Source organism: Dermacentor silvarum, chromosome 3 (assembly GCF_013339745.2).
Source record: "Dermacentor silvarum isolate Dsil-2018 chromosome 3, BIME_Dsil_1.4, whole genome shotgun sequence".
In the NCBI taxonomy this organism is placed as follows: Eukaryota; Metazoa; Arthropoda; class Arachnida; order Ixodida; family Ixodidae; genus Dermacentor; species Dermacentor silvarum.
The window spans coordinates 158,120,664-158,256,911 of NC_051156.1; the positions used below are offsets into that span (position 1 = coordinate 158,120,664).

The 136,248-nt window shown below is 47.1% G+C and overlaps 4 protein-coding genes, 2 long non-coding RNA genes and 1 pseudogene across 8 annotated transcripts; 3 read left to right on the forward strand and 4 right to left on the reverse strand.

Moving 5' to 3' along the window:
• Nucleotides 1–30,025: 30,025 nt before the first annotated feature.
• LOC125944035 (uncharacterized) lies at nt 30,026–31,605 on the reverse strand. The gene is made up of 2 exons (XM_049663763.1): nt 31,346–31,605; nt 30,026–31,194 (listed from the first exon to the last, which is right to left on the reverse strand). The coding sequence occupies exon 2, from the start codon at nt 31,172–31,174 to the stop codon at nt 30,566–30,568; it is 609 nt and encodes a 202-aa protein (XP_049519720.1). The 5' UTR covers nt 31,175–31,194; nt 31,346–31,605; the 3' UTR covers nt 30,026–30,565.
• A 26,767-nt stretch (nt 31,606–58,372) lies between these two features.
• Nucleotides 58,373–72,507, forward strand: LOC119444934 (E3 ubiquitin-protein ligase MARCHF3). The gene is made up of 4 exons (XM_049665052.1): nt 58,373–58,859; nt 63,447–63,556; nt 69,623–69,846; nt 72,334–72,507. The coding sequence occupies exons 1-4, from the start codon at nt 58,439–58,441 to the stop codon at nt 72,494–72,496; spliced, it is 918 nt and encodes a 305-aa protein (XP_049521009.1). The 5' UTR covers nt 58,373–58,438; the 3' UTR covers nt 72,497–72,507.
• Nucleotides 72,508–75,189: 2,682 nt separating this feature from the next.
• Nucleotides 75,190–95,632, forward strand: LOC125944555 (uncharacterized). The gene is made up of 5 exons (XM_049665054.1): nt 75,190–75,417; nt 78,741–78,851; nt 83,960–84,174; nt 89,409–89,496; nt 95,464–95,632. Exons 2-5 carry the CDS (start codon nt 78,759–78,761, stop codon nt 95,473–95,475), a joined length of 408 nt encoding a protein of 135 aa, XP_049521011.1. The 5' UTR covers nt 75,190–75,417; nt 78,741–78,758; the 3' UTR covers nt 95,476–95,632.
• Nucleotides 90,707–91,752, forward strand: LOC125944556 (uncharacterized). The gene is made up of 2 exons (XR_007466271.1): nt 90,707–90,770; nt 90,840–91,752. It is a non-coding gene; the product is annotated as an uncharacterized LOC125944556 (long non-coding RNA).
• Nucleotides 95,633–100,412: 4,780 nt separating the features above from the next.
• Nucleotides 100,413–106,771, reverse strand: LOC125944385 (uncharacterized). Its single transcript, XM_049664806.1, has 2 exons — nt 106,495–106,771; nt 100,413–101,198 (listed from the first exon to the last, which is right to left on the reverse strand). Exons 1-2 carry the CDS (start codon nt 106,769–106,771, stop codon nt 100,996–100,998), a joined length of 480 nt encoding a protein of 159 aa, XP_049520763.1. The 3' UTR covers nt 100,413–100,995.
• Nucleotides 106,772–116,285: 9,514 nt separating this feature from the next.
• LOC119444077 (uncharacterized) lies at nt 116,286–120,806 on the reverse strand. 3 transcript variants are annotated; one of them, XR_005190444.2, is made up of 5 exons: nt 119,997–120,806; nt 118,740–118,943; nt 118,197–118,357; nt 117,729–117,862; nt 116,889–116,940 (listed from the first exon to the last, which is right to left on the reverse strand). It is a non-coding gene; the product is annotated as an uncharacterized LOC119444077 (long non-coding RNA). The 3 variants fall into 3 exon arrangements; XR_005190443.2 differs by lacking the exon at nt 117,729–117,862 and having other exon boundaries at nt 116,286–116,940; XR_007466073.1 differs by lacking the exon at nt 116,889–116,940 and having other exon boundaries at nt 117,458–117,862.
• Nucleotides 120,807–134,992: 14,186 nt separating this feature from the next.
• LOC119446908 (U2 spliceosomal RNA) lies at nt 134,993–135,172 on the reverse strand (annotated as a pseudogene).
• Nucleotides 135,173–136,248: the final 1,076 nt, after the last annotated feature.

Here is a 136,248-nt window from a genome sequence, read left to right on the forward strand (position 1 = left end):
GCTAATCGTTTGTGTATTTTATCGTTACTGTGTGCAGTTGAAGCCTGTGCACCTTCATTGAAAAGGAGGAATACTCAAGACTTTCTGCTGCGCGAAATTGTCCACTACGGAAAAGAGACATTCGACCGGAGGATGCCGTCTATTCTAACATGCAGCGATGGCTCCCCAGCTAGAAAGCGTCGAACAACTGGTGGCCGCCTACCCCGTGAACATTATGCGTGATTGGCCGCCGGGCGTGAAGAGAGGGCTGTGTACGATCTCGGCTTGAGCCCTGCAGAGTACCCGCAAACATCCGTGTGGGGTTTAAGCGCCCATCTTCCGAGACTTTCTACGTACGGCGTGTTCACCTACGACGTGCGCCTTGAGTGAGAGTTGGAAAGCCTTGCACGAAGCACGACCAGCTGATCTATAGTGATCGAGGACAGAGCAACGCTTGGGTGCAGAGACTGTTTGGGGTTGCCATTTCGCTTAGTGGATTCCACGTCTGTTTGTTACAACTGAATTTATGACTCGTTCTATCTATTGCGCCTAGCAAGAAACAATGAGAAAAAGAGAAATAATAGGTCTTCATGTATAGAAATTGTTATCGGAGTATGTGACCAGTGAAAATAAAGAAATATTTTACTTACTTTGTTACTTCTTGTTGACCTTGACAAAGCCGGTTTAGTTTGTCGGTGGACGATTTAGGTGGCTGTGTCGGCAGAATATTCTTGTGCAGTGAAATTGCTTTGTCCAGAGAGAGAGAAAGAAAGCAAGAGAAGGCCGAGAGGTTAACCAGATGGATATTGGTTAACCTGGATATTGGATGTTGGTCCAGTTGGTTATTGTGCACAGAGAAGCGGTTAAGGGGAGAAAAGACAAGCATATAAGTAGAAAAAAAAACATCACACGTTGTGATGATCTCGAAACCTGGCAAGAAAACTCCAAACATAAAATATCCGGCGAATTTCTTTAACATCGCGTGTCGGGAAGCTGATGGAGCACGTAATTCTTACGCGTCTCCAAAATTACTTGGAGGCCCGCGGGCTGTATCGAGTCTCTATGATTGGGTTCATACCGCGTCTCTCAACGCAGAACCTCCTGCTCCAAATTAAGCATCATATCCTCCACGGTAGGGGCCGGGGTACATGACTTAAAGCCATCTTGGGCTTGGACCTCACGAAAGCCTTTCACAACATAAAACACAGTGCGGTTCTGGAGAATCTCCGGGATTTAGGATGGGCGATATTGAATATTTCCCTTTCTGCGAAGAGCTAGAGAAATTATCAGAAACTCACCGTTTGCGAGTCAGTGATGACTATTTCGTCCTCCGTGAGGGCCACCGCGAGGACGATGGCTTCCTCCTCGGCTGTCTCGGCGTGTGGGATTTGCACCGTAACCCTCGTTTTGCATTTGCCTTTGCGGTCAACCGCCGCGGCAACGTAGCCACGCCTGCGCGCATATAGGACCGCGTCCACGAATACCGCTTCTTTGAAGTTTCCTTCTGTGCAGGTCGACGAAGACCGCTTCTCTGCAGGCCCTGCGCCCTCTTTATTCTTGTACCGGCGTGATGTTCCGGTGCATGTTTTATTGCGATAGCAATTATATGGACACTACAAGCGCATTCCTGCCGTTGTCGTCGCCTTGAGGTTCCGTGTAAAGTCCAACGGCGATAAACTTGTCGCCGCGCGCCGTATGCTGCATGTGCGAGTGAAAGCGTGCGAGGGACGCGCGCTTTCACGCAGAGCGAACCTACTGCGGTGAGCAAACACGACGTCTGCGGTCGTGAGAAAGGCCGTGGGGAGATAGAAGAGAGGGAGGGAGGGGAGGCGACGTTTAGCTGCGGCACTAAATGCGTATCTTGCGACCGGGCGCAAGGGGAACTGGCGACTCAATCTCCCACGCCAAAGAAGGTAGATAGAAGCAAAGAATTAGTTTTGGCCAATATTTCAATTTACGAATTGGAGTGGTTGAGTTCGCAAGGCGTATCGAGCTGGAATTAATTCATAAGGTTGCACGAATTTCCACATGTCCAAGTCAAGCTCACGGTATGAATGCACTGGCACTGGCTTAGTGGCTGTACCATTGTGTTGCTAAGCACGAGGTCGCGGGCTCGATTCCCGGCCGCATTTTCATGAGGGTGAGATGCAAAAACGGTCGTGTGTTGGGTGCGGGTTCAAGAACCTCAGGTGGCAGAGGCCCGTCACAACACTCGGAACTCTCGTGCGCTTGCTACGTACGACCTCAGAGCTTGCTAAGGCTGTCAGTAGGACAGAATCTCGAAAGTCTCACGCGACGTCTGTCATGGTTTGGGCTGTGGTAACCATCGCTAGCCGCATTCATTTTATGTTCTGTGACAAAACGCGCAAATATGGGCACTCGTACATACCCGAAATATATTGCAGAACCTCATTCGCAACCTTCGTCCGAGTGCTACTTAATCGAGTAGTCTTGGACTTCACAGCAGGACGGCATGCCATGCAGCGCAACAATCGAATAGCACATCCACACCACAGCAGTGGCATCGCGCTCTTACCCCGTATGTCATTCCATCTGCAATGGGGCCGGTGGACTACAGTTACCCAAACCCGCTGGACTTCTATGTGTTGACTCCAAAATGAAATCGCACACTATACGAAAAAAAAAAAAAATCGCAGAACCCATGTCACGACGAATGTCCACGTAATTGCGATTCGCATTGAAGCAATGTAGCGACCCATCGTATTCCAGCCATCGAAAGCGTCATCTACGAGGCGTGCGTATGCCGCTGGGCTGCTTTGTCGCGCATACCTCTGGACACACTACTCCATCTAGCAGCGCTGCCTGGAAGTTAGTGCATGTGTGAATGTATATAAGAGAAGAGTGTCTGAATATATATGTGGCGGGTTCAAAGCCACCCAACTCCGGTAAAATTATCAAGGATTTTTTTGGTGATTGAAGAGTGGCACATAACCCGTCACCAAGTTGATGTCAAAGAAGTTCATTGAAAGGCGGCACATACCTTTGAGAGCACTGCGAACCATCTCTCGCGTGCTTGCCCATCAGATTCAGTGTCCTCCCTGTTTAGTTATTTTACCGACTATTTCGTGTTGTGAATGTAAATGTCCCACAGACATATGTGACAACACAGCCGCATGCAAATTCCTTGACAATTAGGTACCGGTTATGTCATCATCACCATCAACGTATTTTAATGTGCACAACAGGACGAAGGCTTCTCCCAATGATTTGAAATTAGCCTTGTCTTGCGAGAGCTAATGCCTACTTGCGCCTGAAAATTTCTTAATTTCATCACTCCACCTAATTTTCTGCAGTCTTCAACTGCGCTTTCTTAATTTGCATCAATTCTGTAGCTCTAACAGCGCTCTGGTTACGTAACAGGAATATAAAAAGATAACGTATAAACAAAAGCACAGTCATAATGGTGAGTCTCGCAAACATTTTGCGCATAGCGAAGAACCCAAGGGCTCGTTAGGTTTTGCTGGCAGCCAAGCGGTCTCCGTATATAAAAATCCCTATAGTGCATGCGGCGATCGTTGTTTTGTTTATCTTGTCCTTCGTCACTCACTGTTTGGTTCTGTCTCGTACTGATCGCTTTCACACCTGTAGAAAAAGTCTAAAGAAGGAAAACTTATTCTGATGAAAACTCATTTATTTTGTATGAATGACAATAAATGTAAGTAAAAATCATTTATGCTTGCACATGTCGCAATAACATAGGGAGAGCCTCGTCTCTCTTTCATCCATGTGGTGTGTCCAAAGTTTACGTTGTGTTTGCACACAATCTGCGTCCCTAATTGTCTATGATGAGTAGATGATCTTAGGTGAGCGCTTCTTCGTCGGGGCTTTCCTGCCCGTGTGGCCATGAGGGCAACGGAGTGCCTTCGACTGTATACTCAACGAGGTCATGGTCTCCTGATGACTCGTCGTTGTTCACGTCACTGCAGGCGTCGGTTCTTCCTCCTGGATCACGTATGATAATGTCTTTGTTGAAGGCGTGAAGTTCTCCAACAGCGCGTCGGTTTCAGAAAGCATCAAGAGTTCGGCTCACGTCCCAACCACGGTAGTATCTGGAGAACAGGCGAAAATAAGAAGAATAAATGAAATCGCAAGGAATTAGTTATTGCTAAATTTATTTTACAGCATTGCTGGTGACAATGACAGTGCTAATGGTACATCTGATGTGCGGTAAGGGTACTGAAGTCTATGCTCTGACGAAATCTCGTCTGGTCGGGAAGACTTGTGGCGAGAACAGGAAACAGACGCCGAGCAAGGTGAGATTTGGATCGTGAAGAAGGCTCCCGTGTGGGTGCCGAGATGTAAGAAAAAAAAAAGTTCCTCTTGGCCGGCGTCTGTTTCGTGTTCTCAGTGGTAAATGAACCATGCAACACATGTACTTTGCATTTCTTCTTTCAGAAAGTACGAGGCAGGCGTTCCAGAAATATGTGAAACTTACATGAGTTAATTTCTGAGATTATTCCGGTTAGTTTTAGCCTCGTTGGGTGCAGTTCTGCGGTTTATTTGACTTGCATCTCTCTCCTATCATAAGATCACTCGGGCGTTTGGATCGGTAGTGTGAACAGAAAAGTTTTTAACCTTATAGCATAGAGAAAGGAATTCAACAATAGCGGAAACTCCCATAGAGCCCAGCGGCCGAATTTACTGCAGCGCGCCAAGCGGTCGGCATCAATCACTTCCGTTTTCGGTTTTGGGTGCGCGCAATTTGAACGCTAGCTAGGACACCGGCTGCGCCCCCCCCCCCTTTTTTTTCTATTCTCTGCTCGACCGCCCACGGTCTTCATGCGGAATCAGTTTATTATTTGGTAAAAATGATTGCGAACGATGTGTCACGTCCCATCGAATCTGTGCCACGTGCAATTTCACAAAGTAGACGCAAGACCCCTTGTGAAATAAGGAAACATTTATTTTGCTGTATATAAAAGCTCGTTCCGCGCTTTTTGTGCGTTCATCCAACGTTGCGACCCCAGGTAAGCAGTAGTTCCCTTAAGAAGCTCCACCGGACGGCATCAGCTGAAAAAAAGTAAATTACAAGCATCTTACAGTTACAAGCGTGTAGCAGCACTTTACAAGCATGTGTCATTGTGGTATTTAGATATAGGAATACTGCGTGTAGATGCGAGACGTGCGAAAGCGATGTATGGGCGGCATTACAAACAAAAGCAATTCGCTTTTACATACATGGCGTAGAAAATACCCGACTCATCCCAAACAATACCATAAGATATGAAAACATCTGATTTCCAAGCATTCGCCCATTTACGGGCATCATGTCCTGCCCTTTAGCAGCACAAATACACGGGCGACTTCGCGTTTCCAAAACTTGGCCTCGGGCGACGGGACGGTACGCTACATACACAGAGACGGAAGCAACAGAGGCTCCCAGCCTGACCACGCTAGACGTTCGCAGAATGCCTTCTACTCGCACTCAAGACAAATGCGTGGTTGCAAAGCCTGTTTTCAGTCCTTTAGATTACGTAATTTTCGAATTACAAGTTTCTGGTATGTTCCTCGGCGTTATCTTTCGCGTGTTCTGCCGGCGCCAGCAACTCCCACGTTATCACTCTTGGCAATCGCCCATCGCGTTTTCGACAGGCGTGAGTACCGAAAGAAAGTATATCTTGCTGCGGGGCCAGAAAAAACGTCACATACTTGGCCGTCTAAGATTGATTACACGCCAAACTAACTTTGTCACCACGGCCGAGCTGCTTATCGCTAACTGCATCACAGCGCGCGGTGCGGCCAGCGTGCATGAAAACTACCCGAAAAAGTAAGGAAATTACTTTTCAGTAATGTCTGGCCTCAGAGAAAGTGACACAAACTTCTCCTAGTAAGATGCGCTACACTACGCACCACAGCCGAGTCGGTTCTGGGTAACTGCGTCACAGCGCCCTGTGCGGGTGTGCCTCAACAGAACTGAAATAAGTTACAATAACCCCCAGGAAGCGTCGGAAACATGTCCCAGCACGATTATTTAACTCATATTAACTGCGCCAGGATGGCCGAGCTGTTCTTCGCTAACTGCGTCTTAAGTCTCGGTCCCGTGCCGTAAGCCTAATTGCTTCGTAGACTGTGAAACAAAATTTCTCACCTAGGCGTAGTCCAACAGTGCAGTGGTGTCTTGTCCCAGTGCAGAAGGAACTCAAGAATACGCCGGGAGCCAAAGAAACCAGGCCACATTAAAAAAAAACGCATATCCACGAAGTGAATGATGATGAGTGGGCGAAGCACCGGGGATCATTCGGGCAAAACGCCGGAAGCGTTCTCCGGAAGCCGGCTTGGCGTACATATACTGTATACCTACATATACATATATATATGTATATATAGCCTTATACATATATACACTGTGCATGTGTGCAGTACACATACACAGTACACAGTATATACGCAATATACATGCAAACCAGAGTTACTGACAACGGACAACTACGAGGGACAAGGCTCGGCCCTAAGGTGCTTCGCCCCTAAATGGAGACAGACGGGTCGCCGCGGGCGAGTGCTCCAACGCGCGCGCAGACGTCCTCGCTTGCTTCGGTGGACTGTCTGGCGGATGACGCATGCATCAGGCGCGTCATTGGACTGTCGCTAGGTAAGGCAAGAAAAAAGAAGTCGCCAAATTTAAGTTCATTTATATGCAAAACGTTTTTAGTTTTCGGGGCAAAGAATTAAAAAAATAAAACCATGTCTGATAACTTAATCTAGCTTTTTTTTTTCGATGCTCGCGGCAGCTAACTTTCGGCATCAATATTATAGCGTGACGTGTTTCCTGTTGCCAGTTTTTGCCGAGTGTCCCCTCTTGTTGAATTTCTTTCTCTATGCTTATAGAATGTGCTGCGGGAGACCGAAGGGCTATTTGCATGCGCCGATGCATACCGTAATGATTTGTTTTTCCTATTCTAACGTAGAACGTAAGAACCACGTCCAATAGAAATGTCGGCGAGGGTTATTATGTGTAGGGTTAAGCAAAACAAATTTTCAGGAATCCGCATTTTTTAAATTCATTTTAAGTTGAGCAACCACATGGCAGTGCGCAGTGGAAGTATTCCTGGCCTTGTGGACGGTCTGTTAAACAATAGCATTGTCAAAGCAGATTTGGCCAGAGGCAGTGACACATAGCTCAATTAACACATCTGACAACACAGCCCAACACTCGAAAACACCTGTGCGATGCTCGGCGTCGGCTTTTCTCCCACAGCCATGCTCCGCTACAGCCGGCCGATATTACAGCATGGCGGTAGAGCCCGGTTAGGTGGGGCCACTTGTACAGCTGTTTAACCCCCAAGGTAAATAAAAATATGGGGTTATACGTGCCAAAACTACCATCTGATTATGAGACAGGTGGTAGGGGGAGGGGGACTCTGGAATAATATGGACCACCTGGGATTCTTTAACGTGCACCTTAATCTAAGTACACGGCTGTTTTCTGCATTTCTCCCCCCTCTAAATGCGGCCGCCATGGCCAGGATTTGACCCTGTGACCTCGTGGTCATCCGCCCAGCACCATAAGCACTGAGAAACCACAGCGGGTTAGAAAAGTGTATGCACAAGTTTGAAAAGTGTATGCAGCTTAAAGGTGTACTAGTAAAATGTGCTGCAACTCAACAACATTGTTTGCATGAAAGTTCGAAAGTGTGCCTTTCGGAGTACTCATTTATCGCAGCATTGAAATGTTCCAAAAATATGAAGGAATAGGGCGACGGAGATGCTGCAAGTTCTTTCAAGAAATTCAGCTGAAATAATCAGAACAGGGTTTGGCACGTAAACTCCACAAAGAAGAATAATGAAATAAACGGAAACGAATCTTCTGGTGTAGGCTGGAATTGTGATTCAGGCGAGGTGAGTTTTTAACGAACACATTAACTGAAATGAGATAGTTCAGAAGTGAGCAAAAGACTCAATCACAAGCAAGCAAAAAAAGAAGCAAAAAAAAAAAAACAACCAGGAGGGAAAAAAGTGGCGAGGTCAAAGGTATGAGAGTTGTATGAACATACCATCGTGAATTCTCGTAAAGTGTTTATACAAACTTTATCCTATTATTCGATAATCCCGCATGCCCGCAATGACCTCGACATGCGTTATTGTTTCAGAGCTCGTACGTCCTCTTTCAATTTAGCAAGCAACAGCAAAATTTACAGTAGTCATGTTGCTGAAATAAACTGGTAGACCTTTTTCGTGCAGAAGTTGTAGGGTGTGCTGATGAACACTATAAATTTGCCGCAGTTTACCCGAAAGGTGAAGGACCAATTGCGATAGCAAATTAGTAGAGAGCTATACGGAGTAAGGATAGTAGTTTTATCAGCTGTATAAACTTGGAAATGCAGCAGCACCAGCAACGCGCAGAACTGTTGTCGACGCCGTCGGCGTTTTGCCCGCGTTCGCACCGAACGCGCGCGGCGTTTTTATATAAATACGCATTTAGTGCCGCAGCTAAACGTCGCCTCCCCTCCCTCCCTCCCTCCCTCCCTCCCTCCTGTCCCCCCACATCCTCTCGCGCGACGGAAAAAGTTGCGTTTGCTCTCTATATATGGAAAGGAGGAAACAGACGCTCAATTCTGCAGCCCTTCAGGGAGCACGGCGCAGAACGCGCGTTTGCTCTCCGACGTACGTTCGCTCCCCGTGAAAGCGCGCGTCCCTCGCGCCCTTTCACTCACACATACAGCGTACGGAGCGCGGCGACGATTTCATCGCCGTTTACTTCATACGAAACCTCACGGCGACGGCGACGACGACGCCGACGGCAGAAATCTGCTTTGGCGTGTCCATATAATTGCTATCGCAATAATACACACCGCACCTTCTACACGGAAAAGATATGGCCTTAGTGGATAATCCACCTTCTTCTATATGGTACGTCCTTAGTAGGGTCATCGACAAGAAAAGAGTGTTATTGCGTGGGCATTTATGCAAAAATCACAAAATCTTTTCCGTTCGTTTTGGATTCGGCCCGAAAGGCATAATTCGCACACCTTTAATAAAAAAGTTGTCGCAGTTTCACCTGAAAGGCGAAGCATCAATTGCGATAACAAATTTGTAGAGAGCTATACGGAGTAATGATATTAGCTTTATAAGCTGTATAAACTTGGACATGCAGCAGCACCAGCAACACGCAGAACTGTTGTCGACGCCGTCGGCGTTTTGCCCGCATTCGCTCAAAATGCGTGCGGCGTTGGTGACTGTTGCCGGAGCCTCTGATATAAATAGGATGATAAGTGGTTCTTGAGGGAAAGGGAAAGGTTGGCGCTATCTTCTGCAGCCCTTGAGGGAGCACGGCTCAGCGCCAAAAATAAATAGGCACTTGGTGCCGCAGCTAAACGTCACCTCCCTTCCCTCTCCCACGGCCTCTCGCGCGTCGGAAGAAGGCGCGTTTGCTCTACATATATGGTGATTGTAAAGGAGGAAAGGGACGCCTACTTCTGCAGCCCTTAAGGGAGCACGGCGCAGAACGCGCGTTTGTTCTCCGCCGTGCGTTCACTCCCCGTGAAAGCGCGCGCCCCTCGCGCCCTTTCACACGCGCATACAGCGTTCGGCGCGCGGCGACGATTTCATCTCCATTGACGTCATACGGAACCTCACGGCGACGGCGACGCCGACGGCAGAAATCTGCTTTTGAGTGTCCATATAATTGCTATCGCAATAATAACGAAAACTGCCAAGGAGCCCTTGCCGCGTCGTAATCTAAAGGACTGTCTGTTCCGTTTAAACCTTAAACTGCATTTTTGTAAACCTGTTCATGTGCTCAACCGCGAGCGTGATTTCAGGTGCTCACTTTTACTATATCGCTTTTTGTGCTGACTATTTTATTACTTAATCATGTGGACACGCTGTGCAACACAGGTCGTGTAGTCGCTCACAATATGAAAAAAATAGTATTCAGCAATTTCATGCTAAAACGCATGTTTAGCCACGACAGCCTCTTGAATAACATTCCGGTGTTTCTGTTGAGTGTATGCAAAGCACATATTGAAAACAGAATGAAGCATAGGTACATATTCCGAAAGTTATCGTCGACAAAAGAACTGGGAGATTAATGTTCTGCAATATCGCGCTGAACACGAGCGTTCCAGAATTTCAACTAAGGAGGTTAAATATCGTGTGTTTCACAAGAAAACCGCACTTTTTGAAAGAAAAGCAACAAAAAGTTGTCGCAGTTTCACCTGAAAGGCGAAGCATCAATTGCGATAGCAAACTTGTAGAGAGCTGTACGGAGTAATGATATTAGCTTTATCAGCTGTATAAACTTGGACATGCAGCAGCATCGGCAACACGCAGAACTGTTGTCGACGCCATCGGCGTTTTGCCCGCGTTCGCTCAAAATGCGTGCGGCGTTGGTGATTGTTGCCGGAGCCTCTGATATAAAAAAGTTGTCGCAGTTTCACCTGAAAGGCGAAGCATCAATTGCGATTACAAATTTGTAGAGAGCTAAACGGAGTAATGATAGTAGCTTTATCAGCTGTATAAACTTGGACATGCAGCAGCACCAGCAACACGCAGAACTGCTGTCGACGCCGTCGGCGTTTTGCCCGCGTTCGCACAAAATGCGTGCGGCGTTGGTGACTGTTGCCGGAGCCTCTGATATAAATAGGCACTTGGTGCCGCAGCTAAACGTCGCCTCCCTTCCCTCCCCCTCCCCCACGGCCTCTCGCGCGTCGGAAGAAGGCGCGTTTGCTCTACATATATGGTGATTGTAAAGGAGAAAAGAGACGCCTACTTCTGCAGCCCTTAAGCGAGCACGGCGCAGAACGCGCGTTTGTTCTCCGCCGTGCGTTCACTCCCCGTGAAAGACGCGCCCCTCGCGCCCTTTCACTCGCACATACAGCGTTCGGCGGCGCGCGGCGACGATTTCATCTCCAAATGACGTCATACGGAACCTCACGGCGACGGCGACGGCGACGCCGACGGCAGAAATCTGCTTTTGAGTGTCCATATAAATGCTGTCGCAATAAAATCAGAATATCTACAATTGATGACAACCCTTGAGTTTTGTGGAGCCGCTAGATGCCGGTAAACTTTTATTCTACTGTGAGTTAACCAGCCCAAACTCTGCATGAAACACTACTACATTAGCACCAACAAGAGCGAAATGCATTGGCTAGATACTCAAAAGCCAAACCTCACCTTCATCTGCTTCTGCATCCTTGCGCTTTTCTTCGTCTCCATCCATGCTCGACGCGTTGTCTTCTTTGAAGATTGTGTTGGACTTACCGCCATCGCTTCCGCTTGCTGCATCCGGGTCGGCACATTGTACACGCAGGTAGCCGCCGGTATTAAGGCGCCTGATTAGGAAAAGTGCCCTAAAGGCAACCGATCTTAGTTGCAGACGCCGTAAAATACGTCGTTGTTTGGGACCTTTATAATAGGAGTGCAACTTGCTGGATGATGAATGCAGCAGGTAGGCCGCAAATTCGCTGGGAGTAATCATGTTTGCCATCTTCCACTTCGCAGACGATGAATCCGCTTGTCAATTGTTTTCCGAGATAAGCGTGAACTGCTCGTCTCGGCAGAGCTGGTTTCAAAGAGCTTGTAGCAGTACCGGCAACGCGCAGAACTGTTGTCGACGCCGTCGGCGTTTTGCCCGCGTTTGCACCGAACGCGCGCGGCGTCCGTGACTGTTGCCGGTGCCTCGGGCGGCGGCTCGGAGGTTTTCGACCAGACCAGGGGCGGTATTCTGTAAAGGCGCATTCACACTTGCGACTAGGCGAGGTCGCGCGACCGATTGCGACTGGCGACCAGAAAGCTACTCAAAACGAACGATGTTCACACTTACAAATGCGACCGACGAGTCACTAAACCGAAATGTATCACGATATGCCGTTCACGTCTGCTTGAAATGTCATCGCCGCGTAAAATAAGCGCCTGCGTATACGGACGTCCTGTTCCTTCGCATCTGATTGGTTCAGCTGCTCTGCGACTGCGGTCGCGCGACTGAAAAATCGAGCAGTGAGCGACTGGCCCGAAACGGTCGCATTTCGAGAAAAGCGACCATTTGTGACTACTTGCGACTGGTCGCTTTGCGACCAACTTGGTCGCGCGACCTCGCCTAGTCACAAGTGTGAATGGGCCCTAAGAGTCTACCTAGTGGACTGTTCATTTCGCCATTTCTGCGACCGTTGATTCGCTGCAGCTTGACGTGCAGGAAGGTGCCAGCCAGTCTCCTTCCTGCACGTCAACCTGCAGCGAATCAAGGGTCGCCGAAATGGACAGTCCACTATACTCGCGGATAACTTTCTGTGGCAATCAGTGGCAATGAAGTGAAAGCTACATAGGCAAAGCGCGCACAAGCGAGAGCGCTTCTGAAAAGAGTCCCGCGTTTTAATCCATGTTGGTTTAGGCTGGGCAAGAGAAAACATAAACAGCTTATTAGCAACAGTTAAATAAAACAGAATACACCACTGAGCGTAAAAGTTTACTTTTTTTTGCAGCTTTTCCCTTTCGCGTCTGGACAAACGCGAAACAGTCGCACGTGAAAGCTGCGTCGATTCAGCGTCCGTTCCGAGCAACCAAAAGCACTGTCAAACGCTGCCGGACTACTGGGCGCGGTAACACATGTGCAGCATCCACGCGCCCGTAGCTTTCCCTTCATTGCCACAGAAAGTTGTCCGCGAGCATAGGTAGAGTCTTAAACAGAATACCGCCCCTGAACTGGACACTCGACGAGCGGCGTCGAAGAGAGAATAAACTTTATCAAAACATCGTGATCAGTTGTGCCTCGAAGGTGGAGCCCTTACTCCGGGGCCCCATAGGCAGCAGCCACCGCCTCGGCACGGTCGACCAGCCATTGCTGGCCAGTCGCCGTCGCGTCGATCAGCCGTTCCTCCCAGGAGGTGAGGGTGGGGTTTGGAACGGGAGGGACGTGGGGAATGTCTTGGCAAAGCCAGACCATATGCAGTAGGGTGGGGCGGTCACCGCAGTGCGGGCATTGAGCTGGACCACGGGAGGGGTAGAGGTAGGAATAGAAAAGGGGCGTCGGGAAAGTATTCGTCTGTAGTTGTCGCCAACAGACAGCCTGTCGGCGAGTAAGGGAAGGATGAGGTGGGGGGTAGTGTTGCCGAGTTAGTCGTATCTCAGCAAGTTGGGAAATGTACGAGAAAGGTTGCGGTCGGATGATGGCAGAGCGATCCCCAGCGGCTCGGTGTGAGAGTTCTCGGGCCAGCGCATGAGCGCGCTCATTACCGGGGATCGCTGCGTGCCCAGGCACCCAGACCAACCGAAAAGTATGCGAGGTGGATGATAGGAAGGACTCCAGTATGGACGTTGTAGTAGGATGTAAAGTGTGGAAAAGAAAACGCCGACAAGCTGCCTGGGAGTCTGTGAGAATATGATTTGGGGTAGAAGGAGGGAGAGAAGAGGTGGAAAGTACTGCCCTGGCAATCTATCCCTTCTTTCGCTCCCACTTACCCCTCCCCGTTGGCGCTGAGCCGTGCTCCCTCAAGGGCTGCAGAAGATAGCGCCAACCTTTCCCTTTCCCTCAAGAACCACTTATCATCAATCGCGCGTTCTTCCAGGAGGGAGACGTCGGTTAATGTACGTTCCGAGGCTGCGAATACGGTCATGAGATCAGAGTCCACTACTACCGTGACTCCCCAGCGTTCATCCGCTGGGCTGGCATCAGTGAAGAGCACACGAACAGCACTACAGCCCACGGGATATTTGCGCCGCAAGTAACGCGACCGATGATCGCGGAGGACAGTATGGCGAGTAGGGTGCATATGGCGGGGAATAGGAGACACCGTGAGCTTTCCACGCGCTGCTGGGGAAACGCCCGTCGATGCTAGGACACTAGGGCTGGGTGGGTAACCAAGTGAACTAAGAAGATTCCGTCCCTGAGGTGTAGAATTCAAGCGCGTCAGCTGGGCGGCCTGGTGGGCTTCTATGAGTTCCTCTAAAGTGTTAGTCACCCCAAGTCGCTCCAGGTTAAGGGTATCCGTGTGTATATGAAGGCCAAGTGCAAGTTTCTGCGCTTTCCGTAGTAGGGTAGACATACGTGCGCGTTCAGTGCAAGTTAGGTTGTGATAAGGTAGGTGGTATAGTAGGCGTGAGTGTATCAAAGCCTGTACAAGGTGTAAGGCATCAGCCTCTTTGAAGCCATGTCGGCGGTTAGACACCCGCCGAAGCATATGCATGATTTGGTTACATTGGGTGGTAAGTTGGCGAAGGGTATGTGTTGCTTTGGCGTTGGCTTGTAAAGTGAAACCAAGCACCTTTATGGACGATTTGCGTGGAACATGTTTCGCATCTATTGTGATGTTAAGAGACAAGTCTTTCTGTCCGCGAGCGTGTTTTGTGACAACGAGTAGCTCCGACTTGGCAGGGGAACATGTGAGACCTCCACGCCGGACGTATTGCTCTATGGTGGTAGCTGCTTCCTGCAACTGGGTTTCAATGTATCCGAGGGAGCCTGTCGTAACCCAGACAGTGATGTCGTCTGCGTAAAGAGCATGACGAACATCCAAGATCTGATCGAGGAGGGGAGGGAGACCTCGCATGGCAAGGTTGAATAGGAGCGGTGATAGCACGGAGCCTTGCGGAGTGCCGCGGTTTGAGACAGGTTCAGTAGGGGAGCGGAGATCACCGTTGACAAGGCTGGCAGATCGGTCACGAAGAAAGTTTCGGACATAGTTATACAGCTTCGCGCCGCAGCCAGTAGCTCCTAACTGTTCAAGAATCAAATCGTGGGAGAGGTTATCGAACGCCGCCTTGAGGTCTATGGCTAACACGGCGCGGTATTGTGCAGAACTTGGTAAGTCTATGACATCGTGTTTCAGGCGGAGAATTATGTCCTGTGTTGATATGCCACCACGATAACCATAAAGGGTGTCGGGAAGCGCGCAGTTGTCAGAAAGAAATTTATGCAAGCGGAGCTGCACAATTTTCTCGAGCACTTTGCCAAGGCACGAGGTGAGAGAAATCGGGCGCATGTTCTCTAAGGAGAGGGGTTTTCCTGGCTTGGGGATGAGAACTACTGCGGCCTCTTTCCACTCTTTTGGTAAGGTACCGGATTCCCATACCTCATTCAAGTAAGTCGTAAGTTGATTGGCGTCAGAATCAGAGAGGTTATAAAGTAACGAATACCGGATTCGGTCGGGACCAGGGGATGTGTTTCGGCGAATGTCGGTGAGCACTGCGCGAAGCTCAGTGACAGTTATAGGCGCGTTAAGATAAGCCAGTGTGTTGGGAGGACCCGTGTAGTCCGCATAGCGTGGCGCGTCTGGTGATGGGAGATAACGCCGTCGTAACTGTGCAAGGCATTCGGTGTCTGGAATGTTAGTTGTGTGGAGAAGTTTTCTAATGCTTCTGGATTTCTCTGATTTTGCTTGGCCGGGCTCTATTAGATGGCGTAGCAGAGACCAGGTACGCGCAGTACTGAGATTGCCACTAAGTTTATCACAAAGTGAGTGCCAGTTATGGCTGGTAAGGCTCTCAGCGTAACGAACAGCCTCAGCAGAGAGCTGTGCGATGCGCAGCCTCAGCTTCCTGTTATGACGCTGGCGGCGCCACCGTTTGGTTAAGCTACGGCGCGCGTCCCATAAGTGGACGAGGTGGGCATCTATGTCAGGTGCATCAGGCGTTGTGGTGAGGGTGCGCGTGTGAACATCTAGCCGGGTCTGCAGTGTCTGCGCCCAATCGGTAAGCGTGTCGGTTGCGGACGTGGTGCCAGAGGCTGCGCGAAAGGCAGGCCAGTCTGTTAGTCGGATCTGGCGTGCCTTCCCCACGAAGTCTTTTGTATTAATTCGGGTAGCAATGATTGAGTGGTCACTACCTAAATACTCGTCGAAGTTGTGCCAGGTGCAGAAATGACGACCATGATAAAGGGTAAGATCTGGGCATGTGTCCCGAGAAACGCTTGTGCCAAGACGAGTTGGTACCGATGGGTCAGTAAGTAGCGTGAGGTTGTGCTGCTGGATCAAAGTGTGGAGCTTGCGGCCTTTGGGTGTGTCATGAGGATATCCCCAAATGGTATGAGGGGTGTTGAAATCACCCGCGATAAGTGTAGCTCTACCCTTACACTGCGCTACTTGAAACAATTTGTCGAAACGCGCATGGCGTTCTTTGGGGCGGCTATAGACATTAAGTAGGCGGAGAGGTTGTGTGTTGCGCTAGCAGGTGCTGCTGGGAAGAAGCTCAAGCAGGACATGTGGAATGTCTTGGTTATCCAATGTAAAGTCGACCACCGCATGCACCCGCCTCACTAGCGTGGCCACGAGGGGGTCCCGATTGGGATGTTTATGTGCAGCATATGCTACATATCCAGGTAGACTAGGAAGAGTGCGAGGTTCCTGAAGAAATATGACGTCTGGTGGAGAAATGTGTGTTTGAAGATACTGTATGAGGCTTCCACGCTTCTTTCTGAAGCTACGGCAGTTCCACTGCCACACCGTGAGTTCCGAACAGGCGCTTGGTGTGGCAGGTACTTGCGCGTTACATTTCGCCATCACTGTGACTTGGGCTAACTTGACGGGATGACGTTGAGCTGCATCCCGCTAAAGGAAGGCGGCGCGCCCGTTTCGGTCGGCGTGCTACGAGTTCGGCTACAGTGTCTGTCAATTTGGCAATGGCGATTTCAAGGCGTGTAAGTCGATCCTCCGTAGAGGCCGGATGCACAGTCTGTTCGGGTAATGTGGTGAGAGTGTCAAGGCGCTGCTCAAGCCGGGTGAAGCGAGACGCTAAGCTAGGCATAGGATCAGTGTCAGTAGGCTCTGGTATATCCATGGGGGCTGGCTGTGACGTCGGAGTTGCAGGGGTGGGGTTAGGTGGCTGGGAAGTCGGAGTTACAGGGGTGGGGTTAGGCAAAGATGATGGTGTTGGGGGGTTAGGTGGAGTAGCTAGATGTTGTGAATACGCAGGGGATGAAAGAGGGGTGGTTGAAGCGGCCAACCAACTTACTCGAGGCGGAGGCACTGTGGGAGCCTCGGACCCGCAGTTCTCGGAGGGTTGGCACTGGAAGATGGAGGTCGCGACTTGCTGCGCGACTTGTGGCTTCTCTTAGTTCTGGATTTGGATCGCCGGCGAGATGAGTCAGGTGTCCTGCTTCTAGAGCGGCTGGGCGAACGGCGCTGAGGTGTGTTGGATCTGGAAGCGGCCACGTCTGGTGTAAACTGTGGTGGTGGTGGGCGCGGTGCACGCCGGAGTCGGGTAGCTTGATAAGCAGCTTTGTTTGCTGCCTGTATACTTGGGCAGGCCGGATCTGTAGCAGGGTGAGCGCCGTTGCAGTTGGCGCAGTTCGGGGCACATGGGTGAGGGGCATTGCGCACCGGCATAGCAACAGCGCAGATGGGGCAGCGAAGATGCTGTGGCGTCGGGCAAACGTCAGCCCTGTGGCCGAGTTTAAGGCAGATTGTGCATTGTTGCGCACGGGGATAGTGCGGCTTACACCGGTATATTGCCCTGTAATAGAGCACGGTGTATGGTATTCTAGTGCCATGAAAAGTTATCAGAGCCGTTTCCGTCTTTCCCATCATCCGGGCAGACAATATCGTGAAACCCGGGGCGTCCAGGTTGGCCATTAATTCTGCTGAGGTCGTGTGGGCTTCGATTCCGTGTACAACTCCACGGTAGGAATTGTCTGGGGATGCCAGATAGATGGAGACTTGGTGGGAGGTGCCTTGAATGGTGAGAGTAGTGAGCTGGGCCAGTTTTTCGGCTACAGAGTTCCGCGTGGACACAAAGACAGCCAGGTTCTTGTGTTCCTGTATTTCGACTTGCGTTTCCTTGTATTCGTTGTCGGTGAGGGAAGCAGCAGCACTCACCGCAGACATGAGTTGGGCCGGTCGCAGGGTGGTCAGGACAAAGCCTCCTTGCGGTCGCAAGATGACCTTGTGGCCCTGAAGCCGGGAAGTGAAGCTAGTGGTGGCTGTAGGCTTGTTGAACGGCGTCTTCTTCCGTCGATTCACAAGCGTCCAACCTTCAGAATCAGGCTTAGACGCCATGGAGGCAAGCGTTGAAGAAAGTCACAATGCGTTGAACGTGGGAGTGATGAACGCTGCACAGACGCGGGGCCACCGGGGCTGCAGTGGCCAGGCGTCGGAGACGAACGCGGCCTCCGCCGCCTTGCTACGGCCTTTCGCCTCCAATGCTTCGTCGAGGGACCCAGGAAGGAGAGATGCAAACTTGGCGAAAATGGCCAGGAGTCAGCTCAAGTATTTGACATCCCCGTAGTCCAGGCGATGAGAGCAAGCGACTGGTGGTACTCACATTACAAAGAATGCAGAGGTCACGGTGTTAGGAGTGAAAGCCGGCGGAGCGTGAAGGTGGTGGTAAGTGGTTCTTGAGGGAAAGGGAAAGGTTGGCGCTATCTTCTGCCGTGAAGAAGATGCATGATAAGTGGTTCTTGAGGGAAAGGGAAAGGTTGGCGCTATCTTCTGCAGCCCTTGAGGGAGCACGGCTCAGCGCCAACGGGGAGGGGTAAGTGGGAGCGAAAGAAGGGATAGAGTGGAGTCGCCATGGCTGGGCGAAGCAAAACCGGCAGGCATAGGCGGCACGTATCAGGCCGAGATGGAAGGCCTTGGTGTGCTGCAGAGTCTAAGAAGATGCATCCGGCACTCACGAAGAAGATGCATCCGGCACTCACGAACCCCGGCAGCGTTCTCGAGCGGCGTCGGAAGTCTTTGCCACCTTCTCGCCTCGCAACGTTTCTATATAAATAAGTTTCTGTTTGTAGACATCTGATTACTCGTGCTTAAGGAACTTCTTCACGTGCAACACATGCACGCTACATCTACAAACTGAATGTTGTAGATTGCACACAATGTGCATTTTGCACGAGCAAAATATGGACGCGATTTTTGAAGTTCTCTCAGATGATTGAAATAAAGGCGGTAACAGATTTGTCTGTACAACCAACCGTACTCTACCGCATGAAAGACGAGAGGATTGCGTAGACTGGTTGTTCGTGGGCGCGGAATGACTCGTAGGTTATGAAATCTCGACTGGCTGAGATCCTAGCTGACACGTACATTCGCACACATCGTGGATGTGGGACGACTGGTAGAGTCCAGAGGCAATAATACATGTCTGCAGCTTTCAGAGTGGCATTCCTCAAACTTGCCCTCCCCCTCCCAACATCCTCGAAAATAGAGTTTTAGATTATGGTGCCCAAGCGCGGTCGGAACACAAAGTGCCGGGCCTGCAAAAGAATGCCCAGCGAGCACAAAAGAGCACAAAGGGCCCACAATCGAGTTCGTCACCCCAACCACTTTGGTGTGGCTTGCTTGGGTAACCTATTCTAAAACTATCTATGAACAAACAGTTTAGAGGGTTGTCTTTACTAAGAAATCACCTGGTGTGTCAAGGACGAGCGTTGCACTTTCCCCATTTTCAAACGCGGAGGCATAGCCAAGCATTTCTTTCCCTTGGGCCAGCCCTTGTTTGGGGGAGGTGGTGGAGCATGTGGGTGCTGTTGTAGCCTTGTAGCCGATATTATGCCAGGTAGTCCTGCCAGACAGAAATTCCGGTAGGGGTTAGAGGGGGAGGGCACGTAACCAGGTGTTTCCACCCGTTGACTGCGGTGTTGCTCAAATGTGTATTCCTGCTGTGGAATCCTTCCGTATACTCATCACCCTCCCACTTGTCAAAGGCCAATATACGGAATGGTAGATATTGACACGTATTCATCATAGAGAAAGAAATTCAACAAGAGGGGACACTCGGCAAAAACTGGCAACAGGAAACACGTCACCATACGTCACACTATACTTTTGACGCCGAACGTTAGTTGCCACGAGGATCGAAAAAAAAAAAGTGAAATTAAGCTAACATGCATTGATTTATTTTTTAAATTCTTTGCCGCGAAAGCTAAAACGTTTTCGTATAAATGAACTTAAGCTTTGCGACTTATTTTCCTTGCCTTACCTAGCCACAACCCGCCGTGGTTGCTCAGTGGCTATGGTGATGGGCTGCTGAGCACGAGGTCGCGGGATCGAATCCCGGCCATGGCGGCCGCATTTCGATGGGGGCGAAATGCGAAAACACCCGTGTACTTAGATTTAGGTGCACGTTAAAGAACCCCAGGTGGTCCAAATTTCCGGAGTCCCCCACTACGGCGTGCCTCATAATCAGAGCTGGTTTTGGCACGTAAAACCCCATAATTTTTTTCTTACCTAGCCACAGGTCAATGACGCGCCAGATACATGCGTCATCCGCCAGACACTCCCCCGAAGCCAGCGAGTGCGGCCGCGCGCGCGTTTGAGCGCTCGCCCGCGGCGACGCAAAGTGAGAAATCTTGTTGCACAGTCTACGACGCAATTAGGCTTACGGCACGAGACCGAGACTAAACACGCAGTTAGCGAAAAACAGCTCGGCCGTCCTGGTGCAGTTTAATTTGAGTTAATGAATCGTGCTGGGACATGTTTCCGACGCATCCTAGGGGATTATTGTAACTTATTTTGGGTTTTTGAGGCACACTGGCCGCACAGGGCGCCCTGTCGCAGTTAGCGAGAACTAACTGGGCCATGGTGCGTAGTCTAGTGCATCTTGCTAGAAGAAGTTTGTGCCGCTTTCTCTGACTCCAGACATTACTGAAAGGTAATTTCGTTACTTTCTGGGTATACTGTTGAGGCACGCTGGCCGCACAGCACGCTGTGACGCAGTTAGCGATAAGCACCTCGGCCGTGGTGATAAAGTTAATTTTGCGTGTAATGAATTTATAGAGGGACAAGTTCGTGACGTTTTTTGTGGCCCCGCAACAACATATACCTTCTTTCGGTACTCACGCCTGTTGAAAACGCGATGGGCGATTGTCAAGAGTGATAACATGGGAGTGTGCTGCTGGCGCCGCCAGAACGCGCGAAAGATAACGCCGAGGAACATATCAGAAACTTGTAACGCGAAAATTCCGTCTTCTAAAGGACTGAAAACAGACTTTGCGCCCACGCATTTGTCTTGAGTGCCTGTTACGTCCGTCACTGTGTATGTCGCGCACCGTCGCGTCACCCGAGGCCAAGTTATGGAAACGCGAAGTCGCCCGAGTATTTCTGCTGCCAAAGTGCAGGAAATAATGCCCGGAATTGGGGGAACGCTTGGAAATCAGATGTTTTCATATTTTATGGTATTGTTTGGGATGAGTCGCGTATTTTCTACGCCATGTATGTAACATCGAATTGCTTTTGCTTGTAATGCCGCCCATTCACCGCTTTCGCACGTTTCGCGTCTACACGCAGTATTCCTATGTCTAAATACCAAAATGACACATGCTTGTAACATGCTGTTACGTGCTTGTAAATGTAACATGCTTGTCATTTACTTTTTTTCAGCTGGTGCCGTCCGGTGGAGCTTCATACGGGAACTACTGCTTACCTGGGGTCACAACGTTGGATGAACGCACAAAAAGCGCGGAACGAGCTTTTATAGAGAGCAAAATAAATATTCCCTGATTGCACAGAAGGTCTTGCGTCTACTTTGTGAAATTGCACGTGGCACAGATTCGATGGGACTTTACCAGCCGGCGTGCTAGCTTGCGTTCAAAATGCGCGCGCCCAAAACCGAAACCGGAAGTGATTTATACCGACCGCTTGGCGCGCTGTAGCCAATTCGACCGCTAGGCTCTATGGGAGTGTCCCCTCTTGGTTGAATTCCTTTCTCTATGCATCATGTTTATCTTTCACCGGTGGCCGCTTTCCACCGGCTAACAAATGTTAAACTTTATCGCTCGGCGCAGTACGCGTCTGCATCGGATAAAGTTTGCACGTGACGTCCCGTCCGCCCGCGCCGTTGCGTCCTCGCCATGCCGGAGCACCGCGCGCGCCGCCTTCGTATGTGATCGCGTGCGCCTATGTTGCGGTCTCACTGTTCTTTCTAAGCGTGTTTCACCGCTCCTCGAGAGAAATGCCACCCGTTAGCAGTAGGCCTGCGTTTAACGAGGCATATTACCCAGGACTGATCGGGCCGGCGCGTGCACGATATCAAGAAAAAGTGAAACTGTGCGACGATGTGGACCCGTACACGTTGCGACCGGGTGCGGATACGACGATGGACGTTAGCGCTTTCCCCGAGGTCTCGCACGGAGACATTGTAAACTACCTAGTTTTCTCTTCAAGCTTCGCGACACTGGAGGAAATGAAGGCTTATAAATCGCTTGAATCCCACAACTACTTCACTAGCGGTTGGGTGAAAACATTGTCGGCGAAGCGACTGCAAGGAGAAAAGGTGCTCCTGCTAGGAGATGTAAGCTGCAGCTCCCGTTTTTCATTTTGTTTATAACATTCAGGGGCATTCCCTGGTTAGTCAGTGGTGCGTGCAGGAGACGCGCAAGATTGGAGCTTGGTGCAGAGAAGAAACGAACTGATGATGATGATTGTTGGGGTTTAGTGGCGCATGGGCCAGGTATGGCCAAAGAGTGCCATGACAGTATTAGTTCGCAGTGAAGTGATGAATTGAGAGAAGTAGATGTGACGGGGCTGTAAAGGGGCCTAAAATATTCGCTGTAAAGTGCGTAAAATCTACATGGAATAAGATAATGGCAATGACAAGTGACGTGTACTATGAAGGTAAAAGATGCATTGCTAAAAAATGACATGATATACAAGATATGTCAGATATAAAAATTGTCAAAAAACACTACTGCTTAAACAGAGCCCTTGAAACACAAGGGGCTGGAGGCATGTGCTGATACAAAACTATCACAGCGGCATCCTCTGAGGAGAGGATGCGCTACGAATTTGTTGGGCTTATAACACGCAGGACCACTTCGTTTAAGAAACCGAGGACTGCTGTGGTGCTAAACAGCGGTTCTTCACCAATAAGCATCATAGGATGAAGAGGGATATGATAGCGGTATGCTACAGGGAAATGTTTCCTTCTCTCTACTTCGGCTTCCCGACACTCCAGGAGGACATGGAGGACGGTCAGCCTCTCACCACATCTACCACAGGTTGGTGGTTCATCACCTGTCAACAAAAAACTGTGGGTTCCGTACGTGTGTCCTATTCTCTGCCGACTGAATAGGACGTCAGTTCGCCGTGCTTTCGTTACAGGGGGCCAGAAACCTAACTGTGGTTTAATCAAGTGAAGCTTATTACTTGTTTCAGCATCCCACAAGCGTTGCCAGTGGCTTCGCAGTTTCTTTCACAAGAAAGGTTTCAGATCTGTTACAGGGACAGCAGCTGTAGGGTTAATAGCGTGTGATGTTATTGACGTAGCCATTCGGTCAGCTAGCACATTACCCTCAATGCTTCTATGGCCAGGCACCCATCATATAATAACATGCTGGTTACATAAATACGCTTGACAGAAGACGGAATAGAGCTCAGTAAGCACAAGATTTTTGTGTTTACCGAGTGACATCAATGGTTTTACGACGCTTAGGGAGTCCGTGAATATAATTGCCTTTTGAAGTTTTGATTTCCTTATAAGCTTCACAGCCGACAACAGTGCATGGGCCTCAGCCGTAAAAATATTCGTTTCCGGGTGGAGTACACCGGATTCCGAGAAGGATGGGCCAATGGCTGCATAAGACACCCCGGCATGTGACTTGGAAGCGTCAGTGTAAAGCTCTGTACACGAGTACTTGTATTGAAGCTCTAAGAAATGCATTTTAATGTGTGCCTCTGGCGCGTGTTTAGTGACCTCTACAAACGATGTATCGCAATCTATGAGTTGCCACTGCCACGGCGGTAACAGTTTCACTGGAGTCATAGGACGATGATCAAGCAGCGGAACACCCATTTCCTCACTGAGTTTCCTCACACGCAAGGAGAATGGCTTTCTCGCTGCAGGTCGATTATGGAAGAGTGTGGCAGCGGTAACGTCATTTATGGTTGAATAAGAAGGATGTTCATTGTTTGCTTGTACTTTCAGAAAATATGTGAAACTGCTATATGAACGCTGCAGATGGAGTGACCACTGGTTAGACTCTACATAGAGGCTTTGGATCGGACTTGTTCGGAAAGCACCGGTCGCAAGGCGGATACCCAGATGGTGAACGGGGTCTAGTATTTTTAATGCACTTGGCGTTGCAGAATTATAAATTATAGACCCGTAATTAAGCCGTGAGAGGACAAGACTGTTATACAAGTTAAGCAAACACTTTCGATCACTGCCCCATGTTGTGCGCGACAGAAGTTTTAGAACGTTCATTGTCTTCAGGCATTTTGCCCTCAGATACTTAATATGAGGAATAAATGTAAGCTTGGAATCTAAAATGATTTCTAGAAACTTATGCTCGCTGCTCACAGAGAGCGCATCTCCTTTGATTTGTATACTTGGGACAGGCATTACGCCTCTCTTGTTTGTAAACTCTTGTTTGTAAAGAGCATGCAAGTGCTCTTCTGAGCGTTAACTTTAAAACCATTCTCCTCCGCCCATTTGGACAATCTGTTCATTCCCAGTTGTACCTATCGTTCGCAGATGGAAATATTACATGACTTAAAGGCTATCTGCACATCGTCGACATAAACCGGATAAAACATTGTGCGTGGGATGACGGTACGCAGGGAATTCATTTTTACAATAAATAGTGTGCAGCTAAGCACACCACCCTGCGGCACACCAGTTTCTTGTGTGAATGACCTAGACAAAGCTCTGCCCACCCTTACGCGAAATGTGCGATTAGTGAGGTAACTTTCGATTGTGTTAAGCGTATTGCCACGAACACCAATTGCCGAAAGATCTCGGAGAATTCCGAATCGCCATGTGGTGTCGTAAGCTTTCTCTAGGTCTAGAAATACAGACAGACAGAACTGCTTATGTATGAAAGCATCTCTAATATATGCCTCAATGCGGACAAGGTGGTCTGTTGTAGACATACCTTCTCGGAAACCACACTGGAAGGTGTCCAGAATTTTGTTATTTTCTAGGAAGCATATTAGGCGCCGGTTTATCATTTTTTCATACAGCTTGCACAAGCAGCTTGTTAGAGCTATTGGCCTGTAGCTGCTGGCCAGGGACGGGTCTTTGCCTTGTTTAAGTATAGGGATCACTATGGCTTCTTTCCATGAAGACGGAATACAGCCAGCCGCCCACATGGCATTAAAAAGAGACAAGAGTGTTTTCAGTGTTTCGGGGTGTAAGTACCTAATCATTTCGTACATGACACGATCCCCACCTGGCGCTGAGTTGTTGCAACAAGCGAGAGATGCTTAAGCTCAGCTAAAGTAAATGGGGAATTCTAGGCCTCACTCGATGAGCCTTTGCGATTTCGGGGTCGCCGCTCTTCGTGTTCTTTGATTCTCATGAATGTTTCGGTATAGTGCGATTCACTTGACACATATTCGAAATGTTCGCCTAGACAATGCGCCTGATCTTCCAGGCTATCACCTTGTATACTTACTAAGGGTAGGGGATGCGACTCCCGACCTGTTATTTTTTTTACCCGATTCCAGACTTTTCTTTCATCGGTGTACGAATTTATACTGGTGATGTACCTGTCCCGACTTTCCCTCTTTGCACGTCGACGTGTTCTCCTGCCTTGTGATTTGATCTGTTTGAAATTAATGAGGTTTTCAGCGGTTGGAGAATTGCGAAGCAATCTCCAAGCTTTGTTTTGATTTTTGCGCGCTTTCCGACATTCGTCATTCCACCATGGGATGCGACGCTTATTAGCTAATCCGCTAGTTTGCCTAATACATTTAGCTGCAGCGCTAATAATGAAACCTGTTAGGTATGCAACAGCGTCCTCTACATCAAAAACAGCAAGTTCATCTCCACCTAAATACGTAAGCTCTCGGAACATTTCCCAGTTGGCCGAGTCCATGTTCCATCGAGCAAAATGTGGCAAGCATGTATCTTGTTTTGTTAAGTTTAGCATAACTGGGAAATGGTCGCTCCCAAAGGGGTTCCTGAGAACAGACCATTCCATATACGGAATTAGAGTACTCGATACTATACTTAAATCAATGGCTGAGTATGTGTTATGTGTAATGCTGTAATAAGTTGGCTCTTTCTTGTTAAGTATAGATGCACCTGAAGAAAACAGAAAATTTTCTATAAGGCGTCCTCGCGCATCTAAACGAGAGTCACCCCATAAGGGGCTATGAGCGTTCACATCACCAACAACTATGTATGGCAGAGGAAGTTCATCAATGAAGCTTTGAAACTGTGTCTTGGAAAGTTGATAACAAAGAGGGACGTAAATCGAACCAATTGTGACTAGCTTACCGAACAGTATTGCTCGGACAGCAACTGCCTCAAGGGAAGTTCAGAGGTTTAATTGCCGGCAGGCAACACCTTTATCTACTATTATAGCGACACCGCCCGACGAGGCGGTAGCGTCGTCACGGTCCTTGCGAAAAATGGCATATTGCCTTAAAAAGTTTGTGTTATCTGCTTTGAGATGCGTCTCCTGGACACACAGCACCCTCGGACTATATTTAAGAAGGAGCTCTTTGACATCATCAAGGTTATGAAGGAGACCCCTAACGTTCCATTGTAATATTTGCGTGTTCATATTGAAAAGGAGTTTGTGCTGTGTGTTCAGAAGATGAAGACTAGCTCACGGTGCACTTTCCAGGCGCCGTGACGCGAGGTTTCTCTTTTCTGGAGCGGTCGAGAGATTCCCGCCGCTCCTTAGGCGCTGGCGGCGCCGTCTGGCCGGTTGTTGTGTCCATCGCCTCTTGCGAGGCGCTGGATACGCGCTCTTGCGAGCGGTTGGTGTGTCGTGTTGGCCTCGTCTCGTGGGACGAGACCCTTGAGGCCACCAGCCCGGAGGGCGATGGCCCCTTGTTCTGAGATGGTGGAGCAGCACTAGCTGCAGCCGCCGAGGGGGCGGATGGCGTCACCGCCGGCTCACTGTGTGTGGGCCTGACAGCCGCCGGAGGCCGTTGTGGTGCTGCCCCCTGACGCGCCACTTCGGCAAAGCTATTCTTCGGCAGGTAGGACACCCGCCTTCGCGCATCTCTGAATGATATGTTCTCTTTGACTTTGATCGTTACTATTTCTTCCTCCTTCTTCCAAGATGGACAGGAACGCGAATACGCGGCGTGCTCCCCATCACAATTCACACAGTGTGGCGCGTTCTCACAAGATTCAGATGGATGTTCATCGGCACATTTGGCACAGGCCTCGGCAGTTCTGAGAACCGTGGCCAAACCTCTGGCATATGAAGCAGCGGAGGGGATTCGGGATATAGGGTCTGACTCGGATCTTTACATAGCCTGTCTCGATAATCTCGGGAAGTACACTTGAGCCGAATGTTAGGATTAGATGCTTGGTTTGAATCTCTTTACCATCACGCCTCATCTTAATTCTTTTCACATTGATGACATTCTGGTCACTCCATCCCTCCAAAAGTTCAGTCTCAGTTAGCTCCATTAGATCATCATCGGAAATGACACCACGAATGGTGTTCATAGAACGGTGTGCGGTGACACTCACTGGAATGGCCCCGAAAGACACAAGATTGGGTAGCTTTTCGTATTGCAGTTTATCACGGAGTTCAAGAAGTAGATCACCGCTTGCCAACTTGGAAACTTTGTAGCCTGGGCCAAAAGCCTCCATCAGTGATTTCGCAACCAGAAAAGGTGAGACGATTCTTGCTGACTTTTCTGGTTTCTCAGAATGTATAACATGAAATCTTGGGAAATTATCAACTTGGCGGCCAAAAAACTTGAAAACTTCTTCGGTGCGCTCTCGTTTATGAGGGCGATCAGGGAGTCGGGGGAATGACGAAAAAGCCATAAAGGTAACGATGATTTCGGCAGCTATGCCAGCCGCCCACCACCGAGCCCAATAAGGGGACGCTACGAGACCCGAAGGAGACGCAGACGCCAGCTGTACATAGCCACTATAACCTAATATAATAGACCCAAGGTTGGATTGATTACACTAGGTTAACCCTTGCTGCCTGGAAAATTGGAAGTAAAGCGAAGCGAAGAGAAGACAGGAGAGATGGAAAGTGAGAGAGAAAGACGAAGGTTGGAGGGAGAGAGAGACAGGAAAAGGCAACTACCGATTTCCCCCGGGTGGGTCAGCCCGGGGGTGCCGTCTACGTGAAGCCGAGGCCAAAGGGGTGTGTTGCCTCCGCCGAGGGGCCATACAGGTCCAAGCACTCAGCATTGGCTCAACCCCCAGGATCCCCTTTTCCCCGGACACAGCTAAGCCACGCACATTAAGCGTGGGAGGGTCCGACCCCCATGTGCTCGGGTCCGTGGTGTCGCAACCCACCAAACGCCTGCTTACGCAGGCGCCCCTGCGGGGAGAAACGAACTGATAGTGTCCATTTAACAATCACGCAAAAGCGGAGTTTATGTGCTAGGGTCTGAAAATTTTCAAACAGGATATTTTCAAACAGTTACATTTTTTCTTGATTGGTTTACAGGAAAGAATGCACATGTAGTGTGTGTGCTTGCCATGTGTTTTTTTTAAATCTTTGCATTGTGTACATGATGCATGTTTTGATCTCAACAGTTTAATTTCCCCTTGATTGCCCTTTGCAGGTGAACCACTCACAATGACTGGGTGAACGTCCACTCAAAGTGTGGATTCTTTGGAAGGACAGTGGTACCGTGCTGACTGCACACTGTACCTGCATGGCAGGTGTGGGAGAAGCTTGCTCACACGTCGGTGCCTGTTTGTTTGCTGTTGACACAGGGGTGAGGATGAGGAACTCAGTTAGCTGCACTCAAAAAAAAAACAACATTTGGCTCCCTACCTATGTGGAAAAAGTTCAATTCAAAAGATTGAAAGAGATTGATTTTGCATCTGCCAAAGGAAAAAAACGGCAGCTTGATGATAGGATTGAGAGCACTCCCACAAACAAGAAAGTGATAAAACAGAGATTTCATGTGCCACCAGCCTCACCAGCAGAGATGGAACACCTATGCAGTGTCTTCATGAGAAGTGGTGTTGTTCCTGCAATTTTTCCATGCTGCCTGGCCATTCCACTGCCTTCAAGAAACCAGTGCCCAAACAGCAAGCACACCTACGAAATTTATATACGGATGATGCTTTGGCAGATGGATTCGACACCCTCGTTGACAAGGCCAACCAGTTTTTGAGCACCCTTCATGTCACTGACGAAACAGTGAAGTTGATTGAATGTAAAACAAAAAACCAGAACAATTCACCTGACTGGTACCTTTACCGCGCTGGTAGAGTGACAGCATCTGTACTGAAAAGAGTCTGCCGAACAGCTCTGGATAATCCTAGCCTGTCGTTACTGAAATTGATATGTTACCCAGAAAAATCGCTAAAGACTCCTGCCATTGCATGGGGTTTGGAGCATGAACGGGATGCATTGAAGACCTATGAAGATCATCACAAGCAAAAGCACGATGCTTTCAAGTGTTCCAGGTCTGGTCTTCACCTCAGTGCTTCGTATCCATTTGCTGGAGCGACACCAGATGCACTGATTTCATGCTCATGCTGTGGCAGAGGCGTAGCCGAAGTGAAATGTCCCTATTTGCTGTGCAATGCCACCTCATTTACTGAGGCTAAGTCATGTTTGACAGACATTAATGGAACTCTGCAGCTTCCTAAGCAACACGAGTATTATTACCAATTTCAAGCCCAGATGACTATATGCAAAGTTGACTATTGCGACTTCATTGTCTGGGCTCCAAACCTCTTCCATGTGCAAAGAATTAAAAGAGACGAACATTTCTGCAATCAGATGTTTGCAACTGCAAGGGAATTTTTCGTAAGAGCAATTCTTCCTGAGCTCTTCAAGTTTTCCACACGGCAGCAGAGAACTCCAGAAAAGGCATTGCCACCAACAAACGTTTACTGCTTCTGTCAAGGACCCGAGACGGGGAAGATGATTGCGTGTGACAACCCATCGTGCACATTTAAATGGTTTCATTTTTCATGCGTGGGAATCACACGGGCACCCAAGGCAAAGAAGTGGCATTGTCCACAATGCAAGCAATACAAAGAGAACTAGTTCGCTTGACATTCATGTGTTATTCTGTTGGACTGATCTGTTGAATAATCACCAATCAATTCAATTCGTAAATAAACAAACGTACAAGCTCCAAAACAAGCGTGTTTTATTTACTGAGGCATTCTGCTATCTGTTCGACAAACAGCAAGGCACTTGTGAGATTGTAGCATTACATAATAATGTAGCCACATTTATTTATTCATAACAAATGCTCCACCTCTGGCATACGTGTTGCTAGAAGTGAAATAAAAAAAACTGCATGAAAACAAACGAGAATAGTATTCGATAGTATAATGCGGGCAAAGGCTTGTGAAAGCATTACACACTAATGAAGCTCTGGGGTAGGTGAAGTCACTTCACCATTGGCTTCCCTTAGCTCTGCAACAATTGATGGACACATATTAGATAAAGCACAGCATACAGTGACAATTTTATCCAGTGGCGGCCTATCATCACCTTCTCGGCGGGCAACATACTCAATGGGGAGAGTGCCTTTCAAGATGGTAAACTTATTCCGTATGAGCCCAATCACTCCCTCCACATGAATACGCACGTTAGCAAGTTTTTTGGTGCTCAAGACTTCTTCTGCCGACAGTTGTTTTTTGCCTTTTGTGTACGCTGGAACATGCAAACGCGCGCAATAGAAGCCAACACTCTCAGAGATATTGAAGCCTCTGTCAGCAAGCACAACATCACCAGGACGCAGGTTATCGAGAATGCCACAATGATCTGTGATATGCTTATCACTGCAGCGCCTCCTCAACCTTCTGAGATGAAAGTGACAACACCTTGAGGAGCAATGCCAATGAGAAACTTAGCAGTGTTACTCTGCTTGTATTGCGACCATGTCTCACTTCTTGCCTGATACGATGATGGTCGCTCTATTTTTATTTCAAAACAGTCAATTACTGTGGCCACATTCGCACCAAATGAATCAAAGAAAGCTTGCGGCATGGTCTGCTGCAGTGAGACTCGGTCTGGCCATGAAATGTATGGCTTCAATCGACAATCTGCCACATACAGCCACTTATCAAAAATGTGCGACACTGTAGCCTCTGAAACTCCAAATCTGAAGCCAAGGTCAGTGTTGTGCAAATTCAGCTTCATCTTCATTATAAACAGAATAAACTCTTGAAATTTTGATAGACTGTTGTTCACACCGTGTGGGGCATAGCACTCCACAACTTTAAATATGCCATACAGAATATCAAAGGTTGCCATCCCTGTGTAGTAGACGACCTTGGCTTTACTCTCTCTGAACGCTGCTTGAGTCCACTCCAGTTGATCAATCTGAGCACGCAGGGCATACAGGTTATCATTTAGTGCAGTGCACTGTTGCTCCAATGCTGCAATGTCTGTCATGGTCATCTCTGCCTGTACAGCAGCTCCTGAAATTGACAATGCAAATGTAGGGATCAAAGCAGAGCGGTTCACCAGCATGCAGAAAATTCATAACAGTGATGTAAACAAACCAATAAAAATTCATATGAACGAGATCTACATTTCAGACTTAAACAAAGGAGCAATGAAGATACTGACCTGCTTCATTTTCGGCAGCCTGACCTTCACGTTCGGCTCGCGGCAGTGACGGGCTGTCTGCATATGTGCGGTCGTCGTCACCGCCGTCGTAGCGGTTTTCGGGTGGCGTTGCGCCGACTCCAAAAGCTCTTGCCGGTGCAGCGGTCACCGCGTCGACCTCGGGAGCCGTTCGTTTGAACCGTCGCTTTGCAGCACGCTCGTAGCGCGCAGTGCCTTCATTATTTGCTTTGTAGCCTAGCAAAAGCGTTGGCGCCCAGTCCGGGTTCGTTTCATCACAGAGCTGATGATGATGATGATGATGATGATGATGATGTATGGTGTTTAATGGCGCAAGGGCCAGGTATGGCCAAAGAGCGCCAGGCCAGTGTGTTCATGAGTTGACAATGGAGCAATGAATTGCGAAAGGTAGATGTGTCGTGGCTGTAAAAGGGCCTAAAAACAATCGCTGTAAAATGCGTAAAATATATATGTAATAAAATTATGGCAATGGCTGATGAGGTGCACTATGAACACGAAAGAACAAATTGCAAGATAATGAAGATAAACGAAAATTGATCACTGATAAACTTTTCAAACAGCACTACTGCCTTGACAGACCCTTTGAAACGCAAGGGCCTGGAGGCGCGTGCTATGCAAAACTACTATCGCGGCGACATCCTCTGGAGAGAGGATGCGCTACGAAACTATTGGGCAAATAGCATGCAATACTACATCGCTCAGAAAATCCAGTACAGCTTTAGTGCTAAAGAGAGGTTTGTCGCCCAGAAACATAGCGGGATGGAGTGGAAGAATGTACCGGTACGCTAGGGGAAAGTGCCTTTTTCTCTCTGTTTCGGCTTCCCTGCACTCCACGAGGACGTGGAGCACGGTAAGCCTCTCTCCACATCTACCACAGGTTGGCGGGTCATTTCCAGTTAGGAGGAAATTGTGGGTGCCGTATGTATGTCCTATTCTCAGACGAGAGAATAGGACATTTGTTCTTCGTATTTTCGTAACGGGATGCCAGGGACCTATTTGTGGCTTAACTAAGTGGAGCTTATTGTTCGTTTCGGCATCCCACAAGCGCTGCCAGTGGCTTCGAAGTTTCTTTCTCAAGTAGGGCTTGAGATCGCTGGCAGGGATAGAAGCGGTAGGGTTAAGGGCTCGCGATGTAGTTGATGTGGCCATTTGATCAGCCAGAACATTCCCCTCGATGCCTCTATGGCCAGGCACCCAGCATATAATAATATGCTGGTTAGACATGTATGCCTTGCACAGAGCAGAATACAGTTCAATAAGTACAGGGTTTGTGTGTCTATGTAGAGTCATGATGGCTTTTACGACGCTTAGGGAGTCTGTAAATATTATTGATCTTTTGAGTTTCGATTTGCCTATACTCTTCACAGCCGATAAAAGTGCATAGGCCTCAGCCGTAAAAATTCTTGTTTCCGGGTGCAGTACATCGGACTCGGAGAACGATGGGCCGACTACTGCATAAGATACCCCTGCATGTGACTTGGAAGCGTCGGTGTAAAACTGAGTGCAGGACGAGTACTTGAACTGGATTTCTAGAAAATGCATCCGTATATGTGCCTCTGGATCATCTTTTGTGACCTCTACAAACGAAGTATCACACTCTATGAGTTGCCAATGCCACGGTGGCACTGGCTTTGCTGGGGCCATCAGAGTATTTTCAAGTAGTGGGATGTCCATTTCTTCACTAATTTTTCTTACGCGTAGTGAAAAGGGTTTTCTTGCTGTCGGCCGGTTATTAAAGAGTGCGGAACTGGTCATATCAATTACGGTTGAGAAGGACGGGTGTTCCGAGTTGGAATTTACTTTCAGGAAATAGGTGAGGCTTAAGGATGAACGTTGCATATCAAGCGACCACATGTCCGCCTCTACATACAGGCTTGCCACAGGACTTGTCCTGAAGGCACCAGTGACTAGGCGGATGCCTAGATGGTGTACAGGATCCAGCATCCTTAGGGCGCTTGGCGTAGCGGAATGGTACACTATGGCACCGTAATCTAATCTTGTGAGTATGAGGCTCTTGTACAAATTTAAAGGACACTGCGTGTCACTACCCCAAGCGGTGCGTGACAACACATTTAGAATATTCATTGTTTTCATACACTTGTTTCTTAGATACCGTATGTGTGCCACAAATGTAAGCTTCGTATCTAGAATCATACCTAAAAAATTATGTTCTGTTTTTACGTGCACGCGTTGTCCCTGCAACTCAATGTCAGGATCGGGGTGCAGACCCCTCTTTCTGGTGAACAGGACGCAGGTGGTCTTTTGTGGGTTAAGGCTAAATCCATTCTCGTCTGCCCACTTAGACACCTTGTTCAGACCAAGCTGAATCTGCCGCTCACAGACAGCGAGATTGCACGAGGCGAAACCTATCTGTACATCATCGACGTATGCAGAATAAAACATGTTTCTTGGGATATACAGACGCAAAGAACTCATTTTTACGATAAAGAGAGTGCAACTGAGCACCCCACCCTGTGGCACTCCAGTTTCCTGCACAAAAGGTCTTGATACAGCATTTCCCACACGAACACGGAAAGTGCGATTAGATAAATAACTTTCTATGACATTTAACATGTTACGACGTATACCAACGTGCGAGAGGTCTCTAAGTATTCCAAACCGCCCCGTGGTACCGTAGGCTTTTTCTATATCAAGGAATACAGAGAGAAAGAGCTGTTTATGGATGAAAACTTCACCAATTTGCGTCTCAATACGTATCAAATGGTCGGCGGTGGATCGACCTTCTCGAAACCCGCATTGGTACGGGTAAAGCAATTTGTTTGATTCGAGAAAATGTATTAGTCGGCGGTTAATCATTTTTTCGAACAGTTTGCAGAGGCAGCTTGTTAGTGCTATAGGGCGGTAACTCGAAGCAGACGATGGGTCCTTGCCCTGCTTCAGTATAGGAACGACAATGGCCTCTTTCCAGGCAGAGGGGATCTTGCCGGAGGTCCATATAGCATTGTATAGGGAGAGGAGAGTTTTCTTTGTTTCATGAGGAAGGTGTTTCAGGATTTGATAAGCTATGCGGTCAGAGCCTGGCGCAGACGTATTGCAACAACTAAGTGATGCATACAGCTCAGCAATGCAGAATAGCTGGTTGTATGCCTCGTTTCCCGTACCTTTTCTTTCTAGTTTCTGTTTTTCTATTGTAGCCCTGTGCCTTTTAAATGTTTGGGAATAATGAGATGAGCTGGCCACATGCTCAAAATGTGCTCCCAGGCAGTTAGCTTGGTCTTCCAGACTGTGGCCTTGTGTGTTTACCAACGGGAGTGAATAGGTTTGTAGCCCTTTTATTTTATTAACTTTCTTCCAGACTCTGCCCTCGTCTGTATACGAGTTTATGCCTGATAAAAACTTTTTCCAACTTTCTCTCCTGGCGTGTCGGCGCGTTCTTCTGCCCTCCGATTTAATTTTCTTAAAATTAACAAGATTTTCCGCAGTTGGGGAGTCGCGTAGCAACCCCCACGCTTTGTTCTGTTTCCTACGAGCGTTCCGACATTCCTCGTTCCACCATGGGACACGGCGTTTGCAGGTCGCACCATTCCATTCTGGTATACATTCAGTAGCGGCATTGATTGTGAAAGATGCAAGATACTCAACCGCAGCATCAATTCCCAGCAAAGATATGTCAGGCCACGAGATACCACTTGTAAGACTTTGGAATTTCTCACAATCTGCCGTATCCAACTTCCAGCGGGGTGCCTGTGGTAGAGGTTCGTTTTGTAGTGGTGATCTCAGCAGTATCGGGAAGTGGTCACTCCCGTAAGGATTTTTTATAACTTCCCATTTAAGTTCAGCAAATATAGACGGGGAAGCTACACTGAGATCAATGGAAGAAAAAGTTTTGTTTGCGAGATTGTAGTAGGTGGGTTCCTTCTTATTCAGGAGACACGCACCAGAGGAGAAAAGAAATTGTTCAATTAGGCGTCCTCGCGCATCGATACGTGTGTCGCCCCACAAGCTGCTGTGTGCATTGAAATCGCCAAGAACGAGGTAGGGTTCTGGTAATTCATCTATAAATGACTGAAATTCATGCTTGTGTAAAGAATGGTGTGGGGGTATGTAGAGTGAGCAAATGGTTATGAGCTTACCCAGAAGTACAGCACGAACGGCTACCGCCTCAAGTGCCGTTTTGAGTGGAAGTGGCTGACAGGGTACACTTCTGTCGAGTATGATGGCCACACCACCAGATGATGCGGCAGAATCCTCGCGGTCTCTTCGGAAAACAATATTCTGACGTAGGACGTTGGTTTTTCTGGAGTTTAGGTGTGTTTCTTGAACACACAGCACCTTTGGATTAAATTTATTGATAAGTTCTTGGATGTCGTCTAGGTTGTGGATTAGTCCTCTAACATTCCACTGCATTATTGTGTTCATGTTGGAGGAAAATAAAAGGCGCTGTGTGTCTCAAAAGAGAGGAGAGTGACTTTACTTTACAAGGCCTTTGTCAGGCCCTGTAATTGGTGTTTTGTCTTTTTTGGAGCGGTCGAGAGAACCTCGCCGCTCCTTCGACGCTACCTGCGCCGTTTGGCTTGGACTGGTGTCCATAGCCTCTTGCGAGGCACTGGACACCCGCTCCAGAGAGCGATGTGTGCGTCGCGTAGACTTCATCTCGAGCGACGAAGTCTTTGTCCCCACCGGGCCGGAGGTCAAAAGGACCCCTGTGGCCTCTGCGGTGCCCTGGCTGCTGCCGGAGCTTGTAGAGGCCACTGGTGTGGACATTTTGAGAGATGGCAGGGCAGCGTTGGCTGCTCCCACCTTAGGGGCGGGTGGCGTTAGCCTCGGCACGCTAGGCGTGGTCCGGGCTACCGCCAGAGGCCGTTGTGGTGCCGCCCCCCGTTGCACCACTTCGGCGAAAGATGTTTTAAGCAAGAACAACGAGGAGATACGTTGACGTGCTTCGCGGAATGTGATATTCTCCTTCACTTTTACAGTAATTATTTCTTTTTCTTTCTTCCAGACTGGACAAGCTCTGGAGTATGCCGGGTGACTGCCGTCGCAGTTCGCACAATGTACCTCGTCATTATTGCAATCGTCAGAAGAGTGACCAGTGTGCCGCACTTTGCGCACATAAGCTGCCCTCGGCAGCTTTGGGACGCGTGACCAAATCTTTGGCATTTGAAGCAACGTCGCGGGTTCGGGATATAAGGTCGAACATGAAGTTTTACATAGCCGGTTTCAAGAGTCTCGGGTAATGTGGTTGAACTGAAAGTGAGTATTAAATGCTTTGTTGGCATTTCGTTGTCATTCCTTCTGATTGTGATGCGCTGCACGTGGATTACGCCTTGGTCCTTCCATCCATCCAGGAGTTCTTCATTCAATGTCATTAAGTCTTCATCTGATACTACGCCTTTGACTGTGTTCATAGTTCGATGCGCGCTCACAGAAACAGGGATATTACCAAAGGCTACGAGGTGTGCTAGTCTGTTGTATTGTTCCTTGTCTTTTAGTTCCAGGAGCAAACCTCCACTTGCCATCTTTGTTACCTTATAACCAGTTCCAATGGTCTCTCTTAGGCACTTGGCCACAAGAAATGGTGAAATTGTTCTAGCTTTTGTAGATGATTGTTCGCAGTGGAGGACGTGGAATTTCGGGAAACGTTCGCTGTTTTTGGGCAAGAATAGTGATGTTGCATCGGTGCGTACCCTTTTCGAGGCACGATCGGTTGAGAAAGGGTTCGGGGATCCCATGGAAAGAAACTACATGTTCGGCAACGGCGTCTGCCACCCACCGCGGAGCCCAACAAGGGGACGTGGCAGAACATAAAGTCTGCACAGCGCCAGCAGTATGCCGTTGCTATAACCCAATATGGTATACCCAAGGTAGGACAGCCACACCAGGTTAACCCTTGCCGCCAGGAAAAGTCGAAGTGAATGGAAAAGATGAGAGGACAGGACAGATTAAAAGTGGAAGGGAAAGACGAAGATGATGGTAGAGAGAGATAGGAAAAGACGACTACCGGTTCCCCCCGGGCGGGTCAGTCCGGGGGTGCCGTCTACGTGAAGCAGAGGCCAAAGGGGTGTGTTGCCTCCGCCGAGGGGCGTTAAAGGTCCAAACACCCGACTTCGGCTCAACCCCCAGGATCCCCTTTTCCCCGGACACGGCTAAGCCACGCAAGGTTAAACGTGGGAGGGTCCAACCCCCATGTGCTCGGGTCCGTGGTGTCGCAACACACCAAACGCCTGCTTTCGCAGACGCCCCTGCGGGGTTCATGACAGAGCTTGGACGGTCTCCCTACAAATGCAAACAAATGTGATTCTAGCGCAGCGTTAAGTGCGCTTTATGTAATATTGCGCAGGCTTACCTGTTACGAAGTGGGCGCCGCACACTCGAATGTTTGGGAGATCGCCCTTGAGATCAGCACGGTTGATACGTGCAAGGCACAGGCTGCGCCGCTTCGAGCTAAGTGCTTTCGTTCGTTCGTCTTGCCATTCCACAACCTTCGGAAGCCGAAAAAGGTTCGTGTTTGCCGAGTCCTTCCTCGAGCTGCTTTTACTGCGGTTGCAACACCCAACAACTGCGCAAATAGCCATTGCACAACAGTGCCATTCGCATACGACTAACAGCGTGGTGCCACAGAACACCCGTACAAACTTGTGGAGCCATATGGTGGTGCTCCGAGTGCTCCGATATGGCGGAAACCTAACCCAGCGTTGGCGGAAGTGACGTCAGTGCAAGCCATGTATATAAGAAAAGTACCGCCATCCTTTGATAAACGCCGCTTCTCTCTCTCCTGTATCTCCGATTGGACGATGATAGCGCTCGCTTTTCACTTCTTTATATTTTCTTTTTTTCCGCCTCAGAGCCATGTTGAAAGTCCTCTGCGCAGCCGCAGTCGCCGGCGGAGGCGGCGGCGCGCGCCCGGCCTGAAAGCTTCAACGTGGACTTTCTAGCTGCGCCACCGTCGACTTGGCTTTCGCAAGCAAAAAGTAAAGAAAAAAGCAAGCGTTTTAGGAAAGGAGGCGGCGGAGGAAAGAGTAGATGGCGGTACATTTCTTATATCGGGACTTTAGCATCGGAATCTTCTCAAACGTTATCGATGCTTCTATGATTCATCTGTGGTCACCGACGCTCATGTAATCTGATTGTATGAGCGACGCGAATTGTCTAGAACTTTCCGGAAGACACGCGGGCATCAGGGATTAATCTGGAACCTTCGATAAGTCGTGTATAAAAGCCGACGCGTTTCGCCGCTGATCAGATATAGACGATCGCCGACTGTGTTCGCGGCTATCGTTGTTATTTGAGTGTTGCTTTCTTTTGTGGGCACAGGTTCGCCTAATAAAGAATCAGTTTCGTCATACACAGTTCTACGACTGTTCTCTTCACTGTCACTACTACGTGACAATATGAAGCTACATTTGTTTGAACCGTAGTTGCCCTTCAATTACTATGAGAAATGCTTACAAGGGATTTTCTTTTACTGAATCTTCGGGGCAGTAGTGCTTGTTATTTACACGGCGTATTGAGCCCTCCGAGAGGGGGCCCTCGTTGTGACCAGTTCGATGTTTGGATATCATTGTGTATCTTCGTTTTTGCAACTACAGTAGCTTGCCCGGCAAAAATATAAGCCAAAGCGGCAATATTGAAGAACTTGCAGCGGGATAATTTGGGAGAAGCAGGTTATCGCCATATAGCAATTTTCCAACCCAGGAGATAGGAATACAAAAGAAAAGGCGGTGGAAAGAAACAGTGCGGTCGATAAACGTACGTGACGCCTTTTTCTAACACTGTAAAAACATGTAGTTTCAATAGTCTGCATTTGTAGAACATATTTTGTAGAACATCGTCACGGAACTGCAATCAAGGCTACCTCAATGTGTACAACTACATTTCTAGAAATTCTACAGCGCCTGCAACTACAATCACTACGGAAAGCATTCCTGTTTCAAAAACGGCACCCCACACACCAGGAATATTTCCTGTTGTTATGGCGGTCATAGTTCTCCACACCCCAAACGTGACCATCGATTAGGAATGTATTGTCGTCATTCAAGAAAGAGGTAAGGAGAGAGTAAAGACCCCCGAATAACCGCACGGAGAAGACGCGTCGCAGGCCTCCACGATGGTAAAGGTCAAGTCGTTAATTTGAACAATACTTTGTTCTGGTCAGATAATACCTTTCTCGGCCACGTGGTGGCGTTCTTGAGAATGGGGAATTTCGACACAACTTTAAGCTTTCTCTTTGCTTGGCTTTTCGGTGTTGGTATCCACAAATCCCACCCCTGGCAGTGATCGACAGGCATAGCTTGGTGTTCGCTCGTCGCTGCTTCCCTGCGAAGGGCGGTGTTTCGGTCGCATGCCATAAATATTGTATTTGCCGGCGAAGAAAATCGCATCATGTCAAACGGCGTTGAAAGTTATAGAACCAGCAGAAATGACGCCACAGTACGACGAAAAACGCAGAATACTGGACACCGCAGAAACAGGCGCTTCTGCGTGTGGTCCATCAATTCAAGTCCTTCAGACGCTTGAAGCAGGCGCAAATCGATTTCTTCGTACAAACTGTGCTGCAAGTTTGCAAGCGCCGACGTCTCCGACATCATCATCAAGTACTGTGAGTGAACATCTTACGAAGATGCTCATAGACTCATCGTATCGTCAGTGAGGACACGCGCGGCGACAACTCGCGTGAGTCGTGGACTGCGTGGACCGTATAGAATTAGTTCAGTTGCTCATCGTAAGTGTACTTGTTGCCGTCTGTTGGTGATAAATGTTTGTCCTGCCTATGACTCTGCTTCCTGTATCTGAGTCCCTGGGCCCACGAACCACCACAATAGCCTGTACATGAGTTTGTCTTCTCACATCATGCATCTGGTGATGGCAGCAAGTAGCCCTCCTACAACTGATATATTAATGAATACATCTTTTCAGTTGGTGAGAGCACATTACAATTTTCACGAAGCAGCAATGTAACAAATTTCTTGTGAATTCGGATGTAAAAAACTTCACATTGTAAGGTATGAAAAGATTTATTTTGACTGATAGTCATCTTCAATGTGTTCGCTCTTAAAAAAGCAATACATGTTGCATGCTGCACAATACTCACTGTTGCTATAGCTTGGATCCTGGATGTCTGGTTCCTGAGTGTCTGATCCGACTGCGGCGTGCCTGCGCCACTGACATCTGCACAGTCGGGCTGTTCTTGTGGGACGGCTGGTTCGCTTACATCCCCACAATGCGGCAGCTCCGGAGGATCATCATATATGCCCTCGAATACGTGCTCGGCAGTTTCTGGGGGTGGCTCAACGCTTGCAGGCACCACAAGTGCTGAAGTGAAAAGTTTGCAGGTACATGTGAATGCCAACCATTTTCAAAATGACAGTGTTAAAAAAAGAAAGGTGCTATGCTTGCACGCAATACTTCATACGTGTGCGGGAAAACTGCACACTCGTGTGCATTGCAAGTGTGGAGCATTACAGCTAAACAATTTTTAGTAGGGTAATGTCAGCACAAAACATGCTAGAACACGCAGCATCAGTGTATACAGTTTTTCATCACTTACTGTTTCTGTCCCAATATGAAATTTTGGCGCATCATGACCGTGCGTACTAGTACGAGTGAAGGTGTACCTGAATCGTCGGTGTCCGTTGTGGGAGGTTTAAAATTCGCAGCGGCACTGTCACGAAGGGCTGCAGCGGCTTGCCGCGCTGCTGCTTGCGGCCTCATTTTCATGCCAGACCCATAAATATTAGCCATGTCCCAAATTTCTTGCAGTAACGGTCGGCTCGCGTTATCAACGTTGATATCGTGAGCGGACCGTCGCTCTGACCACTGACAAAGCGCGATAAGCGCGAAAAGGCATTATTACTTTAAAGGCATCGCTACAAAATACCGGCCCAGTGCGGAATTTCGCTATTAAATAAAATAAAGCAAACACAAAGGGCCAGGCTAGATATCACTTGTTTTGAGAAGCTCGACTTGTCGAACACGAAGTTTGGGCATCAAGCCACGGCGGCAGTTATCATTTTCGGAGCTGAAATCACCACAGGGTAAAAGGAGGGCGAGGGGGAAAGCAAGCAAGTGGGGGCGATGCGCACTCAAAGGAACAGCCAGACCCTCCCCTGATAACTCGGAAACATGTCACGATTGGGGCCACTGTATAACCTTATAGCGCGCTTGGCCACGCGCTCACGCGGTAGCTCACACTGAGCGCGTTAGTACATGCATTTCGTAAGGGTTATATAACACATAATATATAGCATGTTTATGAATGATATGCATATTTCCGCAGCATTCATTCGAAATTATCTCGATGTTTATTACTTAATCTTGTCATGGAATCTTTCATTGATATTATATTTTATTTTATTTTTTCACACACTCATACATTTTGTAGAAAAAACGCCTGCCTGCAAACACAAAGAATACCACGTGTGCAAAGTATGTAATGGATCGCAGTTCGTTCAACTCGGAGGTTAGTGGAGGTCACAGTGCAGGAGCCCTACGGCTAGGTGCATGAGGGTGCATTGACCTTCATTGTGGTCAAATACTCTCCTGGCAGCAGCAACCCCTCGCATGCCTTTTGTTAATATGTTTTCCTCATGCCATTGTATGTACGCGCAACTTTGTATCCCTTTATAGCAACACTGTACATGCCCATCGTTTTTGATGACCTTGACATGTGTCATTAGATGTCTTGACATTCGTGACTCCACTAAATCTTTTTAGTGACGACCGCATGCTTTTTGTTAACATGTTTTCAATAATGCCACTTCATGCAGGCGCAACTTTGTACCCCTTTATAGCATCACTGTACATGCCCATCGTTTTTGATGACTTTGACTTGAGTCATTGTACGTGTTGACATTCATGACGACACTAAACCTGTGCGCGCCTGTGGTCATAGTCAACCGATGATTTACGAGCCTTGTTTTCACAGCCTTGTTGTATTCACTTTTTTTCTGTTTCGTATTTTTTCTTTTTTTCTCTCTCTTTTAATATGCCACTCTGTGCGCGCGCAGGTTTCCATTCACGTGTTTGTTGTATTCCTTTTTTTTACTTTGTATATTTTTTTCTTGTCTTTTTGTCACTCTTACGGTAAAAATGTATAAATTGAGCGCTGTGTGCTTGCACTCGCACTCTTGATGAAGGCCGGACTCCGGCCGAAACGTCAGTAAAGTCGCGTTATGTTTTTCCTACGTGCTTCTATTTTTTGAACTACACACACACATATATATATATATATATATATATATATATATATATATATATGTTAAACGTTATCGTGCAGCGCAAGACGCGCCTACATGATTTATAGAACGGTTTGTTTGAGACAGCGGTGCCGGAGAGCGACGGAATGAAGGTAACAAAAAAAGCAAGGCGCGTTAACAACAGTCCCCATTTTTTTTTACCAAGTTCAAAGTCTTACAGTATACCTTTAAGTCAGACACAACCGCATCGACAGCTGGCAGTGAAGCCAATAGGGTAATTAGGAAACATGCCCATCATTTAAATTGAAATGTAGAAATAATGTGGTGACAGAAATAAGAGCCGACGAAAAACTAAGTTGTCGCCGGTGGGAGCCGAACCTAAATCCTCAGCCTTATACGCTTGCTAACAGCTGTTCGCTCGTCCACTTGTATCGGTATATATTATAGGTCGACAAGACATGACACTGCAAATGTTAGCCAGCGACACTCATGAGCATGGCGTCCCTGTGGTTTTTTCTGTGCCAAAAAAGCTCGGTGGGGGGTTGCGGAATAAAGCATGACGGAACTTTCTTGAAATGTGCCACGGGCGGGGTGTATCAAATTCCACTGAAGTGTGGACGAGTATATGTGGGCCAAACATAGTGCTACATGAATGAAAGCGTAGGGGAGCATACGTTGTCAATTCAGAAAACATAAGCGAACTTGCCCACTCATTGCATTACATGCAAATGATGTGGGCCATGTTCAAGAACATTAAGATTCTAGGCAGGAGCAAGAACAAAATAGCTCGTGAGCTTTTAGAAGCTTTTTACATCCAGGAAAAGGGCGATGACTATGTAAGTGACACTTCCTTTACCTTGTATTCTGCGGAAAGCAATTTTCTGCGCAGCTTTGTGCTAAACTTGAGGCAGGCTTGATTTGCCATTCACCCCTCCTCCTTTTCTTTGGCACGTGTGAACACTGCCTATATATGCAACTTCGAAACGAATAAAACCGGTTGATTGTTTGAGCTCTTTCCGACACTTCGTTTTTTTCTCTGTGTTCGTCCTTTGATGCGCAGCTCTTCCTAACATAGTCACTCTTGGGCATGACGGTGTAAGCAGAAAATCCTCTTCAACACAAGCCTTTGTGTCTTCCGAGAATTAAGCCACTCGGTTGCGCGTCTTCTTGTGTCTTGTTTTTTCAAGCTATACTTGATATCATGAGCTCCCCGCAGTCCGTCGAACTAGAATAGAGAACAAACGAGGGAACCCAGCCTTAAGGCGCAAATACCTGGATGGGTTCCATCGTTTCTACAAGTATGTACCAAGAAGCCCAGCAACAGACTCTTCTACAGACAAAAGTTGAAAGACCTCCCCCCGCCCGCACCCCTAATCACCTTCCCCACAGCACGATTGAATTTTCACGAAAAGATTTGTGGCTTACAATCGGTCTTCCTTCACCCTTCTTTTGTGTAGGTGAAGGGGAGAAAACGGAGAAAAAAAAAGCAGATGGTGGATAAGGCGCTATGATGCACTGGAGAATGTACACGTGTTGGGTGCCACGCAAGAGATTTGAGTATCTGCCACTGAGAAAGGAAGGGGGTTGGCGCTATCTTCTGCAGCTCTTGAGGGAGCACGGCTCTGCGCCAACGGGGAGGGGAAAGTGGGAGAAAGGGAGTATATGCCACTGAGTAGAGTCCACTGCCAGCGTCTGCGTACACATCGTGCTCCACCGATCGTGTTCTCAGTCGTGTAATATCTCCGGGGACGACAGACGCAGTGCACCGACGAGTTCATGATCAACGACACTGTCATGATCAACGACACCGTCCAATCCGCTGATGGCCATGCAAATAGCCAGGAGTCTTGCATAGTGTCAATTGCACTCAGCAAAATACCATATCCACCGATGAAAAACGGCTCATGGACGGCACGTGAGCGCGAAAAGCCTTTACCAGAATGTGAGTGCACGATTTCATTATTCAAATTTGCACTGTGAAAAATTTTTTGTACCATGCTATAACGCTGGCATTTGTACATGGGCTCATGAAATACAAAGGAAATTAATAATTTGGGGAGATAGACGCAAAATTATGAAGTTTCTCTCCCGATTATGTGTGTATCAAAATATCGAGTGAGCTTGCCCGGAGTGTTGTCTCGTTGTAACGACTTTTCATTTCGACGCTCTGCAGACGTTATTAAGTATATCGTTGTACTCTATTTTCGTCAAAACTGCAAATCTTCTGTTGACGTTAAAAAGCGAGATCTAGAAAGAAATGTCCACCGATTTCTCTCGTTCTTCATTAATCAGTACCAGTTCTCTGAAATCTGTTCTTACAACACGAAAGTAAAGGATACATTGCAGCAGCACCATGTACCGCTTTATCTGCCGATTCTGCACATTATAGAAGGGGCCATTGATATGTTAATTGCACTAGCGATCTGGTTGGCTTGCCCAAAGTCATCAAAAACAAGTTAAGCATGCCACTATGCTAGGCTTCATTTAATGGTAAGTTTGTGTATTTGTGAATATGAAATGGAAATGCAAGAACTCTAGGCGTTTTTTTTTAATACAAATGGCACATTTTCACTAGCGAACCACCCTTCCAGCTTCGCTATCGGATCCGCTGACAAAATTAAAATAGATTGTGCTGTTCCACGTACCAAACCCACGATGCGATTAATATGCGCGCCGTAGTGGGGCACTCTATATTAATTTTTACAGGGGTGCTTTGACGTGCACCTAAATGTACTTGGTGTTTTATTGTATTTCGCCCTTATCAAAATGCAGCCACTGTGACTACCTCTTACGTTGACGTGAACGACCGAAACTTCGTTGGTCATGTTAAACGGGTCGCATAAAAGGCGCTATTAAGTATTTGTGGCACCCACTAGAAATTCAGGCTTCGTACTGCAATTAGGATGTTGACAGCCACCCAAAAAAGGAATGAGAAGAAACAGCAGGAGATATAATTGTACTGCTGGTGGAACATAGTTTAGATGAAAGACCCAGCGCTGACTATGAATCACTCGTTATAGTACGTCATCTGAAATACAGAAAAATAATCTGGGCAGAAAGCATAAGAACCATTCTTCATCACAGCCAACTGCTGTCGGCATGTTATCAGAAATTCGATTAAACATCATGCTTCACTCCACGGTAGTGATATAGACGCACACTAAGACATGAATCACCGTGCTGGCACACGAGAAAAGCTTCGCTAATCTCTACAGCATGTTGCTCCGTGTGGCTTTCTGATTAAGTTAGGTGTCTATAGATATGGATCGCAACCGTATCTTTTGCAATGTTCCGCCAAATGACCAACAATAGAGCTAAAGAAAAGAACATTTGTGGCTCTTAATATATTTTTTGTCAAAAACAAATATAATATATAGGCTCTTACTAAACGTTTGCGGTTGGTCACAATGTTATATCTTCTTGGACTTGCATGATTTGTATATATTGTATGTGTGCTTGGAAACCCTCACAAATTTTTTGTACACTATCACTTCGTTACTGCGCTGCGTTTTTCTATTATAGTCCTTTGACTTTATTTTGTGGGTAGAACTTTGCAAATATTCGTGCTATTTGACTGTCGCGCGCATACCACTTTTTTTCTGCTTTTAGTATTGCTTACCCTGCAGCAAGCAGTTTACGGTGCTACTAATCGAGCCAACGTCTTCTTTAAGTTCGTATTATTAAAATAGAGTTGCAAGCCATAGCGCCATGTCCATTCATACGAACAAACAGTTTGCATAGCCTGCACTTTCAATCTAGCGAGTGCTGAAGAACAACGAGCCTATGGCCAACTGGCTCGTGCACAAAGTCGAATCAAAGAGTGCGGTTCAACGTTTTTATTGACTGCATTTATTATGTATCGACACGCGCTCATTATTATACATCTACAGTCATACATGGCGTTCGTTGCACCGAATTATACTCGAAGCTTTGTGGACAGTAAAAAAAAAAAACATATCTGTAGGATCAAATAAAATTCACTCTCCGTCTGTTTGTGTCGTAGAGCTCAGTGAAAAGTAATAACTCTGTGTAAGTTTAACAAGTGAAAATAAACAGTTATGTGCACCTACGGTGCATAAAATGCAGAAGAAACGTGAAGAGCGGATGTGGCTAATCGTTTCCGTATTTTATCGTTACTGTGTGCAGTTGATGAAGCCTGTGCACCTTCATTGAAAAGGAGGAATACTCGAGACTTCCTGCTGCCTAAAATTGTCTACTACGGAGAAGAGGCATTCGACCGGAGCATGCCGTCTACTTTAACATGCAGCGATGGCTCCCCGGCTAGAAAGCGTCGAAAGACTGGTAGCCGACTACCCCGTCAACATTCTGCGCGATTGGCCGCTGGGCGTGAAGAGAGGGCTGTGTACGATCTCGGCCTAAACCCTGCAGAGTACTCGCAATCATCCGTGTGGGGTTTGAACACCCATCTTCCAAGACTCTTTACGTACGGTGTGTTCACCTACGACGTGCTCCTTGAGTGAGAGCTCGAAAGGCCTGCGATCGAGGAAAGAGCAATGCTTGGGTGCAAAGCCTGTCCTTGGCTGGGACGTTGCACTTGATGTTCCCAGTGGTTTTCGTTTTTATTTGTAACTGCAGTTTTAACTCGTCCTCTCAGTTTCACATGTTAAGAAGCAGTAAAGATGGAAAGAAATAATCGGTTATCATGTTTAACAAATGTGATAGGAGGATGTAGCCATTGAAAATAAAGAAAATCTTTGATTACTGTGCTATTGTTTGGTGGCTGTTGAGAAAGCCCGTTCACTTTCAGGGTGCGCGATCTCGGTGGCAGTGACGGCTGTATGTTTGCGAGAAATATTTTCGTGCTGTGATATTGTATTGTCCAGAGAGAGAAATAAAACAAAATGTGAAACGCGGAGTGGTTAACCAAATGAATTGTCTGGCTGGTTACTCTGCACAGGGTGATGGGCTAAGCGCAGAAAAGATGAGGAGAGAAGAAGAGAAAAAGAAAAATCTCTCCGCACCAACTATAGCTTTTAAACCAGCCTTGATGTTTTTAAAAAGCAGAGTAACGCTTTGAAAGCAGTATTGTCCAGCGTGGTCAAGTAAAGTGTAACGGTTAACTTGGAATGATCCCCTTAGCTAAACGTGGCTTGCAAGTCTGAACGATGGCTTAATAACTTCTTTTATTTTTTAAGCCCGTGCGTTTTGCAGACAGTAATAAAGATTACGGGTAAGATTTTTCCACGAGTTTTGACATCTCGTTTTCCAACTTCCGATTATTTACAGTGAGCACTCTTACAGTGATAACTGTCATGTGCCCCTAGTCTTATTGATTTCAACTTCTAGCGCGCCGCAGGAATTCGAGAATAGTTTGCGAGAACTTAAAAATAAAGAAATTAAAACCGCAGCGCCCGCAGAGCATTTGAACGTGGGTCCCTGAGCAGATTGTACGTCCTAACAAGTTCGGTAATAATCTCGACCCAACTGAGGTTCTTTAACAGGCACCTGAACCTAAGTACACGGGCGTTTTTGTCTTTCGTGCCCATCGAAATGTGGCCGCCAAAGCGGGCATTGAAGCCACGGCCTTGATTTCGGCGGTGTTGCGCCATAGCTGCTAAGCTACCGTAGTGGGTTAACATGCACATTGCTTCCGCACGTCAGCGAATATTTGGTCCAACTGCAGCAGTGCTCAAGACGAAGTCGTGCACAACTTACTGCAGCTACTACGGCGCAGGCTGGCGCATTACGGCTTTGTGTTATGGGTACGTTGGTATTGTTATTTTATTAATGTTATTAGTTTGCTTATATAGCGGCAGCGCCCTCAGCATTCGTCTTATGAAAGCGTGTGATGGAGCTTACCATCGATTTCTCGAGGTACGGTTGGTGCGTACATGTAGCGAGTAGAGATTGTGCTCAATGCTAATTTATTAGCACCACAGCATGGCCCCATAGGAATGACAAGTGCTACCTGCAAATTTCGCCGTTCTTGAAGATGCAACCACGTGACATCTTGCAGCACTGTTATAATTTGCGTTTAAAGTGGCCTGAACCACCCTTCGGGGGGTGGTTCAAGGCCCGCGGGTAGCATACGCCGCTGTGAACATCTCAGCCAAGTTTTCCTGTCGTATACGTGGTGCGTGGAGTCACCTTTCTCTCAAATGTCCTCGTTTCAATTCGTTTCCGCAGAAGCCATGATTCTCTCTATTTTGTGTGCTTTATTACGTAATAAAGCACATTCCAATACGCGGTTCCTATTGGTCACTGCGGTCGGCTACACCGCGGCCGTCGCGGGGTGCCGCCACGAGTCCACTGGCTAAGCGCACTGCGGCCTGCTGAGGACAACCGCGTTTGGCTTACGTTTAGCGCGTCGTATAGGCACCAAAATGGGAAGTCATGGCGTCTACGTTAACATCCAAAATAAAATTTGAACTGCGCGCCACGATGACATTGCGAAGGCGGAGCGTTGTGGGCCCGCCCTACTCCGCGGTAGCCTTCGCAGTGCAAGGCATTGAGGAAGGAAGAGGAGCACAGCGAAGGCCGCGTTTGATTGCCAACAATTACGCTACTGCTGAATGCATTGAAGTACTTTTTGCGGCAAGGTATTCCTGAAATAGCCTATTTTCACTTCAAATGTTTTTCTTCACTTCTACAAAAACGGTTCATGGCCCCTTTAATGAAGTGCATGAGAAGAAACGCGATTACTATTTTTAAATAGTCTTTTTTAGCTAGTTACCCCCACTTTTAGGGATCGGTTATATGTTTCTAGCCTATTATCGTGGGCCGATTTCGGAGATGGTGCAGCTTAAAAAAAGTGCGCCGATATGTGCCACTCGTCCCCGTGATGTTCCGAATATATTCATATATAATAAATAACATTGTCCATCGGCAGGATTCGAACAGCGGACCCCTATCACAGCAGTGTGCAGCTCTAATTAGACCACGGGTGCATTTTTTCCATCATTACCATATGTAAGAAACATATGTTTACGATTATGACGTGCCATTAAGACGTCATTATACGTCAAAATGTTGGCGTATGAGTCCGAGCAAATCAGTCCGACGCTCCTGCTACTGCCCTCACGCGAGGAGTGACATGTCAAAGTGTGGTGCGCGGCGACTCCACACTCATCTCGTTCAGGAAGACTTTGTCTTTCATCGACTTCAACTGGAGGTTGAATCGTCTTTCAACATTTTTTTAAAGAGAAGCTTATGTTGCGAACCCAACCGGAGTTGCCTGACCGCGTTTAGAAAAAGTTTATTGTCTCAGTGACGGCATCATTCCACCAGGATAATTAATATACAAAGTACGGAACATAGTATTCACTGCATGTTTTAGCTGCTAGGTGGGTAAGTGGGGGCTGTTTCTGTCGTGACAAATAGGCCAAGCGCCGGACAGCACTATACGTCTTTACTACCCTTCTTGATGTGGAGACTGTTTTCCTTGTTTTCTACTAAATTGCTCTGTGACAAAATAATTGATGCCTAAATATTTCCACCAGTTACGACCCCTTTCCTTCTGTCCATTATTACACACGGGGAAAACTCTCCTCACTGCCACTTGTGTCCTAGTACCAGAGCCGACTTTGACCACATATTTTTAAATTGCCAGAAGAAGCCCAAGCCCACGTGGCGAGGGTCAGAACACCAGGAGCGATGGGAGGCTGCTCTGCGTAGCTCGCAACCGGAGTTACAGCTTCGGACAGTGGGCTGGGCCAGAGGAGTCGCCGAAGCACAAATGTGCCCGGCCATCTAGAGCAGCCCGAGGGACCATCGTCGTCCTGCTTCATTTTCTCCCCTCCCCTCACATTATCTCGTCAATCAATAAAGTTTACCCAACCACCCATTGCAACAACTAGCTAAACGTCATCACATGTAACATTTCTTCATTAATCAATACTTCATAATTTTTATATGCCTACTTTTGTTACCAGTAGGCCACAATCACACGTATACTTATATCGTGCCAACGCCAACTATCTTTTTAAGATGATCACTGCGTGTTGATAATGATGATGATTTACATGGTATGGCACGTATCCACAACGGCGGATTGGTAAAGAAACGGACGGCGCATTCAAAATAAATAAGAAGAAACGAAGGCATGCATGGGTCACATTGCGTAACACGGGTGCGGGAGTTCCCATGCACGCGCGTCAGTTTTCTTTCCGCCAGAGACGCGGGAATGAAATAGCCACATTTGTAGCATTTCATTCACTGTTACCCGTAAGGTCAACTTCACATAGATTCCAGAAAGTGGGTTGGATCTGCATAATTTGTTTGTTCGCGTAACTGTAGCAGCCGATTGTCACCAAACATTTACATGTTAGGCTGCGCCGAGGGTCAACGTGTCACCGAAAATTGACGCTACGCAACCTTCAGCACTATAGGTGCCCGGGAGGACAGCGCACATGAAGCGACCCGGTATCTCAGTTCGCCTAAGTTGTGAATCTGTCACAGGTTGCGTCCAAGATGCGACGCGTGGCCCGCGTATGTGCTCAGCCGTATGGACAGCGATGAGCAGCCACGGCCGGGCTCGAGGAGGAGACGCGCGCTCACCCATAGCCGTACGCCTCGTCACATTTTGGCCCGCTGAACGCCACAGCGCCTCCGCTTGCCCCTATTTGATCGCGTGACCTGCAATATTTCCCGCGCCATTTATTTCGGCTCACGATGGCACGCTAAGTGAGATAAGATCGCACTGGGCGCCATGTTATCACACTTGGACTTGTTACGGAACCTGCAGGGCAACGACGACAGCAAGAATTCACCTTGATTGTCCGTATATAATTGTTATCGCAATAAAAAGTACGCTCATTTTCCTTTCTAATGCGGGTTCTGATTGTATGTTATTGCACAAGCATAGTTGGCCTTAATATATAATAGTGGTTTGAGTTTCTCGCTTTGATGGGAAAATGAGATAAACACACGATCAGCTTGCGAAGGAAGCTGTGCATCGCAATGATGCAGGACAAAATAACTTCGCCTAATTTGTTTTCTATATTATGCCGCTTGGTAACGCATTCGGAAGAAAGAAAGGAGGTTCCGATTTCGCATTTTAGCGCTGCGTAAGCTCCTTTGAACGCCATCAGTGCGATTATTATAACAGATTCCCTTTCTGTCTGCACTTCGCTTACAGCTTCATCCAGTTCACCAGCTTCTAAAGGCGTTTCTAACATTAGTTCCTCCACAGTTGAATTTTGTAAAACTATTATAGGTACAAGGTCACTGTGGTTTACATTTCAACTGAAATGGCAGATTCATTAGCACGAGCATACCTGAGTGAATCGATAATATCGGTTCTTCCAGTAGTGGCGCACATACAGCGATTACAAATAGAAAATATTCAATTCGTAGAGATGTCATTGAATCAATAACGACTTGGACAGAATTGCAGCACCTAAATTTTTAGTGTAAAATCCAGCTGGCGTCCATCAAGACAATCGGAAGTAATTATCACCAGGTTACGCTGCCGTATCCCCTCCATTAAACAAATATTTACACAGGGCTTGTCAGACGATATCACCCCTCTGTCAATACTGCCGAGAAACAGAATCCCTAGATCACTATCTTTTTGTCATGTCCGTCGGTATAAATAATTAAGAAAAAGACTTCTAGAAATTCCGCTTGACAAACTAGGGTTAACCTTAACATCAGAAATAACAGTAACTTTCGGTGCGTCATTTCTGCGTTTTAGCCACAAGGACGTTGTCACAAAAGAGCTCGTAATCAAAGCGCGCGCTGCGTGGCACGCAAGTCAGCGAAAGAAGCACGCCCGCACCGCGACCGTTTCAACAGAGGGGGAGAGCGCATACGCTTCAAACGGGCGACGCGACCAACAGCGTCTAGACGTCTAGAAGCATGGACGAAGCGACGGTAACCAGAGAGAGAGCGGGCGCCGAGACACCTTTTCACCCGGCGAGCTGAGAGAGAGAGAAAGATTACTACAGCGTGAGCGTGCGCCAACAGGATGACTCACCACCCCCTCGACGGCGCTCCGACGGCGGCGGTCCAAGGTGCAAGAATTGACTAAGATTCCCAGGCTTTGGCCTATGCTACGGGATCACGACTCCAATAGAAAGGTTCGAGAATGCCTGTGAAGGACTATAAAACGCCTGTGCGAGAATCAGAGGGAGACAAGACCGCTCTGGTAAAGAGATGTAATGTGAAGACTGACCGTCCGCAGAAGAAGGGGATTCCCCGGCAAGCTAGTCGACGAGTTCATCGAGCGTCTGCATTTCCGGAAGAAGTTCCTTCTTCGAGATTTGCCCCGAGCTACGCCGAGATCGTCTGACACCAAGACCAGCACGGGTGAATACGATTGGACACTTAGTGTTCCTATTCATTTTGTACTTGACGTGTTGGACTCTTCGTGCTTGCCATTAACTATTTTGCTGTGTTTTGTGAATATCTATCTGATTTGTATTGTGTTGTGTCTAGCCCAAATGTGCAAGTGTGTGTGTAACTGCCTTGTGTGAAGAATATATTTTGTTGTGTTTTGACAACTCTCGGCTCTGACTCGATCTTTGGACGGCAACCGGCGGTCGCTGGAGCACGAGAGGGTCCATTACTAATTGTCCTTGCTTTCGTGGTATTATTTACGAAAGCTGGTAAGTCGGCTTTGGAATTTGGTCCGGCGTCTGCGCCTCGCTCACGGGGTCTGTGACAGACGTATTTGATGCCATTTGTGTATTCATACAATCAAAAAACTAAACGAATAAGCTTTTCTTTTTTTATATGAATGGTTAGTACTCCAAAACTTTCAATATAATTTCTGGCTCACAATTCTTCGCCAATCCCCCAGTGTGGGTACGAGCCGTAGTACAAGGCCATGATCATCATCGTCATTTCTGGGAAAAAAGTCATTACAACGCTGTACTTATTTAGTTTTGTGATAGGAGCATACGCAAGAGAAAGTCATTCATGAGGAAAGAAATAGTTTCATACGCGAGATTTTGTATCAAGTCCTTGTTTGAACCTAGTTTTCGGAGTGAGACTCCGAACGGCACATAACAGAAGACTTGCAAATTAGTTCGCACCCTCCTCTTTGCAGCGGCTGAACCACTGCCTAAAACTTCTGGTTGGAAAAATATGGTTTGTATCCTCTCCTATCTGTCGTGCTGCAAGTCTCTTTTGGCGCTTTGCATTTCACCCAACGCCTTGCCCCTCCACTCCCTTGTTTAATGTTCTGGGTCAAGTATTGATTGACGTTGCTATTCCTTTTCTATATTCACTAAAAAAAAGGGTAGACAGCGGATTTTTTTTATAGATTTGCAAACATTTGCGAGTTAGCTGCCCTGCAGGGTGGTTTTCTAACCAAACACTTCGCCCACAGACTACATTTCTACTTCTAAATATTCGCAGTAAAATTTACCTTGGAAATAAATTATATGGCAACATTGAATTTGAGAAGAGGTATAGATTATAATTTATTACCGCTTCAGCCATGAAGTTTCTTTACGTGCAGGATTTCTTTTCTCGTTCTGTATTCCTTTACTACCACCTAAGAAACTCAGAAGTGTTAGTTACATTATTAGTACTCCCTCAGTGTAAGGTATGGTGGCATGTCCTATAGTAGGACCTGGGCTTAGTGGTTGTAAAAATCAGTACAAGAAAATTCGAACCTGCAATTTATTCTCCGCTTGTTCAAACATTTAAATGTTGCAAAACTAGAATTATGGTAATTATACAGATGTTATCAGGCGTGAAAGGTCTTAAAACAATTCTTTGTGCTCGTTATACACGGCTCTTCAACGCACTTGAAGGGCATGTTTCTACTTCATGGTTGGTTGGCCAGGCTTATGTTAATCGTAGATTGACCATTCCTCATCTACTAAATCCAGCGAGCCCACGATGCGGCCAGGGAGCTAAAACTCCCGGTCCCAACGTGGGACCGGGAGATCTAATCAACGTGGGAGTAGCCAGCTCTATGGCTCCTTGCGCCCCGTAGCCCGCAGGACCTTTAAATAAAGTTATCCCATCCCATCCCATCTACTGCGCCGCAATTACTGTCGCCCATGTCTGCAAGAGCAAGCTGTTGTTGACCTGAGTGGTTATTTGTGGTGCATACCCATAGTGAGGGATTGGCCATAATTCGGGTGGCTAAATTAAATGGATCAAAACAAGGTAATTAACAATTTGAACGTTGGAACTTAGAAAGTAAGATTTTTGTGAGAGTAAAAAAGCAATCTGAAGCAAACCATGAAATAAAACAAACAAAACACTAATCCGCCTTCTTCACGGCCCGACGGCGCATGCGCCCTCCCCTGGCGGATTAGTCGCAAAGCGTTTTAGAAGGGTCGCGCGCACGTCCGCGCGGCCCCATCTCAGGGAATTTCCTCCGAAAAAAAAAAAAAAAAAAAACAGTGCTCGGACGCGCGCTACTGCAAACACTCGTGCCGTATACTGCGCGTTGAAACTCCGCTGGTAGCTCGACGTCGGCGCGGTACTGAAAACTTACGTATAGCGTAAGACTGCAAGTCCACTTTAACACAGCAAGCGGTGAGGGCTTCGTCCGGACTGCACAGGGAACCACGTTGCCGCCTTGCATTGATGGCTATAACAGTAAATTTATCGATAAACCCCTGTGTTACACTTGGACGACACTTAAAAACATCACGTTGCTGACGAAGACTTCTTGCAGCGTTGGTCCTCGCATGCTGGTAGTTAGCTGTAGTGGCAGCGTGGGCCTGACTTCACGTACTTGTGAAGTCAGGCGAGGAAACACTGGGTCGATATACAAGACCGACAAGACGCTCACGCCAACGGGTGGCCGACTATTCAGCACAGTGTGTCGCTGATACGATTTTATCGCACCAGGCCTACAAGACGCAACCGACGAGCGCGAGTTGTCGCACTTCGACGGGCTGTCTTGTCGACGGCACCGATAAAATCAGCGAGCCAACCATCGTTCTACCGAACCCCTCGCGATCGGCCGCCGAACCGATGACGCGATAGCCGCAAGGCATTCGTCTGTACATGTAATTAATCGCACTCAAAGTGAGTCAAAACATGCCTACGAAGTTGAAATGCACAAACCTTATCAAGCCATGCGCATGAAGTTCGAGTTGATCCTGTTCAGCGAAGGTTAGGCCTGGCACCGTCGAGTTCGTGCACCAGCTGCCGGCGTACCTGAACTGAAAAGCTAGGACCAAGGAAACTGCTTTTATAGTTCAGTTCTGGCCTTAGCAATTTGAAATAAACTGCTCGTCGCTTCGCACGGCGCGTACACAATAGAGTGTTTTAGCTGAGCGCTTGCTGTCCGCTCCGCTTAGACCGGCATATGCTTGCAAATGCCACACAACCGCTTAGCGGGAACGCTATTGCGCTTGCGCACAACGTTCATACCGTCAGCGGAACGAAGACCGCATCCCTCGCTTCGCTACAAAACCGACTGAGCGGAGCGTGACAGCGTGTCTACTTGGCCTCTTCGTCGTTTTGCAGCCGAGTTGATAGCGCGTCGCTCGCGTCTCGGCAAGACGCGCTTATCAAATGCGAAATCTGCGCAGTTCCCTGCAGTGTCTCAGAACATGAAATCTGAGTGGAGCGGAGGGTCAGCGGCGCTCTGCTAAAACTATCTAATAAGCTTCAAGCAGGAACAGAGCGCTCTGCCCAACGGCTTTGCCAATATCTGTACATATATACGTCAGCGTTCCCGTAGGCTGCCGGTCGAATTCGCAACGTAGATGGGTGGGTCTGTTGGCATGCATTTCTTAATTCCTGAGATTTTCTGCTTCTATATGCGTCAAACGCGAAACAAGCGATGGTACATTCGGTACAGCAGCATAAGCAACCGCCTCGCTCAGTTATATACCAACGGTGTCAGCGATGACATCCGTGTTTTCGCGGGAGAACAACAGGGCCTTTACATGAGCGCTTATGCGAGCACAGTTTTCTCTAATAATGGTTTATGACACGCGCAAATTGTAAGTATGATGAAGTTAAAGAAAAGCGAGAATCAGTAATAAATAAACTACCAGATATATGTAACTGGATCACAGTCGCTGTTGTTTAAGTGGCTCATACTGACTCGTCTCACGGTGGAACAACGCGGCTCAGTATGCGCAGACGTGTGTGTTTTATTCCACGTTCTGAGATTATTTCATATCAGCGATGCACCTTTTCCCCAATATTTGACGCTAACAACGATTTGTGGCTGTAGATGTCGATGTAAACAAGTGCACCGCTTTGCTAAATCCGACGCGGAGGGCTGCGTACTCGAAGACTTCTTATTTATGCGAAATGTCTAAAGAATGTGTAAAAAGAACAAAAAAAGGTGACGTGCAAGTGCAGAAGTCAGCGACGACAAACTCCAAAGCAGCCGCGACGGCAGACGGAACTCAGTGTGTCTTTATCGGCCGCACTGTTAACACAACAGCGCACTCAGGCCTGCTCACCCTATATATATATATATATATATATATATATATATATATATATATATATATATATATATATATATATATATATATACATAGTCGGTGAGTGCTACATGACTTCCAGGAATGACATGCTGCCCCGCAGAAGCTATTAATAATTATTCGTGATCCACGAAACGCACACCCCATGTGCACTCAACATGGGCGCAGGTACACAACTCTTCCGGCGAAAGCCTCGGCACCCTTCCAAAACGTTTTCCTGCGCCGTGCGGCAGAAGGCAGCACAGGTGAATGAAAAAGGCCGATTATAGGTAAATAAAGAAATAAAAGACTGCTATGGTGGGCGGGTTCAGTCTAGCATTGTAATTCATTAGATATTCAAGCAGGCAATTTTTGATTGCCAAGCACACATGTGTGTGGCGGAACCTAATAATCGAGGCTCCAAAATATGGGATCACACTGTGCAGGCACAGATAAATCCGTATACGCCAATACTTCGAAGCGTGATTTCCAATTATCGTTTCCTTATTACATAAAAATGCCTACAAGATAACAAGGAATGATCTATTGCCCCCTCTTCACCACAGAATGAGCATAATGGTGAAGGGATCAGAGCAGATCTGTGTAGATAGACGTTTAACATAGATATACGGTAGCGCCGCCTTCTGATGGACGCGTTAATTTTTCGTGTTTGGCAAGAATATCTGTGCCAAGGGTATAGAAGATGTCGGCAATTAGTGGAATTGGTTATTGGGGAGCGTGACAGTCCTGCGAAATCTAGCAGCAGTGGCATGAGCAGTCAAAGGCAAGCTGTTCGACTTGTAAAACAAACATATTTGGGGCCTTCATACACCAACGTGTCGCTATCGCCGTTTTCTTGCCACCGAATAAAAACATTCCGGCTGATTTCTCGCCTCTGGAATAAGAAAGCTAGAAATCGGAGGCTGTCAATAAGCGCGCCCGGAATATATTACATTCAGCACATGCAAAGCCCTGACAATCACTGAACCATGGTACCTAAATTTAGAACACGCAGATCGTGGCGTGCTGTAAGTAATACGCAAATGTGGGGCAAGACTCCCCTATATACATAAACCCCTGAGCATCTTAGAAATGGCACATAACATCACGACCGCTACCGAGACAGTAGTTATTAAGAAAACTGCCATAAAAAGATGCGGTTACTGCTGCTGTCGTCCTTTTCAGATTCCACCGTTTTGCTTTCACCTCTAAGGCGTTCTGAAGAAGACAAGGAGCGAAGAAACTGCTGCCACGCTCGCGGAGGTGAACTGAAAATTGCTCAAGTTCTTCTGTATGGTTTTCAACCATTTATGCCACGATTTAGAACCATCTTTCCTCGTGTTCGTTTTATAGGACACCTGCAGGGCCGCAATGGTTAATACAGAACCACGTCGGCTGTCCGACATACACTTCCAAAACGAGGAAGAAGTGCGATCTCGCGTGCAAGCGGCACGTTCGCAGCGAACGCGTTCGTTCTGCACGCTCTTTTTGTTGAGCTTAGCAATCCAGCATTCTGCAGCAGGGACCAACAAGGACACCCGCAAGCGCTCTGCCAGAAAGTCATGAGTCACTGCATCGCGATAGAGGAGGCCTCCGAAGACGCGTGTCTCGGAAGCCGCGACGTGACGTCGGTTGCGCCCGCACAGTTTCGAGCCACCGCCGTCTACTCGAACGGGGAGAATCCTGCGGACATTGCCGTTTCCGGAACCACTACGGCGCCTTCCTTGAACACTCCGGCGGCAGACGTGGTGCTTCCGATGGACGACCTGGTCACCGTCGGGTGGTCCGGGAAGGAGTACCTCTGCCCAGACTCGTCCGTGCAGGTGGACGAGGCCTTCCACGACCCCTGCTTGGTGTCCGCGGTCAAGCAGTGTCCGACGTCGCTCGACTCGGTCAGTCTGAGCAGCGACGGTGCACCGGCGTGCCGAATCTGCTTCTTCGGAGGCGGAAAAGAGCCGCTGCTCGAGCCGTGCAATTGCCGTGGTGAGTGCGTCTCTCCGTCTTCTCCGCTTCACCATATCGCCGCTTATTTGCAGGACGTCCCGGGCAGGGAGTAAGGTTTAGTGTGTGTCGAGCTGGCGTTTCTTTCTGAAGAATTCACCGCGATTCACAATGCCCGTAGACGGTAGCGCCCCGTAGTGATAAGTGAGAGAAATGCCTCGAGGAGGATGAACCGACGACAACGCAGTATGGCCACGTTTTCACGCGGCTAGTTCGGGCCGTGCCAACGCCTGCCGTTCGGGCACATGCTATTTTTTATCTCTTTCGTGCGTATGATGGTGAATAACTAAAATAGTAAGCGCATGTTCTGCGTGTCCTAGTGCGCAAACCAAGTTTTCCACAACGAGATAAGTCTTCCTTCCGGACTGCTTCACGCTTAAAAGAACGCCACAAATAGCCGAGATAAAATTGTATTATTTATCAAGCATTACAGATTACAGCATTTTTTTTTCTCTAAGTGACAAAGCGTCAGGTAGGACATATACGGTTGCGTTTCCGCGACTCCCCTTAAAATGCTCCCGTGGTACCGTCATGCGCACCAGTGGTAGCATATTTGTTAGCCGGTATTTATTTTTGTACTTATTCACTTTTAGGTATACAATCGCACTTCCGTGTCGATGTTTCTCATTACGTTACGTAACGAAAGCGGCGTAGGTACCACAAATTTGTCACAGTGTGATACACAAGACACATCGGTGCCTTCCTTCTAGCTCGCGATCCTCCTCCATCTCGGTTTACGCACGCGGTCGCAGGCTATTGGACGCGGGCATTGCGAATTACTGAATAGTGGCGTTCAGAGCACGTGCGCACCTGCTCTACCGACGACACGATGTCGGCAGTTTCATGGATGTTGTCTAATTAGAGTTCGAGGCTATCCACCGCAGAAGGCCCACCCTAGCTGCACAGTGAATCATTCCAGAGCCACCGCGTTGGCTTAGAGGCTATGGCGTTGCATTGCTTAGCACGAGGTCACGGGTTTAATTCTCTAGCCGCAGCGGCTTCTTTTCGAAAGGGGCGAAATGCGAAAACGCTCGTGTACCGTGAATTGGGTGCACGTTAAAGGGATACGGACACAAAATGTGAAAATTTTACGAAAATGTTGAAAAGGAATCCCCAGTGTGTGATTACACCCAAAAGAAGTAGTCACTTAGCTCATTTTTGAGCCGATGGCTTTATTTTTGCCGTTTTTGTGAGCGCGCGCCTTGCCGCCCGACCCGCGGGAGTTGGAAGGCGTGACGTCACGACACCCTCGTCGGATAGCCAGCCGGCCGGCCGCGGTCATTCGAAGCGCGCCGACGCCGCCAATGCGAGCATGGATTCGAGTTCTCGTGCGTCTACCAGCGATGACTTCACGTCTGAAGACGAGGACAATTCCAACTTGGCAAGAAATATTACCGCTTACGGTTACGAGCCTTGCGCGTCAAGCGACGATGAAGAGTAGGCGGCCGTGGAAGTGCCGGTCAGGTTGTCGCGAACCGTAGCGCGAAGGTTTCGCTCTGCACCAGAGCGGGAAGGAGCGGGAGAGAGAGAGAAAACGAGAGAGGCCCCGAGCGAGAGAAGAGATAGTTTTGCTTGCCGAATCCGACCATCGACCCCACACCGACCAACTACGAAAACTGTCGAAAGAGCCATAGAAAGCTATTCACTTAAATAAATTGCCCTTCTACAATAGCAGCTCCAAGCAGCTCTTACCATACAAGGAGGCCTGCTATGCCAAAAAAGACACGAAAGCGAAAGTCCAGTGGAGACAACGCCTTGCAGTTCCCGCACCAGCTCACCGCGGTGTCGTGTGCTTTGACAGCATCTATCGGTGAAGATGGAATACACCGTATTCTAAAAGAGCCAGATACTGAACTTGCAAAGTTGCGAGAACTTCTGCTGTACCGAAACCGTCCAGATATGAAACAAAATATAGTGGAAACTCCATGACGTCAAAAAATAAAGGAACAATGATCTTCATTTATCTTGTAAATTCATCAATACATTCGAGTGGACAAAACGGAGTAATATTTCTGAAAAGAAAACTTTACTAGTGTGTACTGATTTCGTGTTTCTTTTTGTAAAAACATGTTTCTAAAACACTAAGCATTTATTCTTAAGTTAGGTCGGTTTGTCACAGTCATATACCAAAATGAAACCAACAGAACACACTGTGTACATGGAACCATAGTTGTGCTTAAGCCTGTTTAAACGAGTAACCCGGCTATTCTGCCGTAAGACTCAGCGCTGACAGAACGGTTTCACAGCAGCGAGTGCTGTCACACAAGTTTTGTATCGATCTTGTTTTCATACGCCGAGCCGGCCGACGGGCAGGCCTAGCGGCCAGGAGAGCGAGCGCAACCCTAACGCGAAGGACGTGAAACCGAGAGATGGCTTCTTCCGGAAAAGGGGTCTACCACTATCTTCTTTATTTGCTCTAGCTCTTCTATACATCAGTCAATCTTCATGGCATGCGCCAATTAGCCACGGTTACTTGGCTTGACACAGAGTGATTGGATACCGCCAATGACATCATATGCATGGAAATAAACATAGAGGAAGGCAATAAACAAGGAGGGGGCATTGCGAGGCGCAACAACCCTTGCCAAGCGAACTCTTCGTGAAGCCATCGATGAACGTTTTTCCCTCGTAGCGTTGTCCCAACACGTAACCTCCGAGACTCACTATATTGGCCGAGAACGTTTGGTTTCCGGTAGTTTTTAATCGATGCGTACTTGTTCGGCAGCCATGCCATATATCTGCCTACAGGGCGAGATCCCTAGAGCCTAGCACGCACTCTGACGTTACGATCACGTGCTGGGCCGACTCGTTTGGTTTCAAACCTGTTGCTCGATGCTCCCTCCTAGTTCTCTCCTTTCTATATGAAAGCAGGACACTTTATCTTATTCCAGCCAGAGCTGGCGTACGTTGTTACGCGCGTGCAAGAGATGGCAGCACAAGCCATCTTTTGCGACAGCATGGTGTCAGAATTCCTCGAATGCGCAATAAATTGTGACCTTTTGTACAACCAGCTCAAAAACGTAGCAAACAGAGCACCGCTACTCGCTGAAAAGTGTGCTTACAAGTGTTCGCACGTGTACTTCAGCCTGGTGCAGTGGTTACAAGCGACACAGTGACTGTGATTGCCTTAACCTGAACCATAGCCTTAGTTTATCGAGGAGGCTATGCCTGAACGCACGCCGCATCTGCTATTCTTTCCCCTATCACGTACTTTGCGCTTCTCCGCATTTGGCACAGGATAAGCTTCGTACTCTCCGGTCGCTTTTATCAGAACGCCCAGCGCCCTTCTCACGGTATCTCCTTTCATACCCCGTCGTTCAAAGCTTTAGGCAAGACCATATATACTGCATTACGGTCGCCCTGTGTATTCAATCACAGCACAGACCCGCGCACATCTGTGATATTCCGCGATCTCCCATCCAATTTGTGGCGTGTAAAAGAATCTATGAATGAACGCACCCTGCGCCAGGAGGCCGTAGTCAATATGATGGGTGTTTGGAATTCATCGCCATTAAATAATGTATAAATAGTGATTTATTGCGCGCTTGAGGAATTCAGGACTCATACATTGATTACACAGTTGGCAGCTGAATGGGCGTATATATACATTGATTGGCGTTAGGCACAATCGACTTTAATCGTAGGCGTCGCTGGCCAGCTGCGTGCTCTTGCGTGAAAACAAGGCGCATGAGACAAAGCTTACAGCCCCCGCAGCCTTCGTGGTGCAAGGTCGGTGCCAACCGTGGGGTAGCTTTGAACGGTTTCACTACACAAGGGCACAATGCGCCCCAGGAGCAGTACCGGACTTAGAGAAGGCGTGGCGAAGTGTACCGCCAAACCTCTTCTATGCATTTCTTCCCCTTTGTGTTATAAGCGCTGTCGGTAACGGAGTAGGTGCCATATTTGTTTGCCAAAGGTTCCTATGCGTAGGCTATCCTCTAGCGTACTTCATCTTCCCGAAAGAATGAATCGGGGCACCTACCTAAGTGCAAGGAAGTCATGCGGGCTGCAGCCTCATGTTGTTTCCTTATGCAAAGCGTGCTCTGTGCCAGCGCACTGCGCTGTCTGTAGCCAGTTCCATAGTAACTGCTTGGATGGAGATATATCTGAGCGTCCTGGCGCGCTATGAAATAGGTACTGAATGTTCTTGCTTTTCGTGCAACGTATGAGTGTACCGTATAGAGCACACTGGCCTAACGGGAGAGAGAGAGAGGTAGCGCAGCCAAGCGCGCTAAGCGTACCCAAAAATAGCTGCACAGAACATACGCAAACAAGCACGCTTGTGTTGGTCTGCACTCATTTAGTGCCGAGCTTTGGACATGCAGTCGGTAGCGCCCAGAAACCTTGAGACCCATACTTACGATCTCGTGATATCTGTCGAATATTACAAAGCTTGTAATTCTTCAAATCATGGAAATGTAGAAAAGACCAGCCCGGTGTATATTGTCATCGCCGCTGTTGCAATATTTACAATAGCGTGCAATAGTTATTTCTGTAAAGAAATAAGAAAATGAAGTATATGACGCTCTTTCAGGTTCAGCGAGTGTGTCACACGTGGTTCTTTTACAGGCACAATCGGATTCGTCCACAGGGAGTGCCTTGAGCTGTGGATTCAGCGCACGGTAAACCCGCAGTGCCAGGTCTGCCACTTTCAGTATACTGTCACAAAACAACCAAAGGTAAGCTTACGGATGGCTTCTTCCCGAGTTCACCGTGGTCTTGAACGTATACAATTAACCGTGGCGATGTTGATCTCGAAGGCTATTTCCAACACAGCTAAAATCTTGTGCTCGAACGTCGAAATCTTGCGCTCGACGGCTCGAACGTCGGCAATGATTCGCAACAGACGATGCGGGAACAGCTTTATTTTTTAACGACTTCGGCAATTGAGTGCACAACACAACTGCAATATCTCTAATCTCTTTTTACTGCAATTAGCATTTTTAGCATACTTCACGCATATTTTGGTATCTGTCTGTCTGTGTGACGGTCGGTCGGCCGCTCGGTTTACAACCGCTTTTCAGTTAACTTTATTCATTGGATAGTCCATGGTCTAATGGGTAGAGAGAAAGAGAGAGAGAAAAACGTGGTGGGAAAGGCAGGGAGGTTAACCCGAAAAGATTCTGGTTTGCTACCCTGCACTGGGGGAAGGGGAAAGGGAAATGAAGGGTGGAAAAATAGGGAAGAGAAAAAGCAGTCAGGAAAAAAAATCTAGGAATAAAAAAAAGGAGGTTGAGAGCATTGCGCTTCTTTGCTGAAGGAACCAGGCTCAAAACCAACCGTCAAACAAGTTGCATCACTGCGTATGGGCCATTCGGTATATATATACATGTATATATATATATATATATATATATATATATATACCAGGCGTCATTGTTTGTTGGCTTCTTATGATAGATATATATATGTGCCGCTCTTCAATAACAAAAATATCCTTTAAAGTGTATCCGATGTTGGGCGGAATTGAACCCGCGTCATATATACATATTCAGATAATCTTGTCTGAATAATAAGTTCACGCACTCTCCACGCGCGGATATTGCGGTGTCGCCGCTAGGTGGCGCATCGTATTGTGAGGGAAGCGCGAGAAAGGAACCCGGTTGCCTACACGTTTCATACATGACCCGTTTCGGCGGTGGCAATGGGACGTGTCGCTCCATTGCTTCAATGCTAATCACATTATCGTCGCGATTCATCGTGAGATGGGTTGTGCGGGAATTATTTTTTTTCTTTGTTGCACCTACTTCTGTTCGTGTTTTAAAATCCACGCGAGAGTTCGGAGTGCTGCAAACACGATATAGGCCTACCTACCTCCTTTCTTCCCTATAATATAGGACCATTATAAGCATTTTATGGCTTTTTCTTGCTGTTCAAAATATTTACCACACCATCTAAATGGAGTCCAAGTACAAAAATAGAAAGCAAGGCATTTTCTACCTTTCTAAAACTTGGATTTTTCTCACTAAAGGATTGTCTTGCCAAAAAGAATGTGCTAAAAAGTTATATTAGCATGTAATAATATTCTATTAGCATGTTCACGATTTGTGGAAAGCTTTCCGTTAGGATATATAACGTCTTCCTTTATCTAAATGTCACATACGCAGGGGAATATGTGCCCGTTATTTTCACTTTGTGCCCTGGGTACCAGTTTTTCTGGGACCCATTTCCTATGTTATGGATGTGGACATAGGATTCATATCCTATGTCCTATGTCGCTAATTCTCCCCCTCTTAGTTTCTCTCAGCTTCAACGGAACTCCTGCAACAGTTTAGAATACGTTTCTGGCCTGTACAGTTAACGCATCTGGCTTATCGTTAACAGCTGAAGTATCGCGAGCCACAGCATTGGTACATATAGGGACGTCTTGCAACACCATATTCTGTCGGAACGTGCTGGAACTTTCTTACATTGCGTACGACTACTGCGCTTACGAACTACTTAATTCTAAGTTACTGAGTGTACACGAGCATACACGGGATCAGCCTTGTGCATTTTGTATATTGCATAATTACTAATGGGCAATACACAACTACCTTCCTCATGCCTTTTTTAGAGTGCACATCTTAGGCGCCGGTTCCTGCGGCGAGCGTCGGCGTCCCTCGTAACCGAGCGAACGAGCACAGCGAAGGATGAAAGAGCGATTGCGGAGCTCGGCGGGGGATGAAAGACGGCGATAGCGAAGAGAATGCGAGGAGGAAAGCGGAGGAGGGGTGCAGCGGAACTATTAGGCGGAAAGTGGAGGGTATGGCGAAAGCGTCAGAAGAAAGGCGTAGTGCCGCGCAAGACGGGCTCCGCGGTGACAATGGCTGCCAGAGTAGCGCGCGTCGTCTGTTCACCGATGACGCCAACGATAAGGCATGCGGCGAGCGCGCCCAGATACCATATATGGAAACAAAGAGCTGCTTGAGCAGAGGTCTTTCGGCGGCGGGTGCTGTGAATCGCGCCCACGCGTCACCCATGGGCTGCCTCTCAAGATCTCCAGATTAGCGAGGCAGTCGCGCCGCACTTTGCTCGGTTTACCACGTGCCGCACCAGACAGATGTCCGCGCCAACGAATATATCGCTAAATCAAAACACGTATACAGCTGCGCTCAAATTTTGCATTAGGGAGTATGGTAATCTTCGGTGAATTTTTTTTTCAGGAGGTTACATTTCAAGAAAGAATGCTGAGAGAACTACGCGTACGACTAGAAAGTGTCCTTGTGCTTCCAGTTGTCCAATAATTCGGCCTCGCGACACGACCATATGCAGCTCCTACGACCACATGCAGGTCCTAATAAAGCTCCTACGTTGGTTAGCACAACGTGTACACAACATTGTCGCGTCTTAACTGCAATATGTTCGGTTTCATTGGTGCGGACGGAAGCGAACGAGCAAGTCAGGCGATCGAGCTTCCGATCGTTGGGAGACGGTATGCCTAGGTCGCTGGCCGTAGGATCCGGGGCCGAGAGCCCTTGCGATCCGTCCGCAGCTCCTAATAAAGCGCCCATATTCGTCAGCACAATCAACGTCTGAGCATTTATGTCACTCATAAGTGACGATGCAATTAGTTCTCCCGACACCGTTGGTAGCGTTGACAAAATACGCCAGTCAGGCGAGCCGCTTCGCATAGACGATTGCTGCGGCGTCGGCGCGGACCGCTTCGGAATCGATATCACGCCAACGATCTACTATTTCGCGCAACATTTTAACATGCACACTTTCGTGGTCACTTTATTCTGTAAGTTATTTCGTATCAGAAACAAATTGTACTCAGTTTTTGTGTCGCCGTCAACGGCGAAAGACGCCAGCTTCTCGACCAGGGAAAAACATTTGAGGACGCTTAAGCTTCGCCTTTAAGAGTAGAACGCGACAGCGTTATCGGGACCCGTGCTCATATCGCATCGTTCGCATACGGCAAGTAGGCTTCAGTCACTGCACTGAACGTGGGAAAGCCAGCTTACAAAGGCCAAGCTTACACCGATCCCCTTAGAGTCGGCTTCACTTTCAAACAGAAATGCATTGCATGGAAATACGATTTTCCAGGGGCAATATAAGTGGTCTTATAATAAAATGTGAAGGCCCTAGCACTTTTTTTATTATTTTATTAATTCTTTGCTATTGCCCCAACGCGCGCGCGCGTCCAGAACGAATTAGCAGGCGAAGTCCCAATTTGACCTGCCTAGGATGCGAGCGCCATCTGGATATCATTTTCGCAATTAAAGTACCCGAACGCGCGGCTGCAGGTCTACTAGAAATGCTGGAAAAGTGGTTTGTGTTTGGGTTTCCTCGTAGCAAAATTCGGTTTTCTCGCACATTCAAACTACAATTCGACGCCGAGTGGCAAACAATCCGACGGCGAATCCGACGCCGAATGGTAAAGTCGCACTTTACCATTTTCTGACGTATTTCACTGTGAGAAATTGAATTTTTGTTCACCAAAACCTTCCACCACGTGGAGGGCCGGCGCAGTCGAGGTGGTTGGGGATGACTTTCTCCGCCGCCCGCCGACATCGCACGCCGACGCTGGTTGCCGACGCCGGATTTTCTTGACACGGGGCCCTTAATGCTATCGCGTTAAAAAAAGCACTGGGACGATCGGGGCACTTGCTGGCCGGCCCCATCCCGCCGGGTCTGCTGCGTGACCATGATGTACACGCTAGCGGCACTGTCATTGGCTGCGGCAGTTGTGCGACCATATCAAGCAAGTTGGTCGCATGCGCCTAGTGTGATCCGACGCCGCATGCGGCGGTATCTGTTGGGAACCTGTTAAGTGCGGCTGCCGATGCGGCACGTCGTACGACGGATCGCGCGCAAAATCGCACCATGTGTCTCGCGCTTAATGCGCTTTAGCAAGTTAAAATTGATTGCCGACTCGCCCAAGCTCACACCCTGTTAATAATTATACGACAGCGTCTACATATCACGCCTCCCCCGTCCTCACCCACCGCGGTATTTTAGTATATACGACGTTGCGTTGCTGAGATTGGGATCGCGGGATCTATCCACGTGTAGGCGGTCGAAGTTGGATTGAGGGCGAAATGCAAAAACAGACGTGTACTTAGATTTAGGTGCACGCTAGAGAACGAAGTGGTCAAAATTAATGCGGAGTGCCCTACTACAGCGTTTCTCATTATCAGATCGTGGTCTGGGCGCCGAATACCTAGAAGTTAAAGTAATTTACCTTCGTCCGAAATGTATGCAACCTGTGTTTCCGGCACGTTGCGTTTCGCCAGTAAAAAGCGAAGGGTACACGCGTCAACAGCATTCTCACTTCTCTCATTCAATATGATATACTAGCCTTTGCATGCACATTGTGAGACGACTGCCTCCATTTCGAACTATACCTTCTCCAGTCGCATATGTGTGTGTGTGTGGGGGGGTGCGCGTGTGCGTTCGAGCATGCGTGCATGACATGGTCTCAAATTTTGGCTCTCGAGCACACTGCAGTGTAACACTGCATTGAAACGTACAGTGCTGTAACTAATTATCCCGACGATATGCGATGCTAGCATTCAAATGACGGCTATATTACTGTATTACTATAGTCGGGTACAACTTTAGAAGGCAGTGGCATTTGCCCCTCAAAGGCGGATCCACACGAGCCTTCACCAATGGGCTCGCACTCTAGCCTGACGTCATGAGCCGGACGGCCGGTGACCCCACCGACGGAGTACATGGCGGACGACGCTTCCAACTGGGGCCGAGTCTCGTGAACGGGGCTATTTCTTTAGTCGCGGAAGCAATCGACTGCCGCGCTTCAGTCATCTGGGCGGGGCCCCTCCCGCCTTTTAAGGTTGTGCCCTACTATAGTCAGCTAATTATCACTGTACTAAATGCTCTACAACGGAAGTAGAAACAAAACACTACGAGTTCTGCTGTATAGGTGCAAGCAACGCAACGTTTCCCGTGGGCGCTGAGGCCTCACGTTAAGTTACAGGCATACAGCGAAGTAAGTTACTTATGTTCTCTCTCAAGCCTGACAGAACCTCACTACGTCACCCTGATTCAAGTTAGTACGGGCGTCTCACACCTCCATTACATGTGAGTCGAGTTCCTGTGCGGCATTGTTTCGAACATTTTTGACTTTGTTCTCATCGTATGCCTGTCTCCTGCACATTTCACTAAAAACCATTCGTGACCTCGCCTACAAGTCTTTCTCGTATTGAATACTGTCCTCGCACTCTTCCCTGCAACATTTCGTCTTTAGAACATACAGACTCCAGCCAAAAAACAAAAAACAAAAAAAATTCCTTAAACCCGCCATTCCGGAGGCAACTCGGCTCTCCTTTCTCAGGGTGTTAAGGATGGATGGTGGCGGGGAGGAGTTTTCAAATTGCTCCATTATAGAAGCGGCGGGATAGGAGACAGTGATGGTTCCGAGCGTCAGTCAAGGTTAACGGTCAATGTTTACCAAATCTACTTTTTTTTTTTGTTAGAGTCGTTCCCATATTCCCATTTGTCCCCAACCAGACAAATAATTATGGCGCAATGTTTAACACCCGTCGTGGCTGCTAAGCACGAGGTCGCGGGATCAAATCCCTGCCACGGCGGCCGCATTTCGAAGGGGGCGAAACGCAGAAAACGCCCGTGTACTTAGATTTAGGTGCACGTTAAAGAACCACAAGTGGTCCAAATTAATACGGTGTATCCCACTGCGGCGTGCCCCATAATCTAGATCGTGGTTTTGGCGCGTAAAACCCCATTATTATTTTGTTTTAATGTTTATAGCTTCCAACTACTTTTCTCTGCTTTGCGTGCAGCCGGCATGGCGTTTGCTGTCGGACGCCGAAGCCCGCCGGCCGGTGCTCGGCTACCTGGCGCTGGGAGCTCTCTTCGTGGTCAGCACCGCCTTCGTTTTTTCGCTGGCCTGGTTGTACGCGGTGCGCCTACCGGCCCGCGTAGGAGACAACACGGCCGCCGTGGTGGTCGTGCTCCTGTCCGTGCTGCACTTCTTGTGGCTCTACTTTCCCTTCGTCAGCTTCCTGTGAGTCAACAATAATCGAGTGAATGATGCAGCAGATGCGAAGAGCCGCGCGGTAGTTCTATGCCGGACTTTCAATGCGGACCGTTATTCTACGCGAGTGCAGCCACGTTTTTTTTTGCGAGAGTGCACGGGCGGCCGGGGTATTTCGCTGCTTAAGTGGGCCCGATGCCGGTGATGGTGAAGTCTAAAATTATTTACCGCGCGGGCGACTAGGTATGTGCACTGGGGCCACTATGTTTTAGTTTGCTTTCTATCTTATATCTTGCCATTACAAACGTTCTGTCTTACAGCATGTAATCTCGACATAACCGCTGCCTACGCAACATTTACATTTTCAATACAACCGTTATCTACAAATCATGATTGTTTTACATTTTGTTGTCGTCTACTACAGTTGAGTCTGCCATAATAATTAATTAATTAATTCACATTTTGTTGTCGTTTACTACAGTTTAGTCTACCATATTAATTAATTAATATGGCAGACTCAACTGTAGTAGACGACAACAAAACGTGAAACAACCATGATTTGTAGATAATTAATTTATTTATTTATTCATTTATTTGCTCGTGCACGCATGGCCGCTAAACAAGGAGCTGTGTACAAGTGGCTGTACATTCGCACCAGGCTTATGTTCTCCGCACTATCATTTCTTCTTTTACTTTTCTTCCATTGAAACAAATAATTATGGCTAACACTTCGTGAACAAATGTTCATATCTTTACACACGCTTCACACTTGCGCTCGAAGGGCGGCCGCATTTCGATGGGGGCGAAATGCGGGATTTCAATTGGTCTGCCGTAGTCACTAACGTCGCAGGCAGTGTGCTACCCGATTCGGCCTAGTTAATTGCTTAATACACTCATAGAAATAAAGTTAGCAAATAGCTAGTATATAAATTCTGCTATAAGCCATAGAAGATGACTGTGAAAGTCAGCGATAACTTTCTTGCGTAACCTGCTGCATATCCCATGACAACCGTGATTCACGAAACCTTGTAGCCATAACAGCGGACACACAAATTGGTGATCTCTCTGATAAGCACAATGCCATATAATACCACGACACACTATATATTTTATTAATCGGAGCTGATTAGTTGAAACTCCGTATAGCAGCCCCCACTATCGATAGTATTCTGGCCGCAACTTCGTTGCAATTGCTATCCATTAAGCGGCCGCGCTCCACGTGGACCTGCCTGTTGCCGATGGGGCACTTGCAGCTAGCGCGCACGCCAACCAATCAGATGCCTTGCCCTCCCCATCCTCCACACCTGCGCCTTCCCTCTCCGTTCTTTACGCTCCATCCGGTTTTTATTGTGCGAGATCAGCCGACGACCATCCAAAGTACGCGAAGTATAGCCATGGAAAGCTATATAGGTTTAATACATCCATTTAGAGCTTGCCGACGGACTTGCTACTTTGTTACTAGCTCGGTACTTGCCGGGACATTTCAAAGGTAGTGTGTGCACTTTATTTACCACCCACAAAATGATTTTGTATCTACCATAGGCCGGCAAGAATATACACACAGCACCACACAAGGACGTTGGCAGCCTCAGAGAAAACGTCAAACTGTGGTTCAGCCAACGCCTCCCTGATAGCAGGCATGTGCGCTCTGCTTTATGACGTCATGATACTTGGAGCAAAATTTCCATTGCCGAACCAGGCATGACCAAAGCGGCGATGTCAATCACGGCGGCTAACTTGGGAGCATCCCCATTATTATATTCTATTGCGGTTGGGAAAGGTGGCATGATGTTATGGATCAAAGTGCAACGGCACAGTGCTATCTATAGGAGGCGTTGGTTAAGCTCGGTGATCCCGTTTCGATCTCGCGCGAGTGCCCGTAATTAATGAACCACAGCGAGTTTATTCAATATCGTCGAAGAGGCTAGCCACGGTAACTCTCTTCCGTGTTTTTTTCTTCTTTTTTTATGATTACGCGAAGCATTCAGCACTTAATTTCACTTATTTCTATGTTCCGCCAACTACTCGGGGACCGTGACCAATGATATATCAAGCTTTACCATATTGTAAAAAGCGGTTTATGGGGCAACAAATCAGAACTCTCGTCTCCAAGCATCGAAGTATTCATGAAGTATGACAATAATGCGTACCTACCGGTCATTTATGCGCAAATTATAGCGTCTTCTGTGTTGTATGCGAACTGATCGGAGCGTTTTGTCAAACTGACAAAGGAAGTCAGTTTTGACGTCCTGCTTTTCAGAGGTTTACTATACTGCATGGGCATGTCTCGAGTATGTTACGGTCATGCGCAGACGCGTTTGCGTCTGCGAACCACAATAATGTCACTGCAAGTTATTGCAGGTGTCGATGATTGGTTGCCTTAATGAATAGGCAAAGCCTGCATTGTTTTGAACACTTTCACCACTGCATGCATTCTTACGGACAAGCACACGCGTACCGTATAAGCGACATGGCCAGTAGTTATTCGTTTAAAATTTACCGTGGCCTATATTGCAGGTACTCCATCAGAGCGTTCAAGGAATGGCACCGAAGCAGCGCCTCCGTGAAGCTTGTACTGGAGCCCGGTGAGAACAGGAGGAAACTCCCGTCGTTCTTCAGCGTCCAGCGTGCCGGCAAGGGATCTCAAGAGCCCGTGATATCCACCGGCAGCGCTCAATAAAGACGCCAGTGGAAGCGCTCTGATGCAGGAGAATTGTGCCAGTCAGTGCGAGCAACGCGGTTATACTGAAGTAGTGTTTTCGGGCAAGAAATTAGAAAAGTATCTGCAAGCCCATTCAGTCTTCCATTCACTTTCATGAGCAGACCAATTTTTGTGTCCTGGGCTGGCTTGCACGCGTTACTATACCAGACGCTAAACTGGCGAGTAAGACACTTCACATTCCTGGTCTTGCAAGACCTCGGGGCTTAGTCGAGCGACCTCGGGCGTCAACATTTGCTGTTACTGGTTCGAGCCGGCGTGCATGTAAAAAGAGCAAAAGCTGTGAAGAGTGAACGTAACAAAACAAGCTAGAATCCCTCAAGTTGTCTCTTATAATCTTGTTTTCTAGAATTCATGATGTGTTGATCGTGTTCTTGGGAGAATGAGGTGAGGGTGCAAAAGACGACTATCGACTTTGGGAGGTAGGTAGGTAAAACTTTATTTTTGTCTGGCAAGTTAATAGGGTTGGCTTGACCCTGCATAGGCGTCTGTCACGAGCCCTTGGGCTCTGGCGGCGTCGTCGGGCCGCTGGACTGCCCATAGTTGATCCTCTGGGACTGAGATGAGCAGCACAGCGCACCAACGCGCACGGAGGCTTTCGCTAGAGGCTGTCTCCCCGTTGCTACTCGTCAGCCCTTGGCATTCCCACAGCACATGCTCAAGAGTTGCTCTTGAGCCGCATGACTTGCATTCGTTTGTTACGTATATATCTGGACATTGTATATTCCACATTACTGGATTACAGACTTAGTAGCAAAATTTTATCTAAAAGGGTTATCAATTCCACCTCTTTCCTCGATATATGCTTTTACCTCGAATGCTAAGGGATGAGACAGTGGTTAAACCCAAATAAAGTAAAACTGAAGAGGGGTCAATGAAAGGTTTATTTCGTCACGCAGACCTACATTCTGCCAGTGCTCGCCCGCATGTAGGCGAAGCCTGAAAGGTAATGAGCAAATTTAGAGCCGCATTCTGCCACGGGACTCTATAGAGCGGCTTTAGTAGGGCCCCTCTGTGATGAACAACCCAACCACACCTTCCTTTCGCGTTATCATTTATCACTTACCTTAAAAACCATTGCATGTTGTCCAGTGCAGGGCCGCAGGCTAAGCGCACAAGCTTAGGTCGACCTCTCCATTTTTCCTGTAAATAAAATCTCAACTTTCCGCTTTCATTCTATTTATTTCTCATCTCTCCTATTTACTCGTAGTTTCAGTTACTCGAGTAGGTAGGTAAAAACTTTATTTTTTGTCCAGCAAGTTAATAGGGTGGCCCTGCCTAGGCGTCTGCCACGAGCCTTGGCTCTGAAAAATATGTTCGTTCGAAAATACTTTACATTACTTGGAAAGTAAGGGAAAAAGTCAAGGGAAAGGAAAATAATAGGAAATACAGAGGCAGAAGGAATCTGAATAAAAGATCAAAGGAGGGCAGCGATATTCTACTTTAGATTAAAATAATGAAGTGGAGTTAGGCAGTGGGGCTGGTGGTGATAATCTATAATAGCCTATCTTGTACTATATATTGTACTATATTTAATAATCTACGCCACATAGACATTAGTGCTGATTTGTTGTATTTTTTTGTTTGTTTTGTGTCGCATAATTCTATGATTTCCCAATTATTAGCTCATCCCCCGTTGTGGGTATATTCCATAGTATGTAAATCATCATCATCATTAAACCCTTTGCATTCATCTCTCAGATTTAACACAAGATTTTAGTGCAACATTTTTTTTCCATTGGCAATCTTTATTCGCTTTTGTTCATTTTTTTAAGAAAGCAGTGTTGTTCCTTCTTAGCAGCCAATATAGGATGTAGATCCCTTGTAGTGGGTTGCGCCATTTCACTTGGAGTGAGCCGCCCGAATAACCTTCACTCTTCGACGCCGGTACGTACTGCAATCTTTTTAACCATTCGACCAAACTATTCGGTCTCAGGTGGAGTTAACCTTATTACGTTAGAAAATAAGCAGTAAATACTCGCTATATCCCGTCGTCCTGCGAGAAAGCACTGTTAATTGCAGGGTTTGTTCGCACGCTCCAAGAGAATACGCTTACGGCTTTATTGGCAACAACCAAAACTTAAGAAGGGACGATTGCTCATAAACAGCCTAGTCTCAAAATCGCCGCATATGAGACTTTTACGGGAAAGAGGGGGCTAAAAAGAAATGATACTGGTTTCTTCATTCATATTACCAGCCCAATATAAACAAGACAAAAAAGAAAACGCAGACACCCCAAACGCTGGACTGCAACTGAAATTTACCTAAGTTAGCACTTTAGGCGCTTCTAGATTATGTCCAGTCGATAGTCTCCATGCATTCGCCAAAGGAGCATAGCCGTGCGCGGGAAGGCTCCCTATAATGTCTAGAATTTTCGCTCATGCTGTCGCTTCATGCTGTTCTTTCTAGTTGTGTACTACTCTTATAGCATGGTACGAACACAGATTACAAAAAAAAAAACGAATTGCCTGTATTACACTAAAGCATAATATTCCCAAAAAGAAGGGTGTTGTTGTCCTCTCATTTTATTCACGCCTCCTAATATAAGATTATAAGCGGCAAGTTTAATGACCTACGCATCCGGCGGGAACCAAATTTCTAAAAGAAGCTCAATGTAGCTCATTCCAAAACTGCGACGTGGTTAGTTTCAGATACTTGCCCGGGAATCCCACCAGCCACTGGTGACGATCCAGCTGCCAACATGAGCACGGAGGAAGCTTTCGCGGGCACCTCGGTGACGGCGGTGTCTGTGTCAGGGGAAGCGGAAGAGGCGGACGAGGGCGTGCGTGAAAGCCACAGCGCCCTATCTGTGGGACCCACGTGCCGAATCTGCTTCCGGGGATGTTTGGAGGAAGCGCTGCGTCAGCCCTGCAACTGTCGAGGTGAGAGAACGCACCGAACAAATGGTGTACGCCAAGTTGGGCGAGTGCAGTCGATGGCTTCACGATTATACGACAAGTTTTACTAATTCACCGCTACCGCGCACAGCGTGTGTCAAAAAAGAAATTATTGGGTTTTATGTGCCCAAACCACGGTCTGATTATGAGGCACGCCGTAGTGGGGGACTCCGGAAATTTGGAATACCTGGGGTTCTTTAACGTGTACCTAAATCTAAGTACACGGGTGTTTTCGCATTTCGCCTCCATCGAAATGCGACCGCCGTGGCTGGGATTCGATCCCGCGGCCTCGTGCTCAGCAGCCCAACACCATATCCACTGAGCAACCACGGCGGGTAGCGTGCGGTAGCAGCTATAGTACTCCTTAGTGGGCTGAAAAGCCACTGCACTAAGAACTATTCGTGGTTGTACATGAGAAAGCCAGCATAGCTCTCGATATGAAAAAAGGCAGGGACATGAGAACATATAAGGTTTTACAAACGGAGGGGAGTACATGGGGTACACGCGTACACTGTGGGGTACACGCAAAACTCCCAATTTCCTCATAAATTTCACTGTAACGATCCACATTAGTATTCTGCTAAGCATTTCCCTAAATGTTAACCTTGAACCGAACAACAGAGGGAAAGTGTGGATGACTACTGTCATCGTGACACCGATTGGGCCACTGCGCATGCGCCCCGAATGGGACGGAATTTGACTAGCAGAAAAGGCATAGTCATCGAACACCATTTACAGTGCAAAAAGCAACTTTTTTTTTTCACAGGGGCCTTCATATTGCTAAACGCGCTCAAGCGCTGTTTAGGTATTTAGAGAACCTATAAACAGCCTATGAGATTTATTGTGTATTTCTAAAGGTTAGTTAGAGAACCTATAAACAGCCTATGAGATTTATTGTGTATTTCTAAAGGTTAGTTAGAGAACCTATAAACAGCCTATGAGATTTATTGTGTATTTCTAAAGGTTAGTTTGACGAATGCACCCTTATAGCCCTCGTATTTCCATGTGTTTTCGTGCATCGTACGAGATTCGTAGTTTGTTTCTCCAGTGTCCCCGATGAGCTACGGAAGGCATTTTGTTTATATGTGCGGGAAAGTAGGGACTTGCTATGGGTAATGTTTCAAATGAGTGCAAGTAATGCCCGCTTCTTCGAGTATACCTGCTCATGAACTAGAATTGCGCTATCTGCCACAGGCAACCTTAACAAATTTTGGAAGTCTTCGCTGAAACACCCGGTATGTGTAACCTATATACTGGACGCAAACTCCAATACCTGCTCGCGTCTCGAATTTGCGTAGTGGCGACGAGCTTGAGCAGGGCTGTACCGTATACCGTGAGCGTTATAGTATACCGGGTGTCATGACTGCGCATGCGCTGAGTTGAGCAGACTCCGGTATAAGGTTACCGGAACGTTCCGCCGTGTACCGTGTTTGCGCAACAGGGCAGCACCCAGGCTGCCCAGTTCGATTCCAGTTCGCCCGTTATGCTTACTCTGCTTCGTGAGAGTAAGAAATGAGTGGTAAAATCGGCCATCGCCTAGTCTCATCTGACGCCGAGTACGAAGATAAGTGATCTTTTGTGTAGTCGGGTAACACTTTAGAAGGCAGCGGCATTTGCCCCTCTAAGGCGGATGCACACGAGCCTCCACCAATGAGCGCGCACTCTTGACGGACGTACGTCATGAGCCGGACGGTCGGCGGCCCCGCCGACGGAGAATATGGTAGCCCGCGCTAGGGTGCCCGCGCCACGAACTGGGCCGAGTCGCATCAGCGGGACTATTTCTTTTGTAGCGGAGGCAATCGGTTGCCGCGCTTCGGTCATATATATGGGTGGAGCCTCGCCTGTCTTCTTAAGTTGTGCTCTAGGCCTAGAGGCACCGAAATCACGCGCGCTTTTGCCACCTGGTCTCGGAGGACATGGATATGGAAAAGTGTATCGACCTCCATCTAGCACATGGCGCCACAGGGTTCAGCGTCAATCAACGCTGTACTCGAATGTGGCACAATCTGTCACATGGAAATCGACACACTTTTCTGCGTTGATGGCGTCCCTATAGGCCTATAGGCGTCCTTCTATAGGCGCAAAAGAGCGTTTATACTTTGTGCTCGGCGTGAGGTGAGAATAACCGATCGATTTTAGCATTTATTTCTTGTGGTCACGAAGGCGAGCAAGTTTCACGCGGCGAATTAGAATCGAAGCAGGCACTCTGGGTGAAGCCATGTTGTTGCGCAAACACGGTATATGTACGGCGGATCCAGCGTTCCATTAAACTTACACCGGAGTCCGCTAAACGCCATTCATGTGCAGTCGTGGCGACGGCAGCGCTCTGCTAGAACTGTCTTTGGCCTCCAGAACATTTGACGCCTCTTTTATAATCTTTTTTCTGATATCGGCCTAACCTGCTTTAGCTAAAATGTAAATGAATAGGCACCGTTATTAAAGTATTTGCAACTACAGGAACGAGCGGCTTGCCTTAATTATGACTAAATGGTGGATGGAACCATAGGCTCGATGGTTTCACCATCGTTTCACTGCTGACGAGTAAAGAATAGTGAACACAAAAATTGATGCTCTTTCCACGACGTGAGCCCGTATTTCGCATGAGCGTACTTACTCTTATTTGTCCCGTCATTGTTTACCTAATTATTCACTGATTGTACGTCTAATTGTTTATCCCATTGTTTGTCTGCAAGATCACGAGAAGCACCCGCTCCGTCCGTGCTACACAGCGATGAAGCACGGACAATTTTCCCCAGCATCGACACACCTACCTACCGACACATACATCTCCGAGCGCCGAGTTACGCCGAGCGCTGACAAGATGTGCTTCGCGCCGCGCTACCTGTGCGAGTTGGCACCGTTCCAGCTGTGCCGATGATGTAATCTGTAGCGCCGCTCGCCTATTCTTATCTAGGTCACCCATCATCCGCCGCGAATGCTGCGCCGCTGACCTTATTCTTGGCGTTGTGCCAACTTTTATCGCCGAGCTTCAAACATCCGCATCGCGAATCTTCAAAGTGGGGGCATACACGCTCACGCGTAGAAGGCACAAAGGGGCGGTCTTGCTTGCTTACTGCACTAAATAGGCAGCTGCGGAATTCCACCAGTCCTCTTTCTGCTTACATCACCAGAGACGAGAATGAAGCACCTTGCACACACTTCAGTGCGTATTCTGTCTGATGCTTGGTGTTTTTGGTGCACGGCGCTTACCCAAAGAAGCTGAATTCAATGGCGCAATGTTTCTCACGCAGGATTCAAGGTTTGGACAGCGAGTAACAATCCTTGAACTTTGCCGTCGTTATCCGCAGGCAGCATTGGCTTGGTGCATGCCTCCTGCCTCGAGAAATGGGTTATCGCAGCGGAGGAACCCACGATGCGACATCTGCGCCTTCGCCTACGAGGTGGAAGAACGCTCGAAGGTATTACTACTACAAAACAGGCTGGTGCAACAGTCTCCTTCTTACATCGCCATTTTATATTTATACGTTATATTTCAGTCTGATATGTTTATGTTAGGAAATTTTACGAAAGTTTCATTCGAAGACGATTCTAAATTGCACCAATTTTGTTGCACGCTTGTTTCGAGATATTCATTACAAAATTTTACACTGAGTGCGCTAATTTAGCATTCAGAGAAGTGAGCCTCGACTGTAATGTAAGCCTATTTCAGACAAATTTGCCAGGCCATGGGACAAAACATCAAATTTTATCAAAAGGTCACTAAGTAATGATTATTAGCAGGATAATGACCTGCTCGGAGTTCTATATTTGTGTTGTTGCAGTCCATAGAAGTCTTCCTTATTACAGTCTTCCTTATTCTTGTTACTATAGGATAGGGACGCCGAGGTTTAGGGCCCCTAAGGTTATTGTGTGTGCCAGCGTTGGGTGGCGCAGGAGCGACGAGTTTTAGAAAAGGGATTTGCGCTTGCATATTGCGTCTTGCGCTCGTAGTGCCACTGCGGCTTCAAAACAAATGTACTATAAATAATAATATGAAATGTGATAAACGAAATAGTTCTGGCCTGTGTAATTTGGAGCTTAATTGGAATTTCCAGGTTCACCTATTTCCAGCAAGCGGGTTGTTGCATTTAGCATTTGTTAACTTATTGAGCAACTTATTTGCCGTCAGTAGGCAATTTGATCCAAGAGGCCAATTGCGCGCACTTTCATAGGCTCATAACGTCAGTTGCGGATTTAGCTATGTTGCGAGGTAAAGTTCACAGCCTCGCGTTATCCTCCATACTGGAGATGAGCCTATCACGCATAGGTACTTTATTGCGATAGCAACTATACGGATACTCCAAACGCATTTATGCCGTCGTAGTCGCCGTCGACGTCTAAAGCGCCGAAAAAAAGCTAACGTTCTTGAACGAGTAGACACTCGGAAGAGCAATGCCATTGTCCTGGAAAAATCGTGTTGGTGAAGATGCTGCCATCTCTGGTGCCGACATCGCGAAAATGCTCGTAGATCATCGGCTACGACAAGCATCGGCCGCGTTTGTCCACAAGCTTGGCTTTGCCACAGCATTGTGCGGTGCATTGTATTGTGCGATGAGACAAAGTAATAGCCTAAAAGATACCTTGTTGCCTAATAACTTTACGAGCTGCCAGGAATCGAGTCGGGGTGGTTACAAGGCGGGAGCCGTCCCTTCGATGGGTGCCGCCATGTTTGTTGACGCAAGCTTTTTGGGCAAGTTTGGGGCGGAACGCTAAATTGGATAAATAATGTGCCGTGAGCGACACTAACCCCAAATACCTTTTGTGCCTGACGCATGCGCAATGGCGACAACAATATTTCTTTGGGGCCGCTATTCTAAAAGTTTCTTATAAATTTAAATTGCGGCATATAGTGGCGAGACAACGGTCGGATTTTGGAAAGGAATAACAACTATCAATTACCGAAAACGGTATCAGATCTCAAGTTTCTGCGATGTCCTGAAAAAAGACTTGAATGCACCCAGCTGGCTGAGTGATAAACTCTTCCCTGTGTCTTTAGAAGTAGTGCAAATGGGAGTCGAAGGCATCAACGTAGACAATGTCCCTTCAGCAATTTCGCTACGGAAATTTCTAGGAACTATTTACGTCCCGTCCCCCTCCAGAAAAAAAAATACAGCCAAGAAAGTCACTGTAACTCCAAAAAATAAACTTTTCCGGAAAGGGGAGTTAGGGGGCTGGGTTGGCTGACCGCTGGTGGAATGCTTACAACCCCACCCCCCTATATCGGTGTGCCACTGCATAAAAATACCTCGCTTCCTCCACGCGCGCGCCGAACGCTGAGATATGAATGAAAGCATCGTTTGATATACTTCGTGGCAACGAAATAATGCCTAGGTCAAGTGTATATATAGTTCGACCAGTGAGCGATTCGCCTGAAATGTGTTGGCTCTAAGGGTCATCGATACCAAGCCCGGCTTTCACATTGGGGACACCCTCTGAGCCGACGCCACATTCGTTCTCCCCTCCGCCACGCTGCCTCGAAGCGTGCACACGAAAACGGTCGTGATTTTTTCGGTATCGTCCGCGGACGATTGGGAAAAGATATTTAGAAGTCAAAATATTTCAGGATATACGTATATGTAATACATATAGTCGTATAGGACAATGTGTATTCCAGCAGCACCGTAATGTTTACCGGGAAAAGCTGGCGGCGAACTCTATGCACGGAGGCGAGCTTTCTGGTAGAAACGCGGCCTCTTGCGTGGGCCGATCCCGGAGCTGGTTGGTGCACAGCCGCGCCAGAAATATTAAATTATTTTTTTTCAGGTGTCTGTTATTGTTCCGCACTTTTAATATTTTAGTCTGGGAAGATTTAACATAAAAGGCGTGCGCTGTCGGTATTTTGTTTCGTGTGATTTGTTTGTAGGCTGTCATTCTCCAAATTCCTAGGAATATCTCTGTCGAGAATGTAAGACAAGGTATGAGCAACGTTAGTGATAGAATGGCGTGTCAATATAACCCGCATATACTGCATGTCATATACCAAGGCGTGGCATGTACATATACCTAAATATATACGGAAATATATACGGCCAATGACGCCGCCACCGGATTCCCTGCGACACGGGGCCCTTAACGCTTTCGCGTTAAAACAAGCTGGAGAAAGCAGGCGTCCGGCTAGCGGCAAGAGCAGCACACGAACGTGCACGAGAAAACCAATATGGCAGCGGCGCTTTTGAAAGGCGCCCTAGTTTAATCAAATGAGACCCACCGCGGTGGTTCAGCGCCTATCGTCTTGCTAGAGTGAATTAGAACTCTAGGTCACTCTAGTCTTGCGCTGCTAAGCACGAGGTCGCGTGATCGAATCCCGGCCACGGCGGCCGCATTTCGATGGAGACGAAATGCAAAAAAACGACCGTGTCCCCGTGCATTGGGGGCACGTTAAAGATCCCGTGGTGGTCAAAGTAAATCCGGAGTTCCCCACTACGGCGTGCCTCATAATGAGATCGTTGTTTTGGCACGTAAAACCCCATAATTCAATTCCACTCAATCAAACGAGGTGCGCGCTGTGTAGGAATTTTATCGTACGTTTGGAAAAAGCCCAGCAGCTCGTTTCTTGGTAAACGATGCGGAATCCAGCAATGTGGGCGCTTTTGGAATTTTTGTGTGTCTGGAGCGTCAACATGCGTTTCCCTTGTCGACGACTTACAAAACGTGGTATTACAAACAATGTTACGAGGTGGCTATGCAAAAAAGATTCTTTAACTTAAGAAACAAAATTTATTGGAAGGTCTCATTCTCAGGAATTTCCACTCGTATAGGGAAGCTGGTCGTCACCGGTTTGCAGACTGTATTCGCCAACCATTTGGTTGGCAAATACAAACTAGCCGGTCTATAGCGTAATATGGGCTCCGAAAATATGCTCAGATTTTCTTTTTCACACTACTGTTTCCGGCTGCGACAGCCGCATTTCAATGGGGGCGAAATGCAAGAACTCTCGTATACTTAGATTTACGTGCACGTTAAAGAACGCCAGGTAGCCAAAACTTGTCTTTAATCAGGAGTCGCACACACTACAGCGTGCCTCAATATGAGATCGTTGTTTTGGCACATAATACACAGGAAACTGTTCTTTTTTTTTCTGGGAACGAAGTGTGAGTTTTTATGAACTAGACAGGTCAGCGCCGATATTTCGTGCCCTGTCCCAGGAAGTCAGACAATCCAGAGCCCTCCACTGTACCGTCCCCGGATCTTTAGTTTCAGGGCGTTAAGCCCAACAATCTTATATACAGGAAAATTAATGAATATATAGATATGTGCTCAATTAAGTTATTCCACTAGGCGAGCTGGTTCGTCTTACAAATAAAGTGGGATGGAGCAGCACAAGAAGACAAGAAAAAAGACAAATCAGAGTAACAAATGCTCGACAGCAGATAGGCGCTGTTGTCTAGTTTACCTCTAGTACTCTGTGTTATGCATTTCATTTTGCTGGTTCCTCGCCGCTACTAAGAACCGCACCCCTTGCTATCATTAAGAACCTTGCCAGCATTAGGAGGAAATTTCGAAAGAATCCAATTCGGTAAATTGGAATTGGTAATAACAATATAACCAATGAAAACAATAGAAATATTTATCATTGCGCTTGAACTCCTCGGCCAGGGTGCACGATACATGGGTGCAACATGTTGGCTCGAAGAAGCACGCAAAGCAACTGCAGCTGTGCAGAAGAAACAGCTTCCTGGCAGCTGCCAGGAGTCTCACAACGCTGGCATGGTGAGGAGCGGCGCCGGTGGCGTATAGGTAGGCCTTTCGCCTCGACGGTGCACGATATCAGACGGACGCGAAACCTTCGCGCGTTAGACCGCGCCCATATAAATGTTCGATAACGTTAGCTCGACGTTTTACTGTCCCTTCCGCTCACACCAGTGCATGTGCACAGCTTCCCAACAGGAACGCTATAGCGTGTTTATTGCATACGTGTGCGCGAATGCTCACGCCACCAGCTGAACACAGTGGGCTGCCCTGTTACCGCCGAGACGATTAAAGCGTTGACGGGTGCGCCCACTTTTTTTGTTTTTGTTTTTTGCAGCCGCACGCACTTTCCGTATATGAAGACCCTCAAACCCACCACGTACAAGTCGTGCCTGCGCCGTAGATAGCGGGACAGCACGACGACAACGGTGCGAATGCGCCTCGGTTTGCAGAGATTTAACTTTGTGTAGCAGCAACTACCGCATCTACAATTGCACCACAAGACAACACGCACAGACGGCTGCTCGGCGCGAACGCGCAGTGAACTTGGATGCATGCAGCCGGCGCCTCTGGCGGTGGTGGCACGAAAGACTGACCTTGAGCCGCTGTTCGTTTTCACTCCACAACGCATTAGGCAGGCTAAGTCCCAGTTTGACCTCGTCTGTGCTTGAAGGTGAGATTTACGGAACTAGGCGTCTTCTGGGTTTGTATCTGGAGTCGTATAGCTATCGCTCTAAAAAAGGAAACCTCGAAGTGGCGCTCATTTCCTCGAAGGTCAAATGCAGTGAAGGCGACATTCGGGGCAACCTCGGGCTTAGCACCTCTCCTGATGTCGCAGTCGTACGTCGAGATGCTGTGGGACCGCGAGGCCCGCGGTCGTCCTCTGGGCTACCTCTTGCGCGCCGTGGGCCTGGTGCTGTGCGTGCTCTTCCTGCTGCCCCTGAGCTGTGCCTTCGTCGCCGGCCTCCATTACTCGCTCGTCTCGGTCTCACTCTACGTGTTCAGCGTCGGCCACAGCATGTTCTGGTTCCGGAGACCCGTGCTGTACTTCATGTGAGTGCGTGTAGAAAAAGAGGGTGACAAAAGCCTTTGTGTCCTTAAACGACGGGGATTTTACGCGTGAGTGTATATGCCCCCACTTTGAAGAATCGCGATGCGGGCGTGTGAAGCTCGGCGATAAAAGTTGGCGCAGCGCCAAGATTGAGGTCAACGGCGCAACTGTCGCAGAGGATGATAGATAAGAATAGGCGAAAGGCGCTGCGGATGATGTCATAGGTACTGCTGGCGCGGTGCCAACTCGCACAGGCAGCGCGGCGCGGAGCGGATGACTTCAGCACTCAACATAACTCAGCGCTCGGGAGAGGAACGTAATCAGTTCTGTATCGGTGCTTCATCGCTGTGAAGTAGTATGGACGGAGCGAGGAGCGGGTCCTTCTCGTGATCTTACAGCTGAAAGGCGGGCTAGAAGCACCGAGATGCAATGAAAACGCCGTCTAGAACACAAGTCCACCAATCCCGGAGTCGTCGCTCTGGTCGGAAGATAAAAAAGAAACAGCATCAGCGGATACTAGTGAATGAGATACGAGATACAATAGTAATTTAATTAGTACGTATTTCTGCTATTTTGAAGGGCGCTAAAAAGTAAAAGAAATAATTATACAAACAATAAGAATGACCAATTAAATAAACAATAAGAGAATGATCAGATAAACAATGACTGTATTTGTATCTACAGATACAATTTGTATCTTCGCGGTACTTTTGAATAATAATAATAATAATAATAATAATAATAATAATAATAATAATAATAATAATAATAATAATAATAATAATAATAATAATAATAATAATAATAATAATAATAATAATAATAATAATCTAATATTCAACGAACATGCAGCATACAAAAAGGCCTGTCAAAGCCACATTGGGCTGACTGCATGCGGATACTGGCAGACAACATTCAATCGTGTATGCTTAAAATCGAAAATGTCAATAGCCGATAACGACGATGATACCAGCGTCCTCTTTCAGACTGAGCTGAATTCAGATACTAGTTACTTTGATATATATTTCCTATGCTTAAATAATCAATGCTTTCATATAACAAATTTTCTAAACCTTGCGGCTTCTCACAGAAAGAATTTGCTTAGAGCGAGGCATAGAGCCATGGCCTCCTAGATAGGGATTCGCATGCGTTGGTAGGTACTGAAGGCTATGTTTAAAATGTAAATTATGCTGAAGAAAACAAAGATGAACTAAGGCAAAAAATTTAAAAAAACTGAGAGGGTTCCATCATCGCCTCTGTGAAATTGATCATTGTGTACGAGGAATCTTGAAACACTCAAGAACAACAATCGTTGATTCAGAAGCGCACTTCATTGAAACGTCGGAAGGAGGCCTGGCGTGACGCAGTATAATAGGCAAGGGACAAGGTGAGGTAGCTACATTATTTACTTTATACAGTGGGGAACTTTTACGTTGCAAATATGCAGTGGCATTTTTTTAAACAATAGCTGTCTTTGCCTCCTCTTCCCACTTGGCGGTTTGTATGTTTCTGACCGTTTATGGCCAACTTGGAAAACCAAATGTCCAGTAGCTGCCCTAATAAATAAATAAAAATGTATGATGACCGGTGTCAAACCGTCGTACCCCAGAACAGAAGCACGATGGTCTCGTCATTAACCCAGGGACTTTTTTTTTCTTTCTTTTTTTATTATTACTACCGAACCTCACCCTTACTACAAAACCAACAAACTACGGCTATTAGCAAGTGCACGCTGTACATAGAATACATTTGGTCAGCCAGACGTCGGTAAAGTTCATTTTAATTTTTTTTGGAGGCTGTCAGGCATTCCACCTTGGACAGCTAATCAAAAACACATTCTTGCCCATTTACGACTTCCAAAATCTAAGCGATGCTCTACCCAGAGAGCAGGCCCCCTGTACTCTAATCAGGGTGACAGGTAAAACCAGCCATGGGGGCACGCCATAAACAGTGGAGGCCTGTTGATATAATGGAATCCTACGGATCGAACACCGTTTTTGCTTTCTAGTGGCTAGGCACCCGATTCCTTTTGTGGGTCTAACGGCAGCTGTTTCTTTAGTGTTCTTTGTAACACATACCGAAAGTACACTCCCTTCCAGCAGTGTAGAAAGCATAATGAATTGTCACCGCTTTTTTTTTTTTACTTTTGCATATAAGACAATTTGTTACATACGGTAAATAGAAGCTACATTCTTCCAAAATACCCGCCTAGTCACGGTACCCGTATGAAGCTTAAGAAAAAAGGTTTTCGCATCCGGTTGAGCTTGGATCTGATTTTATTAGCTTTAATATATTTTGTCCATGGCCTCCAAAGTGCATAGCTCTGTATAATCGTAACGGTAGAATCAAATCACAAATAATCCGCATGGCTGAAAAAAATGGGAGGACGCCTAAAGGGATACGGACACAAATCAGAAATTTTTGCGAAAAGGCTGAAAATGAATCCTCAGTGTGTGATTACACCGAAAATAAGTAGTCACTTGGGTGATTTTTGAGCCGATGGCTTTATTTTTGGCGTTTTTGTGGGCGCGCGCCTCGCCGCCCGACCCGCGGGAGTTGGAAGGCATGACGTCACGACACCCTCGTCGGATAGCCAGCCGGCCGGCCGCGGTCATTCGAAGCGCGCCGACGCCGCCAATGCGAGCATGGATTCGAGTTCTCGTGCGTCTACCAGCGATGACTTCACGTCTGAAGACGAGGACAATTCCAACTTGGCAAGAAATATTACCGCTTACGGTTACGAGCCTTCCGTCAAGTGACGAAGAAGAGCAGGCAGCCGTGGAAGTGCCGGTTAGGTTTTCGCGAACCGCAGCGCCAAGATTTCGCTCTGCACCACACACTTATGCAAGAATTATTGGCCATTTCCTGGTGTAAATTTTCGGCAGTGGCGTAATCGTGTTGCTGCCGAAGATTTACACCAGCAGCGAAGTAGAATACACTTGGTTACTGCAATATTAGCTGTTTTTGTCTGTTTGAGCTCTGCGCCACCAGGTGGCAGCACCATACAGGCCGCTCACGTTTACGGTTCCGCCCGAACGCACCAACGCCCGCGTTTACCCGATTACCGGACAATCTAAAGCTCCCTAATAGGCAGGTATCTAAAGTTTACGCACCTTCTCGTCTCTGGGAAACATGTGCGACGGCGTGTCCCGACCGACGATGCTGTTAGAACAGCAATGTCTGGGCATTTACTTCCGCCGCGATGAACGCGTCAATAGCGAGTGACGACCGCGGGAAGCCTCATGTAAGACGCACCACCTGCGTGGAGCGCCGACGGGGATAGTGTTTCAGACGGATCACGTGCGAAGATCGCCGAAAGGGGTTAAACAAACGCTGCAAGTAACCGACACCCCTGGAAAGACTGCGACATCTGTGGCCGACCTTGGCCGCGGGTGGGTGTTATGACGTCAAATTTCAGCTTCTGCTGGCGGCCGCTTGGAGGCAAGGTGCAACAGAAAATCGAAAAAAAAGAGAGATTTTTCTCGTTCTTTTTTTCAAAGCGGCTTGTATTCGTCATTTTCAACAGTGCAACTGCTGTTTCGACGCGAAAAAGAACACCCGCCAACTTTTGTGTCCGTGTCTCTTTAAGCTTCGCTTTTAAGAGTGGAACGCGATAGCCTTGTCGGGCTCCGTTCGCATCACATTTTTCTTTGTGAGTAGGCTTCACTGTAACACACAACGTGGGAAAGCCAGCTCACAAACACCAAGTCGGCTTAAAGTCGGCTTCACTTTTAAACACAAATGCATTGCTGGGAATAAATTTCTCATGAGCAATTTAAGCCGTCTTATATGAAAATGTGAAGGCCCTAGGACTCTCTTTTTATCATTTTATTAATTGTTAGCTGTTGCACCGAGGCGCGCGCGTGTCCAAAATTTAGAAAGGCTCGGTTTTCAACATTCCCCTCAATGTTTCCTAGAACCAAAGTACAGCGAAACACCATCAGAATTGGAGGACGCTTAAGCTTCGCCTTTAACAGTGGAACGCGATGGCACTAAAAGGTCCCTGGCTGCTTATCGGGCTTTTTTCTCGTATATTCAAATTACAATCCGACGCTATCACGCCTGTAGGTTGTGTTTAAGTCGTAATTTACAATTTTTCTGACGGATTTTACTTTGAGAAATTCAATTTTTGTTCACTAATGTTCACTAACGCCTTACGCCATGCGGACGGCCTGTGTGGTCGGGTGGTTCGAGATGATGTGGTTCGGCATGACAATGTCCGTCAGACACCGATGCTTAAAGCCGACGCCGACACCGGATTTTCTGCGACACGGGGCCTGAGCGAGCGCCTGAGACGCTCGGCATGTTAGGCGCGTCGCATAGCAGCAATTTACTTTAAAAATGCAGCAGATCCAACGCGTTGGAATGTATATAAGCGCACACACAAGCGCAGGCACACACAAACTATGCCGAGCCTTTTGTGAAGCAGAGTTGCTGACTTGTAGCGAGTACGGTGGACGCCTTGAACGCAATTCGTTGACCTCGACTTGGGTAACTAGATATAAGCCATTGGGAATGTGCCGCTGTACAATGACGAAACAGATCCCTTAAATTTATCCGATGCTGAGCGGAATCCAATCCACGTCTCAAAGGTTCCTCAAGCGTTCGTAGGCACCGGCGCGCCACGCCTAATTGTTTAAATTCTTAATAGATTGCTTTCATCTTTCTTGAGAATTAGGTTCACCCATGTCTAGATAAATTACCTGCACTGTGTGAATCGAGTAAATTTTGCAGTTTTTTATGAATTTGAAGTAATAAAAATATACTGTATATATATATATATATATAGTAAAAAATAAGTATCGATATTGTGATGAATTTGCTGTAATTACTGGCCTTTGGCTTGCTGTTCCTAATTTGTTAGTAAGTTCTTTAAGAGTACATACGCGGCGCATTGTCTGGGTCAGTAAAACCGATATCTGGTATGCTGTTGCAGAGCGCTTTCTTGATGGGAAAACAGAACAACACGTCGTCCTGTTTTTTTTTTTTTCGCCGTGTTTCGTGTGTTCTTCTGTTTTCTGTTTTACAGCATCTCTTAACTTAAGCAAACACTCATAGTCCCGCAGTACACGTTGTGGTGACTAGGGGGGGAGGGAGGGGGGGGGGAGGGGCCACGGGTCACTGTCGGCTTAGGAAGAGAGTTCGAATTAGACGCTAGATCGTCAAGCTGAAGAGTTACGCCTGAGCAAGACCAGGAAAGATTAGTATGATCACGGAAATTGTCTTTTGAACGCAGCGAGTTCCTGAAGACCTCGGTCGAGTGGAAGCGCCGCTCTTCCTACCTGAAACTGGTCCTACCCGCCCCGTGTGTGCCGAGCGCACCGGTAAGAGACCGTATATTTCTGGCATGTTTGTACATGTACCCAACAATGCGAAGGAAAGGCACAACTTGGCTTCTTTTGCTGACTTTCTGCGAAAATTGCGTTAGTCCATGAGGCTTTAGAATACTATGGCAATAGTTGAACAGGTTACTGGAAAACAAGATGGTATAGATAAAACACAATATACAAACGATATGCGCAATTCTTTTCGTATATATATTTTGTTGTGTTTATACCATTCTTGTTTTGCAGGGACCTCTGTAGCGTATAGCTTAGCCAGATATCGCGTTTCTTCTTGCGCGTGCTTGCTCTCTTTCGTTAAACAGGCATATTTCGATATGGAAATGTCAACGAGCCGTGGTTAATTACCAGTAGGGAAAATTGAAAGAAAACACGAAAAAGAATGTTGGCCATTCTATAATATTATGTTTGTGCCATTATGTAGTATATTACCATAATATACAACCCTTCATTATGATGAGAACACGGGGATTGCGGGAGATGGAAATTCACGACGATGAGCAACAGGAGAACAAGGTGAGAGCAGGGGCCAACGTTTCGACAAGTGAACTTGTCTTCCTGCCGGGGACTTATCTCACGCCGAAGCTAGAACCCAAGAAGCATCTACACAAACGGTGGACGCGGAACCAACACCACCCGAACAACACCCGCTCATACGGAAGCTCCCAACCACCCGCCAAGCCTTCACGCAAACAGCTACATACACTAATAAGCAGACAGATAGACTTGACAGACACCGGTGCAGGCCTCGACGAACCAACAAAGGGTAAAAAGACACCACCTAAAGATGTTTCGCCCCGGAGGTCTGCCCAAGCCAAACAGAAATGACTACCACGCACTACGGATAGCACACACAACAACAAATCTCGCTATTTCCTCCAATCGCGCAAACTTGCCGCCAAACAGACAAATTACAGATTTCACATAAATACCTACGCTAGCTGCATAAAACACAGGAAAATCCCAAAAGGCCTTAGAATTAAGGTTAGATGTGTCCTTGGCTCTTTACCCTCCAGGCTATTATAGAAGTGGAATGCTGTCCTAAAAAATGCGTCGATTTCTTTACTTGATATTCTCGAACACTGCCGGGAACAACTTGCGATAATTATTAATCAGCTCGACAGCATGTGTGTGTATACAGGAGGGGGCATGCGCAGAAAAATGAAAGGCGGTCACAAAAAGGGGGTTCTCTAACAGCAAATCATTAACACAATCTGTTTAGATAAAGGACTTCACTAGGTGTCAGCTCGATAGAGGTGGCTCCAACATATTACTAACACTATCTGTTCAGATAGAAGACTTCACTAGCTATCAGCGCGATAGAGGGGGCACTGACACACACACTACCCAGTTTCCTAATGAAATCGGCTTCTATTATCTCTCGCGTGAGCTGTGTCTCGCTAAAACCTCCGTATCTTCAAAGAGGGGCTCGCAGCCGACGCAGTCGCAATCTCGGCAATAGATGCCCAAGTGGCCTTGAACAGTGTTATGCGCGTTATTGTGGTGTTCCCTTAGGCGATCATTTAAGCCCCTGCCGGTCTGTCCAACATATTTACTTCCGCAAAACGGGGGAACCTGGTAAACCACATTAGTTGCGCATGTAACAAAACGTTTTTTGTGCGCGACAGAGCAACAACTCTGATGTGATTTGGGCGCATTGACACGTTTACAGAGCCTTGCCAGCTTTTCCGGGGCTCAGACAACTACATTGATTCCTGCACGCTGCCCAATGTTTTTTAGTCTATGGGAGACATCAGTGAATACACGCGACCACTGCAACCCAGCGCTTTTCCACCGGCTGGCTCCGTGACTGAGCGGCCTCATCACGTTTGGTGCGCTTAAGAAGCTGTTCTGCTATGGCTGAAATTACGGCCACAGGGTATCCAGCACAAAAAAGGTGACCAACCTGTGCGGCAAAACTATGTTGCATGCCGTGCGGACATGATTTATTGAGGCTATTGACTGAGCATAAATTTATAATAGCTCATTTAACGAGCTTTGAGTGTGCCGAATTAACGGGAAAGAGTGGCTTTTCACTCCTAGGTTCGAAGAACCAGCACACATGTATGTTAGAAAGGCTCAGCCTGAGATCTAGAAACCGTAAGGAATTATCCATGGGAAGCTCGTGTGTAAGTTCCAAATGCTGCAGCTCTTTCTTAAATATGCTAAAACTCCAGACGCTGCAGGCTCGAAACTGTTATCAGTGCAATCAATAAACACCAGGAAGTCATCAACAAACCTACCCACTTTGACAACCGGAGACCTGTCAAGGTGACCTTGAATGTTGCGATCGTGATGCGCTAGATAAATGTCACTTAGTGATGGCGCTAGACATGATCCTGTGCGTACACCTTTCCTTTGAATGTAGTTTCGCTCATTCCACGAGGTAAAAGTTGATTTTAAATAGAAGGCCAACAAATAGAAGGCCAACAGAAACACCTGCAGCATTCTGAAAGTCAACTGATCCAAAACCATCAATGCATTCTTCAACATAAAGTAGCAACTTGTCATGCGGAAGTGAATGGTAGAGGTCTTTAACGTCGATCGAGAACATTTTGAGCCCCCTTTCATTCTCTCTTAAAAAGCTAATAACTTCACTAGAACCCATGACAAGGAAAGGATCGTCAACGATTAGAAGATTTAGTTTATCTTGCAAAAACAAGCCAACAGCTTTCTGCCATCTGCCCATTTCTGCCAATCTGCCCTCTGCGGGTCACTGCTCACCACTCTCCTAGTCACATCAACTTCCTCGACACGACGGTTTACATAGAAAGTGGAAAACTGAGACCAACACTTTACCGGAAGCCTGCGGATAGCCAGCAGTATTTAGACTACACCAGTCATCACCCACGACACTGCAAGCGAGGAATTTTTGTCGGACAAGCGAAACGAATGAGAAGAATCTGTAGCGAAGACAACGATTATATGCACCACCTAAATGACCTTAAAGTAACGCTAGCGGAACGAAACCATCCACAAATTCCTCTCGACCAGGCTTATGACGTCGCGTCAAGATTAGAGAGGCAGTCGGCATTAGCTAAGAAACAACCTACATCAGAATCTTAAAGACCTCCAGCTTTTATAACAAAATATTCTAATGCCCTCCCAAACATAAACGACATACTATGAAAATACCACCCAATATTATCAAGTGAGGAGCCTCTGAGGAAAGCTTTCCCAGATGTACTAAGGGTTACCTATCGCCGCAACAGAAACTTTAAAGACATCTTAGTGCATGCAAAAGTCAGCCATCATTCCCCCGTAATAAAAGCATGTTCTCGCCCCAGGTGCAATACCTGCAGGCACCTTCAAAGTCACCTTAAAATTAAAAGCACCGCAAATAGCTATACACACGAAGTGAAAACTAGCTTTACTTGCACTAGCTCCAATGTAATTTATATTCACGAGTGTTCCTGCTGTAAGAAACAATATATCGGCGAAACGGGATAATCAATGGACGTCAGGTTAAACGGGCATCGCGCAGACACAGCTAAAAAGCTTCCTAAAGCCGTCTCCGAGTATTTCAACCAAGTCATAACTTTGATGAACTTAAACTCTACACACTACAGTCAAACTTCCGTTGTGCGCGAGACAGAATATATAGACAATCGTACCTCATCCATACGTTCACGACATTGCAACCAACAGGCATGAACGTTTCAAAGGGAGCTTTAGAATCTATTCGCGATGCGAAACTTCAAAGCATAGGCAACAGCACTTAGTTATGTTTCATTGAGTTGCTTAGTTTTTTTTCTTTATTCTATTGTCAGTAATATTCCAACTTCCTTTGCTTTCACTCATTTCTTTCGTTCCTTTATTTATATATTTGCCTCCCCCCCCTCGTTTTTTTCCCCCACGAGCACCATTTTCCTGCCGCTACTTTTATTCTCTCTGTCAGACACGGTAGTTCACTGACCTCCAGCGGAACAGATATGCCCCCCCCCCCTCCTCCCCCACCCCCCTTCCCGTCGTCCAGGCCCCTTCCACGAAAAGAGGAACTTACAATGACGCGTCAACCGGCTAACCCCAAGGCGCTGCCTCAAATTGCTCCACCGACTATCAGTAGCACATTATCTTTCTACACCCTCGCCGGTAACACACTCTTGCTCATTGCCTCACCCACCCACCTTACCTTCTCTCCCCTTTAGAAGAACCTGTGCCGAGGAGAGCATATGTCGCCTTGAAAAAGACAAGTCCACTTGTCGAAACGTTGGCTCCTGCTTCACCTTGTTGTTATGTTGCTCATAGTCTAGCTCGAATTTCCATCTACCGCATTCCCCGTGTTTTCCTTCAACCCTTCATTATGTCATTTCCTTAGGATGTGGCTGCAACTCATGTAATTTTGAGAAGGAGCAACATAAAGAACAGCTCTCTGCTAGGTGTTTCTGCACGTACGCTACCGCACATGCGTGCATTACGTCTCCTTTACTCGAACAGGAGGCCGCCCCGCCTCACGCACCCCGGCGTCTTCTGGTGTATGGCGCGGTGTTCTCCCTGAACGTAGCCCTGACGCTGCCTCTGGCCTGGTTGGGGGCCATGGAGCTGCGCAAGGCGGTGCCAACTGTGCTCACGTTCTACGCGTCCGTGTTTCTCATCCTGCTGTCGATTGCGTGGATCTCAATGCCCATCGCTTGCTTCGTGTAAGGAACGGCTGCTTGCAGCCCGATTCCCATGGCGGGTGAGATATGCGTGATTGGGAGCGGTTATCGGCGCTAATAGAAAATACGAAACGCAGCTGGGCAGGTACCGATTGCGAGGCTCGTCCAGAAATTAAGTTACTTATAATATACCGTTTTCACGATGAGCTCCACTATGCCACCGCTGGTGCAAGGCATGGAGGTACTAGTAGTCTTTATCGGATCGAAAGAAGCACCTATGTATGGCAAGAAATATGTTGTGCGTGCACCGTGACAAATCCGCTTAGCGCGCGATGTTAAAAGACAGGGAGTTGAGAATAAAAATACCAACATCATTTAGTTGGATAGCATCGCACAGAAAGGGCTGAAGAATGGCAGCACAATGGCAGTGGGAGATATATATAATCGTCAGTTTTTCTTAATCATCGTCATACCTTGCAACTGTACCTCTTGACAACCTGAGGTGATGGTGTTATTGCACGTTACTTGTTACAAAGCAACTTGGACTTACAATGTCCCAGCACACGTACAGGGTCGTCCACTCTTAGTGCCGTTGTCAGATGGGAAGAGGGAGTGGCAACCGTAGACGCTACGTCCCAGAGGTTACGTTTATTCATCAACCCAACATCATACGGTACATTGACCCCGGCATCCCCCCCCCCCCCTCCCTCTACCCGGGTTAACTGGGTGGGGGGGCTTTGGTTTGGCTCAACGGTCATTCCCTTCGATACGCGGCCACGCCGTGTTCGTACGACACTATACGTCAGATGAGCGAGCAGTCTGCACAAAATTAACATAGTTTTTTGCCGCAAAAATGTTCATTTGGCAATACTGAGCGCTCATTATGTCTAAGGCATAATTCTGCGATGAAATTTTTATGCGTAATGAATGCCAACATTTGTCGTTTGGGCCACTCCTCTTGCCCGTGGCGTTCATAAAAACCCTAATCTCTGCTCTTCTTTTTCTGTTAGACGCTCTTTAAACTGACTGCACGTATTTCGGGCAGAAAGCTGGGCTTGTTGGTTTAATTATTCTGATATATTTACAGCGCTATAAAATGGACACAGAACGTGAAGCGCTCAACCGTTTTTAGAGTTGCATGTTAGACCACTTGCGTAAGACACTAGAACGGGGAGCATTGTCAAAGTACTAATACTTCAGGATTCCATTCCCATTCATCACCGAGAAAGGGTTGGTGTGCCGAGATTGCGAATTTTTTCCACAACAACGCAACGAATGACTCTCATTGCGACTTGATTGTAGTATTAGTTAACGCACTTCTGTATAGTCATGTTTCTGCGTTGCATTTCAGGATTTACTTTAAGAAGAAGAGGAAGCCAGAGACATCAGAGGTGGTCATGGAGTCGTAAAATACGAAGTTTCCGAGGTTGAGAATGGTAACAGTGACTGGCCTAAAGAAGATACAAAAAGATAAAATGCAAATTCTCGTTTATTTTTTTTGTACTCTTTCCAATTTTTGGCTCTAGAATCCATCGACAAGCACTCGACCACGTATATCGTGCAAGTTTTTTTTAGTAGTTTTACTTGCACCGTCTGTCACATTATGAGGTACATCGAAGAATGATTCATCTGATGGCATTGCGTTATCAAAACCAAGTGTCTATAGGTCTGCAAGTGTGCAATAAAGTTCGTCATTTCGACACATGCGTCACGTATGCCAGTCATAAATTTTTCCTTAGTTTGCTACAGGATATATGGAGGCAGTAGCGCATCGAGGATCTCTGCCAGGGGGGATTGGGGGAGGGGGTGAATTTTTGTAGTGCGGGGGGGGGGGGGGGAATAAGGAAGCATTATGCATACAATGCAATTTCCTTGCTTTAGCCAGAGGAATCCAACAGCAACTAAAAGGCCTAATAATTATAATAATAATGACACTAAGGATGTTGACTATGTTTATTTCTGCAGCGTTTTACTCAAAGTAACCTAAGTGTGATTGAATAAATACAAGACAATGATAGAGTGTTTTTGTTGCTCAGCAAAATTCGACCTCAAGCCAACTCCTGAATTGTAATGACAATGTGAACAGAGCACAGAAGGTAGACGTTGGACTGGTGGGGCTGGACGCGTGGAGGTGGGGGGGGGGGGGGAGGGAGGGTTTAACTCGGCCACAGGGGTGGGGGGTTACAACCCCCGAAACACTGAGGCACGAAACATATCCTGGTGATATTAAATGGTTTTAATTTCATGACGTAAATAAAAGCTGTCAACACATCAGAAACGCGCCCGCACAAACGGAGCCATACGGAGACACTGTGCGGATACTCCTTGAAGCATTTTCCTCACTGCCCGCTAGGCGGCGCGACCGTCTATGTGCATTGCGAATCCTAAGTGGCATGTGTGGCGTCCCAACGAATTTCTTGTGGTAAAGCGGAGTCTGTCGTGCCACTGCGAGACCCTCCCACGACAACCCGCAGACCACGCTTTTCGACGGAAGTCGTTACTATGGTACAACAACCATGTACGTCGAAAAATTATCGCAATGCTGGTAGTGCCATTTTGTGACGCTCTCTTCAACCAAAATGCCCGCAGCCGTTTGTGTCATTGCTTTTGCAGCAAAAAAAAAAAAACCTAACATACGGCTATCATGACTATTGCTATACCGACGCCCTTGAACCAAGTCATAGGTAGCAATGTGTTCGTCGTAATAATAGTTCTGCGTGGTCTAGTTGACGAGAGTGTCACGTGGTTGCACCACCAGTGCTGCTGTGTACGTCTGTGTCTTCGGTGTACCGGTATTCATCAATTTGTAGCATGTTTCCCGCAGTACAAAGCTCATCTAACAAAATTGCAATGAAAGATACTGCAAATAAGTGAGGCTCCATGCGTCAGCCCGCACTATGACAGCCATTAAGGAAAGCCTGAGTTGCCTATACGAGCCCGACGTTACGCGAGATGAAGAACGCGCTTTGTATACTCTTGTAGAGCCATACTGTCGAATAAGCCGATACACTCATGCACCAAGAGTTTCGCAGGCTATGTAGTCGCCCACACTAGTCGACATTCACTCGCGTTCGTACTCGTTCTCACTCAACTCACGAACCATTCACTCGCGTTCATAGACACTTCAGCTCAGCATGTCAAACTTTACCAGTTCGGTTCAGGCTCAGCTCCGGAGCAAAAATATTCAGGTTTGAACTGGTTCGAACCGGTTCGTATGGGTTCAAAATGGATCGGAATCGGGGATAATTCCATGTTTTTAAAAAAATCTTTTGTCCAACCTCACTCGCTTCATGTTCTTCATGTTGCTCGACAATTTTCTTATTTATACTTTTCATCTAGTTATAATTCGGAAGTTGACTAATTACCTAATTACGCGGAATGGAAATAATAAGAATCTCCAAGCGACGGCAAACAACATTACCTTGGTTTTTTTCCGCGACGTAGCCTCTGCATATTTTTAAAGTTTGGCCCAAATTAAGTGAAACACCATGTATTTTATGGCAAAAACAACAGCTAGCGCTTTGGTTGTAAGGATGCTTGTTTGCAGATTAACAGCATCACATGCTTCAAAAAGGAGGTCCCAGCATTGCAAACAATACTCTTGCTTGCTATTTTGAGGCGTGAGCGAAGAACTCCGAGCATACATACTCATAATTCAGTTCTATACAGCGCCGTTGTATACATGCGCACTAAGCACGCGCTTGGAAGTTTAAAGAAATTAGGTGTCACACTCCTTGCACTGCCACTGTCAAGGTGGCAAATTCTTAGCAGAGGTTATTAAACGATTTTCAATTATCGAAATGTCCAAGACCTCGCAGCAGGGCTCCTAATATGCATTGTGACTGCCAGTCTGCATGTCGGCCGTGTAAGTAGTATTCGATATGTCATCTACTACAGCGTAACAGCGGTGTTCAGGATCTGAGTAAACTTTAGGGAAGCGCAAGACTACTTAGTGACGCAGTTAAGTACGGACAGAGATGGCGAGGTAGGGGGGCTGTACCAGCCGCCCGGAAATTTCAGGGAGGGGGGACGTGCCCGGTGTGACCCCCCCACCTACACCTGGCTACGCCACTGACGTTGCTACAGGATCCGAGTACTTGAGGCGCATTTCTTTGTCAAATTTTGGTGATCTCTAAGCCTAGGTGATGGATGGTGTTAAGGTGCATGTGTTCCATGATAGGTTAAATTTCACTGCATGTTGGAGAGTGGGAGCATAGCCTCCTATATACTTATACAGGAGGCTATGGCGGGAGGGTCCGATGAAAGGAATACAGCTAGGTTGCCGCAGATGAGGCAGCCGATTGAGCCAATTGGTCTGTCCAAGTGGTTGAAAGAATTCCGTCTATGCCCTTGTACTCAGTGCACCTCAACACTTTGATGTCGGGACTTGTAGAGTCTGTATATTTATTGACAGATTTGTAGCATTCTTGTAACTTGTGTGAGGTGCTTCACTGCAGTAAGGGATACCAATCAATTAATCAGTTTTATTCTCAAGTTTACATGCTGGATAGTCATTTTGGGCTAAAAGCTACATACGTAGCTTGACGTGATCTAAATCTTTGATCATAAGTGATCGAGAGCGATTTGCATTAATGTGATGTTGGATGCTTTCATCATGACCGCGATGACATCGTGTGAGGCTTGCAATTCAAGTACCATTGGGTTGGGCGTTTCTGCCTTGTAGGTGAATGAAAATGTACAAGCACAGTGAGATGGGAATATATATATATATATATATATATATATATATATATATATATATACATAGAGAGAGAGAATATTATCGGCGAAAATGTATACTAATTGTGGTTGATCGTCAACTTGCCCTTCTCTATCCGCATTGATACGCATTAAGTAGCTTTCTAGGAAGTGTAAGAGACGATGATTTAACATCTTCTCGAAGACTTAGCATAGATGGCTATAGTAAGGAGAGAGTCACTGCACTACTACGAGCGGTGACATCACTGTTTTAGGAAAACAAGTTCCCGCTTGATTTTCAAACATTCTCCTGAACTATCTTCGCGTTTCTTTTACAGTTACAATTATTTATTTCCTTAGCTAAATACCTGCACAGAACACCTTTTGATGTATGGGTAATAACGCGAGTTTCTCTACCTTTAAAACAAAGGTCTCAACTTAAGTTTTGTAGTAAAAACGAGGCAGTTGCTGATAATTGCATTGTATACGCATTCGATTTTGTTTCCTTGAAATTATTTTGATGCCATGACTTGGCAGTTAGCAAGAGACGGGAAATGTTTACAGACACTTACATGCGTGGAAATTAAGTACTTGGCTGAAAAAACAAGGTAATTTACAGTTCTCTATCATACCTTTAAGAGCCACATACATTGTAACTGAGTGTTTTCGATCACTTCTCAGTTGTATATAACAAGTACTCAGCCAGTAAAATTCCACACAAGGATGTTTATCTTGCATGTTACAGTCCATATTTTATTTTCGACAGAGCATTACAGCACTAATAGAATAAATTCTAAAATATAATGACACACATGTGTGAATTATTTAAAAAATATTCACAAGGAACAACAGTGAAAACTTGAAACTGGAATAACAACATCCACACAGGACTACGGAAGACAAAATACTGCATAGAAACAGGTTTTAGCTAAACATGCGAAACAAATGAATCACAATAGACAGGCATATATCAAGCTAGGCATACACCATATGTTTTGTTGTCTCAACTTTTCGCTCACTGCTTCGTTGTTGTTGTTTCGTGGTCTTTTGAATCACAAGTCCGTTCTTTTTTTTCCCCTCTAGTTGTTCAATATAATTTCTGTCACTGTACGCAAGATGTTCTTCATCCTCAGCGGCTAGACAAGTCCATCAACTGTCGCACACACCAGAGCCATTGCTGCAGTTCACTAGGTAATGTGCTAGCTTAAAAGACCTTCCCTTTTAGGTTGGAAGCACAGGAAACTGCAAAACATACTTTTCACCTGCGTAGCTTATTGAGCACTATTTATGCTTTAAGGCAGCATTGGTCATGGCTGGTTCAGAAGACGCTTCAGTTTACTGCAAGCCATCGTTTTTATCGCTCTACATTCAATATAAATGTGTTTTTCCAAAGCTTAATCTTGTCTACAAGCCATACAAGAAATATCTTTTGAAGGGAGAGGTAAATTTTAGCGCATGGAAGCTACGTCACTCAATACGATCGGACCAACATGACCTAGGATTAGCTGTCATACCTCTAAGCGCACCGGCAAACCCGTGCCTATCTACCGTTTACAATGCACTAAAAACAGTTAGTGTAAACATAAGTAAAAAATAATGCAGCCGAGTCAAATAGTTTGAATAGTGAAATATCTATGCCTTTCACGATACCTAGTGAAATATACAAGGTGTCCCAACCAGAATGAACCAAGATTTAAAAACATGCAAATGCCACGTAGCTGCACAGAACCAAGGTAATGTTGTTTGCCGTGGCTTGGAGATACTGGGATGATTTCTTGTATTCCGCCTAATTACATAATTGGTCTTAATTAATTAGCCTACTTCTCAAATATTGTAATTAGATAAAATGTGTCAATGAGAAAATTGTAGAGCAACATGAAAAGCACTATTATGCAGCATGTCTTGAGCAACGGAAAGCTGTATCGGGAGTTTTTCGTGTTGGTCTACAATTTTCTGATTGACACATTCATCTAAATTATAATATTTGAGAAGTTGATTAAATAATTAGGACCAAATATGTAATTAGGCGGAATGCAAGAAATAATCCGGGTATGTCCAAGCGACGGCAAACAACGCTACCTTGGTTCTGTCCAGCTACGTGGCATTTCCATATTTTTTAATATTGGTGCATGATAGTTGGGACACCCTGTATATAGCGTATAGATGTATCAACGCCGCCAACGCACTAAGAAGTGTCCATATCTTGGGTATCCTGGAAATTGGCAGCAGCATCCAAAGGAGCGCACTGAGCTTCGCAGGGCTCCTTGCCGGGCTCCATCGTCCTCGGACGCTTGACTGCTAGAGGTGGTCGCAGCTCACCGTTAGCGGGCGCGGGGTCGCTCAATCCCTCCCCCGTTGAATTGAGGACGGCGACGTGGGCGAGAAACGCTGCAAGAAAAAGCATGAAAAAAAATTTAGATATAGGAGATGAGACGAGAACGGGAAAGAATGAAAAATGTTTGCCCGAAACGACGCTCTTCAAGCTGTTGTATTAATAATCAGTCATTAATATTAATGTATTAACAAAAAGTCGCAGTTTCGCCTGAAGACGAAGCTCGATTTCGATAGCAAATTAGTAGACAGCCTTACGAAGCAAGGACAGTAATTTTATCAGCCGCATAAAGTCGTAAACATTCGCTTTCCAACTAAATTAAAAAGCATGGTGTCACGCGTGCACAGGTAAACATGAACACATCTCGCTCGATGACCGTGGGACTCGCTCCCTAAAAGCTGGAATGAGAAATCGTGGCAACAGCAAGTGAGCTAATTGACCTTCGTGCTGCCTCTTGCTTCAACGCGAGCGAAACGTCGAAAGCACAGCGCATACGAAGCAACCGGCACTCGGCGAATGCACTTTCTGCAGATCACTTTCAAGACCAGGCGCCGGCGCCGTAAGCAGCAGCCGCCAGAGTAGACCCCCCCCCCCCCCCCCCCCTTGCCTCGCGCGCAAAAGAAGACGACGCGCCTCCTCCCTCGTGCGCGCGAGATTGAGCAGCGATCGTCAGCTGACCCTGGCAAGCTTTCACTCGCACATACAGCGCACGGCGACGATGTTATCGTGTTTAGACCACATACGGAACATCACGTCGACTACGGCGGCAGAAATGCGCTTGGAGTGTCCATATAATTGCTGTCGCAATAAACAGGGCGTAGACGGCACAGGTAGCACTGCTGGTGACGTTATCTGACGCTGCTTGCTCTTAGCGCAGAAATAGAAACATCTTAAAATAAAAAAAAATTGGATGCATACTGTTTGGCTCGCCTATCAAATAAGTCCTATATAAGTACACGTATGTTCCAGAATGTCATATGGAAATATTGCAAATGACTGTTATGGATCATATCGTTTTATTTTTATGTCAGCTTAAAGGTGTCTTAGACAAAAGCCAACCGTATACCGAGGTCGTTTAAACCACGCTATCCGCCAGGAGCGCGCATGGTCTCCTTCCAGTCACGCTGCATATGCTCGGGGCATTCAAAGGGAAGTCATGTGCACACCAGTCCGTATTGTCGGTTGCTATTAGCCAATTTAGCTTGTCCGTGAATGCATTACCTTTTACGGGATATGGGTTACCCGAACAATGAGCGGCAACAGCAACGCCGGCAGCGCCATCGTGTGACGCCATGTGCAACTTACAACGCGTATTAAAAAATTTTATGTTGCGTGAGTGCTCATCTCGAAGGAAACTGTGAGGACACTGCGGAAGCTTTACGCTAGCAACCGAGTCAAACATCGTTGGTCAGTGCTGCAATAGCGATGTATCCTCCATTGCAGTTTGTCACGGTTCCCTTATAGAATGGCATACAGGGTGTTTTATTTTAGCTGCACGAAATTTTTAAAAATTGCCTGTGGCAGATAGCACAATTCTAATCCTTGATCTAATGTACCCGATGAGGTGGCCATTAGCTCCACGAGAACTCGAAATGCCTAATGTATAAACCGATAAAAAATAAAAATTGCTTGAAAACTCTAGTTCCGTTAATTTTGCGGTAATACATTTTCATTGAACGAGAAAATAGAGGTCAAATGGCCCGTTAATAAATTTTGCGCCAGAACCTTAGCGGCCCGAACTATTTTTTCCTATTTCCACCGCGTTGGCTCGGTAAATGTTCCCGAAACTTGCTATGTTGAAACCTTGGCTTCTTTAGAACATACTGTAGTTCATTTCTACCGATAAACAATTAAATATGCCCTAGCAGACACCGTCAAAGTATATGACGTCGCGTAGAGTTGGTGCGAGTAAGTACTTCAACGCGGCGTCATTAGCCGCCTTTAATTTTTTGCGCCTTCTAAGGTTAACCGCGCCTCTTTGCGGGGCTTTAAGAGGGGGCTTTGGTAATTGTAGAGTGGTAATTTACCAGCACAGGTGAAATAATTTTTATCGTTATTGTCTCTTCAACTCTTATGTTTAAGTGAAGTGTATCAATAATAAGGAAAAGTGGGAAATGATGCTGGACGCAACGGCAGCTATCCCCGCAGGTGGGCGCGGTTCTTTGCAGGTTGTTCTACCTGACACACGTCCTCGCCCATTCGATGTTTAAGGAAATCGCCGTGAACAGTCGGATCACCGGATCTCTAGACCGGCCAATTTCTCAAAATAAAGCATTCATTTGGCACGGCCTACCATGACAACTGGCAGCTTTTCTGTTCAGACCCGCAAAATCACAAAAATAAAGCTTTCCCGCGAAATAAGTTCTACGCAACTACGTTGTTCCGTTACCTTTCGTCTTAAGTATGCATTCCTAAACTCACTCATCTGTCCACTTGATCTCACTCTGAGCCAAGCATGATGTGAGTGAGCCAGATTGAGCATTAGGGGCATAATTCTGAGTCTCCGTGACCAAAGGCGAGACGACAGGAACGTCAGTTCAAGTCAATTTGATACACTTGAATAGCCACGCTTGCGAAAAAGAAGAAGCGTACTTAGAAGAACTGTTCGAAAAAATACAAACAAGAAAATTATACCATAAAGTGGTGCGAAACCAAGAACCCACTTACGCGATATAAGTTTACTGAGAGGATTTATATAAAATGTATACCCCTTTCAAATATGTGTGCTGTCATTGTTGAAAATTATTTATTCATGGCCCACGAACAATACAGCATTATGTAGAAGTCGAGATGTCAACAAAATGCATCATGATTTAACTAATTAAGGAAGGTTTGAGGAATTACGAACGAATTTCTTTGCGATAATCCATTCGTCTGTCATTATAGGACTGCCCGACAAAGCGCTTGCGATTCCAATTTAGGGAGACCCTCCAAACTGGCCAATTCTGTGGAGGTGTGTGAGTCGAACCGGGCAGCTCGCACACAGGGGGAAAATTTGATTGCCCCACTGGAAGACTAATCGGAGCTTGTGTCATTCCGGGTAAGTTTAAGTAGGTCTGAAACACGTGTGATTCGAGCTCCAGTTGAGTCTGCAAAACTACGTGCGCGGTTTTGATCCCGCGACATCGTGCTTAATTAGCAGCCCAACACCACAGCCACTAAGCAGCCACGGCGGGTAAGATGTGTACATATGTATGCATCATTTCCTTTCATAGGCATGCCGCCAGGCAAACCTCTCAAAGATTTATTAAAGAACCTTTCTCACTTTCTCGATACATGTATACAGCCTCTAACAATGCAATATTTTACATAATCATCATCTCTAACAATGCATTGTCATGAACATTTCTTCACAACCTGTGGTGTGTGGCTCGGAAAATTGCCACGGTTCGCGAATACCCTTCGACTACCAAACAACAAAACTTCGCATTACGGAGCACTCAACTGGACTTGTGGCGGCAATTCCTAAAAAAAAAAAAAATACTGCCATGCCTTGGTACGCCCATATAGAACGTAATCACGATGCTAGATACATTTAGCCACCAACGACGTGCATGGCAAGTTTATACACTAATACTTGCACCACAATTTTATGCAGATCATGGAGCCACGGTGATGCACAGATGGCCTGTAATAACACTCTAACCGAACCGAATGTTGCAATGAATACATCGGGGGGCACGCTGTACAAAAAAAAAAGAATAGAAATGGAAAGTATACGGCGCCAATAACTTTTGAATATTTGTGGCAGCCAACTAATGGCTAAATATTCACGCGACATGCCATGGCGCCACGCGCATGACTTGCTGCATTTGATACGTAGCTCAGTCCATGTTTTCGTCTGTTTCACGTTACTTCGTGCATGCACATTTGCTGCCGCAATATAACAACCTCTGCATCTGTAAAATTTGCTTTCCTTTGAATGCGTCGTGCTGTCTGTGCACGTGTTCAGAATCACCGCATTCCTTTCTCTTCCCCCAGCGTGATCCAACCTGATCTCTTGACTGGTTAACAATCCGGCATTCTTTTTTTTTTTTTTTGGTCGCTCACCATGCTTTTTACTTTTTCAATAGTGCACCCCCTCCCCCAACCCTCTTCCCCGCTCTCTCCACGATTTGACAAGGCGACAAAAAAAATCACAAGTGCTCTTGCACAACACAGCTGCAACTTACAGATATTCCGTGGCCCCGAAGCAAGCGCCGTCAAGGGCAAGACGTGCCTAATGTTACTTGAAAAAAAAAAAAAGTTTCTGACACCAAACCCCCCACCGAGCAATAAAGCTTCTTTTTGTCTCCCTACTCTGCCGATGAATCTGAAGAAAGCGTGATGGACGGCGAGATGTGCTCGTGACAGATATCAGCGCACGGGGTTCCTGAGAAGCTGGCGATGATCGAGGCAAGTTGTGTGCCCATTTCAGACGCGCCTCTGTACCGGTCACTAAAGAGACTAAGGGACCCTGCGAATTTCTGGAATCTCGTTCCATCCACAATTCACCGTCGGCACAATAGCCTATCCTGACCACTAGCCGACATGCACTTATGAAGCATCCTACCCATGTCTGGAGTAAATCGCGCTAAGAAGCGCTATTGTACATTCTGCGAATGTGCCAAGCAGCACGTCCTTGCTTTCCTTATCTTAATTCTGCACCCCGCTGGTTGTCAGCCATTGCCAGTACGTACAAGCAGAATTCTCTCCTTTTGCCTTTTCAAGGATAAATTTGCCGCGCTCACGCATACAGAGAAGCAAGCGCACACGGTGGCAGCCTGTCTGGAAAACTTGGCGATATCTTCCGCAGCCCTTGTAGCTATTTCCTCTTCTCTGAATCATTTCTCGAACTACCCTTCCTAGCGCATTAACGCCGTTTGCATGGATGCGAGGCTCTGACGGTTGCAATAAATTAAACGCAGCGAGCTTTTAATTTGCAAACAGCTAGACGTCACGGAAACACCGAGGCCATCGTGCACGTTGCACCGGCCCGCTTTCTCCACGTGGACAAGCACTGCTCGGGCGGATGAGTGTAACAAATACAATTTACGTGTTGCTAGCTTATCGCTTATCTAATGCCAGTGATATGAGCATCGTTAAGCGCCATACATTACAGATTGAAATACAAGGTGTTTATGCGGATAGGTTGCGTGCGGGACACAATAATTAGCACTAGAAAACTGTTGAGCTATGGCATCATACAATCGTTGTAGCACCACACGCATATAATGCTCAGACACCCGTTTCTGTAGGTTAATAGCGCAGAACGACTAACGCGGAGAGAAAGGGCGCCACATAACTAACTAAAATCACACAGAGACAATGACGAAGCTCTGCACCCTTATCAAGAGGCAATGCATGACTCACCTTCGCGTACTGCCGAAGGAAGCTCAACCGTATCCTTAGGGCTTCTTAGCTGGTCCGCCGAATCCGGCACTGCACCAGTTTGGTAAGTAGAACCAGTTGCGTCTGTTCGTGAGCTGTTCCCGGACACGCGACGCGGACTTTCCTGCGGCCACACATCCTCGACCGCGGCGTCCACGAGGTTCAGCGCTGGCAGAATAAATTTGTCTCTCTCTCCGGGTTCTTCGTCAACTCTGGCCCTTCGCGTCCTGGGAACGGCATCTCGCGCCTTGCGAGCCATGGCAGTCACAAGAAAGCGACGTCGTAGGTCCTGACTGTCCTTGTCGTGCTTGCCGAGTTTCCCGACCGAAGCAGAAAAAATTTTCTCGGCCATGATGCAGTTGCGTTCCTGGTGACGGATACGACAAGACTGACACGGAAGGAATTGACGCCACGCGCACCGCACTGCGAATCGGCATTCCAGAAAAGAGTCGCACCTACTGAGTGCATTGCAGCGAGAGGAATGGGTCAGGTCGGTGAATCAGGGTGAAGGACCTGCAGAAAGAGATGTCCATTGTCCGCCTATAATCCCCCTGCACTTGAGCCCCTCTCAATATTCTGAAGCTTCACCCAAGTGTCAATGGCGCACAATGGACGTCGTTATTGCTGCTCACACGACGCAGCCGGTTTCCCCGATGACACATGCACTAGCCTTCGCTGCATTCCACGGAGTTGGCGAGAATCTCGTCGAACACTTCGGGAAAGCTTAAAAACGTTGGGACGGTGCATGCCTTTGAGATAAGACAAAAAAAAAAGGTGGGGGGGGGGGAGAAGGAAAGGAAAGGGTGGGCAGCATTCCTGTGCAGCTGGGAAGGCACCCAATGCAGTGGAGCAAAAAGCTACGTGTTTGGTAGACCAGCCTTGAAGAACGAGTGGCGTCTTTATCTCAGCTATCACGCGCAACTTAACCCTACGCACTCAACACTGCAAGCTTGAATTTAAGGCAGAAAGGTTCTCAGCCAGGCTTGTTGGGGTGACGACATAATAGTACTTTTTAATTTTCTGAAAAACATGGTACCATCGAGCTCAATATGAGCTGCAACATGCGAGCCGTTACTGTAGTGACACCCACCCAGAAACAAGTGGAGAGGGCGTCACCATTCGAGCAATGCTCATACCCCCTGCTATCTGTCGTCGGGTTTCTTCGCGGAGCGATCATACAATGGCCCACCGCGCTGCTATCGCCCCATCGCGGTTATAAGAATAACAATAATAGCAAAAAAGAACAAGAAAAAATGGAAGAATGGTTAGAGAGTGCTCCGGCATGGCAACGTGCGGAATGACGAAGCACGCTGCAGGCTAAGGGCTAAGGCCTTACGGGCTGCTATCGTATTATCGCTCCGCGTAGACAGCAGACAGCGCAAAGCACGTAGTTGTGCGCATTACTCGAATGGCGAAACTCTCTCCACTTTTTTATCGATAGCGTAGCTACGGCCACGGCTCGCGTGTTGCAGCACATATTGAGCGCGATAGTACGTTCATCTGGGCCGGCGTTTTGTAGCGATGCGTTATGCTTTATTCTATGCTAGTCTTATCATACACCGCTCTTCTCTGGCTGATCCCGTTGATAACGTGAGCGGTCCGTCGCTCTGACCATTGACCAAGGGCGAAAAGGCATTAGCATCGGAAAGGCATCGTTACAAAATACCGGCCCTCACCTGCGAAAGCCACAGTGGGCTTGACTGGCACAACAAGACCATACATGTGTTGTCGTTTGTTAGACCCGTGTTTGAGCTGTTTGCATTATGAATGGGAAGAACGGCAGACAACGGGCGAGTGATTTCCTTAACGAGATGAGCAGTCGGTTTCGTTGAACAGAGGTGGCAGAAAAATGTGCTCCGCGAGCAGCCGGTAACAGCGCCCGTGGCACAGTAACACGAGGGTGGCAACCTTTCACATACCAAGATGTCTCTAAGTGCTCTTCGCCCGTCGCTCCGGGGTGGCGTGCGATGGGGATATCGAGGCATGCCATTGCATACAGCGGAGCACGGGGGCATGACAATCTTAAAGCTGCTGTTTTGCACGCCACATCGTAAGGGGGGGTTACAGCATGTGTAATGTACATTGCAGGAGGTCCTTCGAAGAACTTCGGGGGTGTCGCAACAATGTATTTTGGCTGGCTGTAACGACGCGTCAGCCCCCCGCAAAAGCATTGCACAAGCGTTGAGGCTTACTTTCCTTTGTACTCAGGCGCGACAGCCCAGAGGGGAGATAGAATGGTGGACAGCGAATGTGTAAGGCCAACGCCGTGGCGAAACGGGTGAATAACGACCTTTCGCTCGTGGCAGCATGTATACATGGGATGATCGCTGGAGAAGGGAAAGGTGCGGTCAGAAGCCATGCTTCGTTTAGGGTCTCTTCAATAAAATAAACGCTAACACTTGCAATGTGACAGTTGCGGACGAACTGTAAAAACTATAATAATAATAATAATTCAGGGTATGGTACGGCACGTCCTTGCTGTTTATGAGGACGGGGAGGAAAAACTTTATTTTCGTCAGATGTTAGAGTTCTTTGAATTACTTGAAAATAAACACCGTATGCGTTCGTCCATGCCGACAACTGACGCAGGGCGGTGCAGACGCTAAGCCGCATTAAAGCACCGCGACGTCAAAACGACAATACGCAAGTCGTAGTCCAGCATCACCAAAACTTCAACCACCAACCTACGGTGTATAAGGCTGTGCCAGCCGTGCTGCGTGACGAAAGCCCGGGTGGCCAGTTGGCGCTTGTCCGTCGGGCACGAAACGCGGCAGCCGCTATTTCTCATAAGCCTTCAACAAAGTGATTTCTCTATGTCACCCGCCATGCAATGCGCCGTGTGAGGCAATGACAGTGCTAACGTTCTCGAAGGTTACGGACAATCGCGCACAACAACGCCTCGAACAAACACGTCACACTATGCGCTTTTTGTGTACTGCCTTGACAAACGCAAGTGGCGCACGCAAGGTAACATTTAACACCACATCATCGGCTACGTATGCCATCGAAATCACCGCGAAATGCCGTCGCGATGAACACAAACAGCACAGAAGGCTTCCCTTACATCGATTCCCACAGTGCGTGGCGATCTGATTTTTTTTTTTTTTTTTTTTACTTTTTGGCTTGCCGCACATGCAGGGAAAGGGTCCAAATGTAATAAGCAGGGGCAGAATTCACAAAGCTTTTCGTTAATTCGTAAGTGCTGCTGCTTGCCATTGGTCATCCGCTCTGGCTAATGATATATCCAACACCACCATTGGCTTATACTTATGCATGCTTCTACGCACAGTTTTAGCGTAAAACTAATTTAATCTGTTTTCATTCCAACCTCTTGACAAATTTACGTGCCGGCGACGCAAGCATCGCGCGGTGACCCGCAGCGTTGTTTGAACCGCCCAATCAAACGCTCTCGATTATAGGAGCTCACATTTGCTTGCCTTTAAAGCAAATAGCATTGGTTACCCTAACAGGGTCTTTTTCTTGTATAATTGCCTGAAAAGTAGCGAGGAGCATGCAGAAGTGGGGATGGGTTCTAGGGGGCTGAGCTAGGCAGTGAAAGTCTATAGGTAACCGGATGAGCGTAGTGCCGCCGTTTGCGATTGGTCTCGTTATTCCCGTCTTGAAAGAGAATTTCCGGGACGCTAACAGAAACGTGGGTATACAAGGGCAGACAAGACATCCTTTCCGAAAAAGACAATAGGTGTTGAACATGCAAGCGCCGTCTCACTATTCAATCCCCCGCTAGCTTTCCTACTCCGGGCAGTGAAGGCGAAGAACCGCCAGTCGCGATGGGGCCGGTCAAAGTGCACTTCCGCTGAAAACTTGCCGTACCAGACGCCAAAATTTGTAGCATTGTGGATTGCTTCGGCTCGGCTTTAATTACATATTATACATGTAAACATGGTTTGCTTCGGGTCAACAGATATACCTTTGGCGCGTAAATTAACTATCTTTCATGAACCGGTATTTATTTTATTTGTCACTTAATGGTCAGCTTTATATCTTAGGAATTGAAAACGCCACATGAATAACCGCAGAAGTACCCAAGCGCCAGGGGTCCCCAGCGTTAGGGTACCCTAATCTAAATTTCTCTAAAGAGGTTCATTGAAGAGTACCGCGTACCCACTGTCACGTACTCAGTGACCCAAGTTGGGCCAATGGTTAGTTTCGAACTGCAGCTCCCTCAGCGGAGCAGCCCGATCACCCATTAGAACACGGATTACCCAGCGACTCTAGTTGGCGGGTAAACGGTTGGAGAAATAGACTAGAAACATTCCGGAAAGGGCGTGACGCATATTAAGATTGCTAATCGCAATAAAACCTCCGAGCCCCGACGTTGCGACGAACACTGGAGCACCGCTCAAAGCCAGAATATAGTCTGTGCCGCGAACGACTTTGTAATTTCAAACAATGCCATCTCAAGATTGAAAGCAAAGGGAAACCGCGTAACGGCAGTGAAGCCACTGGCGTCGCAGCCTTGCCACTGTTCAATTATGTTATCAGAAAGGTGCGTATGTATTGAACAAAATATTTAATGAAGCACACTATATCAGGCACTCCGCCCGGCAAGTTTTGAGTACAGCCCCAACTGCATGTGGCAACCAGCGCACCACACGTATATTTGTAGGTTCTGACTATGCGGGCTTACAGGGTGGTGGGTAGATAACTGGCTCCACAATTTCGGCCACTACTTTCATTGTATTCCGCCGCGGCCTGTCGGAAAATGACGCGCAGATCATACCTTACGGGAAGCCAGATTGACACATGCACATTGCACTTGCTTCATTGAATGCGCCTGCACGATCGCGGTAATGAAATTATACTCTAACCTATATACCAAATAATTATGTCATTAACATGCGCCATTAAACACAACACATTAACATCTAATTACTTGAATACATTGAGCACACGAATATCTGGGCACGATGGAGAAAGGTTTCATTTTTACAAAGACTTGAAAGCATTTAAAACAAAAGAATCGTTTTTTGCAATTGTTCTTCACCATTTACAGGCCGATTTCCCTAATGTATACGTCCAGCATCAGGTCCAGCTGACATTTTAGCTTAGGAACAATTTTAAACTCTTTGTGGATACGGGCCCAAATTTTGCATGGCATTAGATAGTTTTAGTTTAGCGTGTTTACCGTAATAGAGAGCTTTACGTAAAACATGGTGGCGGTCCCGGCCGCTCGCTTCGAACTGAATTTGGTGTTGTTTTTGTAGAATTCGCTTCGTTCGTCCCAAATGACTGTGCAAACGGCTTTCGCTTAGTCTCAGGCCGCTTCGACGACACAGAATTATGGATGGCCTTGAGGAATTTTCGAGATCGCTTCTCGTTTCGGACGTGCCTAAACCTAACAAGAGAAATGATGATGATGATGATGATGATTTATTGGCGTCCCCTTTGAAACGGGGCGGCGACAAATAGTCACCTAGCCTGCTTGATTTATTCAGGTATACTATACATGTTCTTTATCTAGCATTTTTGTATACCTCTCATTATTATTTTTCTTTTTCAAAAATTTACCTTGTGTTGCTGCCTATGATTTTAAGAGATCAGGTCGTATCCATCTTTTCCCTGCTTTTTTTCCACCAGTACTCCAATGATGATGATGATGATTTATTGGCATCCCCTTTGAAACGGGGTGGCGACAAGTAGTCACCTAGCCTGCTTGATTTAATCAGGTATACTACACATGTTCTTTATCTAGCATTTTTGTATACCTTTTTCAAAAATTTAGCTTGTACCGCTGCCTACGATTTTAAGAGATCAGGTTGTATCCATCTTTTCCCTGCTTTTTTTCCACCAGTACACTAATCGTCTCTTGCTGATATCTACTGCTGATCTGTTTAGGTTTCCTTCCACTTTAAACCCAAGCGCTTCTGGGAGTTGCACGTTACCTACGGTTCTCGCTGGGTAGATCCCGTCGCATTCCATTAGGATGTGCTGAGTGGTCTCTGGATCTTTACTGCAGCATACACATGTCTCATCTAGTTCCGAATATTTGTTCCGATATGTTTTCGTCCTTAGGCAACCGGCTCGAGCCTCAAATAGCAAGGCACTGCCCTTTGTGTTATCGTACAGATTTTCCCTTCTAATTTCTTTCTTCTCATTCTTGTAAATCTCCATTGTCCTTTTCGTTTCCATTCTTTGCATCCAATTCACGGTCTCTATTTCTCTCACTTTCTTTCTGATGACCCCTGGTTGTCTATTTACAGTTTCGATTATCCTGTACTTGGTTGCCAACTTCCTTGACCTCTTCCTCCAATCTGTGTCCACGCTTTTCATGTAGAGATACTTCTGCACTTTAGCCGCCCATTTATTTTCATCCATGTTCCTGAGCCTTTCTTCAAAACTAATTTTGCTTTGTGACTCTCTGACTTCAAAGGAGGCCCAACCCATGTCTCCATGCACTGCCTCATTTGTCGTATTACTGTGTGCTCCCAAAGCCAACCAGCCTACTGTTCTTTGGTTAACTTCCAAACCCGCCAATATATCCGATTTTAAGCATATAATGGCATTTGCGAATGTTAGCGCTGGCACCATTACTCCTTTCCAGATTCCACGCACCACCTCATACTTATTGTGGCCCCACAGTGCTCTGTGTTTCATTAATGCTGCATTCCGCTTCCCCTTTATTTTCAGATTATCTTGGTGGTTGCTTGAGTAATTCTTTCCTTCGTTTATGTGTACGCCGAGGTACTTATATTGCTTCACTATGGGTATTACTTGCTGTTGAATTGACACCACGAAGTTACTCGTGTGTTCATTAAAGATCATAATCCCTGATTTCTCTGTGCTAAACTTAAGGCCTAGATTTGTCGCTGCGTTCCCACAGATATTCGCAAGTATCTGTAAATCTTTTTTATTGTCCGCTAGTAGCACAATGTCGTCTGCGTACATCAATCCAGGGACCTTCTGTTGCACCATTTGTCCATTACGCATGTAGGATAAATCAAAACCTAATTCGCTGTTTTCCAGTCGTCTTTCTATGCCCTTGACGTAAAGCGTGAACAACAATGGTGACAGAGGGCATCCTTGCTTCAATCCTTGGTGAATTCCCACCATTTCATTTCCTTTTCGGCCTTCCCATGCCACTTGTACTTGGTTGTCTCGATATATCTCCCTCAGCAGCTCCACGAAATCGTCATCTATGCCTTCGTATTGAAGAATATCCCACAACAATTCCCTGTCTACGTTGTCATAAGCTCCTTTAATATCTAGAAATGCTATCCATAAAGGTGTTTTCTGAGCTACTGAAATCTCTATGCACTGAGTTAGTACAAACATATTGTCTTCTAAGCGTCTGCCTGGCCTGAACCCATTCTGTACTTCCCCCAATACACCGTTTTCCTCCACCCACTTCGACAGTTCTAATTTTATGGCTTCCTTCAGTTGATCCGAGATACGATCCGAGATCCAATCTCCGAGATACGAGCGCCACCTATCGGTGAAGTCGGGAGATAGACGCGAGGATGGCATATGGCCTCTGAGATCGGAAAATTTCGGAGGCTACGGTAGAGAGCTTGTACTAGCTGCTTGTCTGTGTCGCTGCAGATCGGCGGACATGGCAAGCAAAAATACATCGCGCTCCTTGCTTCCATTGCGCTGCCTCTCGCGCTTTCCGGACGCGCACAAAGATAGAATTGCTTAGGTGCCCTACGTATGCGAATTCAAAGCGTAATGGAATAGCGTCCCGCATGTAAACTACGCTATCACGCTATAATAAAACTCTCTCTCTCTGCAAAGTTCGTTTGCGGAACGGTAACGATATTTCCCTTAACCCCGCTATTAGGCTAATGTTAAACTTAAACTGTCTATTGACCCAGGTACGTTACGCAATGCAAAAAAAAAAAAAAAAAGTAAGGCGTGCAGACACGGACACAAGAGAAGAGAAATGGACAACACAAACGCCGACTATCAACTGAAGGAAGCACTCAGGCGAAAAAAAAAAAGAAGAAGAAGATACAAAGCACAGTACTTTACGTACTTGCATCCCGGTCTGAGGCCATGGCCTGCTCTGCATTCGTTTTACATTCGCTGTCCCTCCTGACAGTGTTGCCAGCCGTCACGCACTCGGCCAGCAGAGACGCCGAGGAGGAGGGGCTTGAAGGCTTCCTCGATTTCACCCATCTTCCTATGCGTGTTTCATAATACTAATGTCGCCTATTTTCTTAAGTTTGATCGATTAGAGAACAATAATAAAATAATTTGCCGCAATTACGATACTCCCTAACGCGAAATGTGAGTGCCGCTGCGTAACCGTTTTCATTCCGCGGTATATTGAGGGAAATAACTTTATACCGACATCATCGCACCGACTGGCAGTGGGCCAGTGCGGTCAGCGCCTTCGCAGAGGGATGGGCAGTATGGGAATGCTGGCATGCATGATGAGCGACATCGGAGCCGAGAGACACCCACGCTCAACCCATGCAGTAACATGCGCCTAAGAGCGGTGCTCTTAAAACCATACTTGGAAACCTTTTGTGCACGCAGTAATTGAACAACAGTAAAGATCCTAGAAAGCAAAATTTATTTTAAATCGTTTCCATAACGCGCCAACAACGATTTCTTCAATGCCCCAGGCACTGCGCCTACTAATATATTTTTTAAAATTACATTATAATGATTTAATAATGCAACATAAGAAACCGCAATTACGGATCAGAACATTTTAACAATTGCAGATGCTTTTCGTCGTCATCTATTCGACTTGCCTATCTCTACTGCTCGACGACGAATGGCTATTACGGGTGTGGCGGCGCCTTTTCTTGCCACCCTTGGCGCTTGTGTTCCCAGTACACTTGGGTGCCTCACTGGCATCGAGGCACCCTACAGTAGACTTGCGTCTCTTGGAGCGGCTGTGTCGGCTCTTGCTTCGTCCCCTTCCGTGGCTGCTATCCGATTCGGTGGTGGACTTTCCTCGGCGGCTGCCTTTGCGCTTGTGGCCACCGCGGCCGCTGTGGGACGAGTGCCCAGATCTGCCCCGGCTACTTCTCCTCTTGGCATTGTGACTGCTGCTGCCACGGGAGTTTTTTCGCGAGCAGTGTCCATGCGTGGCAGCCTTGGCAGCGGCAGAGGTGGCATCGCTCGGGGAGGAGCTCCATGATGGCGTCTTCCCAGGTAGCACAAACCCATCTAGAAGACGTCTACATTTGGGCTTGTTCAAGCCAAGAGGTTGTCTACTATCCGGCTTCTACAAGCCGAGTAGTAGCCTTAGAACTCCACAAGCACTCCTGAAGCCAAGCTAATGCTCCCTCCGTATTCGTCTTGGGGAAGTCTTGGCAAGCTGTTCGTTAGACTATCTGTAGAACTTTCGTATAAAGGTTTATTTTGCTTGCTGGAGAAATTATGCAATCCACCTTGCAAAAAAAAGGTTAAATAATGCATATGTTAACCATGCACAAATGCAGATCGCTGGTCCTGATATGCTTTTCTTCTAACCAGTCTTGTGATTCAGGATTTCTAACCAATGTAGATATATTGAATGTGACTGGCTTTAACTTCAAAACTAAAACACACCAAAGCTACTAAGCTGAAAAAGTTCAGTATAATGGTCTAAATGCATGCTTTTGCAAAGGCATAAATATTAAAAGGAGCCACATAGATTTCACAGTTTGTAATAAAATCTGTGAAGGTATAATGTTGAGAGGCCGTGTGCGACATGCAATTTCTACAGTGCTGTTCACTTGCAAAGTGTATGAATGTTCTTGCGAGTCTATTCACTTCGGAAGAATGTTATTTCAGTGCATAAATGACATTGTTGGCATATGTATGTATACATGTTTGCATGTCACAGATGGGCTCTCACTATACCTTGACAGATTTCATTACCAAACTATGGAATCTATGCAGCCTTTAATATTTATGCCTTTGGAAAAGCATGCATTTAGCACATAATACTGAAATTTTTTCAGCTTAGTAGCTTTGCGTATTTTTATTTTGAAGTTAAAGCCAGTCGCATTCAATATATGTACATTTCCTAGAAATCCTGAATCGCACCACTGGTTCCAAGAAAACAATAGCAGTACCAGTGATCTGCATTAGCGCACAATTAATTTGGGTATACTGCTAACACAAGCAAAATTCATGCAGCACACAAGGGTGTTGAATGAGGCACATTGAAAAGACATCTTGTAAAATGCCTCTTCTGTAGCCAGCATTTCATAACAATGTTAAAGAGGCAGCAAAATTAGCAAAAAACAAAATTTTATTCTTGCAAATTATGTACATGTGCTTGTCCTGCTTTGATTCTGACTAAATATATACATAGGAAATGAATGGCATGTAATGCCGTGCACTGATTGACTAGACTGCATATATTATGGATTGCATGTCTAGAAAAACTGAACCCATATCTTATAAAGAACTAAGGAGGAAGAAAGGCATGTCAGCTGGCGGCAGGCCCAGTATCCTTTGATGCATCTGCGCCAGTCGAAAAAAGGGAAAAAAGACCAGACTCACTTATAGTAAGGCCAGTAAAAGCCAAATGCTTAGCATAAACATGACTAAGAAATAATCTCTACATATTAGAAAAATTAGCGAATACACTTTGTTTTCTCTCGGTGACTACTGTTAAGGGCATGTAATGCACACACCACTTTCAAACATTATAGAACTGATGCACTCATGATGCATAGTTACACTTGTTTTAAGCCTGGCCTTTCAGTGGCTGTCCCCACAAGACTGAACAATGGCATAAAAGAAACAAATACAACACATAAAAAACTGCTTAAAATCTGCAGGCATAAGCATAGTGCCAGAAGACAGGTATAATTCATTCTATAATTTAAAATGCCTTTTCATGTTCACCTAAAGCATCTCCCATGTCCTTTTCCTGCCTGGAAGTAAATATTTATATCTTTTTTATTTGCACTGCTTCATGTAAGCAAGTGGCCCTGAACGCCAACTCTACTTGGGGTTCCCAGAATGTATTGTCTAAAGTAAAATTCTTCAGAATGTATACAAGTTTCCCTATGGCCACACTAAAGCATGATGTCACAACATCATGCATAGATGGTCATTGGAAGTTATCTGGCGATTGAGAACAGACTGATATAAGTAGAGTTTAGAACGCCAAGACAAAATGTTAATCCCATACCATGCACTTCTGATCTAGAACCAACAGTCGATTTTAATGAGATGTAAACATGCTACATGATGCTGACTCAGTTAAAAACGTAAGTATATCTTAAATTTCTATATGAAATTACCTGAACACTAAGCTTAACGTAACGTGCTGGCTTTTTATCCGCTCGCAAACTGCAATTCTTCAACCAGGCAGTTGCTGCTTGGCGAATGGCATCGGTCATCACATTTTCCCACGTGGTATTGCTATGAATAGCTTCTGGAATACCAAACCATCTAGTCAAACAGTGCAAGTAGCACGTGTACACGGTATCAGCAGTTGTGGCTGATATCCGAACCATTGCTACATACGAACAGATTTGCAAATCGTAAATAAAATTTGTGGAACATCACTTCTATGGAACTGCAAGGGGGAGGAAGGCTTATAAAAGAAAAAGATGTCCACCCGACTTAGCTACACTGGATGGATATTTTTTTTCAAATGTGTTCATGTTTTTATTTATTTTTTTCATTCAAAACAGCATGTATTTTGTGAGTAAGAGTCACTGCACTTTATCTCTAGGCCAAGTCAAACAGCAGCCCTCTAATCTTACCTTCCATGACACTGTAGACATGCACGTCCCTGAAGCTCTTTTTCCGCCGCTGGCCTAGAGTCTAGCTTAAGTTTCCACCAAAACAGTCTGAAAATAGTGGGTAGGATGCCCGCAGTAAAGCTTCTTAAGTACCAGCTCCCCATAAGAGAGAGCCGTTGTGTCTGAAAAAAAAATTTGGAAGAGAACAAAAGGGATTAAAAGCCGAAAACACCAAATATACACACTGTGGATATTACAGTGGCTGCATGAAGGCGGGTATTAAATCCGCAGAAAAGGTAAGGCAGATGACACTAGATGATTATGCATTCCAGAGAAATTACTGCAGCAACATTTACACACAAAAACTGCCAAGATGTAAACAACCATAGTATAAAAAAAGTATTAACTGAAACTACTGCATATAGAACTCAAAAACATGAAGCCACACAATTTCAATAAAACAATGAAGTCAATTTAACATGCATATAAAAGGCATTAGTTACACCTGGAACGAGTTATTATAAAAATGTGCTCATGTAGTCAATTAATAAAGCTTTTACTTACAAGGTGTCATCAGAATGCAGGATTGGAGCTCTGCTCGGATTCTAATGTGGTCACGTTTTTTTTTGTTCACCAAAGGCAGCTTGTAATCAGCCACTGCCATTCTGCCAGTTTCGTTGGGAACACTGAGAGCTGCTAGGAGCCTTTCATCTTGACGTCTTATAGTCTTCCCATGTCTGTGATTAGTACGTGAATGTCTGAAAGCACCTAGAAAAGATAGACAAGAGCCATGCACACTTTGACAGCTTGGACGGTAGCTAATAACATGTTGCACGACGCAACTTCTACATGCATGAGTATACTCCTATATAGCTGCACATGTTCGATCCTGCTCTGCTCGTTGTAAGTACTTCAAGTCCCATCCAAGCTTTTGGGAACTAGTGCCATCATTCCCTATCTGAGGTGCAACCTGGCTCAAGATTATGGCACTATGGTTGGTATTCTTCGCTGAAATCATGGCCTCACTGCACTACGGGTAGCATTCATCCATAGAAGTGCTTGCATTGGGCAGGTTGTCATACTTTCGCTGTTCAAGGCCTTGGGTACTACAAAAAAAGCGTATCTTATACAACGGGCAACAAGGGAGTTCGCACAAAGTCTCATTTTGTTTTTGTGCGCCGCTTTGCTTTTGGATAACGTAGGTACAGCGCAACAATTTTTGGAAGGAAACAATTAGACAGGAAAACGCTGGTACAGCGTATCCGTTTCCTTACAAAAGTTGTTGCGCTGTACCTACGTTATTCAGTATGTACCAACTCGCCCAAATCAAGCTGTTGTTGCTTTGCATTTGTTCTTCACAAACTGAATGCAGCGGACGTATATAAAACGCACGTGCTTACGTCTCGATGCAATCAGTCGGGGACGCAGATATATTATTCGCATAGTGATGCAGTTCTAAGACCATCAACAAAGTAATATAAGTCAATAAGCGGCATAGCTCGCGTTTATATAATTACAGCACCAGCTTAAAACATTCGCAACTTTCGACCACGAGGAAACTAGGCGGCGATTCCGCGAGAAGTGGTTCCCGATGTAACAATTTTATCACGGTCAGTCGATGCTAACAGCAGTGAATGATCCCACACCAACCAAAATGTAATCCCAACCTGACGAGCTTATATATAGTGTCCGTGACATCGGACGTGCCGCGAGGAAATTCGAAACAACAGCCGTTGCATGAGAAACAATCAACCAAGAGGGTCATGGTGCTACAATCGTGTGACAGAGCTTTCTAAAGAGAGAAAAACTTTAACCACTTACCAAAACGAAGCTGAGCCATCAACGCAGGAACACACAGAGAATGCGATGTGCGCACGAAAGCGACCCGTTGAATTCTTTGCAAAGTGCGGGCGCGCGGCCATGCGCGACACTGCAAGCGCGAACGGAGACAATGCACGGCAACGGCAGCATGGCAGGCGCGGGAGCTAGCGTTGGAAGCGGCCAAGCCATAGTAGCGCACCAACTGTTGTGCCGCACCATGTTATACTAGCCTGTGAAACTTCGTTCAAAATGTTTTATTAAAGCTTTTACGAATTGTGTAATAACGGCACACATTTTATTGAAAGGTTTTGTTGTATTGCCATCACGGGCACACGAAACTATGGCGCGGCTTTCAGTTTGAGCTGACGCGGTAGGTTTGAATTGGCCATGGAGGAAGGTACCTTCCTCAATGGCTGATACTTGGTACGCGCGCTGTAACCGTCTAACTAGCGGCCTATGCGAAATCGACTCGAGCATAAACCTTGCAGTACGCTGGTAATACACTGTTTTGTGCGGAGAGCTGTTATATGACGATACCATAACGATGTAATCATTCCACTGATGGTGCTGTCGAAGGAATCGTTGCAAGCTGGTAGTAAAAATGTGCGCAAGTTTTGCTTGCAAGACTTGGAGATTGACTTTAAAAACGTGTACCAGAGCCTGTACGTCTCCACCAGGTCTTACAGCAGAAGTCTTCAAGACTAGACATATAAGCTATACAGAAGACGTCTAATTTGGAGCTTAACTTAGCACTAGCCGTGTCAAGCTGGGTCAAGCCGAGTCAGGAAGGCTTGTAGCCGACTTTTGCTTCCTGGGACGTAAGTTTTTCACTTGACTGCGCGAGTAATTTACTTTTTTCGTTAATCTTATTCTTGCAAGCAAGGTGCTATTGCCCGCCTACCCTTGCGAATAACGTTTCTTTATTTACGTTCTTTCCTTGCGCGGGCTGATTTAGCGCGTTTCTACGCACGCGCAGTTGCCGTAATACTGTTCCCGAACTCTAGCACCGGAGCTAGGCCGCGCTGATGAGTTTGATACGTTAATTTTTGCATTATCTTACTGCCCAAGCACAAATAAACGCTCAAAGATGGGCAATATCCATGCAGCACTACACTGTTCAAGTTAAATAGACTTTAAGTGCTTTGCGTGGAAATTGAACGCAAAAAACTACAGCGTGTAGCAGACGACTCTCGCTTCCCGCGCGCTTCGCGAGCGCGAAAAGCCCACGGGTCCGGAGCAGCAGCGGCGCGGCGCGGCAGTTCACAGAAAAAGGCCCTCGCAGGAGCCGGCGCTTTGGACACTCTCCCATATTCTAGGTCACTCTAACTGAGCCACGCAAGCGCTTGCTATCCGAGAGCGGGAAACGCGCCTATAAACGCGGCCTATGCAGGCGCGCAAGTGCAGACGACGACATGCGATTCAGACGCCGAACGCAAACAACGCGGTCCCAAGCAAGCCTCTGCCGGTATGGTGGCGCCATCTAGTTAAGGCGCCGGCAAACGCAACCTTTCAAACACTAAGTTTTGCTGCCGCCTTAACTAGATGGCGCTAACATACCGACGGACGCTCGGGATCACGTTGATTGCGCTAGATTGGGCGCGTTGCAATGGGAGCGAATGTGACAGCCGTAGTTGCATTGTCGGCTGCTTGGCTGGGCCGAACGGCGCTAGCCATCGGCAATGGAACGCGTCGGCTTGCTCGCGCGACGGCATCCCAGGCGCGTTCCTGACGCATTCGCTCAAATTACTGTCGAAACGCTCGTCTAGCTTACGCTGTGACTGTGCTGCGTTTGCCGCGCAGGCCTGAAATTTTTTTATTAGTTATTACGGTTAGCGCGAATTAAGTCGTAGGCTCGGTTTGAGCGGCTCAAATTTTATGCGTAAGTGTCAAATGACCCATTGAGCGAAATAGTAGAGCTTTGTGCAGACGAGAAAAAATTTGGAGGACGCTTAAGCTTCGTCTTTAAGAGTGGAATGCGATAGCGTTATCGGGCTCGTTGGCATCGCATTCTTCTTTCAGTGGGCTTCACTGCAACATCGAACGTGGGAAAGCCAGCTTACAAAGACCAAGCTTACACCGATCCCCTTAAAATCGGCTTCACTGTTAAACAGAAATGCATTGCTGGGAAGACGTTTTTCCAGGGGCAATATAAGTCCTGTAATACTAAAATCTGAAGGTCCTAGCACCTTTTTTTCATTATTTTATTGATTGTTTGCTACTGCCCCGACGCGCGCGCGTGTTCAAAACGCATTAGGCCGGCGAAGTCCCAATTTGACCTGCCAAAGATGCGAGCTCCATCTGGATAGCATTTTCGCAAGTCAACTACCCGAGCGCGCCGCTGCCATAAATGCTGGAAAAGGGGTTTGTGTTTGACTTTCCTCGTAACATAATTAATGTTTTCTCATACATGCAAATTACAATCCGACGCCACCATGTCTGTAGGTTGTGGTTAAGTCGTACTTTACCGCTTTTCGGACGAATTTCACTTTAAAAATTCAATTTTTGTTCACCAAAACCTTGCACAACGCGGAGGGCCTGCGCGGTCAGGGTGGTTGAGGATGATTTTCTCCGCCACGGACGCCGACATCCACTGACTGCCTAGTTGTGTAGTGGTTGCGGAAAAACATTCATGTCTCGACACGCGAGCTGGGCATGGAAGTGGCGGTTTGGGTGGCGAGAGCCCCGTCATGGAACGTCTCCACCCTCTACGGTTTGGCAAGCGAGGAGGACCTCAAGGCACCCTAGTCCCACCTGTGCACAAATTGGAGGTAGAGGTCAAGAAAGTTGGCGACCAAGTACAGGGTGATTCGAAGTGTAAATATACAACCAGGAGTCATCAGAAAGAAAGTGAGAGAAACACAGACAGCGAATTGGGTGGAAACCTTGCACCATGTGTAGGGCCTGCGCGATCGGGGACGCCGACGCCGGATTTTCTGCGACACGGGGCCCTTAACCTCATCGCGTTAATAAATAGGCGCGAGTGGCAGTCAACGTGAGTGTCCAGGAGAGTCGGCGACAGTGAGTGCGAGTGACGTAATTATTTATTTATTTATTCATTTACTTATTTACTTACTTACTTATTCATTGATTTTTCTATTTGGTAGCCACAGCGCCTCCTTCGGACATTACAGGGGGTTCAGAAGTAAAAGGAAACATAAGTTGCACGTAATGCTGATATACGTTCACGTGAGGGAAAACAAAAGGCAATATACAGGCAAGGTTATAAAAATAATCAAAAGGAATACAAAGGTTATAATTAGAAAGCCAGTGCATAACAAAATTGTAAAGGACAACGAATGTGTATGAAATTTCTAATTTAAAAAAAATTGCGAACGAATGTCGGCGAGTGTGATTGGACCTGGGCAGTGTTAGCGAATTCAGGAAAACTCGATCTGGCAACATTCGTATTGGCATCATCGGCAACAAGAAGAGAGCGTCCTGTGGCATGCGAACGATTTACGCTCGTTCTTTCTCGGTCTTTTTTTTTTTTTTTTTGCACGTTTCAACAAATCAAATAGGTTGTCTTAATGAAACCTGAGTGGAAATTAATTTGGACGCGAGTACGGGTTGATAAGTGCGAATGAAAGCGTGTGTCGGCGGCAGTTAGCGTTAGAGTGTATGTCTGGGTGCCAGTAGGTACTTAAGTAGCGACGAGTGTTAGTAAGCAGAAGTGGGTATCACTTATTGTGCCCACCTATACACACACAAAAAACAATCAGCAGCCAGTTATACAAAGTGAAATCTGTCGAAATAGCGGAGCTGTGGTCGTTCTTTTACTGCGATTGTCGCATTTTCTTTCTTTTTCTTTTTTTTTTTTTTTTTTGACTCACCGCCGCCGCTCTGCGCATTCCAGAGGAGTGACGTCGTAGCCGTGGTAGACGCACTGGCGCCGGCGCGCGCTCGCTCGCTGTGCAGTCGCCGTCTGACACTGCGCTGGAGCCGCTGCACTTCTGACTGGCGTTTGCCAGTGTGGTATAGCCATGGAGAAGGAGAGCGCAAATGCTGCTCAACAGCGCAGAAGAACGGAGAAGCTTGACTCATCGGATCCCGAAGTAGTTGCCTGGCAATTAGCAGTTGAGCGTAGGAGACAACCAGGAAAGCTAAGAATAATCAGCTGAACCTTTGCTAACGCTACGTATAACCTGGCATAGCCGAGCTAAGCCACTGCATCTTTTTTTTACTGTGGTAGTCTTCGTTTCATACCGAAGGAACGACCACATCTCCGCTGTTTCGACAGATCTCACTTCGTGAAACTGGCTGCATTTTATTAGTGAGATGCCGACGCGTCCACCCCCCCCCCCCCCCCCCCCCGCAACGCACTAGGAGCGCCATCGCCCGTGCAAGCCCGACGCGTCCCATCCCTCGCCACGCGCTAGGAACGCCGTCGCCCGTGGATTCAGACGCGTCCCATCCCCCGCTAGGAGCAAGCACCGTTCGGGCCAGCCAAGCGGCCGCGAATGCACAGCTTCGCTGTTCGACCATCTTCACCGAGTGGAAGGGGCGGACCCGGGCGGTTGATCATTTAGAAGCGATGCATCTATCTGTCTATGCATCTATTTGTCGATGCATCTATTTAGAATCGATGCATCTGGTCGGGGCTATATCCGCCGTGCGGCGTCCATTTCCGTTTCCATTTCCGGTTCCGCTTCCGGTTCCGGAAGCCAGCTTCCGGCTTCCGGAGAATGCTTCCGGCGTTTTGCCCGAATGATCCCCGGTGCTTCGCCGACTCATCATCATTCACTTCGTCCTCTCATTCTCCTCCCGCAACGCCGCGATGAGTGCCACGGACAGCGCCAGCGTCAACGCCAGTGTCAGCGCCGTGGACCGCGCCGCGGAGAAGATGGCTCGAGCCGCTGCTACGAAACGGCAGCGGCGACACGCCGACCTGAAAACTAATGGGAACATGAGTCGACCCCATGGCTGCTTCGCATACTACTCAGGGTTCCCCTACGGGAAGATGGTGTAATTTTTTTATACCCCGGCGCTTCAACTCATCACCGGCGCGAGCGCCGATTGGTCGGCTACTCACCTCCCGACGAGCGAGTCACGTGACCTCTCGGGCTCTGCTCGTGCGTGACGGCGCACGCTCGACTAACAAATCCGCTGTTAAAAAATACACCATCTTCCCGTAGGGGAACCGTGAGTAGTATGCGAAGCAGCCATGGGGTCGACTCAAGGTAGTTTTATCAGTTGTATAAACTTGGACATGCAGCAGCACCAGCAACGCGCAGAACTGTTCTCGACGCCGTCAGCGTTTTGCCCGCGTTCGCACCGAACGCGCGCGGCGTTGGTGACTGTTGCCGGTGCCTCTGGGGCGCTTACCGTCGCGCCTCTAACCTAAGCTGCTTCGCATTATCGCGCGCGGAGCCGCAGGTGTTGCCATTTGTTGCGCGATCCGGAGAGGAGAGGAGGAGAGGAGGAATGCCGAGAGGAGAGCAGATGAGACAAGGAGAGGAGGGAGAGGAGGATGCGCATGCGCAGTAGGGGTGTGGACGCCGCACGGCGGATGGATGGATGGAGGGAGGGAGGGCGGGAGGGAGTGACATAGCCCCGACCATAAGATGATCCTCAAGGGCTGCAGAAGATAGCGCCAACCTTTCCCTTTCCCTCAAGAACCACTTATCATCACTTATCAGATGCTTCGCATCTAAAAGTGAAAAGTTGAAATGTCTGCACTGGCTTACATATTCTGATATTCACGTTTTAGTCAGTTGCGTGTGGCTGACTGACTACTGTATCTCTCTGTGCGTTTCAGTTTGTGGATGCCAACAAGACGGACCTGACGGGTCGCATGGACTGCGTCTACGCTGCAAATCCAGAGATTCCGCGCTCGGTGAAGCAGCCCGTGTACCGGTCTTCTGCTGTCGACATCGTGTACGACGCGTTCACGGAAGCGGCGTCCAAGCGAACGCATCAGAGTCTCAAGAATTTCGGTCGCGACAAGACATTCTTCCAGGTTAGCGAGCTTTCAGAGCCGCTCTTGCGTACTTGAGAAAGGATGCAGCTCCGCCGCTAATGCAAAGCATTGACGCTATAGCTGGGGTCATGCGTCTCTTACTGCTGTGCATGTACGGCGATGACCCTCAAGGGGTTTAAAAATGTACCATCAGCCATTGTTATTTTCTTTATTTAAAAGTATCTTACAGGGACACTTCATGGGGGCATTGAGTAAGGCGAGTTGTGAACAAGCTATACGAAAAAAAAAAGTTAACTTAAAAAGCATATATACGCGTACATATACACAAATACACATCTTTCTTACGAAAACGTCGTTTGATGCATTGAAGCTCAAAAGTAACTGGAACAGCAGTGCATTTCTTCGCAAAGTTCCTGAAAAGACATATCGAAGCTGGTGTCATCCTGAGAATTCGTCCCAAGTGGATCCGCCTTGCGAACTCCTCGGCTAGAATTTGTAAATCGCAATGTGGACCATAGGGTAATTAAACAAATCCTGAAAAAACATCTCGAAGCTGGTGTCATCCTGATAATTCATTCCAAGTGGATCCGCCTTGCGAGCTCCTCGGCTAGAATTTGTAAATTTCAATGTGGACCATAGGGTAATTAGAAAAATATAATTGGTGATTTTTGTTAATTAGTCGATCATGCTAGAATAGTGCTACACAGGCAATCTATAAAAATTTTTGAAAATTTTCGCTGAAACACGCGGTATATATATATATACATATATATATATATATATATATATATATATATATATATATATATATATATAATCTTTGGTTTTAGTATAGCAGAAGGAAATAAGCGTCACACGTACGTAAGAGCCTCGTTTTGGTAAACACGATATTTTCGTTCAAGCATTCCGCAGAAAGCTAGCAAGACCGTCCGCAGACTTCGCGCTGGCCTCTATCGCCCCCGTGCTACCAATCGGTACACGTTTTTCTGCAAACGAATACACAACTTGGTAGTCAGGGGATGCAGAAAGCGCGCAGAAATTTTGCAGAACCTACGCTCCTTAGTTATGACTAAGTCAGGATGAGAGTAAATCACTTGTCCTCTAGCAAATTCTTGCCTGGGAGTTCAGTTCTCACCAATACATGAGAACAGAAATTTGGGAGCAAAAGTGCACAGCCGCGAGTCAAAATTTTAAAGGTACACGGCAGACAGCACGACAGCGTAAACTGGTGCGAACGGAACATATCCATAAGCTTGGATATAACCACGACATACACTTAAGAAATGTAGTTATAACCACGACATGTGGACATTTGGGAAACGTCAAATGCAGAAGTTCGGAAGACTTCTACACCCCACACATATGCGAAACACAAGCAGCAATTCTATCGGCACATATAGCCACGATGGTCTAGTGAGTGTGTCTGCGGGGTGTTCCGAATCATGACACATCACGCACGTGCGAGATCTGTCTCTCTGAAATTAACGCGAGGCGTAAATCAACACACGACTGTTAATTCAGAATTTGCAAAAGAAAAGAGTAGAATGGATTAATCTTTCAAAATTAGCATGCCATGTTGTGGGAGCCGGAGTGAATTCGCACACTGACTGCATTCCCAACCAAAACATTAGTGCATCAGTTACAGTCAGCAAAAGACACGCAAACATTAGTGCTTCGTCCAAAAGGTAATTTCACAAGAGCATACGGATAAGTGATATGCTAGGCGCGCATTCAAATCAAGTAGCTTTAAAAATTTACGAGTCATAGTTTTTTTTTTTTTTTCACACAGCAGTACTTGCAGAGCGTTCAAGCATTTGTAAGTTGTGAAACGGAGCTACATCACTGATCTGCCAAATTATTCCTCACAGTCGGAGCCAGCAGTAATTATCCTAAATGACTGACTAGTCTTTAGAGAAGAGCGTTAAATCAATATTCGAAGCAACGACGTGATCGAAACATATCTGCGCAATAACCGTCTGTATGGCATCTCTCAGGATTCCCTTATAATGGGTCCTACATCGTTTCTTGGGCGAGCATGTTCGTTCAGACATATATGAAAGCACTGGCTTGCAGTCTGCTATTTCCTACTTGTATATATGGCTACGCAACAAAGCAACAAATGACACCTAAATATCCTCACCACGACAAACATGCGCCTTCAAGAGCATCGTCTTTTTTTTTTTAAACCAAGTTGTAGCTAATGATCCTACGAGTGCCCATGCAGGTCGCCTCGTGTCTGTAGTTGCCAATGACGTGTATCCCAGCGCCATTCGTCCTGACGCTGGGCGAAGGCAGATACATGAAATCGACGGGAGTTGCTTATCCCCATGAACAATAGTGACTGCTCAACGGGGTCCACCGACCGGTTTGAAGATGCGACCCATACGACTGTGGCATCGCCAGGAGGTGGTACATTAAACATGTGCCCTCCCCCCCCCCCTCCCCGATGCAACCTTCTCAGCCTCCCTACAACTTCCTGACTCCGGCCAATGGCGTGCTCTCCCAACTTCTCCATACCGCCCAACAACCAAAAACATTCTCGCTACGCTAAATTGCCGTATGATATCGCGAACATAGGCCGATGATCATTCTCAATCACACATTGTCTTGAAGTATACGTAAATTAAGTTGTAGCATTTGACGCCACGAAATTGTACAGCTGGTTATTGGAGCGCCACAGTGGAGGGCTCCGAATTTATTTTGACCACCTGTCATAGCAAAGTGGTGAAGGTTTGGGCCTATTTGTATACTGCATTTTTCATTAATGCGCTGTACTTCCCACTAACTTTTAATACACATGTGCAGAAAATATGTGCTCATATGTGTGAAACAAAACACCATCCAAGCACTCCGTACTGATGGTTAACCAGTGAAGCTGAAACGTGCGGCCCCGGTGTTTAGCCGTGGTTTAATCCCGACGCTGTATTGAAGCGTTGCTCAATTATTCGTTACATGTTTTTGTTTCTAGTTGAACGCAAGCGCCAATGGCGGTCGGATGCTGCTAACCACGACGCCGAGCTAACTCGAGATACCGAACGCATGCGACAACGGCGAGCCGAGGAGGCGGCGTTGCGGGCAGAGCAGATACGCGTGCTTGGGTACGACGCAGCGAACGACGTCACTAACGGCGCTGCCAATGGCGCGCGCGCCTGGGTGCGACGTAGAGAACGATGTAACTGACGGCGCAGCCAATGGAGACGTTTAGCGAAACATGGGACGAACGGGTTCTCGTTTCTCCTAGCCATATACAGCTTTCGCTGTAAAAACACAACAAAGAAAGATAACCATTACATTACACATGGAATTAAGAGCAAAAAAAGATTCCACGACACCTAAGCACTTAATAAGTTGTGAACGCGAAAGCTGTAACGTCCAATTGAACGCCGTTCAGCGCAACGTTTATAGATACTTTTTCTATAAACGTTGGTTCAGCGGTCGTTCGAGTTCTGCGCTGCGAGTAATGTATCATAGCGGTACCTGCTTCCCGAGCCAGCAAGCAGCAGCCTGTGGTGCCAACGCTACATGCAGCCAACGTCCTGTACGACGAGAAATCAAGGAAGCAGCAGCGACCACCAAGGCCGCCAGGCGCGCGCGTCAGCTAAACCTGGAGGGGGTGAGAGAGATACGGACCGCGCGCCGGCTTCCGAGAGCGAGGGTGACGTGCGTCGCGGCGATGCCCTCGCCCCTCACGCTACACCTGGCGCGCTATCTCTGGAAGTAGGTGTTCCTTTTCGCTTCATCTACTCCGTCGAGGCCCGCTCGCGACGTGTGGCGTCGCAGCCGATGGCAATGCGAATTTAGGTGCCGTTTCCCTGCTACAGACAACAGACGCCGGCTTTTTCGTTCAGTGGGCGATTTGACACTTTCGCAGAAAAAAAAACTAATTCTAGCGGCTAGATAGAATTCTGCTGTGATCGGCCGTTTACCAAGCAAAACCAGTCGCTCACGGAGGATGCGACAATGGTGAACGAGCTGATGACCTCGTCAGAACCATCCCCAACTACAACGATTCATGGCAAACAGCTGGGCTCCGCCAGGAGGGGCTCTGCCAGGAAGGGCTTTGCCAGTGGGACCCTGCCAGGAGGGACGCTGCTAGGAAGGGTGCAGGGGGACATTTCCTTCACATCCCCTGTCATCCGCCCAAACTACCACGTCCACGCCAGATTGGTGGGAATAATGTGATTCATCGCCTGACGCCAGATTAGGGGAGGGGGACGGGACCAGGATGACGGAGGGGTTAAAAGAAGAGACGGACGTTTGGTGTAGAGGATCGTAGGTGGAGCTTAAAAGTGATCATCTTACCTTCAGTATTCATCATTCTTGCACAAAATGTAATCTAAGCGTGTGTGTTTCAAACGTCCTGGTTGTTAGGCCCAGCCCCACGTTCCCTCGTTCCTCCATGGTGAATAAACAAACATCTCACATCTGCTGACCCCCGGTCGCAACATGGGTAACCGGAGGTCGCCGGGTTCCCATACCAGCAAATGAGCAAGTCTGAATTATACTCCGTTTCTTACATCGCGTGCAATGCTGTGGAGGCAAGGCACACCTCTTGAGGTGGCTGCGTTCACACCAACAAATAGTTGGGTGTTCTTGCTAGCACTTAGGGGAAACTGTTCTTTTTTCGGGTTCAGTATTAAGTAAAAGAAATAATAAACGTAACCCTTGAAAAGAAACTATGTATGCGCACGGCTGCTGATGCGTTGTCTTAGCTCAATTCGCTGTTCGCGGTTTTTTCTTTTCTTGTTTATTTGCAGCACGTTGAGGGCGGCCTCACTCGAATGCTCGTGCGAGCAAACGCTATTGGCGCACAGCGAATCGGGGACGGAATGCCAGGAGTGATACATTTTTGTGACGGAACTTCTTGCATAGCCTCCGCAGCGCAGCACCAGATGTCTGAAACACAGTATGGAGTATAATAATCCTGTTGGGCAAATTTTCTTTCCACATTGGTATTATGTGCATTGAATCCGTCTTTCAGGCACTTGCCTGTTCATTCTACATACAAGAGATCGTACGGGCACGTCCGAGTGATCATTCAGTGGAGGCAGCCACGGACCAAGAGGAAAGCGGCGCACTCAATCCATTCGTTCAATCGTGTCGCAGATGATGTGCTACCTGATGTGCGAGGGCAGCTTGAAGGACGCCAAGATATCGGAGCTGAGCTGTAACCAAGCAGTCAAGGACAGCCAGAACTTCGGCAAGGTTTTCGGTTGCCCGATCGGGTCACCCATGAACCCGGCATCCAAGTGTCGCTTGTTCTACTGACACTTTCTCGACCCTTCCTGTGCATTGCGAAAGCGTTGTGCCCGCTCTGTTTGACTGGCGTGCCACCTGCGCTGTTTTGAGTATAGTTCACCTACTATTGATTGTTCATCTCCTCGCTGTGCCTGTGCTTTCTTCTTGTGCGTATGTGTCGCTAGCCATCCTTACTTCGTATTTTTTTACTTCTTTTACTAGCCCATTTGTTTAAGGTGCTTTGAGCCGCGCTGGTGTCATAAAGTGCGATGTGTGCAAGCCTCAGTCGTCAGCTCTTTGACAAAGTGCGCAGTCGCATATACGACCATGCGGCTTCTCGACTTCGTGACGAACTCTACTGCACTACGTTTCAGCTCGTCGACTCACCCCGGTCGCACAGTCCGGTACATCGAGTCAGCGACGCCAGAGTTTCGCCGCTAGTTTTCTGTTTGCCGTGTTGATCCTGCTGTTTGTATACTAGCTATATCACGGCGCTTGATGTCGTACTCTCTCAAGAGTAACGTGACTGGAACTTTACGCGGGGCTTTCGGTTCTTTTTTATAACGTCAATGATGCGTCATTTTTTTTTTTTTTTGTGGTGTGGCGCGTGACTGTGGTGTCAGTGTGTCCGACCGCTTGCACCGTGTTTTTTTTCTCATTACTTTTTGCATAATTATCGCCCTTCACCACAGCTTTTGACATGCTCGTGGCCAACCCGTAAACAATGTCCCCTGAAACTCGCCCAAACCCCCATGAAACTGTTCTCGTGATTTGTATCCTCGCATATGTGCTCGTGTAGAACAGTTTTTTTTTTCAATTCTTCCTTATTGGTAAAAGCGTCCATAAAGTTGACAAGCCTTTGTCTGCAATCTATTTAGCTTCTCGAGCCAACAAGCGCAACGCGTATACGCCTCCCTTTTCTTGAAAGCCACAGATTGTACGAGCTCTAAGTGCGAGGGCACGCGAGTATGACGACAAGGTGGCATTTATATACGCTCGAGTATTGCTCGTTAAATACATTGCGCTTGAAGTGTCCGCCTGTGTCTGTCTCTATAACCCCTGCTTGTTTGCATGCATTTCTGGCAGACGGGCAGCGCGCCCCGTCACCCGAAATTTTCGGGAGGTCCTTCCCGTAGTAATCGTCAGCCTAACCTCACCAATCTGCTGTCCTAAACAGCACTTTCCTTACCTTGACCTTTTGCATTGTGATGACGCTGATGCTTCCAGTCACTGACTGGCCCATACCTACAATGGGGGATTGCCAAAGATGCGGGTTGCAGAATGAGAACGAAAGGCAAAGGTAGAAATAAATCTGAAAACTAACTATATTGTGAATAACTAGAAGCTTAAGAGACAGGCAGTTGTCGGGACTACTATATATGATTTATTATGGCACTGCCAACAGGCGCAACGCAGCAGCAGTGCCTAAATTATCAAGACTCTACACAAACGAACTGCGGTAAAGCGTTTTCAGCGGCGCGAGTAAAAGGGTTGGGTACGCCTGACAAAACATGAATGCAACACCATAGCCCGTGTTGTTCGGCGCAAGCAGCGAGCTCTGATGAGCAGGTTGCGCACTTTCGGATAGTTTTGTCTGTTTAGCTCGCGCATTAACTAATTGCGCTCGCACATCTTCTCCTATCGTCACTGCCGCATGACATCTGGAAATGGCGTAATACCCGGTATCATGCACATTGACATACGGTCCTACAGCAGACAGTAACAGACGACGTGCGAACGCGATCGCGTATGCACTAAATTCGCAAACTGCGAGAGGGCCCTAGCCGCCCGTCAGATTTTAATGGCGCAAGGGCATCTAAGGTCAAAGAGGGCCAGGACGAATTTCAAGTTGCACGAAGTTTACACTCGTTTGAAATAAAATCTGTAGAAAGGCATACGCGTAAAGTTGGATTTATATATGTTAGTGCACCGATTCTAAAATAATTTACCGGTTAAGAAAAACACGAGCTTAAATGTATTGGGTAACACCATACATGTGTAATCATTAGGGAAAGTTCGAATACCTCACTGCACAATTCTTGTCTAAGCAAGAAGATGCTATGCCGACCAAAAAGAAAAGTTTCGTGTCACAATCGTCAGCAAACCTGCTCACCTGAAGAAAACAAGAGAGAGACTTCTGCGCTGCGCTCGTATGGCATATAAAGGGTGGCGAACTTTTCGACCACAATATATCTGCCCTCTTAACCCAGCTACGCCCCTGGACATAACATGCGAGGCCTTTCCAACCTCACTGTTAGTAATGCTAGGGACGTGCATGTCTTCTCTGAAACTATATTCTATTCATGTCTGTATTATATCCTTGAAATTGCCGATGACATTACCCTGCCTATCTTTGAGTGCATACATCTTCTTCTTGTCAACGGCCCAAGCCCTATATTCCTCTATATTCCTATATTACAACTATAACAACAACAGCAACAAGCCCTGGTCAACCGAGCCCGGATGGCGGCAAAAGCCAATGGTCTTCCGGACTAGGAGGTCCGACCACAAAACGGCTATTAATTTTCAATAATAAATGTTTTGTTCTCTCTCCTATATTACAATTCAGAATGTTACATTAATTTTCCTCCTGTTCAACGATTTTGACAGTTTAACCGACCTGACGTGATCTATGACCGCAGGCACTCGCGCTCTGTATGGCCTTTGCTAGGTTCTTTGAGTCTGGGGACGACTTCCCTGTTTCCTGTCTTGGTGCTAGAGCTTCAAACCTGACTTCAACTACAGCCTATTAAATTATTTTAATTTATTGCCTATATGTTATTCTCAAACTCCTGTTCTCAATATTTATGTTGGGTAATACTAGTCTTTTTTTCCCCTTTTTGTGACAAACCTTCACCTAAATATGGCCTCGTTTTCCGTGAAAGCTTTCCTCTTTCTCTTCAAATCCAGGTAAGCCTGGATCTCATTGGATCATGGGCCTCAATACACCTAATACTTCTACTCGACGCACAAGATTAGGATCGATAGAATGTTTACTTATTTCTTGTTTCCACTGCGGGCTTTCCCATGTCCGCCACCGGTGACATTTCTGCACTAGGTATGCATTATTAGCAAGCGATTTCTTTCCATGAACATAACCAACATATATCACCTCTACTATTCCTAGAGTCGACGCTATAGTTGCCCAAGTGCCTGTTCCGCAGTACACTTTTTCTTTGAAATAGCTTCCCTCAGAGCAGAGCCGTAATTCTACAGAAATTTTATTCAGGCCGACCTAACAGTCATTCCACAAATAAAGTTTATTTCTTCTTCTGAGAAGAAGCCAGCCTTCGCAACTCAGCTACATGATACAATTTATTAACCAATTTGTTTTATGTCAGTCTTCAATTATTATTGTGGGCGTGAGCCTGTTGCTACGGTTTAGCTGCTGCAACCGATGTCAACAATTAAGGTGGACGGGTTAGGGCCAATGACACTCAGAAGTGCATTTACCTTGAGGTCGTTTCGGACTTGCTTTACGCGCAAAACGGTCTTAAACTTCACTTACCGCTTCGACCTCTGATTAGACTGGAACGTGCCATCGCTTGATCCTGACTTAGGTGGCCATTGTCATGCGTTTGTCACCGAAGGTCTTGATTCGCGGCTTCACGCACTTTCTGTTTCGTTGTTCATGAATGCATGTCACGTGTACATAAAACAAAGCGGCAAGAAACAGCCAAACGCTGTGTTGCAAGCACAGCTGGAGGAGCGCGAAAGGCGCCATTTTCGACGGGTATTTTGTCGCAAGGCGTCAAAATAGGCCAGACACACTTTCCGCGGGTTTGTATAACAGCGAAGCTGTATATGGCTAGTTTCCAGCGGATCAATGTCCGTACACCAAAAATCGTGCGCCGATCCCCAAGATAGTGCAATATCGGGCCTACCCGCGGCTGAGGTAAAGCAGGCTTCAAGCACTCCACCAAATTACAAAATTAAGTTGAATATCTTGGGTCCAAATACATCCCGTATCAGATATTCAGCTGATAAGAACAGATGCTAAACTTTGACCCGCGTCGGCCATGTCTACGATCGCACCATGCACGTGTATGCCGTCCCCCGTATTCAAACTAGTGCCTACCAATCTGAGTGTCGTTCTGTCTCCTGACGTCGTGCTCTATGTAGGCTCATTTCCTCAGTTCTGCTCTGACTGTGAAATGGGTAGGCCGCGTGTTGTACGGTCTGAAGAACAACAGCGTGAACAGAAAAGGGAATGGGCACGACGGCCACGGGAGGAGACCACCGACGATGAGCTGGCCAGGAACGCCAAGCGTACGCGTGCTGCCTGCCAGCACCGCGAGGCAAAAAGAAATGCGAACCGTCCATGAGGCCCCGATCCCACAAACTTGGAAGGTTTCACTGGAGCAACGGTCAATCACCACATACACACCTTCGCTGGTCATCCACCTTCACTACACAACATAGAACACCACGACACGAACACCACAAGAGAACAATGGGAGGCACTGCTGTCCAGCTCGGCCCTCGACGACCAGCTCAAGCTGATCCAGAGAGCAGAAAAGATGGCAAGAGCCAGCGGAGCCCTGGACTAGGGGCCCCGACCATTATATAGCGATGCCCCTTCGGGGCAACACGAAACTCTGATTATTTTTCTAATAAAGTTTGTCTATCCATCTGTCTATCTATCTATCTATCCATCTATCACAGAGTGGAATGGTACCGAATTTTTTACAGCGAAGCTCTTAAGGGCTAGGTTCCCTAGGATCATGCCCATGTGTAGAAAAAGCTATCATCAGCAGCATTGGCTCGAGCGTCGTCATCTTCTTCCCCAGCGTTTCTTCCGCAGGCCGCGTATACGGGAGTATGAGCCATTGATTAAGGGGGCACGATTCATTCATGAGTGTCCTAACGCGCTTAAGCAATGCCGCCACGGTCACGCTCTAGAAAAAGGGCTCGTCGTCGACGTACCGATTCTAGCTTAAGGGCTTCCGCAGCCCAGGTGAAACGCCAGCGAAGAGCCGCGGGCCCCGAGTTGGGGGAGCGCGATGTTGAGGCCAAACGTCAGCGTCGCCTTGCCCTCCAGGAACCCGACAACGGTGTGTGCACGCCTCGGCAACGCTAGCGCCAACTTCCCCGGTT

What these genes read in the sequence shown, in the direction of transcription:
- LOC125944385 (XM_049664806.1), bottom strand. Translation starts at nt 106,771, where the DNA reads ATGGCTCGCAAGGCGCGAGATGCCGTTCCCAGGACGCGAAGGGCCAGA. An exon ending in TCCTTCGGCAGTACGCGAAG is followed by an intron (nt 101,199 to 106,494) that starts GTGAGTCATGCA and finishes TTTTTCTTGCAG; the next exon opens with CGTTTCTCGCCCACGTCGCC.
- LOC119444934 (XM_049665052.1), top strand. Translation starts at nt 58,439, where the DNA reads ATGAGTCACTGCATCGCGATAGAGGAGGCCTCCGAAGACGCGTGTCTC. An exon ending in CGAGCCGTGCAATTGCCGTG is followed by an intron (nt 58,860 to 63,446) that starts GTGAGTGCGTCT and finishes GTTCTTTTACAG; the next exon opens with GCACAATCGGATTCGTCCAC. An exon ending in CTGTCACAAAACAACCAAAG is followed by an intron (nt 63,557 to 69,622) that starts GTAAGCTTACGG and finishes CTTTGCGTGCAG; the next exon opens with CCGGCATGGCGTTTGCTGTC.
- LOC125944035 (XM_049663763.1), bottom strand. Translation starts at nt 31,174, where the DNA reads ATGACCATGACAGACATTGCAGCATTGGAGCAACAGTGCACTGCACTA.
- LOC125944555 (XM_049665054.1), top strand. Translation starts at nt 78,759, where the DNA reads ATGCCTCCTGCCTCGAGAAATGGGTTATCGCAGCGGAGGAACCCACGA. An exon ending in AGGTGGAAGAACGCTCGAAG is followed by an intron (nt 78,852 to 83,959) that starts GTATTACTACTA and finishes CTGATGTCGCAG; the next exon opens with TCGTACGTCGAGATGCTGTG. An exon ending in AGACCCGTGCTGTACTTCAT is followed by an intron (nt 84,175 to 89,408) that starts GTGAGTGCGTGT and finishes TTTTGAACGCAG; the next exon opens with CGAGTTCCTGAAGACCTCGG.